General features: G+C 49.2%; 1 protein-coding gene and 1 long non-coding RNA gene across 11 annotated transcripts, besides 1 other annotated feature; one reads left to right on the top strand and one right to left on the bottom strand.

The window, feature by feature from the left end:
• Nucleotides 9049-11866: an enhancer, noted in NCBI's record as "VISTA enhancer mm1485". NCBI's record gives its function as "enhancer in: limb[4/4]" and the evidence as "EXISTENCE:transgenic organism evidence [ECO:0001131][PMID:17130149]".
• Nucleotides 27638-139605, top strand: Dlg5 (discs large MAGUK scaffold protein 5). Of its 10 annotated transcripts, none has more exons than NM_001163513.1 (32): nucleotides 27638-28411; nucleotides 71192-71260; nucleotides 80604-80766; nucleotides 82267-82410; nucleotides 83057-83240; nucleotides 95571-95830; nucleotides 96850-97162; nucleotides 101354-101538; nucleotides 103003-103128; nucleotides 107265-107397; nucleotides 108186-108313; nucleotides 108985-109160; nucleotides 109424-109527; nucleotides 113221-113313; nucleotides 114804-115823; nucleotides 116489-116612; nucleotides 116942-117086; nucleotides 118305-118417; nucleotides 118869-118958; nucleotides 119177-119327; nucleotides 122884-123046; nucleotides 123286-123419; nucleotides 124046-124195; nucleotides 125167-125350; nucleotides 126337-126485; nucleotides 127236-127406; nucleotides 129063-129256; nucleotides 134807-134950; nucleotides 135194-135321; nucleotides 136319-136428; nucleotides 136880-136989; nucleotides 137885-139605. In NM_001163513.1, the coding sequence occupies exons 1-32, from the start codon at nucleotides 28108-28110 to the stop codon at nucleotides 137986-137988; spliced, it is 5766 nt and encodes a 1921-aa protein (NP_001156985.1). In that variant the 5' UTR covers nucleotides 27638-28107; the 3' UTR covers nucleotides 137989-139605. The 10 variants fall into 10 exon arrangements, with proteins under 10 accessions (NP_001156985.1, NP_082002.1, XP_006519623.1 ...); XM_006519560.3 differs by having other exon boundaries at nucleotides 27870-28411; nucleotides 108985-109175; XM_017316199.2 differs by having other exon boundaries at nucleotides 27870-28411; nucleotides 107250-107397.
• Nucleotides 57748-61833, bottom strand: Gm52143. The gene is made up of 2 exons (XR_003951213.1): nucleotides 61492-61833; nucleotides 57748-59248 (listed from the first exon to the last, which is right to left on the bottom strand). It is a non-coding gene; the product is annotated as a predicted gene, 52143 (long non-coding RNA).
• Nucleotides 139606-141839: the final 2234 nt, after the last annotated feature.

Here is a 141839-nt window from a genome sequence, read left to right as displayed (position 1 = left end):
GCAGGGCTCTGGTGTCCTCTCTGCTCTCCAGGTCTTAGGATCATACCCCAGCAGTACTTAATGTCAGGGTTGGAGAAGATCTGTCACCTCTCATCTAGGATGGCAATGTAGATTAGGCACATCTGGTAAATTACAGAATTGAGATTATCCTCCTGGAGGCTGAAGTAGGATAATGAATCCTTGAAAACAAAAGTTTCTTGGGACTGGCAAGATGGCTTAGTGGGTACGAGTACTGACTACTCTTCTGAAGGTCCTGAGTTTAAATCCCAGCAACCACATGGTGGCTCACAACCACCAGTAATGAGATCTGATGCCCTCTTCTGGTGCATCTGAAGTCAGCTACAGTGTACTTATGTATAATAATAAATAAATCTTTGGGCCAGAGCAAGCAGGGACTGAGCAAGCGGGGCCAACTAGGAGCAAGCGGGGATGACTGGAGCGAGCAGGGTTGACCAGAGGAAGCAAAGGTCCTAAAAATTCAATTCCCAACAACCACATGAAGGCTCACAACCATCTTCTGTACAGCTACAGTGAAGTCACATATAAAAATAAATAAATAAATAAGAAGAAGAAGAAAGAAAAGTTTCTTAATCTCAGCAGCGCTGGGGGGAAGCTGCAGGGCAGCCACAGTGCAAGGAGCTACAGCACAGGCCACATGTCTCTGGTGGAGAGCATGCCTGTGCAAGCCTGGGACATGAGAGGGACAGTTGAAGTTACCCTTTTATCCTGGCAGATCTCAGAGGATATTAAGGAAGTGTTTCTTCCAGGTGATCGTTTATGGTTTGTGGAATTGTATGACTTTCTGAGACTAGAGGTGAGCCAGAGAGTAAATGTGTGGAGGAGGCAATCCTGTGGGTTTCCAGACGGTTGCTGACAAACCAGGGCTTTTAAAAGCTCAACATCCAGAGAAGCAGAGCAGAGGCTTTGATTACTCTGCCATAGGACAGTTTCAGGGCTGCAGAGATGGCTCAGCAGTTAATAGCACTGACTGCTCTTCCAGAGGTCCTGAGTTCAATTCCCAGCAACCACATGATGGTTCACAAATATCTGTAATAAGATCAAATGCCCTCTTCTGTTGTGTCTGAAGACAGCTACACTGTACTCGTGTGTGTGTGTGTGTGTGTGTGTGTGTGTGTGTAGGACACGTTCTTCCTCTGAGCTGACCCTGACCTAGAAAGGGCCATCTGTAGACACTAGAAAATTAGGTGAGTCTTTAGGACATACTACAAAGATACTACTATACTGAGTTGGGTGTCCTTGTTCATCTTAGTACCTGGAAGGAGCTTGAGCCTGGCTATACCTTCCTCATCCACAGGTCCTCGGCATGGTGTATGGCTGGTTTGGTAAATGCACCCAGATGGGAAGAATAGCCTGACTCACACTTGGGCAGGTAGATAATAGTTTCAGGGCTGGAGAGATGGCTCAGCAGTTAAGAGCACTGACTGCTCTTCCAGAAGTCCTGAGTTCAATTCCCAGCAGCCACATGGTGGTTCACAGCCATCTGTAATAGGGTTCAATGCCCTCTTCTTGTATGTCTGAACACTGTACTCGTGTGTGTGTGTGTGTGTGTGTGTGTGTGTGTGTGTGTGTGTGTGTATAAAATAAATCTTTTAAACAATAGTTTCATACCAGCCTTTCCCAGGCTAAACTGTCCTTAGTGCACGATGTGAACTGAGCCCCCTCCTTATCTCTCCAAGATGGCTAACCATCCCCAGTCTTGAAAGTATTCTGTCAGCCAGTCTCAAGGACCATTCTTGGGGTGGTCAAATCGCCAGCTGAGTCTCTTCACCTAATCTGCCCTGTAATTGTTGTAGAGGATGAATGGAGTTCCCAACCTGGGATGTAGCTCAGTGGTAGAGCAGTTGCCTAGCACTCACAGTGCCCTAGGTTCAATCCTAGCCCTAGGAGCCACAGAGGAAGAAAATGCAAGAACCTAGTTACGTCCAGAGGTGTAGAGTGCAGCAAAGGGGAGTCTCTATAGGTGCTTTTAAGTCCTCCACCTCCAGCCTCGACACGCATCACCCATGGACAGCATTTATGAAACTTGTATTTTCACTATAGCAAGCATTTGTTCTTGGCGTGGAAAGAATATACACAACATGGATAAAGCACGGATAACCGGATGTCTTCCTTGAGAACTTTATGGTATCAAGAACTAACACAAATGTCCTCTGGTCTTCCTGTGTGCTTGGGCAGGTGTATCCATAAACCTCCATAATTATTAAAATGTGACTCAGAAGACCATCTGTGAAGGACAACTTCTATTACTAATGTCTCAGGGAACCTTGCTGTAAAACCAAAATGGCAGTCTACTTCAACTACACCCTGAAGCCTGGCAATGTGGCTGTTCTCAGCGAGGCTGTGGTGTGCATCACCACCATGGAGAACAGCAAGAGCTCCGGGCTCTGCATGCTGCCCTCCCCAAGGGGAGGCAAAGCCTCATCTCAGAGAGAGGCAGCCAGAAGAAGGACCTGGGTTAGGGATCATTACTGAGAGCAAGGACCATTCCCTTCCTGACTTTATCTCTAAATGAATGGCCCCCTCTCATAGCCCAACTCAGTCCATTGGGTTTCTTCCTGTTCCCTCACTGACTTGATTGTGAATGGCTGCAGTTCCCTGAGCTGCCTTTGTCCATGACCCAGACAGCACACAAGCACTGCTAGGTTAAGTGCACTCCTAATGGTCACTGCTGGACATAGATCAAGGCCATTGTGTCCCTAGGTCTTACAGACATCAACACCCACCCAAGGGCCTCTGTGGCCTACTTCTTGCCACAGAGTTCAGTGTACCATTCCTGGCCTTGGCTCCTTGCCCTGTCTGCAGCTCAATAAAAGCATTTGATGCCCCTAACAGAAGTCTGGTTAGCATCACCTGTGCCCAAAGCACAGCTCCTCAGATGGGAAGCAGCACCTGGCTGCTGCACAAGCCTGTGTCACACTGTGGGGACCTTGAGGAGTGCTTGTCATCTCACCTGTCTATGCAGAGCCAGCCACATGTTCTTGCTTTGTCTGTGTGTCAGCTGCCAAGGCATGTCCATACCTCCCTACCTGACAATCTCATGTAAATCAGGCTTTTGTTCCATTTGAGGGATTTGGGACCTTTGTTATTTTACTTTTGCTTCCCAGCAACTATAGAAACCAAGAAAGTCGGGCTCAAACTGTCACCTGAAAAACGGGTTAAGTTAATGTGGTTCTCAGGAATTTGCAACAGGGCTGAGACCTTTGTGAGCCCAAACTCTTCTATAGCTGCCTTCTTAACTGTTTTTATTGTCTGCTTCTATGTGTCCCCAAGAGGCGGTTTCCTGTGACCAAAGTCAAGCCAGTCCTTATGACCTGTAGAATTCTCACTGAATCTTAGAATCTACTTTAGGTATCCTGGATGATGCCCAACTGCTCCAAGTAAACTGCACTGCTGTATGCTGTCACCCACACACCTCTAATATGTGATCAGTCTATCCCAACACCCAGAGCCAAAGAATGCAGAGCGCTAGCCCTCCTAGGTTCAGGCAGAAAACAGTTGCACAGTAGAAGGGACCTGAACATGTCAGCGTTTACCCAGGCTGGCAGCGGTAGGCTTTTGGAGGAGTAAAGTGGACTGTGAAGGGGCAGGTAGAGGACTTGGACAAATTCTTCTATCGCTTCTTAGGCTACTAACAATTATTTCCCTCTCCTGGGAGCTCTTGGGGTCTGTGGGACCATGCAGCACAGAAGAGCAATGAAAGCCACTGTCCTGGAGGCCTTGCTCCTGAGACAATGTGCCCTTTGTGATGGATGTGTTCAGTGGGGTTGGCCCAGGGCCAGGAAGAAATACTCATGGCCACAGCTCCCTCCCTCTGGAGCATCTTTGGGTGTGTTCTCCTTCTGTCTCCTGACCACATGGATTATTATTGTTGTCTTTCCTCCCTGAACAGTGATGTAAAAAGCAGGGAACTGGTCCCTCTTTCCTTTCTGTGTCCCCCAGGATCACTTCTGTAATGGCCCAGGTGGTCTAATTCTCTCCATCCTGCAAGAAACAACAGTCTGTCCTGGTGTGGTGGCACATGCCTTTCACAATGGAAGGAAGAGGTAGGCAGATTTCTATGAGTTTGAGGCCAGCCAGGTTCACATAGTGTTCCAGGATTGCTTCATACATGGGTTAAATGATTATAGAGACAGTTGTGGGAAAAGAAAACAAAACCAAAATATCACAAAACTGAAGCAATATTTTCTAGAATACATACACTATTCAGAGTTCCCCTCTTTGATTTCCAAAGCTCTGAGTTCAAGTGGCTAAGGCTCTCAGAGTGGCCATGGGTGTTTGGAGCAGCCATGGAATAGCTTTTTCTTTTGTGATGGCATAGAGTTTTTCTCTAGCCCAGGCTGGCTCTTCTCTTCAAGATACTTCTGTTTCAGCCTTCCCACTACTGAGATTACAGGCTTGTACTAACCACACTTAACTGCAAATCAGCAATTCCTGGCCTCATGCTCTTTTCCCTCAAGGCAAAGTTTTCAAATTTAACTTAACAGGCTATGAGTGGAGGCACACACTTGTAATTCTATTCCTCTGTTCATGGAGGAGGAGGATGACCTAAGATGGAGGCAAAGTTATCGCACAGAGGAAGGCCCTATCATAAACTGAAATTTGTAATTAAGTACTGTGTTCTCTCTGCATCCACCAGGCTGAACTTTCAGAGCATCTGTGATGTGAAAAATGTCTTTTTCTTCATTTTCCCTTACTACATGAGCTAGCCCGAGTCATAACAACGGATCTAAGCCATTAACTAAGGTTGGCTCAGGCTTTCCATTATCACTGACATATCACTCCCCCATGAAGTCCAGGAGACCCACAAGGTTACACATGTGTACGTATACACAACTTCTTCCATGCATGATTGTCTTGTAAGAAGACATAGGCCTGGTCAGACCAAGGAGCACAAATACATACTATAGCAAAGAGCTATATAATAAATACTATATATATAATAAATACTATAGCAAAGAGCAGTGGAAAGGAGCAGGGGCAAACCCAGGCCATTTTGCTTGTGACCCCCTTGAAATGAGAGGTATGTCCTGTCAGGTGCTTGTCAAGTGGACACTTGGTTGGATGGATGCCCAGGTGTGTTCCTGTGAGCTTTGTGTACAGGTCCATGTGTGGCATTCTGGGAATTAGTTTGCAGGGGCCAGTGTGATGGCTGAAAGGAGCATGTCACAGAGTATGACATCACCCCTAAGATCCTTCCTGGTATCAGCAGTCCTGCTGCCACCTCCCACTGCCAGCCACACCTCTCCCCATCAAACATGGTGCTCTGATATAGATGCCATGTGCCATTCATTCTCCCTCCTGTGGTTTCAGATCACGATGGTGCATTCAGGACCCTTCTCTTGTAGACAGGCTCTGCACAGCAGCAGGCTCCATCAAGCTGAAGACAGAGGTCCTTCTGACACTGGTGGGTGGTGTTCTGACTTCCAAGCTGTCCCTTTAGGGTCTTCTCCTCTTAGGCACAGACTCCTGAGGATGTACCCTGAGCAGAGGACCCAGGCTAGCCATCCGAGCAAAGCATATGACTGCTGTCCTACTTGGTAATCTCTGAGCAAGGCCTGTCAGGAGAGTCCAACCCTGAATGGAAGCTGCCAACTGGTTGGTTGGAGACCTTTGCAGCCTTGGCTTCCACAATCATTGTGAGGCCTCAGATCCCAGCTGCTGCTTTCTCGGTGAGAGAGGAGAGCCAAGCTTCTTCCCTTACCTGCCTCATGAATGGCGATGTGATTCCATTTTGGAACCACGGTACTCATTTTGAACAGTGGACTCCAGATGAACTAAATAAGAGTTTTTCTTTTTAATAGAGACACGGACCATGGCATCATTAACAAATTTATTACATAACACAGGAATTCTGCTCAGAGTAAGCCCCAAGAGGAATTTACTGGAAAGTTCCCTAGTGGCCAACCTTGGTCTATGAGGTATTGAGTCCTGAATTTTCACTGGATTTCTGAAACCAGGACAAATAATATAAAATGTCTCATTTATGAGTTTTTATGCTGACTGCTGGAGAAATGACATTTTGACATGTTGTGTTAAATTAAGATTAATTTTCCTAGTTCTCTCTTTACTGTACTTATTAAAATAATAATAAATAATGATAAATATAATATGATTATACTTATATACTATATATACTATAATAATATATGTCATATTATAATTACTAGATTCTATTATATAATTATATTAGATATATTATAATTATAATAATATTTTTTATCATTATTATTTTTTTTTCTTCAAGACAGGGTTACTCTGTGTAGCCTGGCTGTCCTGGAACTTTTTAGAACAGTCTGGACTTGAATTCAGAGATCTTCTCATCTTGGCCCCCTAAGGCTGGAACTAAAGTCATGTACCAGTACACGCCCATGATTGTCCTACAAGGACTAGATTAACTCCACGAGGGAAGGGGCCCTGATATGCATTGTTCCATACCCAGCTGGTACTTGTGTGAGAACATAGTGGGTTGAAAATGGTGTTAGCTGGTGACTCAACACTTCTTGACAGTCATCAGCCCAGGAGTGTTTTGGATGGTGTCTTAGATTGTATTTCGTTGCTGTGAGGAAACATCATGACCATAGTAACTTTTATAACATTGAATTGAGACTGACTTACAATACCAAAAGTTTAGTTCATTTATCACCATGGTGGACACAATCACATCGTGGATTCTGATGTAGGAGCCGAGAGTTCTATATCTTGATCTTCAGACAGCAGAATGGGACTGTGTATTCCACTGGGCATATCTGAGCATATATAGTCCTGTCTCCACAGTGTCATACTTCCTCCAGCAAGGCCACACCTCATAATAGTGCCATTCCCTACGGCCAACCATTCAAATATATGAGTCTATGGTGGCTATACCTGTTTAAACAACCACAAATGGCTTGCTATTGCTAAGAGAATGTGGTCTGATTTAAATGTCACCTATACACAGGCCTAACATTTGTAAGAAAGCAAAAGGCCTTGGAGATGAAGCATTTGAAGTCTACCTTGCCTTTTTTTTCTGGAGTGGTCCTTGGTCTCAATGTACCCCAGCAGCGTTGTATGTGTAGGGGCATAACCTGCCCTTGGTCAAACCCAGAATGTGAAAGACTTTCAGACACTAGGGGCTAAGATATGCCTTTTTCCCACCTTCTGTCCTGTTGTCTCTCTGCTAACCACACTGTTGATAGCCAGGCACAGGGCCACCCATCGGTGAAACATTCTCCAGCCTCCTCCTACCAGGCCTGGCTACCTAAGGACTGGCTGAGGGATGTAAACACAAGTGTCAAGTGACTCTGGGGACTCTCCTTAAAGGACAAGGCCTCCTCTCTGTTTCTCTGGCTGCGAGACTTGGCACTCAAGTGGCTCCTTAGGCCCCAGTGAATTGAGGAGGCCCCTACCTCATGAGTGGTGGACAGTGCTGGTCAGCCATGGTATGAGCCCCTAAATGGCCACTGGAGGGTTTGTTTTAGTTTTGGTTTTTGTGCTGGAAATAGAGCCCAAAGCTTTGTGCATGCTTCTCATGTGCTCTACTACTGAGCCTCTGACCCCTGACCCTGTATGGGTCTTTAATCAGAAAAGAACGTCTTATGTACTGTGTCAAGTAGAAGTTTGGTTATCTTCTTACCTGAGATCTAGTGCCTACCTGTGTCCCTAGAAGAGACAGCTCCACTATTTTCTGGGCAGAATAGTCAAGTGCTTTCTAATTTATTTTACATGTATTATTTCTATATTGGTTTATGCTTGTCTCTGTGTGCCCATGCTCACATATGTAAGAACACACATGCCCAGTCTCCAGTGGAAAGGTAGAGGACAACTTGTAGCTGTTGGTTCTCTCCTTTCTCTCAGGTCATCAGGCGTGGTAACACACACTTTTACAGGCTGCACCATCTCACCAGCCCCATTTAGTACATTCTAGAAGGTCAGCTCCACGATGACTTGACCTCTTTACCATCTGATATTGACTTAGAATACAATTGGCAAGACCTTTGAAGCACCATTATCAATTTATCAAATATTAATAATTTTTCTTATTAATCTGAGTGGTGATGGCACACACCTTTATCCCAATACTCAGGAGGCAGAGGCAGGCAGATTTCTGTGAATTCTAGGCCAGCCTGGTCTACAGAGTGATTTTTCAGGGCATGCAGGGCTACAAACAGAAACCCTGTCTCAAAAAACAAACAAACAAATAAACAAACAAAAACAAAGGAGAGGAAAATAAGAAGCTAGGCTGGGAAAATGGCTTACTGGGTAAAGTGCTTTCACCACAAGCTTAAAACCTACATTTGAATCCCCAGAGTCCATCTGTGTAAAGCCTTGTGCCCTGTGTGTGTCTGGAATCCTAGTGCTCCTCTGCTGAGCTGGGACACAGAGGCAAGACAATCAATAGAAATGCCAGGACCACTTATCCAGGCATACCCAGGGATGAAAACATCACAGAGGATGCACGTCAATGGCTCAGTTGATGGAAGGACTGCACGTGAAGCCTGATGACCTAAGGATGTGCTTGGGAACGCATGCAAGGGTAGAAGGACAGAAATGACCCCACACAGGTTTCCTCTGACCTCCACATGCAAGCAGAGGCATGCACACACCTGTCCCTGTACACAATAAAGCTAAATCCAAAGAGACGCTAGCTCAAGGTAGAAAGTAAGGACCAACAGATGACATCATCCTCTGCCCACAACACCCATGCTCACACTCACACAAACATGTTTGGACATATATCAGACACATGCAACACACACACACACACACACACACACACAAACACACACACTTTAAACAACAATGACATTCTCTAGCTAGCCTGCAATGAACAAATGTATCAGCGACTCATTCAGCCATCTGTGAAATACTACCTGGCAGATATGAATTTGTCACTTTGACAATAAACCCACTGGTCCAGCAGAAATGGACCTAGACCAGAATGTCAAGTCTCAAGTTCTAGTGACTACTCTGCAGGCCCCAGGAGTCTCTCAGAGGCAGAAGTCTCTGTGTGTGCGTCAGCAAACACATGCTGGTCATTACTGCTCAGCATCGAGTCTTGGCCAATTCCTACCTCCCCTCCTCCCTCTCTGGAATGTTCTTGAGCCCATTACCATGACTGTGACCATGACTGTGACACAGGCCTCCCAGCACTGGTGTCATTGCAGACTATAGCTGATCTAGCCATCTTTAGCCCTCTAGCCATGACAATGGAGTTTCATTTGCTAGCTGTCTGTCTCCCCAGGGAGACATAAGCAATGTGAGGTTTGATGTGTTGCATAGAGTTCATTTTCAATACTAGCCCGAAGCAGAGTGAACCATAAACACTTAAAAAGTGCAAGACCAAGCCAGGCTTGATGGTAAAAGTCTTTCATTCAAGCACTCAAAAAACAGAGGCAGGCAAATCTCTGTGAATTTGAGGCTACCCTGGTCTACAGAGCAAGTTCCAGAACAGCCAGATAATACACTTAAGACACTGTGTTGAAAAAGAAACAAAGCCAAGAAGGGGGCTTGAGAACTGACTCAGTAGTTAAGAGCACTCGCTGTTCTTGTAGAGAACCAGTATTCAATTCCAGGCAATCATATGGAGGCTCGCCGCTGTCTAAAACTCCACTCTCAGGGTATCCAACACCTTCTTCCAGCCTTTCCAGGCACATATGTGGTGTACAAACATACCTGCTGGCAAAGCACCCATATGCATAAAATAATAAATATTTAAAAAGGAAAAAAGGATAAAAGAATACAAGCCACGGGCTTATGAAATGGCTCAGTGGGTAAAGGCTTGCTGCACAAACCTGAACCCCTAAGTTCAAGCCACAGAATTTACATAAACATGCAGGGAAAACAATTGACCCCACAAAATTGTCTTTTGACCTCCACTTGTGCACATACAGAGAATAATAATTTGTAAAAATAAACCAAAATTACTCATAAAAAATCAGTTAGGCTGGAGTCATGCCTCTGTTATAGAACACATCTAAGGGTTACATCCTTAGCACCAAAATTAAAAACACACAAAATATACAGAAGAAAGTGAATTCAAGACCCAACTCCCTCTGACTTAAGCATCAAAGAGTAAAGGTCTGGAGCCCAGACCTTCCTCTCTCGTAATTTGAGGTTCCTATGACAGTGCCTGTCATCCTGATCAGACTCAGGTGCCCACTTTGCCGCAGAATCGTCCTATTCACGGTCTACACAAACCAGAGACCTCTTGTCCTTGAACTATCTCACAAAAGACCCCATTACAATTGTGCCAGAGAGAGTGCTTCATAGCGCTAGATTCAGGAAAACAGGCTGTGACCCCTCCTCCCTCCAGTTTCTGCCTGCAAGCCTGGGCCCCAATCCTGGCCCCCAACACAAGAACCAGAGCCAAATGCTTCTAGCATATACCACTATGGGTGATTTATTTAAGGGTCTCCAAATAATCACTTAAGCGTCACCATGGCAACCTGAAGAGTTGCCATGGAGATTGGAGCAGGAAATGTCCCCATGGAGACACCTGGGAGACTCCATAGGAAATCATTACCAGGTGGAGGGGCTTGGTAAGGGGGGTGCTGAACACATAAGGGAGCCCTGTGATCTGCACTCTGACAGGAGGAGGGAGGCATGGGGGCCAAGGGAAAGAAAGCAGCTTAGAGAGGCAGGAGAGTTCCTGATTTCCACAAGCACCATTCCACTTGATGCAGAACTGCTAGAACAAGCACAGCAGAGCTCAGGGAGGAAGGACAAGCATGGGTGGCAGAGGTGGCCCCCAGGGGAAGGGGAGGGTTTACTCTAAGTGCTTTGTCTTGCATTTGGATTTATTTCACCACGGTGTGCAATATTAACTGTTCTTACAAATGTGGCTGGTGATCATTTATCATGTTGACTATGTTGTCTCCTCAAACCAATCTCACATGGCAGAAGTGAGCTCAATTTCAGGAGTGTGGAAACACTGTCCACAGCGAGCCACGGTCATCTCACAGATGACTCTAGCTTCTCAGACTCTCTTAGTAAGTCAGCATTTGGGGGCAACTATATTCCCACCATAGCACTGTCACACAGGACGTGACTTCAGACTTGGCCTTCTGGGGTCAGTTCTTTTGTTTCAGGGATCGAAGAGGGGGCGCTTCCTGCACCAAGGTGAGTCTGCAGCTCCTGGAACCCAAAGTCACCATGGGCTCTGTCCACTTCATCTCTACCTGAGACTCCACCCTGCATTGCACCTGCTCCACAGCCCCCACCCACTCTTGCTTCAAAGCCCTGAGCTGGATTCGCATTCACAGAGAGCCAGCCTGCCGAGGGTGTTAGGAGGCAAGCTTCAGGGGCAGCAGAACAAACCTGTCTCTCCTTTGGCCTCTGCATCCAGCCCTGTGTGTGAGAGCTGGGCAGACAGCTCAGCTGACCCACCCGTGCTTCCACAGACAGTCCACACCCAAACGGTGCCAAGTAAAGCTGGAGAGAAAGGAAAGGTATCAGAAGAGAATTAAGGTGAGGAGGTGACTCAGCCTAGCGGTAGCCTGCAGCCATCCAGGAGGAACTCTTCAGACCAGGGCTCTGCTAGGCTCAGCTTGCAATCTGGCCTGCAAGTATTGCTCCATGGGTGAGCACAAGGCAGGGAAGGGAAGAGCTGACTAAGCTGCTGCCTTGAACCTGGCCCCCCAGAGTAACTGTCAGGCCATTATGAGCTAGATCACTGGCGTTACATGCAAACAGGCTTAGGGTTTGATCACCTGGTGGAGAGTGGAATCAGGCTGGGGAGGTGACTCTAAGCAACAGATAACTTCAACCTTGGGAGGAGCCGCTCACAATGAGGACTGAGCACCCAGTGGGTGGAACTGAACCCCCGGAGCAGCAGAGGAAAACCATCAGGAGTAGCAGCTTGGCAATCCAACAGTTCAAGTTCTTGACTCAGGACAAGATGCGAACCTCTCAGAGATTTCCTTAACTGAATAAACCCTGGGAAGCAAAGCCGATCCAACTATTGATTCCTTCACTATTGATTACATTCACACCATAAATTCTCTGGCACACCGGGAACTAGGCTCAGTTTAGGATGAATTTTAAGGAGTGCACCTCCTCACTTCCATTAAGATGGCAACTATGGTTTGGAGGGGGGGGGGGGTCTGCAATCTCTGCACTTGGGAGGTTAAGACAAGAGGATCTCAAATTGAAAATTAGAACCTGTCTCAAAAACACATAGGGAGAGTACAAAAGATAATTCCTCTTGGAAGAAAAGGGAGAAAGTGGCTTCTGCTTTCTTGGGAGGAAGATAACCAAACCCAGCTATATCCCCAGTCCCTAATCCTTTAACAACAGAAGCCATATCTCCTTCCCTCATCTTACCCACATTATCCTGGGCAGAGAGGAAGGGCAGGCCATGACATATCTGGACATCATGGGTCACCAATGACAATCTGTGGAAAGCTTGGTATAAAGTGCTGTAAATAGGGACAGAGATAGTCAGGAGCAGAAAGAAACAGGCAGAAGTGTGGGTCATGGGAGAAATGGAGTGGAGCTGTGGAAAAATGAGCAGACCTGGCCAGACCAGAGATTTCTGCTTCTCATACTTAGCAGCTTTCTGGTGCTGGGGAAGACATCTTTGACCTCTATGGGCCTCAATTTCTACAGCTGTAAAGGATAATAGAAATGCCAGAGTCATGAGAGTGCAGAGAAGAATAAATGACAGAGAAGTGAATACAAGAAAAGGCTCAAAATAGACATCATATGTCTGGTAAAATTTTCCTATTATTAAAATGATTTTGTCCTTGTTATATATCTTGGTTCTTTTTGGACAGTGGTTGCAGGTGAAGCTTAGGCAGGTTTGGTTTGATGACAAAGTATCTTACACGGGCAAGCTGAGCTCAGTCGTGGTTCAGTAGCTGGGAGCCTTGGATGGTCTTTGTGGCAAGGACTTCAGATTTCTTTCAGTAACGTGTGAATGTGTACCTGGCCTAGATGTGTGGCTACCCTGCCTAGGTCTCTGAAGTGGTGCTTATGTGTCAAAGAGGTGGTAGGCGGGGTTCTTAGGAAAGGCCAGAGAGAAAAGGCCAGACCTAGAAAGCCAAACAAAGACTGGAAAAGGAGGTTGGCAAGAGTGGAGCTGAAATCCAGGCTCTAAAAGTAGCCCTGGCCTGATCTTGTGCAGTCCTACAATCAAATTTACTTAGGATGAAGGGGAGAGGGAGGGAGGGAGGGAGGGAGGGAGGGAGAGAGAGAGAGAGAGAGAGAGAGAGAGAGAGAGAGAGAGAGAGAGGGAGGGGAGAGGGGAGGGGAGAGGGAGAGGAGGGGAGGGGAGGGGAGGGAGAGGAGGGAGAAAGGGAGAGGGAGAGGAGGGGAGAGGAGGGGAGGGGAGGGGAGGGGAGGGGAGGGGAGAAGAGGGGAGAAGAGAAGAGAAGAGAAGAGAAGAGAAGAGAAGAGAAGAGAAGAGAAGAGAAGAGAAGAGAAGAGAAGAGAATTAGAGCAAGCTCACAGCCTGAGCAACAGTGAGATCCTGTGTCACATTTTACAAAAAGCTGTCCAGATGTGGCTGCTTGCCTGTAACCCAGCACTCAAGAGGTGGAAACTGGAAGATCAGGAGTATGCAGCTTCATACTCAAGCTCAAGTATGAAGTGTCAGCTTCATAAGTCCCTGTTTCAAGCAGGGCGGTCTTGGCGCACACCTTTAATCCCAGCACTTAGGAGGCAGAGGCAGGAGGATGTCTGAGTTCGAGGCCAGCCTGGTCTACAGTGTGAGTTCCAGGACAGCCAGGGCTACACAGAGAAACCCTGTCTCAAAAAAAAAAAAAAAACAAAAAACAAAAAACAAAAAAAAACCCAAAAAAAAAAAAAAAACAAAAAGAAAAAAGAAAAGAAAAAGAAAAGCCACAGAAAGGAAAAAAGGGAGGAGGGGGAGGGAAGTAGAAAGATTTTAAAAATTATAAAATGTTTGCCTAGCACATGTAAGGCCCTAGAGTTAGCCCCCAACATCACCAAAAAGAAAAAATGTTGAAACAGTAAAGGCATAGAAATGTCAAACTCAGGAGCTGGTGAATGCCTCAGTGAGTGAAGGCACTGACTGCCAGGCTTGCCAGCCTGAGTGTGATCCCTGGGATGGCCATGGTGGGAGGAGAGAACCAACTCCTGCAAGTTGTCCCCTGTACCACACACATGCTATGGCACAAGCATGCCCACCCACATATACATATACACAAATAAGTAAGTGTACTAAATATTTTGGAGACAGATTTCAAAACTACACAATTCTAAACACTGTACTGTCTAGTGACATAGACACTCATGACCAAATGATGGAGAAAAGATCAGGTTCCCCTCAGACTCAGGGCAGAGGTTGGATGGGGGAAGGAGAGGCTGCCAGATGCTGCTAAAGAGGGGACCAGAAAGGGCCCTGGAGGTTCTGGAAGGTTTACTACGCACAGTGAGAAGAGGGAGACAGGGACCTATGTGTGACGACATACACACCACCTATGTATGGCAGTCTACACACCACCTATGTATGACAGAATACACACCATCTCTGATGCCTTCTGAGTGGACAGAGACTTGAAGGGAGGCAGCATCGACACCACCGTGACAGTAGCAGGGACATGATGTCTGTCTCCTTCCGTCCCTGCTGGCGGTGGCACATTTAGAACTCATGCCCTTCTGGGTGCATTACTGTTAGCTGTTAGCAAGTCTGTCTTCTCTGCCATTAATTTGTTGATTCAGATGGCAATTAAGGAATGTCCCTAACGTGTCAGCAAGCGTGAGGGGATGTCACTGAACATCCAATAATGAGAAGCCACCAGGCATGGCGTTGTGGTGACATGTGCCTAAACCCTAGCACGGAGAAAATAGTGGCAGAAGGGTCAGGACTCCAAGGCTAGCCTGGGCTACATGAGACCTTGTCTAAAACAATAATAAAAACAAAAATAAAGAAAACCCTGGCCTCACAGGGGTAGGAAGGTTAAGAGAACAATCCATGGGAATATGTGTGTTCTTAGGTCCTGGCTTCTGCTGAAAGCTTGTTCTGTCTGAAAATCTAGCCTGAGTTTCCCAGAGCATACTTCTCCCCCCATGCTCAGCATAGCCAAGACCATGGAGACAATTGTTTGGGCCTGGGGATATGAAGGCCTTAGGTATAAGTCAGGGCAGACTCACCTTGCTTAAAGGCAAGCACAGTCACAAACCGATTTGACTCTTCCTGGAGGGGACTTTTGGGATCCTGGCTCACTGGAGTCTTAGAGTGAAAAGATTCCCCACAGTGCACATGTAGGCTTATGGCCCCAGAGGGCCAGGCCAGAGGGTCTGGGCCAAAGCCTAGAAATCTGGATGTCAACAGGCCCCTCTCCTGTCACATGCCGGGATATATCTGCTCTGTGCTGAAGAAAGGACCACTGAAGGCCAAATGTACCTGTGTACACACATGAGCACTGGAGAAGCTGGGGAAGGTTAAGCAGGAAGCCTTAACCCTTCAAAGAAACGAGATGTTGTCTAGTGTTCCTCCAGGAATGCTGGGAAGGGGTGTGGCTTACAATCTGTCTGGTGAACCTCCGAATCGGTAAAGGTGGGCTTTCCCCATATCACCCAGGAATTATGTCTCAGACCCTTTCTTCCTAGACCCCAAGCATTGCTTCTACGTTTAATACATCCAACCTTATGAGCGGTGTTACTTGCAGTTTACAGCACCCTAAGTGACTTCATGTTATCCTAGGCCAGGCCTATCTTGACTCCCACAGACACTGTGTTTACAACAGTCACTCTCTCTAGACCTTAAATCTTGAGCACTGTTTCTGAGGCAACAGTGCCCGTCTGTACGGGAGAAGAAATGTGTAGTTTGTAAAGAGTTTCAGTGCAAGCCTGCCCCCCCCCCACCTTGTCTTAAGCCTTGTTGTACACACAGCCAGAGTTCACTGACATCGGAAAACTTTTTCCAAAATTGGGTTGTGTTTCTCTTCTTTTTTTAAAAAATATTTATTTATTTATTATTTTATGTATATGAGTACACTGTAGCTGTACAGATGGTTGTGAGCCTTCATGTGGTTGTTGGGAATTAAATTTAGGACTTCTGCTTGCTCCAATCAGCCTCGCTTGCTCAAGCCCAAAGATTTAGTTATAATTATAAATAAGTACACTGTAGCTGTCTTCAGACACACCAGAAGAGGGCGTCTCATCTCATTATAGATGGTTGTGAGCCACCATATGGTTGCTGGGATTTGAACTCAGGACCTTCGGAAGAGTAGTCAATGCTCTTACCCACTGAGCCATCTTGCCAGCCCCGTGTTGTGTTTCAATGTGACTAAAATAAACAATCTGGTGTCAGACTCTAGAAAGTTATTGTTTTTGTTTTCAAAACCGGGTTTCTCTGTGTAGCCCTGGCTGGCCTGGAACTCACTCTGTAGACCAGGCTGGCCTCAAATTCAGAAATCCACCTGCCTCTGCCTCCCAAGTGCTGGGATTAAAGGCGAGCGCCACCACCACCCAGCTCAACTCTAGAAGTTTTGAACTAACGTTGGACAACTAAGTTGAGTTAAAATGAGTTTTATTTTCTCTTCCTGAATCATTTTGCTTCTGGCCATAAAGCCTTCAGGGATCCCACGTATATCTCATAGTCTGAGAATCCCAAGTGTCTGTGAGACCAAAATGGACAAAGAATAGATGAGCAAGAACCCTCCTTCCTCTGAAAAGCAAATGAATCTTTCAACTCTGGAGCATCCCAAAGAGTCAAAGAGTCAATATGCATATTCCTTTGGAAACAGTCCTGGAAGATAAAGTGAAGACAGAAAGAGCTGGACTTGGGTTTGGAAATTTTATGGCTTCAACGGGTGGAGGGGTGTGTGTGTGTGTGTGTGTGTGTGTGTGTTTCAGTTTGGTTTGATTTTTTTTCTTTTCTTTTTTTTTTTTTTTTTTTTTTTTTCAATGCTGAATGCTGAGCCCAAGGCATTGAGTATGTTAGGCAAGCACTCTACCATGAGCCCAAATTTTAATCCCTCTTCTCCTGTGCCGCATTATTGAGCCCCTCCATGACACAGTTTCCCCATTTGCTCAGTAGGCAGGTTAATAATGTCAGAGGGTGGCTCTGAGGATTGAGACTCAGTGATGGAAAGCTGGTGGGACTGGGTTCACACTGGGCTACACACTGAGATTTCAGGTCCCTTTGTTCTTACCTGATGGTGAAGAGGAGGGCAGGGTTGGGTAGAAATTATTCCAGGGAGGGAGAAGCTGTCTTTTTTAATAAAGGAGGCTCAGAGAGGTAGGGTACAGCTCCCAGACCCTGAGACCAGAGGATTGGATGACATGGGAGAACAAAGCCCAGAGACCAAGCCAAGGTGGGCCTTTTCTGGTTGGGAAGTTTCCATAGTCCCTGATGTCTGTGTTACTGCTCCAAGATCTCTGGCTTCCCATCACAGGGTTAACCTGAAACTTGCAGAGTTTCCCAAAAGGCTCATGAACTTGTTCTTCTGGCCAATCAGCAGAAAGGAAAGCCAGCAGTAAATCTGGTTACTTAGAGATGAGGCTCCTCGAGTAATAGGAAGAGAAGGAACTAAATCCTGGGTGCGCTCAGAGGAAGAGGAAAGGGGCCCAGGGAGTGGGGAAGTATCAGGTGGCTCCCCAGAAATCCAAGGTATCTTCCTCCAAGGAGATATATGCTTGGAATTCTGGTTGTGGTTCACAGATAAGACAACTGAGCCGACCAATAGGAGGTATGAGAATGAATTTGAATTGTCTAACTCAGGTGAGCTGAACACAACTATTTGTTCCCAGCTTGCTCCAGCAGAGGGGATGACTCCCTATCCCTGGCCTTGGGTAAAGTTTTAAGGACTGGCAAGCTAGTGGTAAAGGTAAGAGCGACTCAGGTGTACCCTGTTCCTGATCAAGGGAAAGATGGGGTGAGGCTAACTAGACACAGAGTATCCTATGTGCCTGCATAGAGTAACAGATTGGGCCTTTTCCATGTATCCTTCCTGGGGCCCTGGCTCACTGGAGTCTTACTGATATGATTCTCCATGATGTACATTTAGGCTGATTATTCCAGAGGACTTGACCTGAGGGTGTGAGCAAAAATCTGGAAAGTCAGTGGTGGTAAAATCTGGTACATGTTGGTTAAATCTTGGCCATTTTAGGAGCAGTTTTTATAGAGGTGTGTTTTGGCATCCTGGCCTGACTGTGTAGAAAGTGGCTGCTGAGTTTAGCTGGACGTGGTGGCTCACGCCTTTAATTTCAGTACTGAGGGAGGCAGACACAGGTAGATCTCTGAGTTTGAGTCCAGCCTGGTCTACAAAGCAAGTGCCAGGACAGCCAGGGCTACACAGAGAATCTACAGTGGCAGGCAACACCCTGTCTCAAAAAAACTGAGAGAGAGACAGAAAGAGGGAGAGAGAAACACACACACACACACACACACACACACAGAGAGAGAGAGAGAGAGAGAGAGAGAGAGAGAGAGAGAGAGACTGCTGGCTCATTTCCTTAAAAATATTTCAAAGAGTTTGGGGGCTGGGCAATCATGGTGGCACAGACTTTTAATCCCAGAAAGAACTTGGAAAGCAGAGGCAGATAGATGAACGTCTATGAGCTCACAGCCAACCTGGTCTAGTAAATTTCAGGCCAGACAGAGCTACAGAGTGAGTGGGAGTCTGTTGGTTTTTTTTTTTTTTTAAAGATGTATTTATTTTTATTCATGTGTGTGTGTTTGTGCCTTCAGTAGTTTATGTGCACCACATATTTGTCTGGAGGCCAGGAGGCATCAGATCTCCTGGAACAAGAGTTATAGGCAACTGCAATCTGCCTGATGTGGGCCGGGAACTGAACCCAGAGTCAGGTTGCAAAGAAACCTGGGACAAAAGTCTAACTGTGGTGTAGATTAACATGGCAAAGCACACTCTGGAAGCCAGGCTCACTCAGTACCTGTGGCTCCCCTCACTCCCCACTCCCCTAAATCCACCCGGGGTGGGGGGTGTGGGTGGGGGTGGGGGTGGAGGGGTGCTGCTTCCCTTCCTCAGTCCTTCCCCCTTCTCCTTCCCCATATAACGCAGCTCTCCCGTTTGGCTGTGTGCGGTCTTGGTTCCTATAGCTCTCTTGGTTCTTTGGTCTGCTCTTGGCCTCCTCTTGCCTCTCTTCTCTTCCTCTCTCACTCCCTCACATCCTGTCCTCTCAGGGCTTGGTGCAGTCTGTTGGCCATGTTGAGGGTACTATTTTCTCTCCCTCCTCTGACCTGCAGATGCCTCTGGCTGTACTCTCCCTCATATCTACAATAAAATCCTTCTCCTCAGCCACATTCTGGATGCAGAATGCCTTCATTTCACTCACCCCAGTCCTCTTGAAAAGCACTGAGTGCTCTTAATCACTGAGCCATGATTCCAGCCCTTGGGTCATTTCTTTTACCCGTATACCCTGGCCATTACTCTGACTCTGTGGTCTCTCAGAAGACTTAACAGCTCCGCACATGGGAGCACAGAAGCAACCCCTACTGCAGAGCTCCGCACCTAGTGTGTCTGGGAAACACCCCATCGGAACCGCCCTGCAATTGGCAGCTGCTTTCCAGCTGTTGCTTCTATACAAAGGAAGCTTGGTTAGAGGGGTGACCTTGACAGCTTCCTGGGGAGAGTCAGCCTATCACTTTCCCACTTCTCCCTCCTGGTCCAGCTGACTGGCTTCCCGGAGCCTCAATGGGGCACAAGGACAATTGCTACTGTCACGTGGTGGATGGAACCACATATAAAGAGGTTGGAAAGAAAGAGTCTGGGCAACATAGTTTCCATAGTTTCCGCTTAACTCCAGCCAGAGTTTCTAAGTTGCAGCAAGCAATTCTTTTAGCAAGCTGCTTCTGTCTGGCTCTGCAGCCCTTCATCACCTCTGAGAGCCTGACTGGAATCACATGACTATTTGCATCTGGTTTGCATATGTCTACACCCACAGGACAGGCCAGCTCCTGAGTTTTAGCCTGTTCCTCCGGAGTTGGGCTTCATTCTTTTGAAAGCAGGGGCTGTTCTTGTATTACAGAGTTCTTGTAGACTTCTCAGCCATTCTCTGCAGGAGAAAATGCTGTTCCTGTAGGATAGGAGGCACACACTGCCAAAAGGGTGGGAAGGGGGCAGAATGCTAAACCTCAGATCACTCTCCAGGTTATTCTGTCTGTGCTGTCCCTTGGGCGGAGGCATTGCTGGCTGTAGAGAAAGGATCAAAATAGGGTCTGCTATGATCTCTGTGATCAGGGAATGGGCATTGTTCTGACTTGCTCATGCCAGAGCTATGTTTATTCTCGGGGTCACTGGGTTTCAGAGCTGGGTCCTTGGTTGTGATGGTTGTATATGCTTGGCCTAGGAAGTGAACTATTAAGAGGTATAGCCTTGTTGCAATAGGGGTGTCCCTGTGGACATGGGCTTTAATACCCTCATCCTAGCTGCCGGGAATCGAGTCTTCTCCTAGCGGCCTTCAGAGGAAGATGTAGAACTCTCAGCTCCTCCCACACCATGCCTGCCTGGACACTCCCGTGCTCCTGCCTTGATGATAATGGACTGAACCTCTGAACTTGTAAGCCAGCCCCAATTAAATGTTGTTTTTATAAGAGTTGCCTTGGTCATGGTGTCTGTTCACAGCAGTAAAACCCTAACTAAGACACTGGTCTACATTAGAGAAATGAGGGTGACCTCATTGGAATTCTTGTCTGTATATCTGAGCAATTAACATGGGTCCTCTATCCTTCCCTTGTTCACCCTTCCAGCAAAAAGCCCAGAGCCCTGCTACACATGAGGCCAGGGTTGGGGACAAAGGCCAACACATCAGTGTTTAAAAAGATGAGAAAGTAATAGTCAGTTCAAAAGGGAAGCTGACACAGTTTCCTCCATTGAAGTTTATAACAATGAGAACCTCAAAAGGAAGTGCTGGCTTTAATCCCAGCCTTCTGGATGCTGAGGCAGGCTGATCTCTATGAATTTAAGACTGTGCTGGTTACAGGACAGAAGGGCTGTTACACAGAGAAACCCTGTCTCAAAAAAGAAAACCACAACCACAGCAAAAGGAGCGAAAACAAACATCTTCAAAGATAGTAGGAAGGGTTTTTTGGACCTAAGAATGACAGGAGTTTTCTCAGGAAACAAAGAAGCAGGCGACACAGCAGAAGTCACATTATTTTGTCCTTAAGATGTATTCATTCTATTTACTGTATGTGAGTGTTTTGCCTACATGTATTTATGGGCGCCATGTGTGTATGATGCTCAAGAAGGCCAGAAGATGGAACTAGAGTTTCATCAGATCCCCTGGAACTAGAGTTATAGATGGTTGTAAGCTGTCATGTAGGTGCTTGGAACCAAACCCAGGTCCTCTGGAAGAATGGCAAATACTCTTAACCACAGAACAGCTTTTCCAGCCCCCAGAAGGCACACTATACTGGTGTAGGGTAGTATAAGCCAGTTGTTGGAGCACGGAAGCAGTAACAGGGGAAAGCCTTTGCTTTGTCTTGATGAGAGTTGGGAGCTAGTGAAGCTATTGTTCTGGTCTCTCTAGACGTCTTTACAGAGAAGACTGGTAAGACCTCTCTTAGTTCAGCTCACTATTAAACCACCAGTCCTTTTGGGAGAAGTACCTAGGAAGACTACAAAGAACTCCCCCTCCAGAGTGTGACTTCAAATGGGAGTCTGTAGAACGCACTCCTACTGAGTGCTTAGCCAAGAAGAGAGATAACTAAGGGTGGGGAGCTGAGATGGATTGTTGGCTGTGGTTTGTGTGAGTGTGGGGAGCGGGGTGGTGGTAAAACCTGACTGAGACTCCAGAGGAAAGAACTGGGAGTTGAGCGAGGAATAATAATTGGCTTGGGATTAGCAAGCTGCTTCTTCACTCCACCTTTGCAAAGTGCAGTGGGTAGCCTCAGGGCTAAGCCTAGTACCTGGCACAAGCAGGCACTCAATCAATAATTATTTATGGAGTCATTAACCATTGGATAATCCTTCCTCTGGTTTAATCCAAGGTTGTCAAAGACTTCCAGTCTCTGATCCCAGGATTCTGCCTTGTCTTGTGTCCTCTGGGCAGGATTCTTTACTGGAAATGGCCATGCCCTAGATTTTTAACCAAGAGCACTTGGCTTCGGGCCATTCTCAAACTAGGAACAAAGCAAGAGGCCAGGAAATGTCTCCAAGGTTCACAAAGTTACAGAGAGTCAAAGTAATTTTTCCCCAAGCAGGCCACCATCATTTCAGATATAACATTCATGTTCTGGGAAACATGGCACTTTCTTTCTTTCAATCTCTCTCTCTTTCTTTTTTTTTTTAAGATTTATTTATTTATATGAGTACACTGTAGCTGCCTTCAGACACATCAGAAGAAGGCATTGGATCCCATTACAGATGGTTGTGAGCCACTATGTGGTTGCTGGGAATTGAACTCAGGACCTTTAGAAAAGCAGTCAGTGCTCTTAACCACTGAGCCATCTCTCCAGCCCAACATGGCAGTTTCTTACAGAGAATTCCATTCCCAGAGCCCTGGATGGTGTGTGTGTGTGTGTGTGTGTGTGTGTGTGTGTGTGTGTGTGTGCACGCAAGCGCACGCTTGCGCATGCACGGGAGGGAAACAGAGGGGGCTGGGGAGAGGACTCATTCCTTTAAGGAGCACTCTTAGATGTAACTGCATTTCCCAGGTTGGGTGGATACTAGCTGACAAATGTTAATAAAAGAGGGGACTAAAAGGTTAAAATGAGAGTAACTAAGAATCCAAAGTCTTTGCAAACAGGCTGGTAATGGCCCCCTCGGGCAGAGTACCATTTAAGCTAAAACACACATAAGGACTCTGAATCAAAGGGTTAACACTCCCAGGCAGGTCTGGGCCTGCAGAGAACCTAAAGAGACTCCCCAAAGCTCCACTTGCCTGCTGCTTAGATCAGATCTGCATTCCTGAACAGGGGCACCTATAGTAGAATCCCCTAGCCCATCTGTCTAGGCAGGGAAGAAGAGTGCTACTGATAGCTCTGTGCTGGCTGATGTGACCCTGCCATCACTTTAGGGGACATCAGAGAGAGTTTATAAACCTCCTCTGCTGTTGCTTCTGGTGCTTCCTTCTGTGGTGGTTTCCTTCCCTGAATTCCTTGGGGCATTTTTAATTATTAAGCAATTATCTTTATTGTCCTTGTTTCTTTACAGTACTAGGGATCAAACTAGACCCTCTTTTTTTTTTATGTTGGTGGTGAAGGGAAGGGCAGAGAGATGATGTGAGGAAGACCAGAGGTTCTGGAGGAGGTAGGAAGGACGTCAGATTCTTAGGAGAAGGTAGGTGGAGTTGTTTGTTTTGAGTGCAGGTGCCTGTGGCTGCACAGGTCAGAAGAGGGTGTCAATCCCCTGGAGCTGGAGTTAACAGGCAGCTGCGAGCTTTGTGATGTGGGTGCTAGGAACCAAAGGCAGGTCTTCTGCAAGAGCAGTGAACACTCTTTACACCTGAGTCATCCTGCCAGCCCAGAGAATCATTTTCTGTGGGAACTGTAGTCAGAAGACAGATTGCAATGTGCCAGGCATGGAGCACTGTCGCACAGGATGAGGTCATTCCTTCCTGAGGAAAAAAGAAAAGAGGAAAAAAAACAAGACAGGACAAAGAAGGGCCTCTGAGAATATGGAGCCCCAATCCTGTGCAGGCAAGAGGAGGAGGCCTGACAGAGCACAAGGAGAGAGAAGGTGTGTGGTCCTGTGTGGAAGGTGCAGGACATGAAGGGGTTTCTCTCATGGAGAGACTCCCCTACACTTTTTTAAGAATTGAAGGTGGGGGTTGGAGAGATGGCTCAGTCATTAAGAGCACTGACTGTTCTTCTAGAGGTCCTGAGTTCAATTCCCAGCAACCACATGGTGGCTCACAACCATCTGTAATGGGATCTGATGCCTTCTTCTGGTTTGTTTGTACTCATATACAATAAATACATAATTTTTAAAAAAGAAGAGGAATCAAAGGGAAGAAAGGCAGATAAATCCAAAAAAGAGAGAGAAAGAAATATTTAGGCCGTTGAAGAGTGAGATGATAGGGGTGGTTTTGAACATAGAGACACCGTCTTTTCCTTCATACTTCTCATTGTGATATATAGGTTTCCTAGAGCTTCCATAAAAACTGGACACAAACTAGGGTCTAAAACAATGGCTTACTGGTTCACAGTTCTTAAGGGGGAAAGTTCAAAACCAAGGGCTTGCCAAGTTGGTTCCTCTGAAGGCCACTAGGGAGAATGTGGCCCAGGCCTTGCTCCTGCCTCTGGTACTTCCCATGGCTTCTCCTCTGGCTGGTCCACCTATCACTCCAGTCTCTGCTCCCCACTCATGTGCTATCTGCCCCCATGGGTGTCTGAGTTCACATTTCCCTTTTTTTTTTGTTTGTTTGTTTGTTTTGTTTTTTTGAGGGTTTCTCTGTGCAGTCCTGGCTGTCTTGGAACTCTCTCTGTAGACCAGGCTGGCCTCAAACTTAGAAATCCGCCTGCCTCTGCCTCCTAAGTGATGGGATTAAAGGCGTGCGCCACTGCCTGCCACATTTCCCTTGTTTTCTTTTTTTTAATTGTTTTTGCTGGAGGTGGTGCCACACACCTTTACTCCCAGCACTCAGATCTCTGAATTCAAGACGAACCTGATCTACAGTGCGAGTTCCAGGACACGCAGAGCTATACAGAGAAACAAACCCTGTCTTAAAAACCAAAACCAACCAACAAATCAAATCAATAACAATTAATGAATAAACAAACACACAAGCAAACAAACACATGAATAAAAAATAAGTTTTGGCCCAGCAGTAATGGCACACGCCTTTAATCCCAGCACTCGGGAGGTAGAGGCAGGCAGATTTCTGAGTTCAAGTCCAGACAGGTCTACAGAGTGAGTTCCAGGACAGCCAGGGCTGAACAGAGAAACCCTGTCTCAAAACCAAAAAAAGAAAAAAAGTTATGTGTTTGTATTCACATGTGAGGGCATAGGTGTGTCATGGAGTATGTGTAAATGGTAGTCTGAGGAAAACCTCTATCTTGTACCTCCTTGAGGCAGGACCTCTCATATTGTTTGTTGCTATACTGTGCACCCCAGGTTAGCTCAATTGCCCTTGACCTCTGGCAATTCTCTCATTTTACCTCTTGTCTGAAATTATAGCCATGTGCTATTGGGTCTGTCATTACTAATCTGATCTCAAGTTGTCAAGACTTGTGCAGTAAGTACCTTCTCCCAGCACAAAACTTCCTTCCTGTACAAAATATGCATTTGTATGTGTGTGGGCGGGGGCGGGGTTCTGTGTGCGTGTGGCACACATTTATGTGGAGGTTAGGGAATAGCTTATGAGAGATGGTTCTCTCCTTCTACCATGCAGTTTCTGGGAATCCATCTCCGGTCATCCAGCAACTGCCTTTGCCCCCTGAGCCAGCCCAGCAGTCTCCCTCTTCTCATAAGCACACCAGCCTCCTCCAATGACCTCATTTAATTTCACTATGCCTATCCAGACACGGTTTCTAGGGAGGGGAAAGCTACAGAAAGGAGTTTATGCCAAGGTTATTGGTTAAAACAACTCTAAACCATTATGTCCACAGACTCTCTCATCTAGAATTTATGTTTCACATAGGCCTCAAGAGAATCTTATAAGGGATTCAACAAAAGCAGTGTGTACCACTGCCCAGCCCCTAGAAGTAAGTGCTCTTTTCAAATGCTTCCTCACTGATTCTTAGAAAGGCTTCCTGGAACAAACTCCAAATCCCTTCACTGTCCTTCGAGAGTTACTGGGAGACGATGGCTCTTCTGTCTTTGGTCATGGAGCTGCCAGTTTGTTCTCTAATCATAAAAAGATTGGTGTCCAATTTTCATTCCTCCCCCCACTTCCCTTCTTCACCCAGATGTCTGCTAATCCAAACAAGAACTGAGATGGGCCCTCAGGGATGAGTTAGGATCTGTGGCTGCTCTCAGATGAAATAATGGCCAGCCAGAGAGAAGGTGTCTTAGGGGCAGGGGATCGAGGAAGGGTCCAGGGACTCTGCAAAACTATGGCACCATGATAACAGCCAGCCTCCATTCCCCTAAATCCTTGTGTTCTAGAAAGAATTAGCTGTCGACCTGACACAGCCTGAATCATCTGAAAAAAAAAAAAAGGATTCAGGGGAGTCATTGTCTTTTTATAACATTGCTCTATGGACAGATCTGTGATATGAGCATGTCTTCAGAGAGAACTGGGCAGGACAGCTCAGCCTACTGCGGGTAGTACCATTCCCTGGGCAAGTGGTCATGGGCTATATTAGGAAGCTAGCTGGTGCATGAGCCTGGCAAGGGTGTCAGCATGCCCCATCCTCAGTGGATCCTGCTATATACTCCCTTGGCTCTAAGTGAGAATTCCTATCTTGACTTCTCTCAGCAATGGGACAGTGACCTGGAAGTGTTAAGTTAAAATACATACTTTCTTTCCCAAATTGCTTTTGGTCATGGTATTTGCCAGAGCAACAGAATATAATTAGGTCATCTTCTTGGTCACAGAAGCCCAGGCTATCTGATCAGAGAGGGATCTTCAAATGGTTTTGCTCCAGCATATTGGAATCCATGTTGGGTTATAGAAGCCTTAAAAAATGATAAAGCTATCAAACCCAGCCCAGAAAACACACGTTCACAATAGTGTTGAGATTGTTTCAGCGCCACACAGACCCTGCTGAACTTGCTCATGAAGCTACAGCTGAGAACCCCTGGTTTGATGCTCTTCTCATCCCCCTTCTCCTGAAAAATACTAGGTGAGGGAATGTAATTGGTTCTCTTCCACCATCATTCTGACATCGTCCACCATCATTCTGAGGGTCTTCTTGGTCTAATCACTATTCAGAGTTTGTTTCTATAAACAAACATGGCTTCTGGCTTCTGTCAAAGAAGGACATTTGAGATGTCTTTGCTTTGGTAACGGTGCCATCGAAAGAGTTCTTGGCCGGCCTTAGAAAGTAAGCCAGCCGTTGGAACGCAGAACTTTGCAGTCTTCTTCCCTGGGATGCAGATTCCGTTCCAGGTATGCAATTGTAGAGAGAGAGAAAGAGAGAGAGAGAGAGAGAGAGAGAGAGAGAGAGAGAGAGAGAGAGAGAGGAAGAAGGAGGAGGAGGAGGAGGAGGAGGAGGAGGAGGAGGAAGAAGAAGAAGAAGAAGAAGAAGAAGAAGAAGAAGAAGAAGAAGAAGAAGAAGAAGAAGAAGAAGAAGAGAACTGTCGGAGAAGGTAGACGGTCTTGAGCTGAAGTCATTATGGGAAGCAAGGTAACTCTGTGATTTGCTATGATCTTGGGGCGACACCAAGGAGCACTTTTCTTGACAGAAATCTCCAAGAGCCCACAGCAAACACTCCTTATGCACACCCAGGTCCTGCAAACATCCACTGCCTTTGACTCTGGAGCTCTGATACAGGTGTGCAGGATGCTATTAACTGTGAGGCAGGTTAGGGGGTTTTATTGGGAGATTTTCTAAGAAAATCTTGGAATGGGGACAAGTTCTGGAGAGGTCTTTAAATTGGAAATGACCAAGTGGGGGAGGGTTTTGCATTGTGTCCTTGGTTTGTTTTAGAATTCTTAGAAGACTCTGGACTAGGGGCAGTATGTGAACAGGGTAGGAGCAGTTTCTCTCAGTACCTTGTGGACTAAGGGCCGGTGGGGTCCGGACCCTTCCCCTTCGCCCAGTGTTTCAGTTGCCTGCTACCTCCTCCAGGCCGAAGGCGGGCCGGGGAGGAGAGAGGCCAGAGGGGCGGACCGCGGCTGTGCAGGCGGCGGTGTGGGAGCTCGGGGGAGCCGGGCCGGAGCCGTCGGGCGCCCGGCGACAATTCCCCCCGCGGCGATCGCAGTGTGCGGCGGGGCGGTGGGCGCGGAGGCGGAGCTGGAGGGGGCATGCCTGGCTGCTGCGAGGCCTCGGGGCGCGCCCCGGCCGCCGTCCCCACCTCCGCCTCCTCCTTCTCCTCCTCCGTCTCCTCCTCCTCTTCCAGTCCCGCCGCCGCCGTAGCCAACATGGCTGCGCCCCGGAGCCCGGGAGGCGGCCGTTGAGAGCTGCCCGATCGTCCCGGCCCCGAGGCTCGCAGGCCCCGGCCCATGGGCCCCGCCGCCTCGCGACTCCCGGCGCGCTAGGCTGCCGCCCAGTTCGGCGTGCAGCCCGCCGGCCTCGGGAAGCCCCGGCGCCGTCCGGCGGGGCGGGGCGGGGCGGCGCGGGCCGCCACCATGGAGCCGCAGCGCCGGGAGCTGCTCGCCCAGTGTCAGCAGAGCCTGGCCCAGGCCATGACCGAGGTGGAGGCCGTGCTTGGGCTGCTGGAGGCAGCAGGAGCGCTGAGCCCCGGCGAGCGGCGGCAGCTGGACGAGGAGGCGGGAGGCGCCAAGGCGGAGCTGCTGCTCCAGCTCCTCCTGGCCAAGGAGCAGGACCACTTCCAGGACCTGCGCGCCGCCCTGGAGAAGACTCAGCCTCACCTGCTGCCTATTCTCTACCTGAACGGCGTCGTCGGGCCGCCGCAGTCTACAGAGGGCGCGGGTGAGTGGCAGTCCCGCGCGGCCCCTCCTGCCCTCCGGCCACCCCTTCTCTCTGCAGCTCACCAAGGGGGTTGGGGGGGCCGAGGCTCAGGTCGCAGCCACCGCTCTACCTGTATGGCGCGGGTGACACCTTCTCTCTTATCCTACCCGGGGAGGGACGGATGCCTGGAACCTCATTCACACCTCCTGCCTCTGTTCTGCGGTTTTCTGGGAACAATAACCCCCTCACCGAAAGCCTTGTCTTTCCTCTCCTTGTTGCTACTGCTGCAGAGTCCTCCGGAAGCCACCAGGTCTGGTGGCGGGGCGGAGGTCGGAAGACACCTCGGAAGGATGTCGGTCAGCCCCCTTTCTAAGCTTCTCACGGTCGGCTAGCCCTTCGGGAGCCCTGGGTTGCAATCCGCAGGAAGGGAATATAGGCCAGGGGAAGATCCCCTAAGTTCTGATCCCTGCAACCCTCTTTAGGTCACTCGTGTCTTTTCACTTTGTGTCCGTGCCCGTTTCCTTCTCGTCCCCTGGACCTCAGTCTCCTAACTCGCCCAGATTTGCTGTGAATTATGCACACCGCCTTCCCCGGTTTCTTTGGAAATTGTGGGCCCGGAAAAGTTGAGGAAGTTGCATTGCACCATGGGAAAATCTTAGTAGTGGTTGCTGTGGCTCGGTTCCCTCCCGGAGAGTTCTGAGTTCCCGGTGGAGGAGAGCTGAGCACCTCTGAGTGGTGCCCTTTGGAACCCCTGTGTTCTTGCTCTTGGAAGTGACTGAGTTGTAAGTGTGTGTAGGGGGAGGGGTGCTGCTGGAGTTTGCGACTAGTGGTAGGCTTGTCCTGACTGGGCTGTGGAGAGAGAAGCCAGCCTCCTCGACAAGGAAGAAGGCATAGTACAGAGAAAGGATGAGGGCTGGCATGTATGGTGTCTGTTGTGGCAGGAACTCTACCTTATCACATTTAATCGCTGTTAACAGCATGTGAACTATCCAGTATTCCTGCTTTGCCAGAGAGAAAACTGGCCTGCAGAGGTTAAAATGTTTAACGGATTGAATGCTAAGAGTTTTGAATTATTGTCTATTGCTTAAAAAAAAAACATATTCAGAGCCTGGAGACAGCAAGTGTGTCTTGCCCTTGTTTTAAGTTGAATCAATATACATAATAAAATCAATCAAGACACATGTAAAAGACCAGTGAATGAAGCGAGCTGGAAAAATAAAACTGCCCTTAGCAACGTGCGGGCCAGAGGTTGAGGAGACCCGTTTATGGGACTGTTAAAAGCTATCCTTATAAAGGGAGTGGTTTTATTAGGTGTCTCTGGTAGCAGTCCTCATCTCCATGAGTCCTTTCAACCCTGTTTTCTCTAGCTGAAGGGAACTGATATACAGAGAGGCTAAACTGCTGCCCCACAACAGAGCACTTCATGGATGCCCTTCTGTCTTCCCTTGGACTTTCGTATTCTGTCTCCCAGACCTTCATGCTGTCCCTACAAGTATGGTTTAATGGAGTTCCTGGGCAAAGCCAGTAGTCTCTTTTGAATGACTCGAAGTTGCTTAGAAGAGGCTCTCGAATGCAGCTGAGAGAATAAAGGACCTCGTCAGATACCTTTTTCATTCTAACTACTTCTATATATCTTTGAAGAAAGAAGTTTGTCAAAGATTTGCTTCTAGAAGTCCGTCTGAGGAAGCACAGAAGTTAGAGGGCAGCCAAGAAGTCCTCACGGGGATGTGCTAGTATCAGCCCTAGGATTAATATCTAGACTACCACAAACTAGAGGACAGATGGCCATGTGTTAAGTACATCCCTCATGCCCTGTAGAGAAGGTGGGACCTCTGGTCTGATCTTTAAGGTTCGTCTCTTGCCCTCTAAGGAATGGGATACCATAAGGCTGAGATTTATCCCTAGGGCTGTGATTTTTAAAATCCATTTCCCCACACTTCAGAATTTTATTGCTTCAAAGAGGCTCATGAAATCCTTAGAAAAATACTTGTCAAGGAGGTTAAGTTTGTTTTATTTAATAGGTTAGAAGAAATTGGGGTAGCACTTGATACGGCAAGACAACATCCGGAGGCTTTGGTGACTAGTGTGACGTGTGATGTGAGTCAGTGGGTGACCATGTGTCTTGGTAATACTGTGACTGGAGGAACATGGGGTTGAGTTAGGGGGGAGCAGGGGCTCCTCTCCTGGGCCTGACATGCTGTTGTTGAGCATATTGTAACTTATCTTCACCACCTGTGGCCACCCCAGTGTCACAGAGGAGTGTCTTAACATCTTCATTACATTGAGTTCCCAGGGCCAGTGTCAGGCACTAGGAAGATCAGAGGACAGGAAGGTGACAGACACCAGGAGCCTCTCTCTTATTTCTTGTCTTGGGCAGTTCCTCCTGTAAGCTGACCAGGCCTTCTCACTGCCATTTCAAGAGATTATTGGTGTTAAAGAACTCTGCTATCTTGCTCACACATGGATTTGTAGGGAAGGGAGTGAATTTCTTTGCCCCAGCTGGTGACAGAGAGGTAGAAACTGCCCTTGACTGGATGATGGGGTCTCTTGTGTCTTTAACTGTGTCAGAGTTGAATTTGGTTATTGCTTCAGTGTTTTTCTTATGCTTTAATTGCATTTTCTGATTTCTCTCACAGAGATCCTTGGATTCTCCTTCTGCGTAGGGCCTCAGGGTCTACAGTGTGGGGCCCAGGGTACCCTGCCTCCTGCCTTAGTCCTTGGAGTAGGGCGAAATGTCTTCAGGGAGGGATGAGATGTCCAGCTCCAGGGAATGGGCTGGAGTGAGGCAGCCAGGAGGCTGTCCATGTATCTTAAGGCCTTGGATTAGTGGGACACTTGAGGGGAGATGGATCTGTTGAGTGACAGATACAAGAACAGACACAGGCTTTTTGCTTTCTTACAAACTGTGTACTGTATGACTTTCTCCAGCACTTTCGCTTGGACCTAGTGTGGCTCTGACTAATTACCATCTAAATGTCAAGGGCTTCTTAAATGGTTTTGTGCCAGGCTTCTCTTGGAAGACAGAAACTGGCTTCCTGCTGGATCTCACCACCCATGTGCTTAGAATTGTCTTGTCTCTTCCTGTCCCTTTCCTCCTCCTGTGCCTTTTCTTCATTTCCTGCAGAGAGGGAGCGAGATGCTGTCACTAACACAAAGAGACTATCATAGGATCATCTGCTGAAGAAGTGGAGGGAAAATTGGAGGAGAAAGTGGCACTTGAGATGGAGCTGAAAGGGTACCCGCCATCCATCCATCCACCCACCCATTCATCCATCCATCCACCCACCCACCCATCCACCCATCCACCCATTCATCCGTCCATCCATCCATCCATCCATCCACCCATTCATCCATCTATAGGGCTTCTCTGTATAACAGCCCTGGCTGTCCTAGAACTAACTCTGTAGATCAGGCTGACCTTGAACACATAGAGATCTGCCTGCCTCTGCCTTCCAAGTGTGGAGATCAAAGGTGTGTGCCATCACACCTGATTTTTTTTTTAAAGATGTATTTTATGTGCATACGTGTTTTGCCTGCATGCGGAGGTCAAGCGAAGGCATCAGATTCCCTGGAATTTGAGTTACAGATGGTTGTGAGCTGTAAGGGAATTGAACCTGGGTTCTCTGCAAGATCAACAGGTGCTCTTAACCACTGAGCCATCTCTCCAGCCCCCTGGGAGCAGGGCTTGGAATGCAGAGAGGGTTGGAGGGAGGACAGCAAACACTGAAGGGACTGTAGAGGATACAGGCTGCTGGAACAGAGGGGATTGCCATTGAATGTGAGGCAAGACTGCCTCGGGGATCCAGTGAGAGATTTGCACGTTCCTTGATATATAGGCGTTGTAGAAGGTGAGGCTGGAAGCGTTTTTTTCATTTTTTTTGAAACGGGGTATCCCTTTGTAGTCCAAGCTGGTTTCAAACTTGTGGAAGTCCTCTTTCCTTAGCCGTTTGAATGCTGTGATTACAGGCGTGAGCCCCCATGGCCACCTAGACCCCCTGTCTTTCTCTCTTTTCATTTAAAAGGGAACAACCCTGCCAGGCTCTTCTAGTGCGGGTGGCCCTGTGCTGCCAGGTGTTGGGTATTTATTATTCCCTGGTGACTGCCAGGGTCTTTTGTTTCCTCTGCTGCCTTTGGGCACCAGCTATTTTTGCTTGGTGTACTCTGCCCTGGGGATCAGTAGGTTAAGAGACATAAGTACAGCTCAAGCCAACATTTGTCTCTCAGAGTTAGGCTGTTTGCTGCAGAGGAACCTGAAGACCGTGGTTGCAGAGAGGTTTCTAACGGGGGAGGGGGGGGCAGGTCGTAATTCTCTCTGTTCAGGACACCATGACAACCTAGCTCAAACCATCTTAGGCAAAAAGGACAACTTATTGATATATAATACAGGTCACTTGTCTGACAGTGGTCCCATAAGATTATAGTAACCCAGTGACGTTTCCGTAAGTAAACTCCATGATGGTAATGCCCAGTCACCTAAACATGCCTGTTTAAGCTCTATGTTAAATGACATAGAGCTACATTCTAAAACCTTAGCATGATGACCCTTGCCTCCTGAATCGTGTGAGCTTTTCCGTAGCCTCGGGTCTCTGTGGGCTTGAAGTTAACTGGCCCTGGGCAGGGAAGGAAGGCAGCTCTAGCCAGTCAGACCCGGCAGAAAAATCTTCTGGAAGGATTCTGATTGTCTTGATGGGCTGTGCACCCATTTGAGGCAGAGTGGCTGTAGCTGAGGTTAGAAGGCTAAGGTTGGTTTGGCTTTGTCCCCATTATTAGTGACCTGTTCCAGTACAAGGCAGGGTTCCCCCCCCCCCCCCCCCGAGACAGGGTTTCTCTGTGTAGTCCTGGTTGTCCTTGAACTCACTCTGTAGAACAGGCTGGCCTCGAACTCAGAAATCCGCCTGCCTCTGCCTCCCAAGTGCTGGGATTAAAGGCGTGCACCACCACTGCCCGGCTCCAAGGCAGGTTTTAAAGAAGCATTTTCTCCTAGGTAAGATGAGCAGGAGGGATAGTGTAAAGAGAAAGACGGTATGCCTGGCACTGTCCTTGATCAAATGAGTAGCTCAGCTCATCACTGGAGTGGGCTGATGGTGGTCAGGCCCTGAGCAGGACAGTTAGCTTCTCTACACGTTTCTTGCTGTGTTATTTTAGACGATTACTGGTGGTGGAAATGCTGGTGGTCATCTGAACTTGTAGAATCCTAAATACAGGTACCTAATGTCAGGCGGCCTGGAGTCTGTGGACTCGTCCATCCGCGCCGCTGTCCAGCACCGACATGCTGCTTCCCCTAGGGGGCGTTGTACTCCGGCCATAGCCTGGGTCTCTAGGAGGTTAATGCTTAGGTTAGCTCTCCCTCATCCCCACCACCTCGCCCTGCTTCCTGCACCTCCCTGAATCCCCTGGCTCCTGGCCCAGGAATGATGATGGCCAAGAAGATGCAGGAGAACAGGAAGAAACCTCAAAGAAAGTCACAGGAACACACCAGCCTGGCAAATGTCCTTCCTCTTTCTCCTCATCCCTCTTTCCATCAGTGACTGTCATCCAACAGGGCCTGGACTGCCCCCTTGAGACCTCCCAGGTCTGCCCTTCTGTCAGTGTCATTCTGGGGAAACTGAGCCCTGTCGTTGCCACAGGTAGTCTTCTCTATTTGGAAGTCTCTTAATAGCTGAATGCTTAGCAGGGGAACTGGGTGTTTAGAACTGGGGAGACTTCTGAGCTCAATGTTGAAGATAACTTTAAGATTCATAAAATGGGATTTTTTTTTAAAGCTTCCTTTTATAATACATGTAGTTGGGAGTTTTTTCTGGAAATTTTACAACAAAGCAAAGCCTATTCCTTTTTTGTAATAATGGCACACTCGGACAATTTTAGCAGTTCACGAATTTCCCAGCAGGCCTGTTATCAACCACACTATCAGCAAGCCTGCTGGGAAGTCCAGTCTAATGGGTGAGTGAGCCTTGTCTGTCATCTTGGAAACTCTTCTCTCCCAGGTCTCACTATGCTATCTCAGGTGCTATTCTCCTTCACCCAGAGCTTGGCCCTAATACAACCTTTATAAAATACTCACTGCTTCAGAGTGCTGTGTGACAGTCAGTGGTGAGCACAAGGGAAGGGCCGTGGGTTAGTGTGGTGACCCATGTCACATAATAGTGACAGTAGGGACCGGGGATGGACAGATTGCTGAAGGTCTAGTTGCAGCTCCTTGTGAGCACTCTGGCTCTGTGGCTATGAATCTCTCCCACACAGTGTAATGCCCCAGAGGTGAGTCTCCTTTGCCATGTGCTCCGTGCCTCTTTGAGCAGCTCTCAGATGCGTCTCACTATGTCTGTGATGGAAGCTGGTGGCATGACATTGGCGTCTCAAGTCTTCAAGGTCACCCACCAGGTACCAGCTGTGGAGGGCTGGCTGCTCTAGTCCTGCGAGACAACGTTTCCTTTTCAGATTCTAATACCAGCCAACTGTCCTTGAAGGAGCCTCCATGTGGGATCTGTTTCTAAGTGTGGGTCTGACCCTGGCTGAGCCTCTTAGCTTTCTGGCCCTTGTTCAACAGCAAACAGAATTAGGGAGGCACTGAATGGGGAGTTTCTCAGTCCGGTGGGGTTCTGAGCACTCCCCAGATGGCTTTTAGTCCCAGGGGTGTGTGGCAGTCGTGTTGGAGTGGATTTCTGGGGGTGGTTCCAGCTCTGCACTGTGGTTATCCTACTCTGCTTTAATGCTAGTGTGAGGTGGTTTCGATTCTCTACCTCCACTTCCTGAAAAAGGGAGTAGAGTAGAAGTATTTTGTCTCAGTTTGTGTGTGTGTGTGTCTGTGTGTGTGTTTGTGGTTTTTTACCCCTACCTCATATGAAGCACCTGTACCTTCTGCAGCCCAGTGGGAGGGGAGCTCTGCGGTGATTTCCTGGGAAGATGTGGGCTGGAGGGACAGCAATCGGGCCCAGAGCAGCAGCGCTGAGTTGCCATTGCTGGCTGGAGCTGGGGCTGCCTGGTGTGTTTAGCAGGGCATTTTAAATGGGATAGAACCAGAAATAACCGGGAATTTTTTTTCCTTCCCCATTTTCCTAGAACGAGTTGTAAATCTTTACGCTGTGTTGTTATTTTTGAGGTGGAGTTCCACAAAAGGACGGCAGAAACATTTTTGCCTGAACAAGTATTTGGAGTATCCCATGTAGACTATCCAACCTTTATCCTGGGAAGGATGCTGACTGACGTTCACTTCGGCCTAGGGGGCGGAACTCGTCTGCTCTGAGCTGTTATATTTTTAGTAGTAAGACTTACACACCGTAAGATGTACCTGAGTCACTCTGCTTTCAGTCCACCGAGGTAGAAGGCGTGAAATAGCGTCTGCGTGGCATTTAGTATCTCTAGACTGTTGGATAGCTCACATCATCATCTGTTTCCAGAACTTTGCCATCTCGTAGAAGAGAGTCCATTAATTAAACAATGGTCTGTTGCTCCCTCCCCTCAGCCCCTGGTGACCACTGTTCTCCTTTCTGTTCGCATAAACGTAACTAGTTTATATATCTGTTATAAAGGTGAACTCAGTGTCTCTGTCTTCCTCAGAGATAGATAGGTAGAGAGAGAGAGAGACAGAGAGAGAGAGAGAGAGAGAGAGAGAGAGAGAGAGAGTGTGTGTGTGTGTGTGGCTTATGTATATTCAAACATGTGAAGAGGCCAGAGGAGACTACGGAGTCTCTTCACCTGTCATTCTCGCTCTGCTCTCTTCTTTGGACCATGTAGCAGTCGAGATACAAGCTTTTAAAGAACTGTCATATTCTTTGCTTTCTGTCCTTAACACCTTAGTTTGGGGTGGGGTGGAGGCCTATTTCTAACATTTTTCTTTTGTCTAAAATGTTAGTGCAATACACGTTCACACATGCACGTGCATGCACACACCTCCAAATACATGTTGCTAAGATTCAGGGCAGCTCTTTTGGATTGCAAAGGAGTTAATTTCAGAACTTGTCTGTGACTGCCTCCTTTGAGGCAGACCTTAACCATCCCATCACAGCAGAATTCAGACCAGGCAGTCTTTTCCACTCCTTTGCAGTGCTAACAGCTTCACCCCAAAGGCCTTGAAGTATGCTCGGCATTTCTGCTTCACAGACCACTCAGGCTTGGTTCGCTTTCTCATTTCGCATCCAGGGTACCAGCTCTATCAAGATGTCCTTTCAAAAGGCCTGGGTCAGCATTTCCCCCAGGAAACATGTTCTGAGCACTGGCCTGATGGGATGCACATGGATGCTGTTTTTGCCTTGGCCCAGCTCTGTGGTCCAGTGCATGCAGGTAGTGCTGCTTTGAGCAGGCCTAACTTCTTATCATTAGGCTCTTGAGAACAATTGTGGGCCAGTGCGCTTTGGGGCTTTGCTAGAATGGCTTCAGAGACTGATTTGACCACAAAGTCCTTTTCTTTGGGACATCTTAAAGCATCCATGTTCACGTGGTCCTGGGACACAGCACGTATCACTTATTTCATGTCCCCTAGTCCTCTCATTTGGAGCGCCCAAGCCATAAACATTTCTCTTACTTCTGATGCCAGTCGAACTAGACATGCGGTTCTGGGGCCAGTAGCTGTCAGATTTTAGGTTTGTGTTCTCGCTGGGCCTATGGAGCTTAACTGGAGTTCATGGACATTTGAGGTGCTTTTCTTGAGGATTAAAGCAGCAGGATTGGGTCTTGGGCCTTAGAAGTCAGGGGTTCTAAGGGTGCTCGGGAGGATGGAGGGGACTGCTCTGGTGGCTTGACTGCTGCAGAAGATGGTTTCTGTTCTGAGAATGTCATGGAGGATGAATGAATGGATGGATGGATGGATGGATGGTCCAGGTGTCTTGGATATTGTAGGTGAGATTGGTGCTGGGGAGCAAGGCTCTAGGATTAGAGGCAGTTGAGTGCCATGAGCATACACTTGAAGGCCTAGCAATTTAGGTTTACATCTTAAGTGTTTCCATCCTGAATTCTGTGTCTCTAGCAGAGCCTAACCTTCATGACTTCCTCTTCCTCATTTGACAGGGATTAGTAGTGCTCTCTGTGGCTTTGGTGAGACCTGCTGCCTCTGTGCTCGCTGAGAGTGGCTTATCCTTAAGAGGAACAGTAGCCTCAGACTGTATGTGGACTCAAAGCATCACAGGACACAGGCCATGAATGGGGTTGGTATGACAGAAGCTGAGAGGCGAATCTGCGGTGTCTACCAATGAGGAGAGAACCTGGGGTGTCTGCCAGTGAGGAGGCTGTGCCACTTTGGTGGATTCGTTTCCCGAGGCCTTGGTCTTAAGGAGGCATCACCTGCCCTTTGTAGTCACCTGTCCTCAGGTGGACACCGTGGAGATAGTGAGGCCAGTGCTCTTTGGCTAAGAGAGATGAACGCAGGGAGGCCAGGGGAGACACTGGGAGGCAAGAGGGAACTCAGGTTAACTGACGCCTTTTCTTCCTTCTATCCTGCCTTTTAAATGGTTTGTCTTTTCAAGCATGTAGAAATGGTGTGGATGATAAAAAAAAAAAAAGCAACCCTGGACCTCTGCTGACCTCTTCCAACAACCTTAGAATCCTCTAGTAGTTTAAAACAAATCATAGCTAGCATATCACTTCACTCATAAATACCTCAGGGCTGTCTTGAGAAAGCTGACTGGAGCTGATCCCAATATTGCCTGTTTGTGTGAGGTCCCATGGCCTTTGGGCCTTTGGGCCTTTGGTTAGGGGGTAATCTGTACAGATCCATTCACAGCTTCATCTGTCTGTTGTGTCCGTCCCTTCCATCACTTGTCAGAGTGTGCTTAGTCCCTGCTTCTACTGTCTTGGCTCTGCTAAGTGCTGGGCCCACAAAGGTCACCCCAACACCAGCCAGCATTAGCCGTGCAGGGGCTCTGAGCCCACTCTGAGCACACTGCTCTGGATGTGGTAAAGCAGCTTATGCCAAGCTGGTGTTCAGTTGTCCTTGCTTCACCACGTAATTTGTTTAAATACGGATTTTAACAAGACGTAGCTGTTACATTTAGTTGCTGTCATCATCAGATGCTAGGGAGCAGGGTCTCATCATGTAGGCCAGTTCTGGAACTCATGGCATGGGGCATGCTTAGCTTGGGTCCCCTTCCCCAGCCCCATGCCTGGAGAGGAAGAGCTGCCCCCAAGCTTTACCGGGCTTTCCTGGAGGGTGGGGGTGGGGGGAATGTCCTGGCTGGTCCCAGAGGCTGCTGTATAGGAGCTTTGCTTGTGCCTGCTTCTTCTGTGTACTTTTGTAAGTTTCCTTTTGAGGTGAAACATTTTAAAAATGACCCAATGTGCCTAATGAGAAACCAGTCCCTGCTCCCCGGGATAGCGATGTATGGAGAGTGAACTGAAGCCCTGCTGGACATCTGGTCTGTCAATGTCATTGTCGTTGTGAGGACCAACAACCCATTTATTTATTTATTTCTGGGAAAAAAAGTCCTCTTGAGCTTAAAACAAAACAAAACAAAACAAAACAAAAAGCTGCCACTGGCCAGCCCAACCCTACATTGCATAAGAGAACCATTATCCGGTTGACACATTAACCAGCCCTAGAGAACTGCCTTGTAGGAGGCAGCCCCACTGGGGACAATTGCCTGTGAATGGGTCTGACTTTGGCAGGAGGAACCTCTATGTGGCTTTCTGTGGCAAAGCAACCCCTCCCCCCAGCTGCTGCCCTGCTTGTCACTAAACAAAGCTGTGTTGTGGCTGTTTTTATTTTTTTAAGATTTATTTATTTTATGAGTATTAATATTTTTGCCTGTGTGTGTGTGTGTGTGTGTGTGTGTGTGTGTGTGTGTGTGTGTGTATGTTAACTACAAGTGTTCCTGTTTCCCATAGAGGTCAGAAAAAGGTGTCACATCCCTTGGAACTGGAGTTATAGAAGATTGTATGCTGCTATGTGGGTGCTGGGAACTGAACCTGGTCCACTATAAGAACTGGTTAAGTGTGCTTATCCAGTGACCTGTCTCTCTAGCCCATGCCTGGGTTTCTGTAGCTGTAGTGTTCTCTCTCAGTTTACATGTCTGCATGGCACATGTCTGACTCTTTAAGATGCCCCTAGACCTGCAAACAAATCTGTTTTCTTTTGACAAATGCTTTTCACACATGCTGAAAATCTCTCTCGCCATTTTAAAAAATGACCGCATAGCAGAGAGCTGGGAAGCAGCACAGTTTGGTTTGTATTTCTGTATGTGGGGCCAGGGTGGGGTTGTTTATGTCAGAGGACAACCGGCAGGGGTCAGAGTCCAACCGGCAGGGGTCCCTTCTCCCCCACCCGTGTGGATTCGAGGAATAAAACGTGGGTTGGCAGACCTGGAGGCAAGCACCCTACCTGCTGAGTCGTCTTGCCAGCACCCTTTATATATGATGTAATTTGTTAAAATTTCATAATATTCTGAAAGCAGCATGCTGTCAGGAGTAGCAGTCATCTCTATTCTTTCCAAGTCACCTTCATTTTTTCTTTCCTGGCCAGACTTGTTTTCATGGTTTAATTTTCATTTTAAGTATTTATTGTTTATTTCCTTCCTTACTTAATGTGTTTGGGCTTTTTGTCTGCATCTCTATGTACCACATACGTGGTTGGTGCCATCAAAGACCCAGGATCCCCTGGGACTAGAGTGACAGAGGGTTGTGATCTGCCATGTGGATGCTGGGAATTGAACCTGGGTCTACGGGGGGGGGGGGGGGGGGGGGGGGGGCAGTCGGTGCTCTTATCTGCTGAGCCAGCTCTCTAGCCTTCAACGCTTTATCTTAAGCGGGCCTCAGCTGTTGAAGACACGGTTGGAAAGGATCTCAGAGACTAGTCCAAGCTCCCATTCTACACAGGAAAACTAGCAGTCTAAGGACACAAAGAGGCAGATCTGGAGCTAGGATCCCCTTTCAGACTTGGAGTAGCTTGGCTGGGGTGTCTTGGTGTCTGAAAGTCTGGGCTGCGTTTTCCTCATGTAGGCCTGGCGTAGCCGTAAGCATGGGCAAGTAACAGGATACCCCAGTGTGCTAAGCTGCACTCCAGCTTTAGTCCCAGGCATTGAACCCAATCCTTTACCAGCCCATGTGGTTGATATTTGTGTTCTACAGTTGGGTAAAGTAGGCCAGTATTGAGTGTTTCACTGCTCTCTCAGGCCACCAGCTGCTCTGAGGCTGGCAAGCGCTGGAGTCCTTGTCCCTTCCTTCATAAAGGCTGTGTTTGTTCTCTCCCGCAGGCCTTCCTGTGAAAGTCCCCATTGAGATTTCTGGGTCCTGAGCCTGGGGTACCCCTCCCCTTTGCATCCCATCACTGATGCCTTTAGCATTTGGGTTCTGAGCACCTGTTGCCAGATGGGGCTTTTGGATAGTCCTAGAACATGAAGTCTAAATTTGGTGCTGAGTCAGAGAATGGGCCTGACTTTGGCAGGAGCCTCTGTGTGGCTTTCTTCCTGTGACACAGCAAAACCCCGTTACTGATGCTCCTGACTCCTTGGTGCTTAGTCACAGGTCAAAGTTCAAGCAGGAATGCTTTCCTGAGTCTCTGTCTCAGAGGAAAAACTTTTCCCAAAAATAACATGTTAGAGGCCCACAGAGCCTGAGTCAGAGTCCACCCGGGTGGCTAGCTTTAGGGGGACTGGATCCAGAAGAAAGGGAGAAATTATATAGAACCCTAACTTGGGGTTCTGTACCCCCTCCCCTGAAAACAATGTTAGATCTGGGGGAACCCAATTTTCAGGGGCTTTGTGTGAATGCTCCCAAGTCTATGTTCCCCTCATTGCTGATAGAAAATGGTAGGTGACCTGTATACATCTTGTCATTGGCCTGCTCTGTTCTACGGACTCAGGGAGGGGGAACAGAGTAGTATCAGCCACCCTGATTCTGTGGGAAGTGGTCAAGTCTCGTATAACTAACTCTCCTGCCTCCAGCTTCCCACATACAGAAAAGCTTCTCATGAGACTAAGTCGAACTGCTCTCCTGTGTTGGCCTCTTGCACTGGATCCCACGCTTTAGAGTAAAGCCTACCCATATCAGATTTTATCTGTCTGTCTATCCATGCCTCCCTCCATCTGTCAGCCTGCTTCTCACCACTACTTGGTAGTAGACACCTCGGCGTGCTGAGGCTGTGAGCATAAGAAAGTTTCCAGCACCACCCATGACCCATACTAAGTGCGGGTCTGTTCTCATAGGCGTATAAGTTCTGTTTCGCAAAGGGTTCTCTTGTTCAGGCTCTCTGCTTGTAGAAGCATCTGGAAGCTCCAGCCTTGCTTATTGTCTTCTTGCTTCTCACCTGTTTTGTAGTTTTTAGGCTATGGGAAGTGCTTTTGTGTGTAAAAGAAGGCTCTTGACCTCCCTCCCCTGTGGAGTTTATCATCTCATTGGATAGCCCCAAGTGAATGAGTTGTGTCTAGCAATACTGATGAGCACCTTGGACTCCTGGCCAGGTACTTAAGCAAGGGAGCATGTGCACTAAGCTGAACTAGATGCAGGGCCTGAAGGCTGCAGGGTGCTGGAGAGGAGGAAGGAAGGAGGCAGGTGTGGTAAGGTTGGCGCTCAAGGCAAAGGCTGGGTGTTTTTGGAGACGCGACAGAGAGCTTTCTTTCTGTGACTAGAAGTCTGTATGGGAATCCTGGGCTTCTGAACAGGGCATTTACTGGCAGACTTGGGGATAATGAGGCCAGGCTCACCAGCCTCTGGCTGTAGCTGGTGGGAGATGCAGGCAGGTCCGGTCACCATGTCTAGCCATTCTCAGGGGCTGGATGGGGAAGGATTGCAGTTGACAGTGGTCTGTGTTATGGGAAAGGAACACCAACCGGTTTCCCAGTCTTCCGAGGGGTCTTACTGGCCATCTGTGAGTTGGGAGTGGATTGAAACAGCAGCTTTTCCGAAACTTCAAGCCTGAGAATGCTGGTTGCAGTGTTGGGATGTGAGTATCTATGAATCCTCTGTGGGGACTGGTCCCACGTGAAGATCTTCTCTCTGGGCCAAAGGGAAGTGAGTGACCAGCTCTCTAGACTTATCCCCATGATCACTACCTCTACTCTTTCTAGGTCTTGGTGTGCTGATGCTGGAAATGGAATCTAGCCTACCTTCAGCTAGGAAAGGTAGAAGGGTTCCTCATAGGAAGTGACCCCATGCCTCTCGGTGGCTGGGTGCTGAGCAGGTATGCATTAGTGCTTCATGGGGAGGCGGGGTGCCTGCTCAGTTACTTTTGCATTCCTTTTTCCTCCTTCAGACCCTCCAGCAACCCAGCAGGATTCTTTACCCAGACTTAGAAGTGGAGTCACAGATGAGGGATGCCCGGGGTGCTCTGGAGGCAGTTTGATGGATTTGAGCTGAGGGTCTGGTACAAGTGTAAACTGTTTTCTCTCTCTGTTTCTGTATTGGCGAAGTGGAAAGAGTTATGGAATTTGATATTGTGAGAATTGGGAGAGTTCCTGTCTATGAGGTTTTGCAAGCGGTGCCTGGCAAACGTAAATAGTAGGGAAGTCCAGCTTTTATCTTTGTTATTGCCACAAGCTTGTGGCTCAGTGCCACCCTGGGGACACATGTGTCTATAATGTCACATTTAAAGCAAATTGTTCACCCAGATAATGGTTAGAATACTTGTGTTCCCCTCAGACCCCATACATTCACATTGCAGAAGTTCTGATCTGTCAGAAGTAAGCACAGAGATTATGTGTATTTTGTGATCTTTAGCAGGATCTGACCTTGTGGGGACGCATTGAACAGGTGTACACCACTTTAGGTGTTGGCAGGTCATGTGGTGAGTGGCACGTGATAGGAGTTTCACGTCATAGGCATTGGTAGTAGGACAAGATGATTGTAAATAAGAGTTGAGCCATTGCTCATGGGATCAGCAGTTGGCCTCCTCGGGAGGGGCCTGGTCTCTCGGAGCAGATGGGATCAGAGGCTGCTTGTGGGTCAGTCAGTATGTGATGTTGTTGTGATGTTGTACTCCAGCTGCCTGCGGCAACTCAAGGCACAAAACAAGTCTCGTAGTGGAGACTTCCTCTTTAGATTGATTTTTATTTTATGTGATGAGTGTTTTGCCTGCATGTATGTATACCACATGCAGTGCCCGTGGAGGCTACAAGAATGTCAAATTTCCTTGAGCTGTAGTTACATGTGGTTGTGAGCCAGAGTGTAGTGCTAAGAACAGAATCTGAGCCCTCTGTAAGAACAGCAAGTGCTTTATCCATTGAGCCATCTTTCCAGCCTGTTGTGGTTTGAATTGCTTGGTCCAGGGAATGCCACTATTAGGAGGTGTGGCCTTGTTGAAATAGGCAAAGCCTTGTTGGATGTGGGCGATGAGACTTTCCTCCTAACCACATGGGAGCCAGTCTGCTCTTAGCAGCCTTCAGGTGAAGATGTAGAACTCTCAGCTCCTGCACCATGCCTGCCTGGACACTGCCATGTTCCCACCTTGATGATAATGGACTGAACCTATGAACCTGTAAGCCATCCCCAATTAAATGTTGTCCTTTGTAAAAGATGTCTTGGTCATGGTACCAGCAATAAACCCTATCTAAGACACAGGCCCAACAATGGAGGCTTCTGTGGCTTCCGCTCTGTGCTGCCCGAGCTTCTCCATGACAGATGCCTCTCTTGCTGTCCTCTGGTCGGTGTGGTGAGGAGCAACACTGAACTTAAGCCTTGAGCTCTGGCCCTTTCCTGTCACTGAAACTGGCAGGGAATGGATGGAAATTGTCGGTGACCGTGGCAATAGGGCTATAGAAATTCCTGCCTCAGCTACTGGGGCAGCCCCAGAATTACTTCAGAATTACTGCCTCAGAATGCCTTCACCAAAGCTTTGCCCAAAGGTTTCTGTCCTGAAATTCAGTGCCCCCACCGGGCTCTCCTGCAGTCTGGAGGGGAAGATACGGGGTACATTGCCATGTGCTGTGTTGGAGAGGAGGCAGGGTGGGTGGGTGTCCATCCCTCCAGAGTGGAATATGCAGATGGATGAGTTTGAGCTTCTGGTCACCAAGGTGGTAGCACCATGGGACAGGTGAGATGCATACATGATAGGCGACAGTGTCCCTTAAAATTAATGCTTGCCACTTGTGGTAGTGCACACATTTAATCCCAGTACTTAGGAGGCAGAGACAGGCAGATCCCTGAGTTTGATTCCAGCTTAGTGTATGCAGTTCAGGCAAGCTGAGGCTATACAGTAAGCCCTGTCTTAAAACAGCAATAGCAACAAACAAACGTTTTTTTACTTGGCAGGAGTGTGAGCAACCCAGGAGATGGGTGATGCAGTAAGCAATCGGGTGAGATGTCTGATAACAAACACCGCCTACCTTGCAAGGACACAAGCCTTGCATCTGTGCTGTAGGCAGGGAACTGGGCAGAAGAGGAAATAAAAAGCAAGGGGAAAGAAACACATTGCTTTCAGTTGCTGTCTTCCAGAGAGGGCCTCAGCTTTGCCCTGTTACTAGCCTCTGACCCCGTGGCGTCTGTGGGGCTGGGCTGGGCTGGCAACCTCAGGCAGATTGCTCATACCAAAGGGGCCTCACTAGTGCTGGCCATGCTGATTAAGCCTCCCAGAAGATGGGTGGAGTGGCTGTGGTTTGCCGGACATTAGATGCAATGGCAACAAAAGCGTTTAGATAATCATCCAGGTGACTATAGATCTAGCGAGAAGTGAACCAGTGTCACTTTAAACCTGGCACTGTGAACATGCGTCACCTGGTCTTACAAAACCCGAGTTCTCATGGAGGCCATAATGGAATGTGGTGCTCACCCTTTCCATTGGAAAAACAACTGCTCACTGTCACAGGCGGGTCAAGGTGAATAACAAACACCTTGGGAAGTTTTAGCTTCGGGACAATGAAAATCCTCATCAGGACCAGGCACAGCCTTTTCTGTCTCCAGAGCCTGGTGCCTAGTGCTTCTGGGGAGGGAGGGAGGGAGGGTGGAGGCTTCTGTGCTGGGCATGCTCAAACAGAACCCCAGACAGGGCCCGGAGGGTGCCCTACCATGTTCTTGAGTAAAGTAGATACCATTTGTGATGCTTCAAGATCCCCTCTCACCAACTGAACTAGGTTTCCGGTTTTACATCATCTGATGCTAGTAATTAAAATGAAACGATTTCTTGTTTAAAAAAAATAATCACAGGCTAGATAACCTTGGACTGAAATGTCTGGGACCAGGAGTGTTTCAGATTGTAGAGTTTTCTTGATTTAGGTATATTTATGTAGGCCTTACTGGTTGAAAATTCCAAATTTTTAATAAAAGATACTTCAGTATCTAAAATTTTGGAGTCAGGGTGCTCAAATAAACAATGGTTTTCTAGAGAATTTGGAAGACAGGAGGGGCCAAAGAAGAAATTAGGCAGATAGTCTTATCTTCCCCTCCCTCCCTCCCAAAGAAAAAATACTTTTTCTTTTTCTTCTTCTTCCTTTTTTTTTTTTTTTTTTTCCAAATGAAACAGGGTGAAGTGGGCTGGACCATACCTATAGCCTCAGCACTTGGAAGTTAACAGCTCAATAGTTCGAAGGCAGCTTTGGCTATATAGTGGGTTAGAGGGTAACTTGGGCTATGTATCACATACATATGTATCAACCTGTCTCATCAAAACAAAACAAAAAGCCAAAACAAACTAAATAATTCTTAAAAGAAGAAGAAAACCAAACCAAACCAAACCAAAAAACCCAAAAGGACTGCTGGAGAGATGGCTCTGCAGTTTAGAGTACTGACTGCTTTTCTAGAGGCTCTGAGTTCAATTCCCAGCAACCACATGGTGGCTGACAACCATCTGCAATGAGATCCAATGCCCTTTCTTGGTGTGTCTGAGGACAGTGGTGGTGTTCTCACATACATAAAGTAAATAAAATCTTTAAAACAAACAAACAAGCAAACAAACAAACACCCCTCCCCGCAAAGAAGGAAAAACCAGGACATGTCTTTGACTAGAAGTTCCTTGTTCTCTGAGGAAGTGAGAGCTCAGCTCCACACGTGGGCCCTTACCCACATCTTTCCTCCTGATAAGCCCTGGAAGCAGTGCTGTGAGGTCAGTTTGTGTGCGTGTTGTCAAGGCTGTAGGGATAGATTGCTGCGCCGGGGGCTCATTGTCTCTGCAGCCTCTCCAGGCTCACTCAGTCTTTGGACTGACTCCTCCGGAATCACTTGGGAACTTCTGAACGTCATCCTGTCCAGCTTTCTCGAATCAGAACCCAGGAGTAGGTTGGCCCTCAGGAAGCCATTTTGCCTATTTGATTATTTATTTGCGGTGATGTTGGGGGACAGAACCTAGGTCTTGGGTGTGCTAGACAAGTGCTCTACTACTGAGCACCCCCCCCCCCCCCAATCTCTAGCCCTGGTTGGGATTTGAAGATGTGCCGCATCTGCTCAGCGCCTGCACCCATCTAAGAAGGGATGTAGAAGTTACATGTGTTCTCTCATGCTCATGAGAGCCTTGGTTTGAGTGCCAGTCCCAGGCTGAGTGGATGAGGCCTGCCCAGTTTGGGGACACAGCTCTCCCATCTGGGAACTGGAAGTTTTAGAGTGGCTTTGGTCAGTCTGAGTGCTCTAAGGTAAACATGAGTTTCTTTCATTGACACAGGATGTCACAGTTGCTTTGGGGCTGTGCTGCCAGCTCTGGGAATTGAGCTCAGAGAGAAGTGGGTCAGGACAGAGGGCTCCTCTTTCTTCCTCTTTCCCCAAAGGGATCTCTGGCTTATACACCACTGGAGCCAGGCACCGTGCCCTAGGACTGCCCACCCTGGCCTCTGTCCCTCCAGCGTCAGAGTGGCTGCCTCTACACCTTGTCATATTCTGTCTTAGGAGTGAGGATGGCAGGGCACCAGAGTAGGAGGGTGCAGAGGAAGCTCTGCACCCTTTCAGGCACAGCTCCCACAGTTCACTGGGACCACTTTTCTCCTGGTGTGTAGGGGTTTCCTTGGTGGCTACAGCTTCATCACATGGACCCTGCTGTTGCTATCCAATGGTTTAGCCTGCCAGTGCTGAACTCTGCCAGGGTAACTTCTGGAAGACCAGTCACTCTGTTTAATGTTGTCCCAGTGAATGTCAGGTCTGCTGTGCCTGCCCTGTGTGCTGGGGTTTGTACGTCTAGATGGGGGCATATGTTTATTTACTTATTCACTACAACAGAGTGCATGGCGGTGGTGGTGTAGAAAAGTTTAATCCCAGTCTAGGGTTTCTACTCCACCTTTGACCATTTAGTTCTCGGATAAAAAACACACACAACTATTATTAGTTACAATAAGCCTTCATTAGCACTAGATATCTGGGCAGATATCTACCCTCTATGATGTCAAATCTATTTCCTATTGATAACCCCGAGTTACTACTTGCTGTGTTTCATCTGAGTTTCTCTTGACTCCAATTGGCCACCCTCATGCGGCCATGTTTCCTTGACCCTTAGCCCATGGTGACTTTCTCTTCCATTCTTCTTCTCTCTCTCATGGGTCTCTTCCAACGCCTCAGACCCAGCTGGCATCTTTATTCAGCAATCAGAAATAACTTGGGGGCAAGGTCACACATAGTGTCACTTGGGTCTTATGTGCAGACGCTCTCGTCTCTGGGGCAATCATGTCTTGAACTAGTATTAGCATTAGAATACAAGCAGCATCAGGTCAACCAGGTGGTGTCCAGAAGGTCTACCCAAAGCCGGAAGCTGAAGACAACCAGGCAACTGAGGACTGAACTGTGCTCTCTTGAGGGTAGAAACAAGACACCTGTGAAGAAGAGGGTTGTGTTGTGTTGTGTTGTGTTTGTTTTATTTTAAGACACAGTTGGAGTGAAGCTCAATCTCTTGAAGGAGGTAACTTGAGAGCTGGTCTTTGAGGATTGAGTTGAAGGTTATCACGACGACAGGTAGGTGCATCCAGGCAGAGAGGAAACTTCTGAGTGTACAGTGGGTAATGCGGGCACAGAGGTGACAGCACATTGACCTGATTAGGGAGGCCTTGGATCTGGCCTGCTGTTTCTGCATGGCTTAGGCACATTGCTCTCACCTGTAGGATGCAGGTGATAAGACAGACTATAGAGGGCATTTAAAAGACTTTAGCAGGTAATACTACACAGTAGGCAGTCAGATGCTCATCAGGTGCCTTTGCCTGCAAATGCTTGGTGAGACTTGTTAACTTTATCCTACTTAGTATTCCAGAGGGAGCTATGGCAGGCTGTGGAAGAGGAGTTTGATAGTTTGCCATCTCTTTCGTATTGTGCCATCTCTTTTCGGTGTGTGTGTGTGTGTGTGTGTGTGTGTGTGTGTGTGTTAAAACAACCATGTGATCTGTGGGAAGAAGCTTTGGGGCATAGGGTCTTGGGGCTTGTGCTGGTTAGTTTTATGCCAACTTGACACAAGCTAAAGTCATCTGAGAGGAAGGAACTTCAATTAAGAAAATGTCTCCATAAGATCTGACTGTATGTAGGTAGGCCTGTAGAGCATTTTCTTAATTAGTGATTGATGGAGAAGGGCCCAGCCCATGGTGGGTAGTGCCATCTCTGGGCTGGTGGTCCTGGCAGAGGAAGCTGTGAGAAGCAGCACCCCTCCATGGTCTCTGCATCAGCTCCTGCCTCCAGGTTCCTGCCTTGCTTGAGTTCCTGTCCTGATTTCCTTTGATGATGAACTGTGATGTGGAAGTGTGAGCAGGACAAACCCTTTCCTCTCCAAGCTGCTTTGGTCATGCTGTTTTATCATAGCAATAGCAACCTTTTTTTTTTTTTTTTTTTTTTTTTGAGACAGGGTTTCTCTGTATAGCCCTGGCTGTCCTGGAGCTCACTTTGTAGACCAGGCTGGCCTCGAACTCAGAAATCCGCCTGCCTCTGTCTCCTGAGTGCTGGGATTAAAGGCGTGCGCCACCACGCCCCTAAGAAGATCGGGCTGAAGACCAACATCAGGTTGGTCTCATTATCCCACCCTTGACTCTGCTGGCTGCTGGGGAGTGCTAGAGCCCTGACAGAGGCTTTGGTGAGACAGCCTGGGTTAGATATGTATCCCTGGTAAGCCAGTTCCTCTTGAAGTAGCCCACAGAGCTGGATACTTGCTGAGTGGGAATCCAGCGATGACAAAGAAAGGCGAATGTCATCAGTGGGTAGAAAGCTGGGCCAGAACCTGTGCACCTAGGGCATGCTGGTATGGTTGGATCATGGCAACACTCACTGTGCTGCCAGGGAACTCATGTGGACCCGATATTAAATCCCCTAGCGTTGCTAGAGAGATATCTGTACTGTTCCAGCTTTACAGCTGGGGACTGAGGTCCAGGCTCCAAGGCATTTGCTCACCCCGTGCTGGTGGAGTCATGCTTTGTTTTCTGGCTCCTGGGTTCAAGAGCACCCCATTGAGCTGGGGTGGGAATTGAACTACTTGGGGGTAGTGTGAAGTTTGGAGTTGATTTTTTTCCCCTTCTGTCTTCTTTTGTTGGAGACAGTGCCTCACTTTGTAGCTTTGGCGGGTCTGGAACTAGCTTTGTAGCTTATCTCAGGTTGACCACAACCTCTTACCTGTTGTCCTGTGTCACCCCCCCCCCCCCAGTGTTGGAATGATAAGAGTGAGCCACATGCCCAGCCGGGTTTTTGGGGTTTTAGCCACCAGTTTCTTCTGGCAGATTTCTGTGACCTGCAAAGCAGCGACACATGATGGAGCTAGCTGGTCATTGGTGGGACTGCTACCTCTGGAAGTTTCAAGCTCCTCGGCTGGAAAGGCCTGGGTGGCTTTCTGTCCTGTCCTAGCTATTAGAGAGGGGAGCCAGCAGCTGTGTTGCTAAGGTGATGGGTTACATCTGACTGCATCCTTGTTAATCTCAAGACTTCCCCAGTTTTTCATATGTGTTCATGTGTGTGTGCACACCCTCTGTCAAAGTCCCTGGCACCGTGTAGTAGCCCACTGATGTGAACAGGGGTATCTCAGTGAGCCAAAGAGATGGTTGCTGTTGTGTCCTGGATAATTGCAGGGACTTCAGTGGGACAGTGGCCACCCATACTGCTTCCCTCTCTCTAGTCAGTCAGGGTTCTCCATCCTGCCAAGCTTGTCTGCCTGTAAAATCCAAGCAGCCAGTGGACCTCCAAGAGGACAATCTTAGGACGGCTACTCAGACCCTTCCTGGGTTTCCATCTTCAGGTCTTGGTGTTTAGCCTCCAGTGATCCTGCTCCAGTGACTCCAGGAGCCAGTCCTTAGAGGGCCAGGGACCACATCCTCAGGTACATACAGCAAGGTCCCCAGCCCCGAGGAACAGACCTGGAGTCCAGCCTGGTGACTCATGTGCCCTGGGGAGTTGCTTCTGCACTGATGCCAGCTGGTGTCTTCCGGGGTTGGATTAAAAGATAACTGCAGGAGGGCTGAAACAAGCTTTAGTAAGCAAGCCCTGGGCAGCTCTCTAGAGTTCAGCCCTGTTCTGCTCCCCCTCCCTCTGGCTCCTTCCTTGCCCTCCACCCCCCACCCCCCATGCTCCACCTAGAAGCCAGTAAGCCAGCCCGTCTCCAGATGCTGATACAACCTGCCTCCCTTGTTGTTGTTGTTGTTGTTTTTATCAGCCTCTTTGCAGAGGAGTTCTTTAATCCTAGGGAGCACTTCCAACAGGACTGGCATTCTTTCCCGCTTCATTCCAGGTAAAGCAAAGGCCACAGGGAGCTAACTACCTTCCAAGTGTGATGATGGAGAATGGCAGTGTGGGCTGCAGGGAAGTCCTGGGCCACCTCCACTAGGCCAGGCCAGGTCTGATGGTCACACGCTGCAGACAGTGTCCTCCCTGGTGGAGGAGGCTCTCCTGTCAGGGAGGGAAGGTGCTTGTTTCAGCAGCAGCTGTGCAGCTGCTTGGAGTTGTGCGTGGGTGGCTCCTAGACCTTCAGTGGGCAGTCAGGACTGGAGGGCAGTGGAGCTGTGGTTCAGCCATTATCAGGTACCCAGAAGCAAGGGGACAGAGGATTCTGGAAACCATGCCTTTTTGGGTATATTTCCTTTGTTGTGATTGAGACATAGCACTAGAAGTTTTTCTTTATGCAATAGTTTTCCATTTGGGTACACAAAACACAGTGGCCCACATGCAGTGTTGCTGGCCTGGCTTTAACCCACAGTAAAATGGCCTGACTGGGCTGTGGAGTGTTTGCTTCCGGGTTCTCCTCTCCACTTCCCTCCCATCTCCTTTTCTTTCTTGCTTTGTCTTGTTAAAGTTTCCCTTGGACCTTGCCATGTTCATGCCATAACTACATGTAACTGGGACTTGTTGTTGTTGTTGTTGTTATTGAGGCATGTAACCTGCTATGCAGACTAGGCTGTCCTTGAACTCACAGTGATTCACCTGCTGGTGCTCTCAGAGTGCTGGGATTAAAGGCATATACCACCATGACTTAAACATTTAAAATTTTTCCTTTTTTACATTTTTTTGAGATTATTATATCATTTCTTCTTCCCTTTCCTCCTTCGAAACTCTCCCATATACTGCTTCTTGCTCTCTTTCAAACTCATGGCTTCTTTATTTCATTGATTGTTGTATCTGCTTATAGGTATATGTATACACATACATATATTTCTAAATATAACCTAGTAAGCCTGTATAATGTTATTTGTATGTGTGTTTTCAGGGCTGACATTTTTTTTTTTTCGAGACAGGGTTTCTCTGTGTAGCCTTGGCTGTCCTGGAACTCACTCTGTAGACCAGGCTGACCTTGAACTCAGAAATCCACCTGCCTCTGCCTCCCGAGTGCTGGGATTAAAGGTGTGTGCCACCATGCCTGGCTCATGCCTGGGCTGACATTCTTTTAATGGCACTGTTCCCTCTCGAATAGTCTCAGTCTCTCTCTCTCTCTCTATCTCTCCCTCTCTCCCTCTCCCCTCCCCATCTCCCCTTCCTCCTCTCCCGCTCCCCCCACCCTCTTTCTCTCTTCCTCTCCTTCCTCCCTCCCTTACCCCTCTTAAGTTAGGGTATTGCAGAATAGGCTGGCCTTAAACACATGATCCTCCTGCCTCAGTTACTCCCAAACACTGAGATTGCAAATGGCATTTTGTTTTGAAAATTTGCAGACCCCCAGAAAGGTCAGAAGGATCTAGAAAAAGGACTTGTGTAGGCCACATGGAGTTCACCAAGGCTAACACCTGCTTGGGTCCTTCCATGCTTTCTCTTTTCTTTCTGCCTATGTGCATCCACCTCCCGCCCACCCCTTAATTAAATCAGACTTGTAGCCCTCAAGACATTTAACCCTAAATCCTGAAAAAATGTGTCACAAGGAGGCATGCTTGAAAGAGGATACTGTCCCTGTTTGAGTGACACATCTTTGTAGTCGAGTCCGAGAAATTCAGCCCAGATGCAGCCGTATCCTCTAGGCTGTTCCCCTTTGCTTTGTAGTGCTCTGTGCTTCTCTTCTGAGCTACACACCTAGCCTTACTTGGTTTTCACCTCTTGTCCCCGATTTTCTATATTGTCCACCTTTTATAGTTTTTTTTTTCTTTTAAATTGAGCATCTAATACACATACTGCATTTGGTTGCTGTGCTAGTATTACATTTGAAAAAAAAAAAAAAGTCGACCGGGTGTGGTGGTGCACTTTTAATCCCAGCACTGGGGAGGTAGAGACTGGTTGACCTCTGAGTTCAAGGCCAGCCTGGTCTACAGAGCAAGTTCCAGGACAGCCAGGTCTATACAGAGAAATCCTGTCTCCAAAAGCTAGCAAGCAAACAAACAAACAAAAAATTCCAAACCAAAACAATGAAAACAACAAAACCAAAACAAACACAAAACCCACCCCAAACCACCCCAGAGTTGACCCCAGTGATTGCCATGTCTGTGTTAGAACACATTGTTATGACAGTGACTTTTATACATGATTGATATCCCCTCCAGGCAGTCTTATAATCCTCAAAACTTGCAAGGTCCCCTGAGATCAGCTCTCCTCTCTTCTAGAGAGTTTATTGTCAGACTCTGGAGACTTCTAATATGCCTGCATGAGGCTGGTTTCTGTGTTCTGAATCTCTTCCATTTACAAAGTGTGTGCCTGCACAGTTTAAACTATCACATTGAATTTTCAAGTACCCAGGGCTGAAATGCACCCTTGCTTTGAAGATTAAAGGTCATGTGACTTAGGACAGAAAAGCCAGAAGCATCTTTCAGGAGCTTTCTTCTGCCTTTGGGGTTGGGGTAGCTGGTCTTAGTCTCTGGTTATCTTGCTTGGTCCTTGATGGAGCCTTTGCAAAGCAGCACACACAGCCTGAGGTGGAGGAAGGACTGGAAGAGAGAGAGAGAGAGAGAGAGAGAGAGAGAGAGAGAGAGAGAGACACAGAGAGACACAGAGAGACACAGAGAGAGACACACAGAGAGAGACAGAGAGAGAGACAGAGAGAAAGAGAGACAGAGAGAGACAGAGAGAGACAGAGAGAGAGAGAGGATGGGACGAGGCAGGGAAGGGAGGACGGGAGGACATAAGACTTGGCCTGCTACATTGAATCTGGTCTGTTGATCAGAGCCTGCCCTGTGTCATGTGGAGACTCCACGTGGAGTGAGCCATCACAGGACTGGGTTATTCTGGGTGTTGTCTCAGTTTCCCTTCCCTTCCCTGAATCCAGGATCACTTCTCTGAGAGGCTACCTTGAGGAGAACCCACGAAGAGAAGTGGAGCCTGGGTGGGAAAGAGCAGAGAGAAGGGGGCATGACCTGGGGGGGGGGAGGCACATACAGGAGGAACGGGGGCAAGTTGAAATTGTGTTCACCAAGAGAAAGAGAGGTGCCAGGCTAGCCAGGAGAGGTCCTTGAAGAGGGGATCCTGGAGTCTCTGTGGGTGGGCGTCATGGGGGTTAGAGAAGGCCTCACTGAGTGAGGGAGCAGTGAGCCAGGCTTGCCTCTGCCTGTAGAGCTTAAAGCCTAACGGGGCGTTCCAAGGGGAATGAGCACTGAGTGACAGGGCTGCGTATTTGGAAGAAAAAGCTTGTTTGGGATTCTGACTTTTCCTTCTCAACAATAGCAACCAGAAAGCATTCCTGTAGGACAATGACACCCCAACCCTCCCTCCCCCCCAAAGTACAGGAAACCCCAGAGGGAGCTGTTTGCATAGTGCCTGGAGAGGATGGCACTTCGTCACATGTCAGGCACCATGCTATTGTTGCCTTGGTTTCCCAGCGGTCCCGGGCTGTGGCTACGGAAGCATCCCTGTGTTATAGGTGACGAGACTAAAGCACAGGCTGGTTAAAGAATGAGCCTGAGCTGGTTGGCGCACGAACTGGGATTCCCGACTAGGTAGTTGGGCTCCAGAGCTCACACCAGTAGCAGCCCCAAGATCCTGGCTATCTTGCATCCTTGTTGTATGTCTACACGTCCTGGTTCCAAGTAGGTGGTGGAGCCCGTGGACCACTAGGCACTAGACATGGGCCTGCTGGGTCTACACTGTCTCATGCTTCCGGTAAAGGCCTGGAGCTAGTGACTTGGTGCTTAGGAAGGGTGTTTCAACCACTTTAGTTCCCAAGGGACAGAAAGGTGACCCCCATGTGTGAGAAGGCCCTGAGGTGGCTGCTGTTAGGGAGGGGTGGTGGGACAGGTAGACTCAGCTCAGGAGAGCGGCTTTCCCCTCACTGCAGTCTCAGTTACTCATATCCCTCCAGAGAGAAGTAGGGAGCAGGGTGAGCCCCAGCCCATGGGGAGTGGTTATGGGTGCTCCTTTGCACTGAGTTCCTGGTCCTTTTGTCTCTAAGCAGGGAACAATCTATGGTTGTGCTTGTCTGTTACATCCAAGAAACTGGCTGTGGGCATCACTGTCCAGCCAGACGTGGCTGTGGCCACTACGGGTTGCATACAGGGCCTGCCGGAGCACCTCCTAAGACCCAGGTTTTGGGTAAGAGTTAGTGTGTGGGCGGGGGACACTATAGCTGTACCTCTGAAGCCTATTGGAGTCTGTTTTCCCATCCTCAGTGAAGTGGGGCTGATGGTGTCTGGTGTATGTCTGTCCATTCTTACTGCTCAGCAAGATCAGAGAGGAAGACATGGTTGCATTATAGGAGCTCTGAGAAGGAACGAAGCAGAGGTGTGTGTGTGTGTGTGTGTGTGTGTGTGTTCTGTGTGTATATATGTTCCTCACTGAACATTTGTGTTTCCTTCTTTCTCCTTTCTGGCCCTGATCCTTGAGGGCAAGAAGGGGCACATGTATCTTTTGATGAAGAATACAAGACACTGAGGTTGATCCCAGGTGGCTATATGGTCAGCATCTTAGTGTCAGAGGCAGGATGGGAGCCAGGGTTGGTCCCTGAGCCACACAACCATTCTCAAGGTCTTTTCTTTACCCACTTGTTCAGTACCCACTGTGCTTAGACTGAGGAGGAGAAAGCCATGGCTCCAGACCAAGCTTGGGGTCCCCGTGTCACTGGCCAGCTGTCTGGATCACCCATTCACATAGCACTCTACTTGAATTTATATTTGTGGTGCTAGGGAGAGAGCCCAGAATCTTACTCTTGCTAAGTACGCGTTGTACTGTAGAGCTATACTCCCAGCCCTTACCTTTTTCAGTAATTTGTAAGACACTGGCAGATAAGAAATCATGTATAGAATTGTACACAACATGTTAGTTTTTGAACCGCAGCAACCTTGTATTGGGTATCTGCAGACTCGGGGCCCCGCAAGGGATGCTGGAGCTGTAACGCTAAATAGGGAACTGCCCTGATGTTTAGGAACTCATTGGCGTGACAGTGCCTGGTTAAGCAGTCAGAGGCAATACGGGGCACAGGTGTAGCAATTCAAAAGGACGCCAGAAGCAGGCAGCATCCGGCCCTGCTGGGATCTCTATTCTTATCTGTCAGATACATACACTGCATTGTTTGGTCTTTGGAGACCTTCTCTTCTGTCTTAACATTCTGAGACTCTCTGGTGACAGTGTTCTCTTGGAGGTTAGATAAAGTTTTCTGTTGAAGGTACTTCCCATTCAGGAGAAGGAAGAGCCGGGAGTGCTCTAAACATTGACCTGCCCTAAGCAGGCTCCTGTGCTCTGGTGGGTCCGCTACATTGCTTGCTTTGCTTGTCTAGGTTGTGTCTTTGCTCCGTGCACCTCGACTTCTGCCTGGGCCCCATGCCAGCTTGTTACTTGTACTTGTAAGCCAAGCAGGAGTACATATTGTTTTATTAGCTGGAGCACCCCTGCAGCTGCTGCCGTGCCTGCCCCTGAGAGCTGGCCTATGAATGCATGTGTGTAGGACCTGGGGCACCACAAAGAAAGACAGGGAGGGCAGGGCGAGCTGGACACTTTTGGGTCCGTAATGGGGGGCTAACCTGAAGGGAGATAGAGGGGTGCAGAGGGTTCTGTTTCTCAGGATCTACTTCCTGGCTGTGCTGGGAGACTTGGTCCTCATCATATTGTCAGCAGTTGGTAGAGCTGTCGTGTTCCTAGGCCCTGTGCCTGTGCACTAGTGCTGTGTGGGGTGAACTGTCTGTATACCTGCTCCCCCATCTGCTGCAGCCCTGTCGGAGAACTCTTGCAATGTTTCAGATGGAGTGCTGGGCTGCTGAGTCTCTCACTCTCCTCCACGTTCCTCCCTTCTCTTCTCTGTCTCTTACGGTCTAAGTATCAGTCTGAGTCCCTCCCCTCCCCTCCTCTCCCCTCCCCTCCCCTCCCCTCCCCTTCTCCTCCCCTTCTCCTCCCCTCTCCTCACTTCTCCTCTCTCCTCCTTTCCAGTGTTCTTCCCCCGCCCCCCCATCCCCTTCCCTCCTCTTCTCTTCTCCCTGAACTCAGGGTTTTATGTGTATTAGACAAGCACTTAACCAACCGAACTACATCTCCAGCCATGACCACAGTTTCTTCTCCTGTGTTCTAGTGTCTCAAGGCACCATGTGTAGTGTATGGAAGCAGAGGTGTGATAGCTTGTAATTAACCCCACCTGACCCCTTCTGGTATCTGGAAGCAGAATACTGCCTATCCTCCTGCCTGGCAGGTGAATTGCTAGACTGTGTAACTTAATGCTACTTTGCTAATTATCTGGTGTGGTCACAGTGTGCCCTTGTTACCACCCATCCACCAGGGTCACAGTTCCTGACTGGGCCAACTGGTTCCACTAATGCTCTAGGCGCTCATGAGAAACAAATGGCCTTTGTGGTAGGCGGAGGGTGTTCCAGCTTGACCATGTGTCTGCACTTAGGGCAACCGGCTGGGAACAGGTACCCAGAACAGACTGTTTTTCTCCGTGATGCAGTGTAGTGTTTCAGAGATTGTCAGTCCTTTCTGTTGCCACTGAAGACTGTTTTCTGTTTCTGTCTGGAGACCTCACTGGTTTCCATACTTGCCCTTGCCTGGGGGGCACCTGGGGTTGTAAACCTTCCTGGTCAGGTGCTTACTCTGTCCCCTTAGATAAAGGAGCTGAGACTTTTGGAAACTTGCTGTGCCAATTTTGGCAACACTTCCTCTTTTCTTGCAAGGGTCTCTTCACCATCCCCCGAAGCAGTACTATTACCCACTAAGAAAGCACACACACTGAGGATGGACTTCAGTTAGGATAAAACATGAAACTTGAGGAAGGTGTCTTTATTAACAAGTCAGGCTGAATCTCAGAGATGTCCTCACTGTAGAAACTGTTTTCTCCAAGTGTAGTGCTGGCATGGAAGTAGATTTCTGATCATTTGAATTCCCAATGAGAATCCAAGACGTTACAGTTGCCACATATCCCTTATTTTAGCTCTTTCTAATGTGCTCTTTGAGACAGTTTTATGAGGAGCCAGGAAAGGGTCTTAGGAGAAAAGGGGTCTTAGGAGAAAAGGGAGTTGGCTCTTTAAAATGGTTTCAGAAAAACTGGTGTCATTGACAAACCTTGTCTATAAGCACTAGAGAAGATTTAATCATTCGTTCCCCCCACCCCCCCACCCCCCGCGGTCTGTCTGTCTACCTCTATCTCTGTGTCTCTGTGTCTGTCTCTGTTCATGTAAAGGCCAGAGATCAATTGCTCTCTACATTACCTTTTGATTTGACTAGATGGGGGTCATGAACAAACCCCGGGGGGCCTCCTGTCTCCACCCCTCCAATCACTGGGTTTACAGAGCCCGGTCCTACTAACTTTGTATGTGGGTGCTGAGGATCCAGTGAGGGTTCTTATCGCATGCTCATGCAGAAAGCACTTTACTGACTGCGCTCTCTCTGGCCCAATTGGTAACTAACACTCCTTATTCAAGACGTTTGATTTTTCACATTCTTTTGTTCCAGCTCCTCCTGTAAGACCTTGCTGCAGGTCGTCAGCAGGGAGGATATGGTGTTACAGGGGTGGTGGGGAGGCTGTGGGAGGAAGAGAAGAGCATGGGGGTGGCCCCTATATTTGTGCCCCCTACCCCCAGCCCAGGCAATGTATTCGGCTCCTCCTGTATGCACTCCTTGTCTGCTCTGTGCTGGCATCCCGGAAGTCCTTCCTACTGTCTGTCTCATCTTTGATGCAACCACCATATATGAAAATCTGTCAGAAAATGAAAAAGCAAGTTGTATTTTCAGAGTGTTTGCCCCCAAGGAAACTGCGTGTTTGTACAAAATCCTATCTGACAGTTTCCATTTAAGCCAAGAATCCCGGAGCCCCACAGGCCTTAGGAAATATGAAAATTGGCACTTTGTGGGGCCGCTGCCGATGGTGATTCGCTGTTGGAGTCTCGTCTGCCATGAGAGATCTGAATTTGTCAGATGAAGATCACTGGCTGGCTCTGGGTGGCTGCCTTTGCCGCAAGCACACCCGCTGCTTGTCACTGTAGGACCTGTTTGTCTTCCCCTCAAGGTCTCCTCTTTGTTTTTCTGAAATGTGTTGAAATGGAACGTGCTTTTAAAAACAGACTATTTCTGGTGATGGCCTAGGCTGGCTTCCTGGCCTCAGCCACCATACCTCTGCTTCCTTTATCTCATTTCGGCTGATGTGATATTGGCAGTGACGACTTGGATTTTTTTTCTCTCTTCTTCCTAGTAGTCTTTCCAGATGCATCCCTTTTAATCACCCACTGTCTCTGCACAGGCACTGAATATCTAAAAGCATATTTTAATTATGTTGGTTTACATTTCCTACTGACTTTTCCCCCTTTCTATTACCAAAGCAATATATATTGTTAATTAAAAGAAGGAAAAAAGACAGAGTATATAACTGTTCACAGGAAAGAGCTTTCTATATGTGTGTGCTTGGGGCTACACTCAGGGAGAGGTGGAGTGGATGGCTTCAGTCTGTGCACACTGCATCCCTCAGGAACAGCCTGCCAGCCTAATGGGTGAGGAACAGGCAAGGCTAGTGTGGGGCTTGCAAAATAGAGGCGGCTCGGTGGTTCTTCTAGACTTAGGGCTAGGAGGATGGTGCATCTGGTGGCTCTTGGCTTTTAGAATCCTGGGTTATTTTGTTAACCTTTGAGAACCTCAGGGTTCTTACTATAGAATGGACCTGGGGCAAGACCTCTCTCTCCAGCATGCTTCAAGCTTAAGGGCAATGCTTCTGCTTGCCTTCTGGTTTATGATGGGCGTTTATACTAGGGTGGGCTACACGTGGCCTGGCATGCCTAATCGCTGAATGAGCATGCCTCTAGACCCTGTGAGGAGAGAAAGAGGCCAGGGCCTGTCCTCAGAGGGCCAATAAGCTCAAGCCATAGGATTGCTTTGAGTCTCTGGGGACTGGCATACTGTGGTTTCATTTGCTGCCCTTTGTGGTTGCAGATGTGGGTTTTTGGTTTTGATTTTTTCTTTCTACACAAAATACGGAAATATTTTCACTTATTGCACAAGATCAACCCTCCCTCCCTAGGGCCCCATGTAAAAAAGATAACCCACATCCTCTTGCGCATTTGAAATACTTCTGCTCCCCTTCCCCATTTCCTGTGGTTCTGTCTGGGCAATCTGAAGACTGGTGGGGCCAGATTTTTGCCTGAGATGGGCAGAGGCACTCTGTTTTCTGTACTCCTTCCCAGGAGTGGCTGGCCCTGTCAGCTGGTCCCTGGAGGATGAGATTGGCCATGTCCTTGGATCACAGTGAGCACTTGGGCCACTGAGATAGATCATTAGGTGAAATTGGAACTTGATAGAAGCTTTGCTCGGGGCTTTAGGGAGGTGGTTGTTCACGGTGTATCACCCTGCTTTGGTGGGGCTGGACGGTGACCTGTATAGCCTTAGCCCCTGCCTGAGTGTGTGGGTGTGGCAGCCCCTTGCTCAGTGCTCACCCGGAAACTCCTGCTGCTGTGAGAGAAAACCTGGGAGAGCTAAGTGGATTTGTGCAGGGCTCTACGAGTCATTGTGTCCTGCAGTTTTGGGAATGGCTGCTGTTCTCTGGAGGCTACTGTTTGAGAATTCATGCCAGGCGCTAGATAATTGGGAGTGGCCAGAGTTAGGCTCTGAGCACACACTCTGGTGGTTCACAACCAGAGTGAGGCTCCAGTTTTACAGAGTTCCAGTGGCATCTTCTGTCCCCTGTGGGCACTTGTACAAATGTGTGCATACACTCTCACAGACCCAGAAATGTACATTCCTGTAAATAAGATAGAACTTAAAAAGAAAGATTTGGAGAACAGATTGGATTTTGGAGTTTAATTCCAATTAGCAATTAATTATAGTGAGCCTACTGAGCACTATATACTTTAAAATAGCTTCTGGAGGCGGGGCCAGCCCATAGAAACCCAGGAGTGACACTCAGTTCTCCATCTTGCCCACGATAGAGATCACTAATAGCACCGGGCTCCCTTTCAGATGTGTGCTCAGTCGTTTTGAGCATAGCGCTTCAGACAGGGGCATAGCGGTTCTTTCTAGATGCCCCCTTTTGGTTTCTAGTTTTTAATATAAACTCTTTCTGTCCCTGGTGGGAAAATGAAAGCCAATTAATCATCTACTTAACTGCGTCTTTGGGAGAGCATCTCTGACTTTCGGGTCTAACTCAAGCATCTTTTGCACATGTGTGTGGGCGTGGAGGCCCGAGGACAAGCTCCTGTGAGAGAGGGTCTCTCAGTGGCCTGGAGTTGGCTTGAGTAGGGTGGACTGGCTGGCCAGTGAGTCCCAGGCATCCATCCACCTGTCTCTGCTTCTCTAGCACTGGGATGATCAGCCCTCTCAAGCTCTCTCTGGTGCCTTCTAGAACATTTCGCTCTCCTTCTTTCTATGCCTCTTCCAGAAAGTCGTCTTTCTCCTGCCTTCATAGGCGTATTTCCTGGAAGTCTGTCCCCTGGCCTGCGCCAGTGTCACTGCCCATCAGTGTTTAGGAAGTCCTACATCTGGCCTCTCCCACCTCTGCTTGTACTTACCAAAGGGCATCACATCAGCAGCTCGAGGTCCTGGACTTGTGTTGCACAGCCTCCTCAGTAGGTCTCACTAGCTCTGGACTTGAGTGACTGTCAGCAGGCTGTCTTCCTGGGGTCTCTGCTATGAGTTGTTTGTAGTGCTGAGCTGTGGAAAGCAGGGCCTCACAGCATGGGAGGCAAGCGCTTCAGCCCTGAACCATGGAGACTTTTTCTTTAGTGTATCCAGACTGGTGCATTTTGGTGATTTTATCATTGGGCGGATTCAGCCTCTTCAGTTCTCTGCCCCTGCTAACAGTGTATCCTTCTTGGACACCAAACCCCTCAGCCTGATGCCCATAGCTCTCCCTCTCCCTCTCCCTCTCCCTCTCCCTCTCCCTCTCCCTCTCCCTCTCCCTCTCCCTCTCCCTCTCCCTCTCCCTCTCCCTCTCCCTCTCCCTCTCCCTCTCCCTCTCCCTCTCCCTCTCCCTCCCCCTCCCCCTCCCGCTCCCCCTCCCCCTCTCCCTCCCCCTCCCACTCCCCCTCCCCCTCCCGCTCCCCCTCCCCCTCCCCCCTCCCCCTCTCCCTCTCTCCTTTGGCTTTTGGACCACCCTCCCTGTACTAGCAGTTTAGGGGAACATCCTGAGAGGTCTTCTTACGCCCAGGCTTTTGTCTTCCTCTTTCCTGTTCACTTCAAAGCCTAGCCCGTGTCAATACTGTCACCTCTTGCCTTCACTGCTCATGTGCTGGCACTGTCCGAGTGCACTGTCTGGCTCAGCTCCAGCTTCTGGTGCAGTTCCTCTTCCTCCTCCTCCTCCTCTTTCTCCATCATCATCGTCGTCTCATGTAGCTCAGGCTGGCTTCAAACCTTGAATCCCCTGAGTACTAGGTTATAGACCCAGGCCACTCTCTGATATATTGCTGCTGGGGATTGGACCCAGAGTCTTGTGTATGCCAGACAAGCACTGGTCTAGTTCAGTTACACCCTTGTCTGTTTGTAATTTTCCTTCTGTGCACATGTATGGGAGGAGGGGTTTTGTTTCGTGTTTTGAATAAGTATAGAAAATAGAAGGGGTTACTAGAAGAGGGAGAGAAAAAAAGAAAAAAATACAGAAATACATACACACTTTCCAGAGCTTTCTTGATTTACTCGGAGGAGAGCTTTATATCCCCTGTGGCCTATAAGGTCACCCGAACCTGCACTGTGACCTGCAGCTTACTCCATCCAGATTGTATAGGTCATCTAACAAGCTGGCCCCAGGGCCTTTGCACTCTGCCCCTGCTTGGAACAGTCCTCTTCCAGCTGTCCTGCACTTCCCTTGGGGCTTTGCTCGGGTATGAGGTCTTTAGAGAGCCCTTCAGTATTCCTTTATTACATTCCCTCACTGTTCATCTGCCTCGTTGTCTGTTGTATCCCCATGAACCTCGGGTATATGCATGCTAGTGTGTGAGTGTGTGTGCGACGTGCGTGCACACCAGCTGGAACACAGGTGTGGAGGTCAGAGGGCAACTTGAGGGAGTTGGTTCTCTCCAGCACGTGAGTCAGGCTTGATGGCAGATGCCTCTCTTTACCCTCCGAGCCATCTTGATGACCTTCTCTGGGCATTAGAGTGGGGACCATCTCCCAGTTTAGACATGGCCACCGTGGATAGTGCACCACTCCTTCTCTTCTGCTTTGATTGGCCGATGTCCACAGATAGGTGACAAAGAGGGCTGAAGTAGAAGGTAGGTTTGTTCCGCATGCAGCAGAGCAAAGGGAAGACAGAGCTGGCCTGGAGCTGGCCAGGTGGGCAGAGTGGTGGACAGGCAGAGAAGCTTTTGTCTTCTTTTACCTTAGTTACTCTTGCTGTTGCTGTGACAAAATATCCCGGCCACAGTGACATAAGGGAGGATGGGTTTGTTTCGGTTCATAGTCTGAGGTTATAGTCCATAAGGGTGGGGAAGTCACAGCAGCGAGAGTCTGGAATGGCTGGTCATCTTACCTCCAGAGTAACCACTGCCTGTGCTCAGCCCAGTGCCCTCCTTTTCTCCCTCCACCTCGTCGTCTTATTGCTAAATACCTTATCCCAATCTTCTCCTTTCTTTACAGTTGAGGATCCAGCATAGGGAATGGCACTACCCATAGTGGGTAGATGGTCTCACCTCAATTAATGCCATCCAGATAATCTCCCACAGCCGTGTCCAGAGTGATAATTGAGAGTAACCATCATGTCTTCCTAGCCTGCAAGAATAGGCTTTTATTTAGACAAGGAGAGAAAGTTGTAATAGGTGGCACATGGGTCCTTCATAAAGGGCTTCCTACTAGTGACCCTTCCAGGTCAAAGAAAAAACAAAATAAAACGAAAGAACAAAGGCTGGACACACTGCCTGAGCCAGTTCACAGGCCCTGACGTCTGTTTGTTGCCCCCTTGCAGGTATTACCTAGGAAGCCGCTGAGATAGGTTCTGGAGAGCTTAATGAGTGCCCAGCTGTTCAAAGGCTGCTGCCATTCTGAACTCTTACTCATTGACTCCTCTTATCACGCAATATTCTTTAGGCAGGGAAGAATATGAGAGCAGCTGACTTTGGGCTACACAATGGAACACACAGTGGGCAGATCCTCAGCCACTTGACATCGTGTGATGAAGGAAGGCAGTGGAGTCTGTGGGACAGGCAGGCCAGAGACCCAGGGAGGTGTCCTCTTCTCTTGGTGGGCATGGGAGCTGAGACTAGTCTGGGTGCGGAGCTGGCCAAGGATCATCATCCTTTCTGTGAGGCTCCTGGAGCTCTAAGATAGTTTATTTCAAGACATTGATCATTATTAAACATTAATAATATGGACTGGAGCCTGGGGTGACTAGGCTGTCACTCCCCACCTGACGCAGGACACAGCAGTGGTGCTGTGGTTAGTCTCCTCCAGTTGCAGGCCCTGGTCAGATGCGGCTGTAGTCATCACTAATGAATTCTTGACTTTTTACACCTGACCCATGACCTACTTCCCACACCCTGTGTGCCCCCATGCTCCCCCATGCCCAACTGGGGCATAATGGTGGTCTACCCTCTTCTGGCCAAGTCTCAAGACCCTGCCTTGAACCTCTAGTACCTTTTGGGTGCAAATATGCCACTTATCCCAATCAAGAATGACGGCAGGAAACCAGGCTAGTGTTCACAGTGGAAGGCAGTATTACAGGTTGTCCTTACCTGGTGTTGATTGACAGCTTTACACCTTTCTCTTCACCTCCCACATAGAGCTCAGCCTCTCTGAAAGGAGTTAGTGTTCCCAGGCACTTGCCTGTGGTGTCTGTCCTCAGCCTTCTGTTGGTGGGGGACCTTTCATCCAGATAAAAACAAACACCAAACATCCCATCTCTACCAGGCTAACTAGGAGCAAGCAGACGGTTGTGTGTCTCCATTAATTCTGACTTTGCTTGCTTGCTTTTCTCCACTGTTTCATGTCATGGGTTCTACATTGGAGAGGACTTAGAGAGGCAAGCCTGGCCTCTGAGTTTTCTGGAGTCCTGTCTTCCAGATTCAACAGTACAGTACACAGCTTCAGGCACACTGTGTTCTTATTCCACCCCCCCTCCCCCCATGCCACTGCCCACCACACAGGGGCATGCTCCCATGGCCTGGGCAGTGGACAAGCTACCTACCACCTTTGCAAGTTAGATTTGTTGTCCTTTTGATGACCCCAAAAGGGGAGAGATAAGCACTGTTGCTTTGCTTATCCAAGTTGAAGGTACCTGTCCTCAGACTTTGCAAAGAACACTATAGTGTCACCTCTGAGGGTGGAGAACCTGCATCAAATCCTCATGTGCTAGCCTCATGTGTTGTTTTGGGTGAGTTGTGCACATAGAGGACAAATCAAGTGTGGTCTGAATCACCAGCTGCTGTGCACAGAGGTGGTCAGCATCTTTGCACCCTCAGAGGAACCCCTAAGCTGTGTGGGGCAGGTAGGGCTCCCTTGACTGACTGACATGCCTTAGTCTGTGTGTACTGCATCCTGTGGCCACCTCTCTTGTTTGCTGAAATGCCTGAGCTTTGTCCGCCTACAGTGTTGGGTCTCAGTATGTACAACTTGGAACAGGGGCTGCCCTCAGTACAGTGCTTTAGGCGACTTCCCTAGTCTAACACCACAGGAGGTGAGCAGCAAACAGAGACTCTCACCACCCTCACCGTCCTTATCTCCACAGTCAGGGAGGGAGAGAGGCTCACCAGTGAGGACTGCTCCATGTTCTTTATTCTTCTCTAAGACGTTCTGCCTCCTCAGAGCCCCAAGAGCCCAGACTCACAGGGTAGCATGTGTAGAATATGTCCTCTTTACCTTAAACAAGTCAAATAACTGAGAGCTTCTGTTTCTTCCCCTGTAAAATGAACCTAATGAGAACTACAGGGTCACTGTGGATGTTAACTGAAGCCATGTCTACAGTGTGACCCAAAGCATGCGCAGTCCTAGCACTTAGCAGGCGGAAGACCCATTAACTGCTATCATCAACCATTAGAGAGTGCCGCGCAGTCTGCAGTCTCTTTATGGACTGTGACTTCATCACTGTCGCAGCCTTCCCTTTAGGTATTGCCGGCGTGGAGAAGGGCGGGGTAGGAAGGGCCTGCTGCAGGCTGGCTCACCAGAATCTAGGTTCGGCAGCTCGTGCTTGGGGCTGGCTCTGTTAGGTGTTTTAGACAATCTCTGTGGAGCAATTCAGTTGATCCTCGCAGGACTTTCTCGAGGAAAGCATCCCCACGATACAGTAAACATATAGACACACAGAGAGCCTGAGGGTATGGGCGAGGTACGGGTGGATTTGGGGAGATAAGCCCCAGGGAGCTCCAGTCACTCCATCCCCTTTGGCCTAGAGGCTCAGATGGGAAGGACTCTCTTAAGCCTCCGAGCAGGTGTGCAGCCTCTGGAGCGTCCCAGCCTGGTTCCTCTCACCTGACCCAGTGCCCTGAAGAGACACGTGTGAGTCTGGGAGTCATCAGACGTGTGGGTTGTAGTTCCTCAGGTGTGAGTGGGAGGAGGAGAGCAGGGTGGGGCAGGCATCTGCTGCTGATACCTGCTGTCTTGGGCCTTGGAGCCCACTTGCCGGTGGTTGAGTGGTAGGGGCTAGCCTGTCTGCGGCCGTGCTGTCTCAGGATGCCTGGTGACCACGGACCTCGGCATGCTAGTTCAGCTGTTTTGAGTTTCCATGGTGCAAGCGTGAGTCACCCAGCCCTTTACAATTCCAGGTGACTGGAGGGGTGGGTGATGAGACACTCCCTGGCCTTGCAGGCTGCTGAAAGGGGCCTGGGAGTCTGGGTTGTTCCCTTATCACCAGAGTTCTGGAACTTCTTTTGAAGTCTTGGTGACCCAGGAGGACTGAGTCACACAGTAAACAGAATTAGCAGGCCTGAGCTCTTCTAAAGGATGTAGATTATGCTTGGGGGCAGCGGCGGGGGGGGGGGGTCGGGGGGGGGATCGGGGGGGGGTCGGGGGGGGGTCAGTTACCTCGTGTCTCTAGGTCAGCTGTCTCTCAGAGGTACCTACTCCCCCAGGGCTTCTGTGGAAACTTCCATCCACAGCCCCACTCTGGCTCGTCTCCCTGCTAGCCGTGCTTCCTGTCCTTGGTGCCTGCACTACTAGTCTGTGTCCACAAGTCCCTGGGCCTTCTTAGGAATGTGGTGACAGGTCCTCTCTTGATTTACCATTTAACCAGGTCCTCAAGCAATTCCTCAGAGGGCAGACAACCCACATAGGTGACAGTCAAGCCATCTGAAGCTGACCACAAGCTTGTCTCCTGTGGGAATGTCCGGTCTGCTTAGGATCTCACAGGCTGTGAGGGAAACTGGCTGTTCTTCTGTGTCTGGTGGTCTGGGCTTCTGAACAAAGCATGGTCCATCATCACAGAAGCTTTCTAGGGTACCTTAGGCTTCAGTTACCTGCAGTAGTCCCTTCTGGGGATTTGAGAAATTGTCACATTCTTATGGCCATTGTAGACAGACAGGCTAGACAGGACATCTGAGTATACTGGGCTGAGGTGGGACTCTTGTAAAACCCCAGAGGGAGAAGACACCAGACAATTGCCCCTCAGGAAGCTATCAGCTTTGAAAAGATACGGTATAATTTGTATGTGTGTGTGTGTGGGAGGGGGAGGGGGCTACCTCTTCAGCCTTCTGCTAACAGTCCTGAGCACACAGGGCCTTAAAGACAATAGTTACAAAGACAAAACACTGCTCAGACAGTGTCTTCTTTGGGTCCTTTCCCCCTAATGACGTCCAGGGCTCTAAGAACATCGTTAAAATCGGGCCTTGTTCAGTCTTAATCAATTCACAGGCCAGGAACCCTGCCAGCTGCCTGTGCTGAGGGGCCAGGATGATGCCCAGAGATTCAAATAAAGATGTCACTCTGCCCCCGGGAAGGCCTCATACCCCAGTCAGGACTTTGGGGACAGGAAAGAGGAACAGAATGTATTGGTTGCAGAAATGTGAAATGTACTCCCCCAGCTAGGGAGGACACTAGGCAGGGAGGAGAAAGTGCATCTGCCAAGCTTAATTAACAGTGGAAATTCGCCATGGGGAGGAGGAGGTAGCGATGTGTGTGTGTGTGTGTGTGTGTGTGTGTGTGTGTGTGTGTGGTGGGGGTGGTGATGGGGTGGGGGTGGGGGCAGGCTGCTTTACTGGAAGATGGGACAGTGCTGATGCCAGTAAGAGAAAGAAGTGAGCCTTCCATTCTGGCAGTGGCATTTCCAGAGCACAGGCAGAAGTGCCAGGCTGGGTTGAGTTGAGCACAGATTTGTGGGGGTGTGACTGGGAGCATATATTTGTGCCTGCTTTCCCAGGTAGGTGTCTTTTCCAAAACAATCCACCATATAGCAGCTGGCCAGCCTTCCTGATCCCATAGAGAAAAGGAACTACAGCCGTCTGCGATGTGGCTGTGCTTGACTTCAAGGGTGCCAACCATAGAAGAGAGGACTTAAAATTTGCATATAAGTAATGTTGTACAGATCGATTAGCTTGTGTTTATGCACGATGTGCATACACACCACCACCACCACCACCACCACCACCAATTAAAGAAAAAGAGAGCCAGGTATGGGAAGGAGAGTCATGGGGGAGAGGGTTGAAGGAGGAAATGGAAGGGTAATGATGTAATTCCATTATAATCTCAAAATAGAAAAAATTACTGAAAAAAGATGAGAATTGTAAGAAAGGATGGACATCACCTGCAGATGATGCTGATTAACTTGTAGCTTTGTGTGTGTGTGTGTGTGTGTGCATTGAAGCTTCACATTGTACACTATACACATGTCTAATTAATATTCTAACTAAAAACCTTTGCAGTGTTCTCTTTCTGGTGCAAAAGTGCACAGATGTGAAATGCATAGCAAGACCCTGTTGTGAGGCTGGAAGTCCAGCTCAGTCGTCTGGCACGCACAGAGCTCTGCGTTCAGTCCCCAGCACTGCGTAAACAGGGTGTGACAGTGTACTTGGGAGACGGAGGCAGGAGGATCAGGAGTTCAAGGTCAGCTTCAGTCATGAACTTTTAAGCCAGTGGATACTAGGGTACGGAGGACTTGAGATTCAGGGGCATGAACATGGCTGCTGCCGCCACCTCCTCCCCCTCCCCTCCCCCCTTCTCTTCCCTTCCCCTCCCCCTCCCCCTCCTCCTTTTCTTCTTCTTCATCATCATGGAATTTCACAGATGGATGGAATATTTTTAGTTCTAGTGCCCTGCAAATGATGTACAAATGGCCCTGTGACAGCCATTCCAGGGGAGCACTAGATCCCCCTGCTGCCTTCCCTCTGTGTATGGCATCATCATCACCTGCTGTGGAGATGCTAGAGGACACATTTCAGCCTAGGACTGTCCTGTTGGAACACTAGTTATCTACCCTGTTACTTCCAGACTCCTCAGCGGCCGGGAAACTTCAGTGTTGAGGCCACTGGCCCCTGTTGCTCACTGGCCTGTTCTTGCTCCTTGCTCCTGTTCCCAGCCCCCAACCCCCACCCCCAGTGTATTTTGTCCAGTTTTTTTCTCCCTCTTCATCTTGTCAGATAGGGAGGCCTGCCAAGTCCCTGGCAGGCCTTTGTATTGGAGCCCCCTGATCTTCCTTGGGGAATCTTGTCCTTACTCAGTCTCCTCTGTCTGGGGGTTGGGGTGTCCTTTGCCCCCATGGAGGTTTCCTCACTATGACGCTACGCCTCCCCAAGTCTCCTTCCTCATTTCCCTTCCTTGTTCATACCTACCCCCACCACATTTCTCTCTCTGTACACTTTTTTCCTTCTGAGAGTGTGTAGGTCTTGGGGAAGCAGGGAAGAGTTGAGGTGGAAGAGAATCTTTCACATCTGGCCCCTTCTGCCTCTGGGTAATTCTCCACAGCATTCTAATGTCAGAGCCCCAAGGCTTGTTCAGGGGCCCTACAGCAAAACCTTAGCTGTGCTCAGCCACCTGGTTCTAGGAACAAGACATTCCCCTTGGTGCTGTGTTGGGTAACCTGCCACCCCTGCCTGGCATGCTTTTCTGCAGCCCACCGTGCCGTCTCCCAGTGGCTGGCATTGCTTTGACTTCTTCTTTAACTTTGCATCAGCTATGGCCTCAGAGAGCAATATGCACACTTGGTTTTCACATCAGTGTGACATGTCACTGATGCAAGGGGGCAGGAGCTTTCGTGAGGCCCAGCCTCCTCCTCACACAGGGTGGACCCAGGGTCCAGGAGGCCAGGTGCTTTGCTTAGTATGCCGAGTGCTGCTGACCCAGCATCTCAACACATAGCTTATTTATTCCTGAAGCTGGCAGGCTGCACCTAGTATTGAAAGATAGTTGAGACTAAACCCTGATGGCGGTATGCACACAGTAGCTGAACGACGTTGGGGGCCTGCGCACCCCCTGCTCCTACCCTCCCCCAGGTGGGAATCACATCAAACAAAATGTCTACTCTCAGTTTGGGCAGCGTTGTGATTGCTCTTCAGTTTTTAGGTAACTTCACTTTTTTATTATTAAAATTATTATTACATTTGTTCAGTGTGTGGGGAGGCCTTACAAGTGTAATAGCATGTGGCTGGAGGTCAGAGGACAACTTGCAGAAGACAGTATTTTTTCCTTTTCACTTGTCGGACCTGGGAATTGAACTCAGGTCATCAAGTTTGGTGGCCAGCACTCTTTCCTTTTGAGCCATGTTTTTGACTATGCTTTTACTCTTTTTATTTATTTATTTATTGCTTGTTTGTTTGTTTATTTATTTGTTTGAGCCAGCGTTTCTCTGTGTAGCCCAAGCTATTCTGGATCTTGCTCTGTAGACCAGGCTAGCCGCAAACTCAGAGATCCACCTGCCTCTGCCTCCTGAGAGCTGGGATAAAAGGTGTGTGCCTCCACTGCCTGGCTTACTAATTTATCTTTATTATTATTATTATTATTGTGTGTGTGTTTGGGTGTGCATGGGCATGTGAGTGCATGAGTGCATGTGTGTGTGTGTGTGTAGGTCACAGGATAACTTTGTGGAGTCAATTCTCTCCTCTCTGGGGTTGAAACTCAGATAGTCATGTGGGACAGAAGGCAGCTGGCAGCCTGGACTTCCCTCTACCAACTGCTCAGAGCAGCAGGGTGTGAGTGTGAAGAAAAAAGGTGGGCACAAGGTGCCAAGTCTGCCCACCACATCTCCCTCTTGACCTGGCTACAGGTTCCCAGGCCTGGTGTAGCGGGCTGACATAGCAGAGTGGGCTGTGGCAGAGTGGCCTGTCTGGTTAGTGACATTGGTTCCCTTTCTGTCCCCAGGGTCCACCTACAGCGTCCTGTCCATCATGCCCTCAGACTCGGAGAGCAGCAGCTCCCTCAGCAGTGTGGGTGAGTGCTTCCTTCCTGGGGACAAGGCTGTGGCTTGGATCTTGAGCAGGGATGGCCTGGGAGGAGGTCCCTGGCACGGGTCAGCAGTCCTCTATCTGATTATGTGTGAAGTCCTCCTCTGATGGTACAGTTCTCGTTTTCTTTTGTCAACAACAGTCAGGGTTTGGTATTAGAGAGGTGGGTGTGGGAGACACGTCTGCCTTCCTTATCACTTCTTTAGGGTGTGAGCAGTGAGTCTGTCCAGCCCCCCAAAAGCTGCTTGTTAAGCTTGACCCCTCCTGCTTGTCCTCTGCAGTAGGAGTCATGTGCTGTCCTAGGAAAGAGGCTAGTCCATGCTGAAATGGATGTTTCCTGAGCCTTGGAGAGTGAGACCAGGCCTGACTCAGGTCTGTGTGCTGGCAAGAGGCCATATGCTCTTCCTGAGCTTCTCATGTGACCTTTGCCCTGAGTTGCACCCCTCTATTGGAAGCCCCGATGTTTTATATAATTGTGATGTATGGACTCCTTTAGTGTGGCCATGGAGTTTATGAACTTGAAGGAGCACAGGAGATCTAGGTCTAGTCACTGCGCTTCCCTGCTACAGAGAGATGGGAAAGGTGACATCCACAGAGGGAAGTACCATGACGTAGTTTCCTGAACCAGTTGAGCTGACATCCCTCTGTCAGTTCACGTTCTGTAGTGACAATTTTGGAATTTTGGTTTCTTTAAAAAACACAGAAATGTTATAAGAATGCGTTTTTTTGTCTGAATCCCAGGTATGGGGATACGGGGCTGCTTCGGACTGTCCACAGCAGCTGACTGTGATTTGCCTCATGCTCTAGCAGAGGCATGGTGCTGCCAACTGGAGATAGTTTCTTCAATTGTGTGAAATTTGGAATTCTGGGACCTTTTTGAGGGTACATAAATGCTAGGGCCCCATAAGTGGGGTTGGTTGGTCATTCAGAGGGATTGGTTGCAGTTTGTTAGTAGCTGTGCTCAAAATAGAAATAAAATAAGAGAAAAATTTCTCTTCCTCTTCTATCCTTTTTTCTCTCCTTTCAAGTGTGTGTGTGTGTGTGTGTAAATGGCAGGAAAAAGAAGAACCCATAAAGTAGCAAAGACCAGCTACAACTTTCTGAACTCTTTATACCAGGTACTGTGTAGGGCATGGGGTGAGCCTTTGCCTGCTGGATCTCAGGATAGAAACTACAATAATCTCTTAGAGCATGGGAGGGCAGTATGATCAGAGGCAAGCAGGAGCCAGGAATGGCCTCTGAGTGTATCTTCCTGGGTTGCCTTAGTGTAGTCTCACAGACTGGGATTTCAGCCATGGACATGTGTCTCACAGATCTCAGGGGTCAGAGTCCAAGATCAGAGACTTGGCAAGGTCTTGTGCTCTCAAGGGTTTGGGACAGAGTTTGTGGGCAATTCTCATGGTTTCTTCATGAATTGCCCTGTCACCCTCCACTTCTCTTCTCCCTGTCTCTCTTTGTCTCTTTTTCCATGTACATGTGTGTGTGTGTTTGTGCGCATGCGTGTGCATGGGCTATGGACACTCTAATCACACCAGGTTCAAGACCTGTCTTGTCCACTGTGGCCTCAAGTTGCTCATCTGTAAAACAGTTTCTAAATTTCACATTCTCTTTTTCCTGGATCAGGACTTCCACATCGGAAAAGAGCACTGCCACCTCATAGCTGTCATGGTGTCCAGAATTCAGGAAGGAGGTTCCAGAGTCTCGCATTACAGTTGGCCTATGGGTCTGGCTCTTCAGGACCAGGGCTGTCAGGATAAACAGGAGGATGTTTGTTTCCGCTGTCTTGCTGCTCTGATCTCCAGTAACTCCTGTAGACACATTCACATTGTCGTTCTGAGCTGGCAGTGACAGCTTTCCAAGGAACATGTGTGATCTCGCAGGGGCTCCAGAGACAGGCTCTGCTCCTGCATGCATTTACTGCTCATGGCAGCAGTTTGAGAATGAGCAGGAGGTGAATTTCTATTTTCCTGTGAGGGTCTCTATGTAGCACAGGCTGACTACAAACTCTTGGTTGGTCTTCCTGCTACTGCTTCCTGAGTAGAAGGAGTCCAGGCATGAACCACCATGCCTAGCTCAGTGGGCTGAACTTGAAGGCAAGTTAGCCTTGTGCTGGGGTCAGCATTGTCCCCAGATACTTCTTGAGAGTCATGAACAGGCTGAGAGCAAACCTTTGATGTTTGTCCTATCATGAGCTCAGCCTGCACTGGCTGTGCCCAGTTCTTTCACGCAAGAGCTGGTCGTATTCCTGTGGTCAATCCTCTCAAGCTCCCAGGAACCAAGATTTGCTTTTCTTTCTCTTCTGTTCACAGCTGAACACCCACGCCCACTCCCTTAACCAGTAAGGAAATGTGTGACCTCATATAGTAGGCATGATCAGGCTGGGTACTTGAGGATGGGGCTTTGTGACCTCGAGCCTATGGCGAGCTGCCTACAACAGCAATTTAGCTGTCACAGCCAGACCTGACAGCACCCAGAGCTGTGAGGTCCAATATGGAGCTACTGCCAAGTGGCTCTTTACGTATAAATGCCTTTAAATGTAGTGACATTTCTAGTTTCTCGTTTACCCGAGTCACATGGAATTGATTCTGTAGCCACCTATGGCCAGGGGTTTCCATCTTGGATGTCACAGGTGACAATCCAGATGAACAAGACAACTAGTTCCTGTAATGGTTCCATATGATCAGAGATACCTTCCCCAGGAGCCCTGGGGAGGATCTTTTCTCATTGAGGGCAACAGTGTCACTGATGTGGCCCTATGCCTGTGGCACAAGCCCAACCCTGTGCCACCTGCCTGGGTACTCACCAGGTGTCCAGGTTCCTGACCATCTAATGATCTGAAACTCTGCGGTAGGGCTGACCATCTGCAGTTAGTCCACCATACTTGGGTGAGAGGCGAAATGTCTGTGATGGGCTACATTTAGTCCATTGAGGAGACCAGGCTAATTCTCCTCATGGCTAGACAGTTCTTGCTGGGCCAGTGCCTTCCAGTGAGAAGCAGAGCTTGCCATTGGCACAGTGGGGTGGTGGTGCCCATAAGGCCAGATGGATACCCACTTTTAGTTGGTCTTTCTATGTGTGCCTTAGGAAAGGTAAGAAAAGGTCCTTAGAATAGAGAGGTCACCTCCACTTTCCTGCTTCATCTCCAGATGAAACAGCGGTGAAGGGCAAGCTGTATTCACCGAGGAGGCCTTGGTACGTTAAGACTGGAGGTAGAGCGCTTTCAGTCTTGTTCTGAAGCAGTGTCGTTGCACTGTGATGAACACTCTGACCAAAAGCAGTTTGGGGAGGAAGGGTTTATTTGGCTTACACTTCCGGGTAACTGAAAGTTCACCACAGAGGGACTCAGGAACTGAAGCAGGAGGAGAGGCAGGAATTTCAGAGGAAGGCTGCTTCGTGGTTCCTTCCCTTCTGCACCCGGCTAGCTTTCTCATACAGTCCAGGACTGCCTGCCCAAGGAATAGTGCTGCCCACAGTAGGGTGGGCCCTCCGATGTCAATCAGTAACGGAGACAGTTCCCCCACAGACATGGCAGAGTCTGAGCAAGACAGTTCTTCAATTGAGAGTCTCTCTCCCAGGTGACTCTAGTCTAAGTGTCAAGTTAAATGAAAACTAACAAGTCTAAGTGTCTCATGTGTCCCAGGCTGGGTGTGAACTCGCTGTGTAGACAAAAACAATCTGGAATTTCTTACCCTCTTGTCACTACTTGATTCGTGCTGGGGCTTACATGTGTACCACACACATCTAGTGTATGCTAGCGGTGGGGCCAAATGCAGGGCTCCATACATGCTGGCCAGTGCTCTCCCGACTAGGCCAAACCCCCCCAGAATCACACAATGTAATCCAGGCTGGCAGTTATCTTGCCTCAACTTCCTAACTCCAGGATTGGGGTACCACACTCTGCCTGGGAGGTTTTGTTTTTTTTTTTCTAGGTGCTTGAGAGTTTACTTCAGGTATCTTTGTCAGCATCACGGTAGCCACGGTGTCCTTCTGCTGGAGGCCTCTTGGGGGATAGCTTTCATCAGCTTGTCACATGGCTTCTCTGAGGACCCCCATCCTATTGTCAGCTGTGCGGAAGAGCTCTCCTAGTGCACTCTTAGGCTTCTGACCCAATTCTGCAGAAGTCTCTTGTTTCTCATCTTGAGAGAGTCGGGAGGAGACACTCCTAGTCACTGTTTTGGAAGCCTTCAGCTCCCTGCAGATGGAAGTAGTGGGAGGCTGCTCATGTACCAGAGAGATGGAGCCTTGGCTCGTGGGAAGGACTGGTGCGGTGGGATTTCCTTGTGTTCCAGGGAAGGTTCCTGGAAAGGGTAATGTGGCTTCCGTTGGGGGAGGAGCCAAGTCAGCAGGGAGGCAGGGAATAGTCCCTGTGACCTCAGTAGTTTCTTCCCCAACAGCCTTTAATCTATCTATCTCTTTAATCTATCTATCTATCTATCTATCTATCTATCTATCTATCTATCTATCTATCTATCTATCCATCCATCCATCCACTATCTTTTGAGACAGGGCCTTATATAGCTTAAGCTGGCCTTGAACTCATTATAGGATGACTTACAGTTGTGATCCTTCTGACTTGTCCACTTTAGTGCTAGAATCATACGTATGCTCTATGACACTGGTTTCTACAGTGATAGGACTGAACCCAGGGCCTTATGTGTCCTATGTGAGTTCACTACTAGTCGGCTATGTCCCCAGCCCCTGTACACACACACACACACACACACACACACACACACACACACACGCATGCACACACACGCATGCACACACTGCTATAAAGCTCCATGACAGTCTATTGTATCCCAAGGAAGCCCTTGACATTCTTGCATTTTTGATGTTCTCTAGTCTTGTGGGAGCACCTTCTTGTCTTGCAGGAAGTGCTGTGCCTATAAAGATCACTTGAGCATGTTCACAAGGCTACACATGAGAGAGGAGTGACAGAGTCGAACACAGAGAGACCTGAGAGAGGCAGAAGGAAGCTGGTCTTCAGTCCCTGTGGAATAAGCAAGAAAGGCATGGTTCTGGGGAAGGCACAGTGTGTCTTGAAAAACAGACCCCACTGGAGGATTCCAGAGCATTAGTGTGTCTGGCCAGAGAGCCAGCAAGTGGCAAGGCTCCAGCTGCTGGGCTGGGAGCTCTCTGCTTTCACTTACTTCAGGAAAGAGGCCAGCAGGAGGCACCTGCACGTCACCCTGAGGGGATTCCCTTAGGGATATAGTAAGTGTCTGATGCCAAAACATTATAGTACAACCACTAGGAGGTAGGTGTGTGTGTGTGTGTGTGTGTGTGTGTATATATATGTGTGTGTGTGTGTGTGTGTGTGCGCGTGTGCGCGTGCGCGTGTCTGTGGGAGTCTGAGTGTGTGTGAGTGTGTTTGTGTTTGCTAGTTGTGTTCCCTTAGGCTTCTGAGTTGGCAGCTGTATGTGGCATGCACTCTCTAGTACAGCTCAGGTGCTACAAGAAGCAGTTGCCCAGGAGAGGCAGAGGACCAGGTCCTTCCTACCAGCTCTGGGTGGTCCTGAGATGTCTGTAAGTCTGGTTTGGTGAGTCTAGTGCCCATGTTCTATCCCTGCTTGGTATCACCTTCAGCAGCCAGGACCTAGAGCTGCCCCCCTCTCACCCCCCCCAGCTGACTACTTTTGGCTAGTGCTAGTTTTCTACTTGGCTTCTGACACTACAGGCTCAATGAATCCGAAATCAAGCCTGCAAACCTGCAGTGAATAAACCTGAGGAAGCCTCAGGGTCACCTGGAGCATGGACTGAGGGATGAGGGAGACAGAAGCAAAGAGCCTACAGCCAGTTGTCTACCCCACTGCCTAGCTGCACACTGATTCTCAGCAGTGTGTGGTGGCAGAGGAACTGGGGATTTGCAGGGCAGAGGAGAATAGGATCTGTTTTATCCCTTGCTCGCTCACTCCCGTGCAGTGCTCACTCCCGTGCAGGGCTCACTCCTGTGCAGGGCTCACTCCCACTGCCACTCAAGGCAGGGCTCACTCCCATGCAGTGCTCACTCCTGTGCAGTGCTCACTTCTGTGCAGTGCTCACTCCTGTGCAGTGCTTACTCCTGTGCAGTGCTCACTCCTGTGCAGTGCTCACTCCTGTGCAGTGCTCACTCCTGTGCAGTGCTCACTCCTGTGCAGTGCTCACTCCTGTGCAGTGCTTACTCCTGTGCAGTGCTCACTCCTGTGCAGTGCTCACTCCCGTGCAGGGCTCACTCCCGTGAAGTGCTCACTCTGTGCAGTGCTCACTCCCACTGCCACTCAAGGCAGCAGTGGCTGCATTTCCCATCACTCACGCTCACAGCATGTGGCTATTGTATCCATAGTCCTGGGCCTGGTCTGATGCTCCTCTTGCTATTGAGGCTTGTGTATTCTTGTTGGAGAATGATCAGCCATGTAGGTTTGGGAGACTTGGGGTGACTATTGTGTGGTAGGGCTACATCACCCTTAGCTCATGCTTTCCAACTCTGGAAAGCATGGGAAAATTTTTATAAAAAAATCAAAATGAATACCTTTCTGTATGAATACACATGCATAGGTATAGGTGTGTGTGTAGAAGCCAGAGGATAACCTTTGGTATGATTCCTTCTACCTCCTTTGAGGCAACGCCTCACTGGCCTGGAGCTTGCTTGTTAGTCTAGACCATCTGGCCAGCCAGCCCTAAGGATCGTCTGTCTCTGCCTCTCCAGCACTGATATTATCTGTAGATGCCTGGCAGCTCTGCATGGCTTGTACAGACTCAAACTCAGGTCTTCATGCTTGTTAAGAAAGTTGTGTCCTAGCCGGGCAGTGGTGGCACACACCTTTAATCCCAGTACTTAGGAGGCAGGGACAGGAGGATTTCTGAGTTGGAGGCCAGCCTGGTCTACAGACTGAGTTCCAGGACAGTCAGAGCTACACAGAGAATCCCTGTCTCGAAAACAAAACAAAACAGAACAAAACAAAAAAAGAAAGTTGTGTCCTGACTGATCTATCTTCCCAGGCCCGAGACTATTTCACTTAAATGGTGCCAGAGAGGATTTTCATACCACTTGGTTTACTTTAGAATTTCCTGGCTGAGCACATCGTGGACTTCATCTTGAGGTCTCTGCTAGGAATTGCTGTAGTCATCAGAGCTAACTCAGAAAGGTTGCTTCTTGCTGGGGTCTCAGACCTGACCGACCTCACCTAGTTATGTTCCCCCTGTGCTTCTGTATTTGGTATAGGTAATGGGGGAGACAGTGGGGTTGAAAGTGGAGTGTAGAGTCCCAAGGAGTCTAGTCTCATTGGGAAGCAATGTAGCTTAAGACCTAGGTCTGAGCTGAGTCTGGGGCTAGGGGTAAGGACCCATGTGTTACTGTCTGTTTTGTGGGTGTCAGGTGCTCATGGATAATGCTAAGATAACCCTGGTGGGCAGTTGGGGGACTAATGAGATGAGGATGGGGTGCAGTACAGACCCGAACACCTTGGCTGCATTCCCTAGACGTCAGTACCCACTTTGTGTCGGGTAGCCAGCTGGCTCAGGTCCTCCCAACTAGTCCCTGAGACCAGATGCTCTGGTCACAAAGATGGATGCCTTAGTAGCCCTGGATTGGCGCTGAAGGTCTGGGGGATTCCTAGACAGCCACCAGCCTTTAGTCCATGTTGGAAAACCAAAGAAGCTGGGATCTGATGTCAGCTAAGAACGGTTCTACCAGCAGGAAGCAAAGGCAGGCAGAAGGCAGCAACTTTGTACCACCACAGCCCCCTCCCCTACCTCTTTATATCAGAACTACAGTCCACAGTGGTGGGACAGGTCTTCCCTATTCAGCTGATCCTTCCTAGCAATGCTGTTTCTAGGAAAGGCGTGTCTCTTAGTTTATTCCAGATTCAGTCACGTTCATAGTCAATTAGAATGAATATATTTTAGGAGTATTGGATTCAGGCGATTGGGGAATCTCCAGCTGGGATGCTAACATATCCTGGGATAAGAGCTTGAGGCTTCCACCTCATAACCATGACAAATTCAGTCACCTCTGACCACATGGGACTCCCTGTCCTCCCTGGGGCCCCTGGAAGAGACAAGGCTCACTTTTTATTTAATTGACATTTGGTTTGTATGAGCCATCAGATAACAAGGATCAGAGGGGTTTGGTCAGGGCCTTACAGATAAATGGTGAATGTCATACTCTTTGAATGTCTGGTTCCACTGGGGAGACAAGTGCCACACCTCAGGGGTGAGTCACCCCCCCCCCCATGACGTTCACAAAATGAGACCGGTGCTCTGAGCTCCTCTGAACCGACTGCAGATCTCCAAGACTTAGGTGAGGTGTTAGGTGGACATGCTGATGGGGCTAACCGTAAAAGGGCCATGATCTAATTCTTATGGATGAAGTATTTTTTTGTCTTTGGGTTCTTACAGATCTGTTTAGATCTGGTTAGAGACAGCAGTGACTGTTGTCCTTTGTAAAAAAGTAAGACATTTATATGCTTCCGGTCTTGGGCATAGGTGATGAGGGTGTGGTGTGAGTTAACCACAGATACCTAAGGATTTACCTGCATCACATAAGCTGTGAACTGTCAGCATTCTCCAAGCCAACATGCCTAGGCTGGGTTGGGCAGGTCCAGAGGCAGTGGATCTGCAATAAGGACTAAGTTGCATGTCTAGCCATGGTGAGAGAGGATGGGGATATGGCTTGTGGGTCCCAGACAGCTTAGGGCAGTTGTCGGGCTCCTTGGAGTAGTCACTTTGCTCCAACATGCCATCTTCTTCGGGCCTCTGCTTGGGGCTTGGGGGCAGTCTCTCCTGACTCCTTTGTCATATGGATAATAAGAGCATGTCCAGATGTTCAGGGCAGGTAAGGATTAGTGCCATAAGTGACTCCATCCTAGAGATGTGAAATCCAGGCTGGGGAGAGAGTGGCTATGCTCAGGGTCCTTGGCCAGGACCAGATAGACTAGACCAGCTGCTCTCAACCGGTGGATCACAGCCATCAAAAAACACATATTCCTGATGTTCTTAGGAACTGAGATACTGCTGATTAGCAAAATTACAGTTGTGAAGTAAAAATCAATTTATGGTTGGGGGTTCCTAAGACCATCAGAAGTATATGATTTTTTCCCCGATAGTCTAGACCCTGGTGTCAGCTTCATCTGTGAAGAGAGCTTGAGGTGAGACCTGCTTTTGCAGGAGTGGGTATCCCTGCAGCAGCTGACAGGGCCTGTTCTCACTTGGTACCTTGCAGTACGCAGTGGGAAGGCCTAGGGCTCACTACTGTTCATGAGTAGCTGGGCAAGCCATGATGTCAGAACAGTGCTGGCACCTTGGGAGTGTGCCCGAGTGCATGTCACCTTGTGCTTACCTACTCACAGGGACTACTGGGAAGGCACCGTCCCCACCACCCCTCCTCACCGAGCAGCAGGCCAATGACACGGTGGAGAACCTCTCCATTCAACTAAGGCTGATGACCCGTGAGAGGAATGAGCTACGCAAGCGCCTGGCCTTCGCCACCCATGGAGCCACCTTTGACAAAAGGTAGGCATTGTCCCAACTCCCCAAAGACCATTCAGACACCACTGTGATACCTCAAGCTCCTCCCCTTAGCTTCTTGGGTTTCTGGAGGTTTCAGATCCAGGGTTGTGTGGGAATACTACCCATGTGCAGAACCTTAAACCTGGGTGGGGGAGCTCTCTCTCTCTCTCTCTCTCTCTCTCTCTCTCTCTCTCTCTCTCTCTCTCTCTTTCTCTCTCTCTGTGTGTGTGTGTGTGCCTTCTCCAAGTGAAAATAAGAGCCTATGACGTAATCACACAAATTAGGGATTAAGGTGGGTTATATGTGTGTTTCGATCATACATTTGAGGTAACCCAGATAAGCAGTAGCTTCTGTGATCGCCCAGCTCAGGGAGTTTGTGATAGCTCAGAGGAGCTAGGTTAGCCTTCCTGCCGTTGGTACTTGCCTCACACGTGATTGTGTGGTAGGTGCTCTCTGGCCCTGTAAGGCCTTCCGTGGGGAAGCAGGAGGCAGGAGGCAGGAGGCAGGAGGCAGGAGGCAGGAGGCAGGAGGCAGGAGGCAGGAGGCAGGAGGCAGGAAGCCTTACTCTGTATGCCTTACTCTGAATCTTACTTCTGCTGCGTTCCACTGTTTGCCTGTGCATTTGAGTGTATGTGTGCTCCTGCACAGACACATGAAGGCCCCATGATGCTTAATTCCCTGAAGACCACAGCCTGTGGCATTGCAGGCTAGAGCTTTCTGTGGTTTGAAAACCCCTATGTCGTTCTTGACATGTAGGTGTCTTGTAAAGGTACATTTTACCTGGTATCCTTTTGTTTTTGGAGAAAATATCCTTGGAAGTCTTAGTATCTGTTCTCTTTGCAAAAGTGTTTGCTCAGCCGGACGTAGGGAGCCATGCAGCAGCGTTCCCCAGAGAGCCCATTGAAGGGCCGGATGCAGGGTTCCCATCACTCCCTCCAGCTCCTGGGAGTCAGGTTTCCCTGGCAGGGCCTGAGGATTTGCCTGTCTCTCAGTTTTTCTGTGTTGCTGAGGCTTGGGGCTTCACTTGCAGCAACATGGCTCTTCGCCTCTGTGCTCACCTTGGCGCGACATTGGAATCCCCTGGGGAGCTGATAAAGCCATCCTGATGCTAAGGCTCCTCCCTGGAAATACTGGTTATGTGTTCCCAGCACCCATGTCGGAATAAGCACAGAGGGTGGACAGTCCCTGTTCTGAAGACAGGCGAAGCAGCATCGCAGTTTCTGATGAGCCCAGACCTGTGGCATAGACTCCTGGGAACAGAGAGAGATAGTTAGTCTGCCCCTCCAGGCATACTGAGGGAACTCAAGGAAGCCATGGCTCCCTCCATTTGCACCCCTGCCTCTGCTGCCTGCAGCCAGGATAACAAGTTTCATAAGCACCAGGAGGTCACAGTACATAGGAGCCAGGATGCGCCATCCCCTGGGCTGGGTAGTCCAGTACACAGCCTGAGTTCCGGTGATCCCCGAGGCCTGTGTTCATGGGGTTCTTTGCTCCTGGGGCCAGGCCCTACCACAGGCTGAATCCTGATTATGAGAGGCTAAAGATCCAGTGTGTGCGGGCCATGTCGGACCTGCAGAGCTTACAGAACCAGCACACCAACGCCTTGAAGAGGTGCGAGGAGGTGGCCAAGGAGACAGACTTCTATCAGTGAGTGTCATGCTGGGAGAGGCCCCAGCACTTGTGAAGTAGCCACTTTCTGCCCTTCTCTGTTTGTGGACAGGAGAGTCCAGGGCTCTGGCTCTCTTACTTAGCAAGTGGCCCTCCTTCTGCAAGAGGACTTGTGCCTCTTGGACTCAGTTTTACTAAGCATGAAAGAGATGGTTAGCCCCTCCCAACATTGTCTTATCAGTCTTAGAAGCTGGCAGATTACGAAAAGAGAGAGAGATTTAAAAACATGAGGCAGGGGTCAGCCTGCCCAAGACCTCTGGATCTCTGGCTTGGGGCTTTACTACAGCTTACTCATGGGCCAGGCAGCCTGGGGTGTTCTTTCCTCACCTCCCCGAGAGGGTGTTTGCCCTTTACCTGCCCTGTTGTACTAGGCCCCAGGGCATATAGGCTGAGGTTGGGACGATCTCCTTCCCTTGGGAGTATTTGTATTCCTTTTGGTGTTGGGGTTTTCTGAATTGGGGTTGAGTCTTTTTGGAGTTTGCTTGTTCTCTGGGTTTGGCCTCCTGCTGAACACTGTGGGCCTGGCTCCTACGGCCACTGTCTTGATCTCTTTGGGGACCTAGGGTACCTGGGGATGGAGTGTGGGGAGAAATTGGTCAGGGCTAAGTGTCTCCGTGGGGTTTAGCACCCTCCACAGCCGGCTCCTGAGTGACCAGACGCAGCTGAAGGACGATGTGGACATGCTGAGACGGGAGAACGGGAAGCTGCGGAGGGAGCGCAATCTGCTGCAGCAGTCCTGGGAGGACATGAAGCGGCTCCGGGAAGAGGACCAGAAGGAGATAGGTGACCTCCGGGCCCAGCAGCAGCAGGTAGGACTCCGCAGCTGGGGGCAGGCCAAAGTCGGCCACCTCCCTGCCCATCATCCATCTGCCCTTCCATCCATTCCCTCATTCAACCACCTGTTCTGTCACCCAAAATAGTTGGCACCCAATTGCTTATTTGTGTGAGCATTTACAAGCATTTCTGGGAAGTCTGTTTCCTTTGGGGAACCTGAGTATCGCCAAACAAACTGTCCTGCTCTGCTAGAAGCTGCGGTCCTATGAGGAAGACAGACTACTCACATAATCACAGGTGCCTGTTGTGAGTGTTTCAGGGGCATTGCAGGCCCTGTGGTCTGTTTGGTTTGTAGGGGTCATGTGACATCCCAAGTGGGAAGCAGGTTGTAAGGAAGAGAGCTCGTGCAGACCCCAGACGAGTGGTGTCATTGTCATCATGTTGGGTGGCATGTGGCCTTTCTTCCTCCTGTTCTCTGCATCCCAAGGTGGACTCTTCACCTTGTCCAACTCTCGGTTCCCCCTGGCAGAAGACTGAGTGGCAGTTTGCCAGGCCTGCTCTCTGTGTGTTCTGTTGGCAAGTTCTCCCGTCCTGGAGCTTACAGGCTGAAGCTGACAAGTTGACCAGCGGTGTGGGAAAGAAGGGCTCAGGACAGACTGCGGGTGGGGGTGGGAGACTGAATCCTTCAAGGGAAAAGTTTCTCCCTGTAGCAGTTTTAGTCCTTAAGGGATAGAGAGCAGAGTGGCGGGGGGCTCTCTCAGAAGAGCTGGTGTGCTGAGTTTCAACCTGAGTTTTACCTGGTAAAATGTCCTTATTGCTTTCTGCTGGCCTATGATTTTTAAATCTTAGGAAACTACTTCTGAAACTTATGAACTTACTATAGATTTGTAGGATGCTTACAAGCATGCTAGAGTAAGCCCCATGCCCCACACCCAAGGCAGCATTTACCAGTGTGGCTGATACCTCATCACCCAAACACAAACAAGGATCTTTTACTGTGTCAGAAATGCAAATGCCAGCATCACCTGGTCACCACCATCTGAGCGTCAGACCCGTCCAGCTGTGCCAGCCGCAAGAGTCCTTTTAAAGTGCATATTAATTGTAAGGCACATTGATTTTTCTCTTGACATCTTTGTGCAAATAACACACTGACTTATCTCCTCCACCCCTGGCTTCTTTCTCATCTCCATTCCTCTTGCCTCATCTCCCTGGTCCTCTTCAGAGTGTGTTTTTCAGTAAGGGGTTGAGCTCAGAGCGGAGTGCTACGCTGTATCCTTCTTTGTCTGCTCTCCCTAGGTTCTTAAGGCTTCCCTGACTTTCATGGCCTTGATACTGTTGAAGGTTGCTGTCCAGCTGTCTTATAGGACACCCTTGTTTTGAGTCTGTCTGATCTTAAGGTTGGTCAGTCTGTCCGTCTCTGATGACTAGGGCAGCCTTGCTGTCTCCTTGAGTCCCGTCGGTTGAGTGGTTTTAGCTGGGTTTTGGCCTCTCCGTGTGGTTCTGTTCTCCTTGGTCCCTCAAAAGCCGTTTCTAGGCTTCCCCTCTGTAACTGGCTTCCCTTAACCCTTTCTTCTCCCCTCCCCTCCCCTTTCTTCTACTCTGTGTTGTAGCCATATTCTGGCCAGTGCTGGCCCCTCAGGCTTATTTCTCCTTCCTTTTGATAAGTCTCCTGTATGTTTTTGTCTCCTTGGCATCTGGCTTACCAGCCATTCCAGGCTTATTTTGTAGTTTTTTGCTAGCCTCTAGTACCAGCCATTTATCCTTCCAAGAATCCTTCATTCCTTTCAATGGGAGGGGGGGGTGGTAGTTGAAAGTATTACGAGGATACATCTGCCATGTGCAGTGGCTCATCTCTCTAGGTCCTGCTGAGGTAGGAGGTTATCTGGGATTGCATGACAGTGAGGTCCAGGTTCTCCTGTGATGTCGTTAGTCAGAAACACAAACCAACCCCGCACATCCCAAACAAAGCAAGATTTGAGTGCTTGGTGTGTGTGTAGGTATTGGGATGTCAGTCTTCCCAGAGTGTTGCAGTAGAAAAGATGTCAGCAATAACTGAGTACAGACATATACCCTGAGCGATGGAAGCCTGTGCATTCAAGCACACACACACCCACACCCACACCCACACCCACACCCACACACACACACACACACACACACACACACACACACACTTCCACTTAGCCTAAAATCTTTCCCCTTCCATTCTTTTCACTTTTGTAACTCCCCTTTAAAACAGCAGCGAGAGTTACTCGACTATAGCCCAGTTCTAGCTAAGTTGCTTTGCTTGTTTGCAATGTGGCCCAGGCTGCCTGAGAGCCTGCCTTTCTCTTACTTTAACCTCCTGGGCGCTGGGACTATAGGCTCAAGCCCCCATGTGCTGCACCTCCTGGTCATTATTCTGCAGGTCCCCTGTGTGTCCCACCCATCCCTCTGTAGCCACCTCCCCTTGCCCTATTTGTTCTTTCTGAGTCCTATGCTCCCACCCCACGGTTCTCCACCCCAGCAGGTTTCATTTGTCCATGTCCCCAGGCGCAGTCTCCTGTCCCGTTCTGTCTGCATCATTGAATGGCTGCAAGATTCAGTTGTTCAAAACATGAGAGGGACATATAACTTTGTTTGTATAATTTTAAAATTTTTTTGTGAAATTAATGTGTTTGTGAGAAATAGCAGAAGAGCGACTCTATGGGCCTTCTATAAATGAAAGGAAAGCTTGCTTCTTTCTACTGCATAGAGGTGACCACAGAGGTGACCCAGGATCACCCGGGATGCTTCAGGTGTGTCACTGCCTAGAGAGCTCTTCACATGTGATTCATCTCACAACACAAAAGCATGCCCAATAGGTCATGTGCATTATTCTCTCTTAGGACAAATTCCCTTTCAAGGGCAATGTTGAGTTCTAAGAAAGTGTTGCAGTTGATTTAGCTGGCCTCCTAGTGATGCATCCTGAGGCCGTTTTCGGAATTTCTCCCTATTTACTACAGTACTGTGCTGAAAATGTGCTTCTATGGATTATTTTCTATCCACTTTGTCTGTGGAGAACCCAGGGTAGGCTCAGTGCAGGGAGCTAGGAGGGAGCTAGGATGTGCATCGAAGTTGTCAGGAGGCCTTGCTTGGAGCCGGCCTCCTTAGGGTCTTGTGTGATACAGTTTAGCTGTGCAGAGGTTGTAACTTCCTGTAGCATCAGTGAGCCTCCTGACGAAATGGTTTCCTGAAAGGGGAAATAAAAGCCTTGTAGACAGCAGGGAGGACCCACCACCTCCCCCTGATGTAGAGAAGGGGCTGTAGCAAACCAGGCTTTTCCTTGGCCCTTCTGGGTTCAGGAGGTATATGTGTGTGTGTGTGTGTGTGTGTGTGTGTGTGTGTGTGTGTGTGTGGTGTGTTTGTGTGTGATATTTGTGTTTGTGGATAAGCACTCTGCCGACTGAGCAACACCCCTAGCCATTCTTTGAGAAATTTTGAACGCAGTTGTGTTTGTGGCTGCCTGCATCTCTGTCTAGCGACTGGGACTGTCTCGGGGCAGCCCACTGGGTCTCAGGATTGTGCTGGAATGGTGTGATCCCAGGTCGAAAGCGCTCACCCTGCGCTGTGTGTGTGGTACCCAGTAACTGCTTTTATTCCAAATGTGTTCATGCTGAGTTAAAAGTGACATCTTACAGGGTGGGCAGAAATGGGGATCTTCAGACATTACTAGTGGCATTAAATAGGGTAACCCTGTGAGAAACCATTCTTCAGAACTTTGAACTGCAATGACCAGTTGACCCAGCCATTGCAGAACTAGACATAGGTGTTCATACAAAGCTAGGGGACATAAGCATTGGAGTGACAATGTTTGGAGTAGCCCTGCAGTAGAAATAACCCAGATGTCCATAGTGAATGAATGAAAAAGTACAATATGGTCCGCCCTTCACTGGGGTATTATTCCACATGAAAAGAATACATTTGGCAAATTTTATTTAAAAAAAAAATCTTTACTGGGCATGGTGGCCCATGACTATAAGCTCAGCACTTGGGAGGTTGAGGCAAAAGCACTGTGAGCTAGGCTAGGCTGAGCAATGTAGTGATACCCTGTATCAAAGTATATCACGGTGGGGGTGGTGGTGGTGATGATGATGATGAAGACGATGACGACACACATTCAGACACGTCTTCACCTGTTCTCTCTCCTCCCTTCCCTGCTCACCCCACATGTGTCATGGGAAGGCCTTTCTTCTTCCTCCACTCCTGTGGCATTATTTACTTCCTTTTATTTTGGGATAGCTGTGACCTTTGGTGGCCAGGCTTGTGTGTGTTGTACTTGGTCCTGGTCATGGATACTCCCAGGTCGGGTTGATTAGACTGTGTTTTCAGCAAGTACCAGCCTGGGACCCCAACAAAAGAGAAGGTTAGGCTGCCAGAAGGAGAGGTGGTGGAGGCTATGAGCTGCTGGGCTCCTTGTTCTCACCTTCAGACACTAACCAGGAAGTGGGGAGGCTCCTCCAGAGAGAGCAGGTGATGTGGGATGGCCACAGGCTTGCTCCCCACTGACCTAAAGGTGAGGGTCAGGCTCCCTGGACAAGGCGAGCTTTGTTGCCAGGTTCCTCCCACGCCGTGTAAACCTGAAGAGGAGGCCCTTGCAGGGTAAATGGGGCTGTTTGACTTGCATGTTTGCAGGAGGGATTTGTGGGGCCTTCCCGTCCTGTGTATGACTTATCTCAGAGGAAATGAGGCCACCCCCAGTGAGAAGGGTGGGCCTGGGCCTGGGCCCCTGTCCCCTGAGAGCTGCAGACAGGTGCTTTGTCCTGTGTGTGTGAACTGTGGGGGAGGGGCTGAGGCTGGCCCTTGTTTCATTTCCTTGGTGGGAAATGGGTCATCTTAGACTCTTCTGGGGGTGTAGCAGGCATGCTGAGGAGCTCCTAGGTTTGAAAAGCAAACTCCAGGGGTTTTTGTACCATTCTTCCTTTACTGAAACAGCACACAGTCCTTGGTTAAAAGAAGAACATTCCAAAAGCCAGCGATGAAGTCGCCCCAGACTGGTTTGGTCTTATTTTGCAGAAATGACCAACTTCTACCATGTGCACATGTTCTTGTAACATTTTCCCCTATTTCATGTGTAACACACACATGAAGCCTTCTTTTCTCTCTCAAATTTGCCTTTGGTTCTTTTACTCTGCAGTGAATGTATCATGGGCCACCTTGCACTGTCTGTTGTTTTGAACATCCGGACATCTGCTCTATTTTACTGTTAATTGTATCTGACCTCCATTCTATGCGCTGACTATTTAATTTGTCAGAACTTTTGCCTTACTAAGTCAGTTGACACAGATGCATCGCTCATAGGTCACAGGGCATGTGTGAGAGTCAGAGGACAGCTTTTTTTTTTTTTTAAAGATTTATGTATTTTATGTGAGCACAATGTCACTATCTTCAGACACACCAGAAGAGGGCATCAGATCCCATTACAGATGGTTGTGAGCCACCATGTGGTTGCTGGGAATTGAACTCAGGACCTCTGGAAGAGCAGCCAGTGCTCTTAACCGCTGAGCCATCTCTCCAGCCCCAGAGGGCAGCTTTTGGGAGTTGATTCTCTCCTTCCACTGTGTGGGTTTCTGGGATTGAACTCAAATCAGGCCGTTAGGCTTCACAGCAAACATGTGCCTTTACACACTGAGCCATTTGCTGCCCCTGTATGTATGGTAAACTTTTGATTGTTATAAAATATCCGAGTCCAGTCAACATGTTTTTAAAATCAATTCTACCAGATCATTTGAGTTTCTGTTCTTTCCTCTGTGTCTAGTTTAAAAATGTTCCTTTTTGATCCATGAAAGTTGACTTTTCCCCAAGGTATCCAAGATGTTTTCCTCTTTCACTAATCTAGCTGGGAAGCTGAATATGTGTGGTATGGTATGTATACATACCTCTGTGTATATGTGTGGTATGTATGTGCATTTGTGTGTATACCTGTGTGTGTGTGTCTGTGTGCATGTGTGTATCTGTGTGCATGTGTATGTGTTGTATATGGTGTGGTATGTATCTGTATCTGTGTGTATGTGTGTGTGATGTGGGAGTGTGTGTGATGTGGTATGTATGTGTATTTGTGTGTGCCTGTTTGTGTGTCTTTGTGTGTATGTGTTTATGTATGCATGTGTGTGTGTCTCTGTATATGTGTGTGTGCATATGTATATGTATAGGTATAGGTATATGTGAGTGGGTGAATGTGAGTGTATATCTGTGTGTGTATGTATGTTAGTGTGTGTGGTGTGTGTGTGGTATGTGTGTATCTGTGTGTGTGTTGCTTGGTTTTAATTGTCAACTTGACATAACGTAGAATCATCTGGGAAGGGAGTTTGTTGAGGGATTCTCTGGAATAGCTGGCCTGTGGGTATGTCTGTAGAGGATTGTCTTGATAGTCAGTGTTCTGATGCTGTGAAGAGACATGGTGACCAAGAGAACTATTATAAAGAATAACATTTTTCAGTTATTCTTTTTTTTTTCTTTCCATTTTTTATTAGGTATTTAGCTCATTTACATTTCCAATGCTATACCAAAAGTCCCCCATACCCACCCACCCCCACTCCCCTACCCGCCCACTCCCCCTTTTTGGCCCTGGCGTTCCCCTGTTCTGGGGCATATAAAGTTTGTGTGTCCAATGGGTCTCTCTTTCCAGTGATGGCCGACTAGGCCATCTTTTGATACATATGCAGCTAGAGTCAAGAGCTCCGGGGTACTGGTTAGTTCATAATGTTGATCCACCTATAGGGTTGCAGATCCCTTTAGCTCCTTGGGTACTTTCTCTAGCTCCTCCATTGGGAGCCCTGTGATCCATCCATTAGCTGACTGTGGGCATCCACTTCTGTGTTTGCTAGGCCCCGGCTTTTCAGTTATTCTTAACTGAAACTGAAATAACTGCTTCCAGTTTTAGATGTTTAGTTCATTGTTCTCATGGCAGGCGACATGGCAACATACAGGTAGAAGTGGTGCTATAAAAGATGAGAGTTCTACATCTGGATCCAGATCCACAGACAGCAGGAGGACAATGTGACACTGGGCTTAGCTTGAGCATTTAAAACCTTAAAGCCTTCCCCCAGTGACACACTTCCTCCTATAAGGCCCCACACCTACTCCAACAGGGCCATACCCCCTAATTTCTCTCAAGTAGTGCCACTCCCTAATGACCAAGCATTCAAATATGTTAGCCTGTGGGAGCCATTCCTATTCAAGCATCCACACCTAGCCTGCTCTGGGGTGCGCCAGTCTATGCTGGGTCCTGAACTGAGACTGAAGCAAGATAGCTGAGAACAAGCAACCACAGCCCACGTGTTCTCTGGCCCTCTGCTCTTGGCTATGGATGTGGTCTTTCGTGTTTCTGCATTGACTTCCACTCTATAGTGGGCTGCAGCCTGGGATTGTGAGCCAAATAAACCCATTTCTTTCCTAAATTGCTTTTGGCCAGGGTGGGTTTTTCTTTTTTCTTTATCACAGCAACAGAAAAGTAAGTGTGTGTCTGTGTGCACTTGTGCCCTTCCACTAAGAATATAATCTTCTACTGATGAACAGAAAATGCTCTGGCCTGGCAGATAGCATCTTTTCCAGGTCTCGGGGAGTCACACGACTGCAGCTTTCCCTGGTTTCTATGAGGCTGTTGATGATAAAGTGCAGGCTTGAGTCTGAGCCCGTGTATGAGAACTTGAGAAATGCTCGGAGTCTGGGGGCCTCTTTAAGGTCTGGATGCTGTCCTGTGGGAGCCGATGCCTCCCCAAGGCTGTAGCAAGGCAGAGGCTAGGAGGTACAGGGAGGTGGAGCTGGGATTACCTCTTCACTTGGGGTTTTACACCCAGGGAACCCCACTGTGCCCTGGAGGCAACCATGGTGGAAACAGGGCAGATCTGCCCTCTCTCACCAATCTCTTGGGACCCTACCAACTCACCGCATTGTCCGAGCTGTGCTGAGCAGCATAAAGGACACTTGGGTTGGCATCAGCATTTGCCTAGGCCTGACCTGCCTTACCAGGAATGGAAGCATATCCAGACAGCCTGGGTCGTTCAGCACACTTGGCGCTAAGCTCCTCCGAGTTAGGGTGTTTGGGAAACTGGTTCTCAGTAAAAGGACGAGCTGTAGTGGCACAGAATCCAGAGTTGTCTTGTGGACTGGTGAAGATGGTGCTGCCGCCAAGCTGGCTGCCTTGAGAATGAGGGTTTCTTAATGAAAGCTGGAGAGCCTGTGTTCGTACTGCTGCCCTCTTGTGGGCAACTCGGAGTATGGCAGCTCTGCCTTTGTTTTGAGTTTTACCACCTGAGACAGAGGAGTATTGGAAAGTGAGACTTGCAAAGTTAGTCTCTTGTTGTTGTTGTTGTTGTTGTTGTTGTTGTTTGTTTTGCTTTTTCTAGACATACTTTCTCTGTGTAGCAGCCCTGGCCATAATTCACTTTGCACTACCATACCCAACTATGAAGTCAGTCTTAAATGGAGTATCTGAGGTATTTGTCCAACACAGCAAACCATTGCAGAAGCCAGACCCTCTCTAGACACAGGAACCTGGAGACTTCTGTCGGGGGTGGGGGTGGGAGTGAGGCGGCGGCAGTGTTGGCCTTCTTAGCCATGGCGCTGTCTGAGAATGTCCACATCGTCTGCTCCTGAGTATTTCAGGTGTCCTCAGTCTCCACTAGTCAGTGCTTTGTGGGAGAGGAAGAGGATATGATTCTCTGTCCATCTCAAGTTATGAATAGAAATATATATATTTAAAGGAGTTCAAGGGTTTCAGTGGGGAAAATAAAAAATGCTTTTTTTAAGTCCCAACAAGAGGATATTGTTATGATCTCAAGGTAAGAAGGAGAGGCCTTCTTAGCACAACTTCAGTACACACTGCAAAGGGCATCCTTTTGGGGTTTGCAGAGAGTGAGACACACGCCACATAGGCAGAGGATATGTGATAAACACACCCAGGAAACTAGCTCCTGGAGGGCTGCGCAGCCTGGGTGGACAGTTCTAACCCAGCATAGAATGGAGGAGAAACCAATCCAAACCTAGAAGACAAAGATAGATAATTCATAAACACAGAAAAGATGCCCAGGTTTGCTTGAAGTCAGGAATGGAAACTGAAGGACCAGGGCTGAAGAGATGGCTTAGCCGTTAAGAGCCCTGGCTCAGAGACCAGGGTTCCATTCCCAGGACCCATGTGGTGTTTCCAAGCATCTGTAATTCCAATTCTGGGGGATCCGGCCCCCTCTTCAGGTTTCCACATGTAATCTACGCATGTAGTACATTTAACATATAAGCGAGCAGAATATTCATACATATAAAATAAAAATACATCGTAAAATATTTAAATGAAGAACTACTTATTAGCTAGTGGAACTGATAATACCTTAAAAATATGAGTATTGTACAATAGCTCAGAGGTGAATGGAAACTTCGGTGTCTCATATGACACAGGCTGACTTCTAACTTGCCATGTAGCTGTGGATGACCGTGAACGCCTGACGGTCCTGCTTCTATTTCTCAAGGGCTGGGATTGCAGGCTTTGTGCTGCCAGGATAGGGGCTGCTGCTTTTCTCTCTGCCAGGCTGCTGTTCCTCTCCCCTCCCCCTCCCCCTCCCCCTTTCCCTCCCCCTCCTTCTCTCCCCTCTCCTTCCCCTCCCCCTCCCCCTCTCCCCTGTCCTCCCCTCCTTGCCCGTCCTTCCTCCTCCTAAGGACAATTTTCCTGTCAGAATGGCTCCTAGGTTTTGTGTGTGTGTCAGTGTTTGTCTGAGAGTAAAGTGTTTCCTTAACTCTCACAGTTGAGAGTTTGCTTACCTTCTACTTTGTAAATAAGTTTTGTATTTCACTGTACTAAGATTTCTTTTTGAAAGGAGTAGTTTCTGAAAAGAACAGGAAACAAAGTTAGGGGACATAGCACATGCTGTAATCCAAGAATTCAGTAAGTTGAAACAGGGAGACTGGAATATGTTTAACACCTAGGCTCTAAACAGTATAACAAATAGAGGAAAAATGAAAGACGCAGAGAGGTGGGTGGAGCTGGCTTCTGGCAGCCTTGCAGCCTTGGCTTCTGAAGGGGGTGGGGGTAGGGGACGAGGACACAGAGACAGAGATCAGTGGTCTCTGATTATATTTTCTAAAAAATGTTAAGTTCTTGTTTCTGTGGATATGTGCGTGTGGATGTGTCTGTGGGTGTCCACAGAGGCCAGAGGAGGTGCTGGATCCCCTGTAGCTGGATTTACAGACATCTGTGGTGCTGGGAACTAAACCCAGATCTTCTACAAGAGCCTCGAATGTTCTTAACCTTAGAGCCATCTCTCCAGCCCCCTGATTTTTTTTCAAAGATTTATTTATTTTTATTTTATGTGTATAAGTGTTGTGCCTACAGGGTGTCTGCCTCCCATATGTGGGTAGTGCTTGTGGAGGTGAGAAAAGGGTGTTGGGACTGGAGCTACGGACAGTTATGAATTAGCATGTGCGTGCTGGGAACTGAACCTGGTCCTCTGCCAGAGCAGCAAGTGCTCTTAGTCACAGAGCCATTTCTCCCTCTTAATTCTGACTTTTGAATCACTCCTTCCTTCTGTGTCCTGTCTGTCTCTGGAGGAAATGTCCCACTGTTCAAGGTTGTGACTGTCTGGGCTGCAAAGATGGTGTTGATAACTCAGGGCCCACACGGTGAGCAAGGTTGTTCCTGGGCTGTAGGAGCTGCAGGGGCTAAGCCAGCCTTTCCGGTTTTGTCCTGTTATTTGAGAAATAAGGAAGCAAACCCACAGAGGTGGTGAGTTACCAAGATCTTTGAGTGGTGCTCAACAGGCAACCCCTGAAAAACCCTGTCTTCTCAGGTTTGCTAGTGTTTTGTCTTGTTTTGTTTTTCCCTTCGTAAACAGCACCCCCGGGGAAGCTGAGCTCCTGTAATTCACAGTAGAATGGATTCTTGTGCTCATATTCTCTCTGTTTTTCTGGTTGGGGTTGTTTGGTTGGTTTGGTGTTTTGGTTTTTTTTTTTTTTTTTTTTTTGGTTATTGTTTTTGAGACAGAGTTTGGCTACACAGCCATGGCTGGCATATTTGTAATGTGTGTAGCTCAGTCAGCCTCAAACCTAGATCCTGCTGTAGCCTCAGCCTGCCTGAGTCCTGGGCTGACAAGCATGCTCCGCTATGCTGCTCTCCAGATGCCTGCAGTCTGCCGTACTGTTGTAATTCCGCCTTCCCTCTGAGCCTGGGACTTGGGCATGCTTCTGTAAGCCTCTATGTATACTGGGTTTTACCTAGTCTGCATCCTCTTCTCGCTGTTACTTGTACAACATTGTGTGTCTGCCCTGTAGCCTTTGCACTTGTGCCCCAGCCTTTGGCTATATCTGTGCTTTTTGGCCAATTTCTTTTCTTCGTTAGCTTCACTTTGAAATCATTTTCTTAGAAAGTCATCCCCAGGTGGTAGCCTCCCTCACAGCCTTCCTCTTCGGCTCTGTGATGCTTAGAAGCGTCCCCTGTACATGGTACTCTCCCGTTTCCATTTTCTTGAGGTCGATGTTAATATAGGAGGATATTGTTCTTGTTCCATAGGTGGGTCCATTTCCCCCAGTGCTGGCACTGAGATTAACAGACCTTAAGGCACAATCGCTTCCTCTCCTGCTCCTTACTGACAATGCCTAGAACAATACTGGACATTTTATGCCCTCATTTTAGAAAGTCCCTAATGCCATCTCTGAGGTTCTGTGACTTGTTAGGACTCAAAAGCAAGACTCAATATATAATCGTTTCCACTGGCTAAAATTGTAGCTGTAGGGACACAAGGTGAAATCAACACAGGGAAGAAAAAAGGACAAGGGGTGAGTCCAGGGGAAATCAGGTCCAGGTCCCATGGAGTTTGCAAGGAGAGTCACATCAGATACATTTGATCTTCAGTGTGGAGCTGTGACAGCTCATACGGCACCCCCACTTCTTGGGAAGCACAGTGGACAGACAGTGTGTAGCTTTTCCTGGGTGCTGGTCGCAGTCCATTTCTGCTTAGTAGAGACCAAAGCTGCAGACTTCATATGGGCTGGTCCCACCTTGACGACAGCTCCCCATCACCATCAGGTTCCTGGATGCCAGTTAGTCAGGAGGCAGCTGTGAACATAGACCTTTTCAAACTCAAGTCTCAGGCTGGCCATTATAGTCTTCCTGCACATAGAATAGTTTGCTTCGTAGTACTCAGGACTTCTCTGTAACACAAATATTTGAGAAGGAATGGATTAACCCCTGTGAGTACAGCACTGGACACACACACACACACACACACACACACACACACACACACACACACAGCACTACCCTTTGAGGGCCGAGATGAACTCTTGCTTTCATAGAAAAAGGGAGATACCTGTTCTGCCCATCTTGCCCTTTGGTAAACGTGGGTCCTTGGGGTCCCCAGGTGCTGAAGCACAATGGCTCATCAGAGATCCTCAACAAGCTGTACGACACGGCCATGGACAAGCTGGAGGTAGTCAAGAAGGACTACGATGCCCTGCGGAAGAGATACAGCGAGAAGGTTGCCATGCACAACTCGGACCTGAGCCGCCTGGAGCAGCTGGGGGAGGAGAACCAGCGTCTGCAGAAGCAGACGGAGATGCTGACCCAGCAGAGGGACACGGCCATCCAGTTACAGCACCAGTGCGCACTCTCCCTGAGGAGGTAGGAGCCCAGGCTGGCCACGGGGCAGTGTGTGTCAGGGGTGGTAAACGGGATTCTCTTTGTCTGAGGCTCCTGTCCTTTGTGGGCTTCTTAGAAACACCTCAGAGCACTGGGCTCCAGTCACTGAGAGTATTGTGTTTGATAGGCACTAGCCTTCATTGTTTCCTTTCCTTCCATGTAAGCATCCTGCTGTGTCCTGAGTATCCTGCCTCTTGGATTTCCCTCTAAACCTCTTTCTCCGTAGTGGCTATGCACCTTGCAAATGGGAAAGGCAGTATGTTCCTTGAAATTTCATTTTTTATTAAGAACCATTGGTTTTAGCTATGTGATTCCCACCCTGGACAGTAGTGCAAGCAGCACATTCCTGCCACGTGTGGGCTTTCGATGATATAAACAGGTGTACAGTCACCAGAGTGAACCCAGACTGGTGTCTCTGCTGCAGGAGCCAGGGGATGTGGCTATTGTTGTTTGGTGCTGGAGCTCCTGAAGGACAGCTGCTCTCAGGCACACAGCTCAGGAAATGCTGCTCTAGTGTGGCAGGCATATTGTCTGGGTGCAAGGTGCCTTCCAGGTACGAGGACTGAGTTTGTCTCGTGACCTTGTTCAGGTGCCCATATTGCACGGCTGTATTAAGTCTTATCTATAAAATGAAGTGATTGTTATAAGCCATCATGAGACCACGTTTGTCTTTCCCTATGCTGTGATTCTGTTGTTATATGTGTGTGTGTTTTCCCCAAAGTAATGTAGCCTCATTATAGGAGAAATGTGCTGTTCTTTCTAGTAGAGTAGAGAGCACGCAGTCCTCAGCTCAACTTCTGGCATTTGTTAAAGGCTGAGAAACATTCCAGGCCCAGGGCACTAGTACTCCGTGACCATTCTCTCTGGGGGTGAGAATGACCTCAGTCAAAGTGTCACGCTTGACTGTCTCGCACAGCGGGGCTGAGGCTGGGGGGTAGCAGCCTCACAGCTGACAAGGCAGGTCCCTGCCCCTCCCACCTCACGTTTTCCTTGCTCGCCAGGTTTGAGACGATCCACCATGAGCTGAGCAAGGCCACAGCCCAGAACAAGGACCTGCAGTGGGAGATGGAGCTGCTGCAATCCGAGCTCACGGAGCTGAGGAGCAAGCAGGTGAAAACCGCCAAGGAGTCAGAGAAATACAAGGAGGAGCGCGATGCTGTGTACAGCGAGTACAAGCTCATCATGAGCGAACGCGACCAGGTCATCTCCGAGCTGGACAAGCTACAGACAGAGGTAGAGCTGGCCGAGTCCAAGCTCAAAAGCAGCACATCCGAGAAGAAGGCAGCCAGCGAGGAGATGGAGGCCCTGCGGCAGGTAGGCGGTGGTCCAGCGGGGAAGGTGGCCACAGAGTTCTTGAGGGCAGGACGAGAAGGTCTGAGCGCCAGGGCCTTCCCTTCACAGGCTGGGCTGGGAGATAGCATGTGGGTCTCTGCGGAGCTTAGGTTTGGTATTTGACATTAGTCTGGGGTCCAGAATGTCTGGCCATTGTCCTGTATATAGGAGGACATGCACATGGGTACAAGGTGCCTCTTGGGTAAGAGGACTGAGCTGGTCTCATGACCTTGTGCAGGTGCCCAGGTTGCAAGGCTATATTTTGTCTGTGTGTAAAATGAGACAAATAGTCATTACAAGGCCATGTTTGTCTCACCTATGCTGTGACAGTAACATTGGTTTGTTTGTTTGTTTGTTTGTTTGTTTGTTTGTTTGTTTCAAAACAGTATAGCTTGATTATAGGAGGCATGTGCTGTTCTTTCTGGTCAAGTGGAGAGCTACTGGCTCTCTGTGAACCAGGTCTGAGACCTTCTAGAGTTCTTAGCCTCATAGAACTGATAGCCTCATGGGTTCAGAGGAGCACCCTCAGGGGCCTTTGTCCACCAGCCATTTGTGTACTCAGAGGAGCTCCAAGTTCCTGTGTGCACAGCTTTCTGCTGTCTTGAGCCTTAGGCCTTGTTCTAAAGCCTTGCCCTCTGGGATAGTCCCTCCAGGGCTGGAGACTGAGGTATTCGGTAGCGGCAGGACTGAGCCTTTTAGATGAACTCCTGTGTGCTTTCCTGCCTGGCCAGCTGTACCTCACCACTGACGAATGTTCCTTCTGGTCCAGGTGTGCCCTGCTGGTCACGCTGTGGCTTTGACAAGAGTCTTTAGACTTGGGAATACTAGAGTACCCCTCTACTCCCATCAAAGCTGTTCTCGATTCCTGCTTCTACGCTTCTCGTTTTCTGTGCAGGTCTGTTAGGATGCGGGTGAGCAAAGCGGTGTGTGAGAAGTGGAAGAAAGGTCAGGAAGACTGGCATGGGTGCTCTACAGAGATCACTGTGTACCAGGGATGAGGCAGGGTGGGTGGTGTGGGGGTGTGGACAACCAGTCTACCAGTCTCGTTTTCTTTCTGTTACTGTGATAAACGCCATGACCCCCAAACAACTTGTTGAAGAAAGGGTTGGTTGCACCTTACTGATGTTAGTCATCATTGTGGGAAGCTAGAGCAGGGTCTCCAGCAGGACGGGAGCTTGAAGTGGAAACCACCAAGAAATGCTATTTGCTGGCTTGTTTCCAGCTCACATCTAGTTCAGGACCACCTGCCTTGGATGGTCAAGAAAATGACCCAAATTAGCGCACTGGCTGCTCTTCCAGAGCATCCAGCACACATATGGCAGCTCACAACCATCTGTAACTCCAATTGTAAGGGATCTAGTGGGCACAAGGCACACATGCAGGGCACGGTCATATATGCAACGAAAATACTTATACACACACACACACAAAGTAAATCCAAAAAACAATTTAAAAAAGAAAGAAAATGTCCTATAGACATGCCCACAGGCCAATATGATGGAGGCAAGTCTTCAATTGCATTTTCCTCTCTCTCTGTGTGTCAAGTTGACAACCAAGATCAGTTACCCGACTGGTGATCTTTCTACCTGCAATGACTCCTTCTGTACCCAGGTAGAGGTCGGGGACTGGAGAATGAGAGGGTCTGAGGCCCTGAACTAGAGTCTGAGCCCCCTCAGTCATATGACCTCTCATCTCTCTTTCCTGCCTCTCTGCCCAAGTCTGCAGACGGGATGTATATGATAGTCACATTTGTCCTCGAGGGATGGTTTTGAAGTGACACAAACAGTAAACAAAGTTAGCAATTATGTCTTCATAGAGTTGGGATGACAGGAATGAGCACACACCCATGTAACTGTTTGTATAGGTGAAATGGATTAATAATGACAGTCCATATAGAGGGCTTGATGTTCCCTAAACCATTGAGGTGAAGGTCACTGCCAAGAGGAGCATGTAGTGAGTGTGTGTGTGTGTGTGTGTGTGTGTGTGTGTGTGTGTGTGTTGGGGACAGGGCCTTGCTTGCAACATCACCTACTTTACCTGGCTCACTCAACTTTGATGAAATTGTAGAAAAGAGAATTATTATATAAAGAACCTCCCTCCCTCCCTCCCTCCCTCCCTTCTTCCCTCCCTTCTTCCCTCCCTTCTTCCCTCCCTTCTTCCCTCCCTTCTTCCCTCCCTCCCTCCCTCCCTCCCTCCCTTCTCTTTCCTTCCTTCCTTCCTTCCTTCCTTCCTTCCTTCCTTCCTTCCTTAGTCTCATTTTGTAGTGCTGGCTAGCCTGGAACCTGGAACTCTGTATAGACCAGGCTACCCTTGCACTCACAGAGCTCTGCCTGCCTCTGCTTCCTGAGTGCAAGTGCCGGGACCGTAGGCATCCACTACCATGCCAATCCACAAAGGAACTTTCACTAAGTCAATTTAGTGTACTAGAGTTTGGTGACTATCCAGGCAGCCCAACCTGTCCCTTTCTGTGTCCTAGTATCTTCGTATGTTCTTCCTGCAAAGGGCGGATGTAAATATCAAGTCAGAAAACCACACTTAGGAGAATGACCAAATTGGTCACCAGACTAAAAAGCTCATGGAATGTTGAATATCAATTAGGTGAGCTTGTGATAAGACAGCAAGCCTGCTCCATGGGGCTTCCAAATTCCTGAAGTTATCAGTGTAGGTTGTGGTCATGTACACAGAGAAGTAAGTATGAAGAACACCCAGGACCCCCCTCCTCCCCCGGCCACGTGCTGGCCTCCAGCAGTGAGCACCATTAATGTGGAGGCTTGACGTCTGAGCCTCAGCTCTCAGCCCTTGGTACTCAGCACTCAGGCAGTCAGGCATGCCCTTTAGTGTGGAGTCAGTCCTCTGAGGCTATGCAGGGGGTGCTGGCTGAGTGACAGGTGGCTTGTCAGCTGAGGCAGGAATCTTTTCCAGGCATTGTTCTGAATCAGCAGGCAGCAGGGGAGAGCCTGTGGCTCCACTCCTGCCTGCTGTCACCAGAGCTGACAACCCCGCTGCACGATGTTCTGGGTTCATACCCGGACCTGATGCTAGCCAAGAGGAAGCTAGACCTGTGCTTCTTAGGTGGAATGTGGCTCTAGGGGATGATTACCACAATGTTTGGTCACCTGTCCAGGGTCAGCTGGGTAGGCCTCTGCTTCACCTGGTTCCCTGACCATGGAGTGTCTTCCTGGAGACGCTCTGTGACGTTCTCCCAGGTCTTGCTTGCTCTCCTGTGGAGCACTGTGTCAGAGAAGGACTATCTGAGGTACCATGGCTGGCAGTGCCTTCCCGCTGCCCCTGGCTGCAGTTGTGTCCGCATGAGGAGCCCAGCTCGGCTGGGTAGTGCAGCCAATGGTGCTTAAGAGGAAAGGTGTCCAAAAAGAAACAACACTGTCGTACCTGGGAGCCATAGTCTCTGCCACACACCTCTAATACCATTCTCTTTCCTGGAACCCTGGGATGGGCAGGACACCTGCTGGGGAGTGGGATGCAGCCCCTTGGTCCTCTTGGTGACCCCCCTTTCAGGGAAGGAGCTTCCGAAACGGCCCATATTGTCCTAAGCACAGCCTTCAGCCGCACCTGGGGCCTCAGGACCACTGAGGATGGCCACGTGAGCCCGGGCTGAGTTCCTGGAGCTGGGAACTGGTGTAGAGGCCAGCAGAGAGGGAGACAGGTGAAAAGGGTCTCTCAGCAAGGGTAGGACTGTGGGCATGTCACTGCTGTGTGTCAAAAACACAGTGGAGGGCTTCAGCAGAGGTCAGTCCGTTGGCCTGTCTTGGCTCCCTAGTTTCAGTTACTTTTAATCTCCCTACCTGTATCTCACTAAAGTGTCTGAGGAGCAGTGTTTTTAGGGTAATTTGTTTCAGTGGATAGGAATTTTGAGGAGCCCAGTAGGAATCAAAGAGAGGCAGACGTGGATGGGAGCTACCTCATTCTCCAGCATAGTTCGCTGTGCCTGTGCCCTCCAGTGCTCAGTGAGGCCAGCATCCTTACTAGAGGAGAGAGCCCTACAGGGAGACAGATGCTGGTGTGTTTCAGATGTAAGTGCCTGGGCTTCGTGTTTCCCTTGAGCCTCCAGCCCCACCGCTGAGCTGGTAAGCTTTGCAGCTTGGAAATGTGGGTAACCCCTTTCACTTAACTCGGAAGCATTGGGTAACCCCTTTTACCGACCTCTTCCCTTAGATCAAAGACACAGTGACCATGGATGCTGGGAGAGCCAACAAAGAGGTGGAAATCCTCCGAAAACAGTGTAAGGCCTTGTGCCAGGAGCTGAAGGAAGCCCTCCAGGAAGCAGACGTGGCCAAGTGCCGGCGGGACTGGGCCTTTCAGGAGCGGGACAAGATTGTGGCAGAGCGTGACAGCATCAGGTAAGGACTGGGCAGGCATGGTCCTGTGTTTCTCGTGTGCACTGCAGTCTGTTGGTAGGGTCACACTCATTGGCTGTGTGTGCAGAGAAGGAGACAGGGACTGTAGTACCTCCCTTCTCTCCCTCAGCCGTTTCTCACCTCACCTCTTGGCTTTAGAGATTTCTGTTATATTTCCTTCCTGATTCACTTCTAGACATCTTGAGTGTGAACTGTGTTCAGGATCAAAGCCAATTTTTTTTTTAGAAGCCACTTTTGTGAAATGTGTTTTGTTTTTTCTGTCTGTGCTGCTAGACATCTGCTGTGCCAGCATCTTAGGTTCCCGAGCAATAAGAGCTTAGAGGAGGCTTCCGTGTGTCTATACCTGGGGTGTGGCCTAGGAGGGGCTGTAAGGTCAGAGGGCAGGACAGCACATGAAGGTGACATCCAGGTCCTCAGGCTGTCATGGGACATGCAGGCCACTCAGGGTGGAAGGAAGTCTCCCAGGTCCCTTTGAGGCAGAACTGAAGCCCGAGTACGGTTTCGTCAGCAGGGGAGGGAGGATGAGCGCTGTGGGTAGAGGGGCAGCACCTGCAGTTTCTGAGGAGGAATTTGGGTGTGGCCAGGTCCTGGTTTAGAGAATCACTAGGAATAGGGTGACAATGCCCTTGAGTTTCAATTCTGAGGGTCTTGAATAGAAGCAAAGGAGTGTGGGTAAGATCCTGTGCCAGGGCAGAGCCAGGGATGGTGGGAAAGGCACAGTGAGTTGGCCATTGAGGGAATCTGGAACACCCCTGAGACTATAAAAGGGCCAGGCCTGTGCCCTGGCAGGGAGGCTCGGGAGGTGAAGATAGATGTTAAAAGTATTTGACATGTGGTATGGGAGGAGCATTAAGGTCTTCTGGGTGCTTCCTGCTTGCTATGGCTCTGGGTTTACTCTTCGTGTTCCTCCTGAGCTGAACTGTGATCAGGGCAGTAAAGGTTTTAGGCTGTAGAGGCAGGAGAACCAGCTGTAGGGCACATTATTTTAGAGATGGCCATGCACAGGCCCTCCTGGTGTAGGCTTGTGTTTCCTGCCTAGGTAGATGAAATGGCTTGAGTACCCCCTTCCCGCACTCCTTCCCCCTGGTACCCCATCAGGTTCACCGTTGCACTGGAACAGAGCCAGAGAGACAGCGAGCTGAGTCCTGGCTAAGTGTTCCTCAGCCTCGTCGTGGCATAGGTAGAAGGCCCTGTGTATGGTCAGCTAAGGAACTATGGCTGTGGCGCACTGAAGCTCACCAAGTGGGCTGGGGTCTCACTGAGGCCTGACTGCTGTCTCTGGTTACATAGTGGGCTGGTCTGGATGGGGCCATGCACTCCTTTTGTGCTTGTTTGCTTTAGACTGAAACTTGGAGGTAGGGGCTGACAGGTGATACGGTACAGACCTCAGGCCCTTCCTCCTTGCTTACCATTCACAGTGACCTTGACCTCTGCTTTCTCTCCCAGGACCCTGTGTGACAACCTGAGGCGGGAGCGAGATCGAGCTGTGAGTGAGCTGGCTGAAGCCCTTCGCAGCCTGGATGACACTCGGAAGCAGAAGAATGACGTCAGCCGGGAGCTCAAGGAGCTCAAGTAGGCTTGGGTGGTACCCGCCTGGGCTGGGCATTACCTGCCTGGGCAGGGCTTCTGTCTAGACTGTCCTTCTCCCTTTCGGGTGGGACGCCCTTGAGTGCACTGAATAGGGATTTGTCATTGTGTCCCTTCATTTTGCTTCACTATGAGAGGCTACCGAGTGGGTTTGAATATTGGCAGTCTATAGAAGATGGCACCAGCCTGTTGATAAGCTCATGGAGATGGGACAAGCACCTAATGCCAAGGCACGTGGGAAGGCAGGGAAGCAAGCAGCAGAAACCAAGCACACTGTACTGCTGTAGACATGGTGCTCAGAGTGCATGGGAAGAGAAAGAGAGAGACATACACTTAATGATGAAGTTAACAGACGGTTTTCCAGGGAGTTGTCACCGTGGCTTGGTAGCCTGTTCTACTCATGCTCTGTAGATGCCCATTTGTAAGGCTGTTTGGATTACGGGTCACCTTCCTTTCAATCATAGCACCCTCCAATGGGGCCATTTAGACACTTGGTGACCCTTAGCTATGGATAGAAAATATAAAGTTTAGAGTTTATAGTTGAAATTGGCAGTGCCAAATGACTCTACTTATTGTCTAGACTCAGACTCTACCTGGGAGGCGGCAGCTCTGCCCATCGTGTGGCTTCTCTAGAGCTGATATAAGATACTGGGGCATTCACACATGCAAGCTTAGAAGACATCGAAACCTCACAGAAACCTCACCCTTTCAGAAGGGGGTGGCAGCTTCCCTTCCTTCCAATCGTCAATATCTACCAAGATCAATAGCTTCATTTACTGAATAACCTACACCAGAGGGAGCTGGATATTCTAGGGCTTTAGAGGCAACGTGGCAGGCCCTTGCCCAGGAACAAGGGATGGAGTCGGGTATGGAATCCTATCAGGCAGGAATATAGTTTATTGGTAGAGCATGGCACATGCAAGTCTCTCACTTCATCAAGAACTGAGATGGAAAAGAAAGAAACACCCATTTTAGGGGAAACTCTGGAAGCTCTGGAATGTGGTTTAAAAGGAGGGTCTCCATTTTGCTAGAGGCAGAGCGTAGAAAAAGCACTGGCTTCCGTCTCTGCATTCATTTTGCTTGCGTTTGCAGCTCCTCTCTGCTAAGTTCTCTCACTGGTGACCTGCTGCTAAGGATGTCCCTACCTTCAGTCTGGAGAAGCATAGGTAGCCCCTGTGGTGACAGGCAGAATGTCCTGAGCATCAGTGTGGAGCATCCGGTGGAACCTCACTGTCCTGGTGGGGATGGGCGGGGGGCCCAGAAGGAGGGATAGGAGACTAAGTGAGCAGCCCATAGCCCGAGAACAGCCAGGGCAAAGGTACAGCCTTGCAGCCTATTCTTAGGGAGACAAGGAGGTCCCTTATATGTCAGCCGGCAGTGTGGACAGACTTAAGGCAGCCTGGGCCCAGATATTAGAAAGTCGGCTATCATGTGTCAGTCACCGCTCTGTGATAAGTGGTCTTGGTTTTCTTTCCATCTTCTTTACTGAATGTCTCCCATAGTTAAAGTTTTTAATTTTGATGAAGTCCAAGTTGTTAATTTAAAGAGTCTGTTATGTATGGTATCTAAAAAGCGTCCCCTGTAACTGTTAGCATCAAGGCTGTTTGTTTCCCTAGACCTGGGATTCGAACCAGAGCCTTAAGATGCTAGGCAAGCATTTTACCACCAAGTGACACCCTTAGCTCTTGTTTTTGTTTTGTTTTTTTTTGAGGGGGGGCGGTCAGGGTCTTACCATGTAGCCAGGCTGGCCTTTAACTCACCACTCTCCTGCCTCAGCCTCAGTGTTGGGGTTACTGGAGTGTGCCATCATACATACACAGCTTCTTTCAAACTGTTTCCTGGTTTTCTGTTTTACATTTGAATATATGATATATTTTGAGTTAATTAAAAGGGTATGGTGTTTAGTTGAGAGGAGTTTTTAAAGATTTGTTTGTTTGTTTGTTTGTTTGTTTGTTTATGCATGTATCTGTATGAATGCAAGTGCCAGTAGAGGCCAGGCAAGGGCAACCAATTCCCAGGATCTGGAGTTATAGATGGTCGTGAGCCACCACGTGGATGCTGGGAATTGAACTTGGAACCTCTGAAAGAATAGCCAGTGTTCTTAACCACTGAGCCATCTCTCCAGCCCACCTACTCCCTTGGTAAACTGTGGATGTTGACCCACTCAAATTGTAGCCAGAGAACTGTCCTTTCAAATTACTTTTGTATCTTTGCATCATTTGGTGGTATTTCCAGGGCCCTTATTCCATAGCTTCGATCTATGTGTCCTCACATAAACCCCACTGCAGCTGCTTCAGAAGGGGGGAGTCTTCAACTGAGTGACTCCTCTCCTGGAAAGCTCTTTAAAGCTTTATTTATTCATGTGTGTGTGAGAGAGAGGGGGGGGGGGCGGGGGAGGGCTCATGTGTGTCAGAGAACGTTTGAGTGATTTTCCTGCCTGGCCCTCCCATCTTGCTGAAGAAGTCCCTGGATTTCAGATGCATGCTGCCATATCCAGCTATGTCATGAGGGTTCCAGGGATGGGACCCTGGCCATCAGGCTTGCACAGCATGCTCGTCTGTCCACGTGGCTGTGTCACCTTCCCTTACTTTGCAGCCACTCCAAGATGACATTAGCTAGCCTAAATCTCTTCCTCCTGAATTTTAGGAAAAGGCCCTTGAATTGGTTCCTTTCTTGTGTCTGTAATATAGTACCTGCCACAATCAACCCAACAGAGAAGGAGTTGTTTTTGGCTCATGGTTTTGTTGATCTTAGCTCATGGTTGCCTGACCCTAAGTCTTCTGGGCAGAACACAATGGTGTTAGGAGGGCGTGTGGTAGAGGACACTTAATGGGGTCTAGAAAACCTCTAGGCAGAGGCAGGAGGATCTCTGAGTTCAAGGCCAGTGCGGTCTACAGAACAAGTTCCTAAATTGCTTTAACCCTCTAGATAAATTTGGGGAGAATTTCTGTTTAAAAAACACCACTATGAGAGGAAAGGGACTTCAAGAAGGCGCTGGGGCATGGCATGGTTTGACCCCAAAGACATGATCCAAGTGACCCAGTCCCTCTAGAGTCCCCACTTTCTACTTCCCACCACCTCCCAATAATAATGCTGTGATAATAGGAATCAAAGAAAGGGTTGACCTGTAGATTGTTAGGTCCTTATTATCTCGTTGTCTCTAGAGACACCCTCATAGACATGCCCACAGTTGATTAGTCAACTTGAATCAAGTTGGCAATCAACTAACGCCATGGCTGGAGAAATGGCTCAGCCGTTAAGAGAAAGCATTGCTCTTGTGGAGTACTCTCGTCGGGCATCATCATCCCATGTAACTCCAATTCCACGAGGACCTAATGCTTGGGTCCTTGCAAGGACCCAAGGCTGCCTTGCAAGGCAAGACAATGCAAGGGAATGCAAGGACCGTGGCTGCCTTGAGTACCTGCGCATGTCTTCCTACCCATAATTTATTTTTTAAGAAAGACTAATTAGCCAGGTGTGTGTGGTGGTATATGTCCCAGGATTTGGGAGGCATAGACAGGAGGATGTCAGAGTTCAAGGCCAGTGTGGTCTATCTTCCTGGATAGCAGGGCTACACAGTGAGACCCTGTCTCTAAAACAAAACAAAACAAAAAACTCTAACCATCACATTTCTACCTCTGAGCCTTGTAGATGCTAGATAAGCATTCCACCACTGAGCTACATTTCTAGGCCCCTTGCTGGCCTTTGACCTAAATTGCTTTAAGCCTCGGGATAAATTTGGGAAGTGTTTCTGTGTTTAAAAAACACTACTATGGAAACCCACTGATAATTTACAAAAGCTTATCAGGAAGCTTGACTACCAGGGGGCAGAGCCTTCAGGAGTGGCTGCCTTAGTTTTGAGCCATGATTCAGTGAGATGTTCTCCTTCAAAAGGGCCACTTCTGGGGCTGGAGATTTGGCTCAGCAGTTAAGAGCACTGACTCCTCTTCCAAAGGTCCTGAGTTCAATTCCCAGCAACCACATGGTGGCTCATCTGTAATGAGATCTGATGTCCTCTTCTGGTGTATCTAAAGGCAGCTACAGTGTACTTATGCATAATAATAAATCAATCTTTTTTTTTTAAAGGGGGGGGTTCACTTCCACAGCTCTTGTGTTCACAGGGAGCAGATGGAATGTCAGCTGGAGAAGGAGGCCCGATTCCGGCAGCTGATGGCCCACAGTTCGCACGACTCAGCCATCGACACGGATTCCATGGAGTGGGAGACAGAAGTTGTGGAATTTGAGAGAGAGACGGTGAGCTGCCCTGGGTGGCCGTGCTTGTCCTCTCTCTTGGGTGTGAGGACTTTGGGGCAGTAGAGGATGTCCTGTTCATTCTTGTTTCATGGCTACCTCCCCCAGGTAGAAAGCAAGCATCTTTTCCTTATAGTTACCCATCCCAGTTGGGATTGCCATTGTTGAGATGAGTCACCATGGCCAAAGCAACATGGGGAAGAAAGGATTTATTTGGCTTCTGCTTCCATATCTTTGTTCATCATCAAAGGAAGTCAGAATAGGAACCCAAACAGGGCAGGAACCTGGAGATAGGAGCTGATGCCGAGGCCATGGAGGGGTGCTACTTATTGGCTTACTATCCATAGCTCTCTCAGCCTGCCTTCTTATAGAACCTAGGACTACTGCCCAGGCATGACCACACCCAAAATGGGCTGGACCCTCCCTCATCAATCACTAATTAAGAAAATGCCCCATAGGCTTCCCTGTGGTCTGACCTTATGGAAGCATTTTCTCAAGTGAGGTGTCCATCTCCCAAATGACTCTGTCCTATGTCGAATTGACGTAAGACTAGCCAGCATACTATCCAAGCTGGGCTACCGCTGTATCTTATGGTGGTGTTGACAAATCCCATGGAAGGCAGAGTCCCCAGTGAAAGACCAGGGGCGACACTCACAGGGATATCTGCAGTGGCTGGAACGGGCAGGTACAGCTGTTCGTTCAAGTCCACCTCAAGGTTTGAATGCCTCGCTTGCGGTTTAGGGTCTTTCTTCTCTTTGTTTGGTAAAGATCTGCTGGTGCTGTTTTGACAGGAGGATATTGACTTGAAAGCACTTGGGTTTGACATGGCAGAAGGCGTGAATGAGCCTTGTTTCCCAGGGGATTGCGGCATATTTGTTACTAAAGTGGATAAAGGAAGCATTGCTGATGGTCGCTTAAGGTAAGAGCTGAGCAGATCCAGCCCTTGGAGGGCTGGGGTGGGGTGGGGGGTGCTGCTACCCAATGTAGAGCACTCCGAGGAGGACAGCTGGCAGCAAAGTGACCATGTCCTAGTATCAGAGGACCCACAGAGCTGTCTGAAGAGCCAAGCTCAGCTGGATGGTCTTAAAGGAGACTACCTGCCAGGTGCCCCCTGAATCTGGCTCTTCTCCAGGTAGCAGGAGCTGTGTTTTTGCTTCTGTGTGAGATCAGGGCTCAGGGTATGTGCTGAGAGCAGGGAGTGGCACTGCCTGAAGAGGATAGAGTGATAGCTGTCCTAACTACTGCCGAGTCCTGGTGTGCACACTGCACCTTTTAATCATTAATCTTTATAATTAGAGGCAAGTGCAAATATTGCCCCACCTTACAGATGAGGACACAAAAACACCAGGTTCCACAGCTAGTAAGTGGCAGAGTCAGGATTTGAAGCCAAGGTTGTCTAACGTCAGCATCTGTCTAACGCCAGCATCCGTGAGTTTTATAACCATGCACTCTGGAGGCTGCAACCCTCTTGAGTTTGGATGCAGGGAACCTGCTTGTTGACACATGAGCCTGGAAGTAGGCATGGTAGTGAGAGGCAGCTACTGGTCCCAGGGTCTGAGTGGGTACCTGCCTGACCTTGTCCCCCCTCAGGGTCAACGACTGGCTGCTGAGAATCAACGATGTAGACCTCATCAACAAGGACAAGAAACAGGCCATCAAGGCACTCCTCAACGGAGAGGGAGCCATCAACATGGTTGTGAGGCGGAGGAAGTCCCTGGGTGGGAAGGTCGTCACACCTCTGCACATCAACCTCAGTGGACAGAAAGGTAGTAGGCCTCAAGGTGAGGCAGATATCCCCTCTGCTAGAGGGGACAGTTTGTGGGATCACCTTGTTCCCAGGGGTGCATGTTGATGGTGCTGTCCTGCTGGGAGGTCGCCTGAGTCTCCAGTGCCTGACTCACCAGAGAGGGGTGTGATGCTCCCTGTGGGATGGCATAGAATGGAATTCAGTCCCTTTGATAAATGTAGTCAGCAGAATCGGGTTGGGGCAACCAGGCCAGGTCATCCAGTGCCCTCCTGTGACTTGTAGACAGTGGCATCAGTTTGGAGAATGGAGTGTATGCTGCCGCAGTGGTGCCTGGAAGCCCGGCTGCCAAAGAGGGGTCCCTCGCCGTGGGAGACAGGATTGTTGCGGTAAGTCTCCAGAACAGAGCAAGTCGTCTGCTGCATAGGCCGGGAGCCTTGAGTAAGAGGTCATGGGTAGTGCGCTGTATGAACATTAAAAATAAGCCCTTTCCCTAAGGAAGTGCTGAGTCACTGTGGCAGTGACTGTTGGAGAACATTAGGAAGAACAGAGCAGTCTAGGAAGAAGAGAAGCATTTCTTTTGCTGCTGCATCCTGAAGGCAGTCATGCCTTTCTTAAGCATTCCTTAGTGTGTGGATGCCGATAACGGACACTTTCCCAACAGAGAACATCTGGGATTTGTTTTTCAGTCGTATGTATGTATGTATGTATGTATGTATGATGTATGTATGTATGTTTGTTTGTTTGTTTTGAGAGGAGATAAGGCAATCCAATAATCCTCCTGCCTCAGAGTGATTGTGTCTGGTTTACATATATTTTTTTACTGAACAGTATGCCTACTCTATTAGCTTTTTTTTTTTTTTAATTACCAACATAAAATCTCTTTGCTATAAAATAGTCACATGGTTAAAAAAAAAACCACATAGAGCAAAAAGTAGTGTTTCCCCTTCTGTTTTGAATTCACTCCTAGAGATTTGTCCCCACATGGAAGGTGTTCCAGCCCAGACCTCGAGTGCTCAAGTAAGACTAGAAGACGTCTAGGGCTCTAGCTCTGTGTTTAAACACAACAGTGGGATCTGCAGTTTGCATTCTGTGTCACAGTGCTTTCTCAGTCTGTCCTTACTAATGGTACCTACCTCACCTCACGAGGCTGGGCTGCTTGGTTATGCATACGTAAAACTGCCTCCTTGCATGACATAGCCGTCATCACCATCTGCTGTGGTCCCAGGTCCCGCCGTGAGCCTTCCCTGTAGTACAGCCACTCCTGGATGCCCCAATCTCATCACGAGATGAGAATCTCGAGCATCTGCTAAGCACCAGAGCTTGCGCATGTCAGTCTTCACACCAACCTGCTGATGTGGGAAGCGCAGTGTGCCTTTTGGTGGCACTGTAAAATTCCAGTTCTGTACAAGATTGTAGTGACAGCATGTCCTCTGGTTCTGGAGCCACCTGTGGATTCCTGTGGCTGACAGTTCACTGTGTTAACTTCCAGCACTGCTTCACGCACACCCATCTCCTGTGTTACTGTATTTTATAGCTCATGTGGAACGGTGACATCCTCCTTGGTTCACCTTGCATTTTCTTTTTGACCTTATGACCTAGAGAGATTAGTGTCCTCAGAGCCTCCTGTGGGACTTTTTTTTTGTTTTGTTTTTTGTTTTGTTTTTCGAGACAGGAATTTTCTGTGTAGCTCTGGCTGTCCTGAAACTTGAAACTCACTCTGTAGACCAGGCTGGCCTCAAACTCAGAAATCTGCCTGCCTCTGCCTCCCAAGTGCTGGGATTAAAGGCATGTACCACCACTGTCTGGCCTGTGGTACCTTCTAAATTGATATAATTGATCAGTGTTGGGGATGGAACTGAGGGTGTAGACTGTCGTGTGTGCTAGGTAAGCTTCCACATGGAGCGCCTCCTCAGTCCCCACGTGGGGCCTCAGGGATGTCAGCTTATGTTACTGGCCAGTCAGTCCAGTGTGGGCATCTTTGCCTCCATAAGCAGTACTCAATGGCTACCAGTAACTCCTGCTGTCAGCCTCACCAGAACCTAATGGAGAGAACTCATTACTGTACATCCTTGCCAGGGTTCCTCAGATTTGAGGAGAGCCAGTGCTTAAAACCAGCATGGTCATATGGAAAGGTCTTGAAACTGGAGACAGGGTACCAGAAAATGCACATTAATTGCCCTTCCCAACATAATCACATTCTGTAGATATTTTCTTTTTATATCTTATGTGTGGAGGTGGCAGTGTGTGTATGGATACTTGTATGTGCAGATGTGTGTATGTATGTGTTCCAGAACCCGTGGAGACCAGAGAACACCCTTGAGAGTTACTCCTCAAGAGTCTTCTATCTTTTCTTGCTTTTGAATTGCCTTTGAAATGATATCATATGCAGCAGTATAAGGGCACAATGAAACTCTGTGATGTTATAGTGGAGCATTGTGATGTCATACAAACGTGACATGTCTTGGCCCAATTGAGCATTGTGATCTGATGACCCATGATGATAGCACAGCTGAGCAGTGTTGTACGACACTGTGCTAGCATACTGGGAAAGCACAGTAGAGCATTCTGATATCATGGCAGAGTTGTAATGTCATATGCAGTGTTGTGACAGCGTCACGGACCATCGTGATGCCACTTTGAAGCAATGTGATGTTCCAGTGGAGCAGTGCCAACACTATGAACCACTAGAAACACAGTAGAAAGTAAAATTATTTAAAAACAGTGATGTGAAGGGTACCATTTAGTATTTTATTGGCACATTGGAGCATTGTGATGTCACACACTAGAGCTATGATGCCATAACATGATGTCTTGGCACAGTTGAGCATTTTGACATGGTTTTGTATTCTGTGAGACTTTTAAAAATATCTTTTACTTATTCACTGACAGTTTGACACGTGTATACGATCTATCTTGATCCCCTCCTGCTTCCTCTGACAGCTCCCTCCCAGAACTACCGTGCCATGCTCAGATGACAGGACTTCACAGCACTGCTCCCCAGCCTCCACTTTTAAATTCTCTCTGTCTCCTCCTTTCTGTGTTCTCTGAGACTTGGGTAGTTGATATAGGTGATCAATTTAGGGCTGATCACTCAGCAGCTGTTCATTCTCTCCACTTTGGTCAGCTATGAGTCAATACATTAACCAGTGTCCACTGCAGAGAGAGGCTTCATCAGCTAAGTTTGAAAGTAGCATAAAACCACAGATGTAAACATAAGTAGTTAGAAGGTAGTTGGACAATGTGACCATTTAGCAAAACAACAGACTCCAAAGCCATGCGCTTTAGGCTTGAATTCCCTTCTCTGGAGCTGACCTCAGATTCAATCAGAAAGCCCTTAGTAACCCTTCAGACACATAGAACTATTTCTTTATCATACAGGTTCCCCTTCTGTCCCCTCTTTATCGTTCCCCTCCTGTACACACAGTCTGTCACCCTATGAATGACACCATACAGTGTGTGACTCCATCAAGGCTGTATTCACTTGACACCACCCTGTGACAGCCTCCAAGTGTTGTGTGTCCCAACAGTCAGTCTTTCCATCTCTAGGTGTCTCTGGGGCTTAGGTACACCAGGGCATGCACCAAAGCACGTGCTTTTTTTTTTTTTTTTTTTTTTTAAGAGAAAGTTTGACCATGTCTGTGAGAGATGAGGGCAGATTCCAGGAGAGGGTGTTGATTCTCTTTGATAATGGCAGAGCTTCATTTTATGTGGTACTTTCTGTGTCACAAAGGCCTCTCCTTTCCATTCTCCACCCAACTCTGGGATGTAGATGTATATCTTGGCCACTCACGCATGAAAGAATGGACTGGTAGCACACAGTAGGATGTCTCCCTGGGGTCCCCTGTGCTCTGATCCCATCCAGTGTGATGTTAGGATTGTGTTCCGCTTGCTTCAGAAGATACTTACCTAGGTCCAGGTGCTGCTGGGGAGGGTCTTGCTTTCCCTCACTAATCCCTGAGTTTTGCTCCTTACATAAAGAGTCCTAGGATTGGCAGGTGGGCCTAGCCTCTGGCCTTGCAGTCTGGGATCACTGAGGCCGCCCCATCAGTTGTCCTGACCAGTTCTCTCTTTGGCCCTAGATCAACGGTATTGCACTGGACAATAAGTCTCTAAATGAATGTGAATCTCTGCTGCGCAGCTGTCAAGACTCCTTGACCCTCTCCCTCCTGAAGGTGGGCACTGGGCACTTCTGCCACGGTTGGGAGGGTGAGAAGAAGCCTCAGCTTCATGCTCCTGAGCTGTTTCTAAAGGGTACCAGGAACCTGGGGTGGGGGGAGGGGGATTCATTGATTTCCAAATGCATGGTGTAGGAAAACTGACTGGATATAGGTTAAAAAACAATACCATTAAGAACAGCTGGGCACATTTCAATCGGGACTGGACAGTCTGTTGGTCCTAGAGATAATTAGGTTCCTTAGGCCTGGCAATGAGTGACCTTGGAATTTAGTGGAGAATGGCCATCTGTGATGGTTCACTCAGAAGTTTTCAGCTGAGGAAATGCTAGGATATATGTCCCTTTCCAGTGTTCTTTATGCCAGCATCGATGAAGATGATAAAGGCTATCTGGTAAAATTGTTGAGTCTGGTGGGTGGGTGTATAGGCACTCATATTTCTATATCAGCTTTCCTACACAGTTGAAAAGGTTAACAATAGAAATGTAGAAACATGAGTCTGTCCATTTCACTGTGAGATGTTTTCTAAGTTCCTCTTTTAAACTAATAGATGTTTGGGGACTGTTGTAGGTCTACAGAACATCTGGGCTGGTAGACTGTTCTTGTATGTTGCTTCATGTAGGCCTTCCAGCCTAGGTTTCCCTGGTATTGTCACCTTGAATTTGCGTGGTACGTTTGGTACGGGTGATGTGCCCTCACTGCTGCCTAGCTTAGTGGGGGTTCACTCTTGATGTTGTATATTCTGTGGGTTTGCACCAGTGGGTCTCAACATTCCCTATGCTGCAACCCTTTACTACAGCCCTCATGTTGTGGTGAAGAAATTATTTTTCTTGCTACTTTATATCTTCATTACTGTAGTTTTGCTACTGTTACAGATTGTAAGGTAAATCCCACAGGCTGAGAGCCACTGGTTTGGACATATGTATACTAACACGTGTTATCATTAAAGTACTCCATAGGTAGTTTCACTGTCCTGAAAGTCTCCTGTGTCCTGCTAGGCCATTTCCACTTCTCCTCTGGCTCCCAAGAACCACCAATCCTTTTACTGTCTTCAGACCTCTGCCATTCCTAGAAAACCACATAGCTGGGCCCCTTTTCATATAGGCTTGCTCATTTACAAATGGTTGTTTCTGCATCTTTTTGTAATGTGAGAGCTCTCCTCTTAGCCCTGGTTAGTTTTCTGTTGCCTGGGTTACCATGAATAATTTACCTTTATGCTTAATGATTCTTACACAGTGTGCACGTTGGCTGCAGATAAGTGTTTAAAGCCAATAGGATTTTATTGCTCTTATGAGTTTTGAATGCCAGGCTCATTAGAAAACTTCACTGTTAGACACTAGTATGTACATCCATCTGTGTGTGCCTGTTGTGTGTCTGTCTGTCTGTCTCTGCTGAGGAGCTGTGACTGTTCTTTTCCATTGCTTCATTCTGGGGATGGTTTCCGATCGCAGTTGCAAAGCAGTCGCATCTCACCTCCTCTCGCTCTTCAGGTGTTTCCCCAGAGCTCCTCATGGAGTGGCCAGAACATCTTTGAAAATATCAAGGACTCAGATAGGATGCTGAGTTGCCGAGCCCACGGCCCAGAGGTCCAGGCGCATAACAAACGGAACTTGTTACAGCACAATAATTCCACGCAGACAGACATTTTCTACACGGATCGGCTGGAGGACAGGAAGGAGCTGGGACATTCTGGAGGCAGCAGTTCTTTTCTCCACAAGCCCTTCTCTGGATCCTCGTCTCCAGTCTCCCCTCAGGCCTGTCCTAGCACCTCTGAGCGTAGTCTGAACTCATTCCGCTCTGATACCTCTGCAGAACGTGGCTATGGGCTGGTGGATATGCGGAGCCAGCGGCCACTGCTGTCTTTTGAGACTGAGGTGGGCCCCTGTGGGGCAGTAGAGGTTCCCCTGGACAAGATAGATCCAGAGGGCTCCAATAGTGGTGGGACCTGGCCCAAGGCTGTGCTTGGCTCCACATCAGGGCCTGAGAAACTCTCTGTGTATAAGAAACCCAAACAAAGGAAGTCCATCTTTGACCCAAATACTTTCAAGCGCCCACAGACACCCCCCAAAATAGACTACCTGCTTCCAGGCCCTGGGCTTACTCATTCCCCCCAGCCCTCCAAGAGGGTAGGATCTCTGACACCCCCAAAGCCCCCCAGGAGAAGTGACTCTATCAAGTTCCAACACAGGCTGGAGACCAGTTCTGAGTCAGAAGCCACTTTGGTGGGCAGCTCACCTTCCACCAGCCCTCCCAGTGCCCCACCCCCCAGCATGGATCCCAGTGAGCCCACGCATGCTTCACCTCCTCGGAAGGCCAGGGTCCGCATTGCCTCCAGCTACCACTCTGAAGGGGACGGAGACACCTCCTACCTGCCCGCCAAGAAGCCTTGTGATGAAGACCTCACCTCCCAGAAAGTCGATGAGCTGGGGCAGAAACGGCGCCGGCCAAAGTCTGCCCCAAGTTTTCGGCCCAAGATCTCTCCAGTGGTGATCCCTGCTCAGTGCCTGGAGGTAGAGGTTGGGCTGGGGCTGGAGCGGCTGGGATGGGGGCCTGCAAAGTGGCCTCCACAGCTTCACGGGCTTGTGCAGAGCTGGCGAGCGCCTTTGTTGTTGGCATGTGCCTTCGTGGATGCCAGTGAGCAAGTCCCCTCTAGGAGATGGGGAAGGTCATGGGACATGTGTGGGAAATGGCACTAAGAGAACACTTGCCTGAACATAATGTTTGGTTTGCTTTCTAAAGAAGTTTTTCAGCTTTAAGTGACAGATCTGCCCCCAGAACATGTGTGGAGATGAGTGATCCATCCATGAGAAGCTGGTAGCTGGGCAGAGGAGCTGTGTGTGCTCACTTCCAGAAGGGGAAACCGCTTTGAGCTGGAACTCCTAGGGCATGGTGCCACAGTGCACGCTGCTCACTGCACTTACAGGCTCTGACACGCCTTCCCACCCGCCATCCCTCAATCTCTTTATTTGAAAGACATATTCTTTCCCTACGTTTGTCTTCTGACGGGGTCTGGAGGGGAAACCCTTTGTCTGCACGGGTGTCAGGCAGTGTGAATGGACAGTGTCTCCTCCCTCTGGTCACTCCTTAGCCTGAGTGGGAAGAACTGGTGCATGGGCAGAAGTCAGCTTCCAAACGTGCCAGGTACCAGCAGACACTCTTGCCTTTGACTCTGCAGGAACAGGAGTGTGTTCCAGCCATCGGAGAGCTCTCCCCAGAGGGTCAGGAATGGTCCCCGTACTCACCAGGGCATGCTAGCCGGCATGGCAACCCCCTACTCTACCCCAACCGGCCATCTGTGGGTAAGCTTCTGGGACAGGGACTGGGAGCAGGGTTGTTCTGGGCTCACAGGGAAGACCAGCCTTTCTGAAGAGGGGATATTGTCACATATGTTCAGCCCATAATCGTGGTTGTTGGTCCCGGCTCTGTTAGATATATTCTTGGCTCATTGTGAGGGTCAGTCTTCTCTTATGGTTGGGGAAAGGCCAGTGGTCAAAGTCATGTGGCAAATTCGGTGGCTAAAAGTCTCTACCTAGAGTCCTTTTTCTTAAAGACTGCGGCTGTTTGGTGTTTGTGGGAGGGTGCTGTCAGGGTTTTCTGGAGCCACTGTTCTGACCCAGCTCATTTCTAGGCACCGTTCCCCGGAGTATGACCCCCGGCACCACTGTGGGCTCCATTCTGAGGAACCCCATTTATACTGTGCGCAGCCACAGGGTGCTTCCCTGCGGCTCACCACCCGTGCCCCGTGATGCTGGCTCCCAGAGCTTGTCTCCCAGGTATGTCAAGGCACCCATCCGATCCCGAGTGCCAGCTGTCCAGTCTCCTGGTCGGAGAACTATTCACACAGAGGCTTGTGGACAGAAAAGCCTCTTGGCTAGCTAGGGAAGGGCTGAGGAGGTGAGGAGGCAGAGCTGGGCTTGGAGGATGCCATATAAGCTCACACTGGTAGTAATGAAACCTGAAATTAAGAAAAATTCGGGAAGGGACTCAGGATCAAGCTATTCATTTGTTTGGCTTTTTTTTTTTTTTTTTTTTTTTTTTTTTTTTTTTTTTTTTTTTTTAATGAGCACCTACTCTGCTCCAATGGTCGTTCTGGTTTCAAGATCAGATAGTGGTAAAAGCCAGACAGCTTTCCACTCATATGGAAGGCAGACAGGTGAGAATATGCACAGGGTGTGGTGGTAAATGGCCCTGAGACAGTGAAACAGGGTGACAGCTGGGCTGTGACAGGAAAGAAGGTGTCTAGGACAGAGGTTGCAGAGGGTACTCTGGCATATGAGCAGCTGTCGTTACTAGAAGAACAGTGACGGCAGCCATAAGAGCTGGGATGTAGGTCAGTGGCAGAGCACGTGCCTGCATGCACAGGGCCCTGGCTTTAATGCCTCCATGTGAGAAAAATAAAACAACAGTGCCCATGTGAGAAGAGCTGCAGGACTGAGGGTGGAGGGCTGGGTGCCTGCCAGTCAGGAGGAGACCCAGGCTAAGGCAGGAACTCTGAAAGACCTATGGGGAGATCATGGCGGGGGCTGGGGGTCAGTTTTAAGTGAGGGAAGAGATGTCATCACTGCGCAGCCTAAACCACTTTGTTGGGACTGGCTCCAGGCCAGCCAGTGTAGACAGCCCCTGGCCAATCTCTACTAGCCCCAGCCTCCTGGGCATGCTGTCCTGAGTGAGTTACAGCGCTGCTCTATTCAGGACCCTCAAGTGCACATCCAGCCTCCCCCGGACCATGGCCACTCAAGGCAAAGTCTTGTTCTCCCTGTCCATCCAACCCCCGTACTGCCCCTTGTGTGGTCCCTCTGCCGCTGATGGGTCCTGAATAGATGCTGTCTGTGAGAAGCAACTGGTGTCAGTCTGCTATCCTAGGCAAACAGCAAGGACACTTTACTCTTTTGCCTTAGGGAGGTTCAGGCTGTTTACTGGGTTTCTCCTTGGTGGTCATGTCTGGTCTTAGCCCTTCTACAGGGCCCCTCATCTTTCTGATTCACTCACAGTGTCCAGCATCAGGGACGCCTCAGCCTGGACCTGAGCCACAGGGCCTGCAGTGACTACTCTGAGATGAGAGCCTCCCAGGGTTCCAACTCTCTGCCCTCCAGTGCCCGCCTTGGTAACTACCACTGGTGCTCGGGTTTTAGTACCCAGGGCTCTGGGTGGGCTGCCCACGTGACTCCTTTCCCTCAGCTCCCTCCTCTGGACGGCTGATATCCTGTGAGCTGTCCATCGTATCAATGTTTTCTGAGCTGGGGGAAATGTAACCCAGAGGGGGTGGGGTGGGGTTCTGTTGCCTGGTAGAGACCCTGGGAGAGGTCTTTAGGGATTCAGAGAGAAGATGGAACATCTGCTGCAGCAGCTAGGCGACTGTTGCATTTTGGGGCATGTGCTCCTGTTCTGGAACATTCCGGATCTGCTTCTCTGTAGTCCTCCATTGATTATTTCCCTCAGGGATATTCAACAGCCCCTGTGTGTCACTCATTGTGCCTACTGCTGAGTGGAGGTGAGGATCTAGGGCTGTGGTTTAGTCCCGAGGCTTGACACCGTGTCTCCTCCTGGAACAACAGGCTCTTCCAGTAACCTGCAGTTCAAGGCTGAGCGGATTAAGATCCCGCTAACACCAAGATATCCCCGGTCTGTCATGGGCTCTGACAGAGGTAAGAACTGGGCGTTCCCTCCTGTGCCTGCTGCCCCTGGGTCCCCTTCTAGTCATCTCTGTGGGCTGCTGAAAGATGACTGAGCCTAGCCCTCACCTGTTGCTGTGGGGACAGTAGGCAATGTGGAGACCTTCATCAGGGCCCCGGTCATAGGATGAAACCCACACAGCTTGTGTCTAGATGGCAGTCAGTCACGTGCACCCCTTCTCTCTTGGCAGGCTCACTGTCACATTCTGAATGTAGCACTCCTCCCCGGTCCCCGCTGAATATCGACACCCTGTCCTCCTGTAGCCAGCCTCAGACCACAGCCTCCACTTTACCCAGGATTGCGGTCAACCCCTCTTCCCATGGGGAGCGGAGGAAGGACAGGTGAGTGTAATGGACATCTGTGTCTGGGGTATCCCCGGGCACTCCATTTCTGCTCTGGTGATGGGGTAGTCCAGAGTGTCTGAGGCCTACTGTAGAAACAGTGGGTGCTGGAGACACAGCAGGTCCGATGTAGATGGCAGGAACAGAGCAAGGTGGGCTCTTCCCCCAAAGCAGTGACTAAGCAAGATGCTGGAGATGGTCTGGTGGTGACAGCAATGTGGAAGGGCTTGCTGCTTAGCTGCTTGCCAGGCCCGTTTACAACGCCACTCTAAGAGTCTCAGTTGCATGAGTGGTCCTACAATTAAGTCTGTTTCACAGCAGTGGGCTGGATGCAGACCACCTGCAGGAGCTGTGTGGATGCAAACTGACTGCACTGAACGGGGCTCATTCTTATCTCTTGGTCTTTGGCCCCCACGTATAGTTTGCTGTATCTTTGGTTCTTTTGCCCTGCCCCAAAGTTTATTTTATTTTACTTTTTTTTTTGGAGAAATGAAATGCGCACAGGGAAGTTGATCTCCGTGAGTTCCAAGATAGCCAAGTAAAAGCCTGTCTTACTACATAGTAAGACCCTGTCGCAAAAAAACAAACAAACAAACAAAAAACAAGAAAAAAATTACATAAATAAATAAAGCAGGTCATATTTAATTTGAAAATCTCAACTTGTGAGAAAAGTATTACCCCAAGAGCCCAGGGGAACAGGTGTATCGAACCCCTGGGGCCCTGTCCCAAGGCCTCAGGACCTAGGGCAGTCAGTGTTCAGGGTCCTTTGTGACAGGCACACATGAGAATGTAGAGGGATTTGCTTAGCTCGAGCTCTGGCTTCTCCAAATGATGTGTGTCTTCAGAAGTAGTAAGGGCCTTGTCACGTGTGTGACGCACCCATCATCAGCACCCTGGTTTGGGAGAGAGCCAGGTAGGTGTGAATGATTCCTACCCTGCCAGGGCTCCCAGAAAAGTCAGAGATGAGTGATGGGAAGATGGAAGAAGTAGACAGCTGCTACTCTCCCTTCAGATGCCGTTGCTCACAGTCTTTGTGAGGCCTTTGTCAAAATCTGCCCATGCATAGATAAGACAGCTTAGTTAGGGTTTCATTCTTGTGATGAGACACCATGACCAAGACAACTCTCATAAATATAAAAGCAAGCATTTAATTGGGGCTGGCTTACAGTTTCAGAGGTTTAGACATCATCATCATGGTGGGGTGCTGGAGGAACTGAGAGTTCTATACCTTGATCCAAAGGCAGCCAGGAGGAGACTCTGTTCCACAGTTGGGCAGAACTTGAGCACTAGGAATCCTCAAAGCCGGCCTGCACAGTGACATACACTTATACCAACAAGCCACACCTCCTATTAGTGCTATTTCCCATGGGCCAAACAATATATTTAAACCACCACACTGACATACTTGAATAAAAACAAACCCACTGACATAAACATGCATAATAGGTCACTAGGAGTTTCTCCTACCCAGTTTCTCTGTCTTTTCGTGTCAGGAAACCCTGATTCATAGGGTCATTTGGAAGTTTCTTGGGTGTGTGTGTGTCTGTCTGTCTGTCTGTGTCTGGCTATGTGTGTTTAAGTATCCATGTGTGTGTCTGTCTGTCTGTGTCAGTCTGTCTATATCTGGCTATGTGTGTATGTATCCATGTGTGTGTCTGTGAGTTTGTCTATGTATATGTCTGTGTGTCTGTGTCTATGTCTGTGTGTGTGTTGAGGTATGTGTACATGAGTGCAGGTGTGCCCTTGGAGGTCAGAAGAGGGTATCAGATCCTGTGACATTGGAGTTACAGGTGGTTGTGAGTGGTCCAACATGACTGCTGACCACTGAATCAGGTCCTGAAAGAGCAATACACATTATTAAGAGTGAAGGTAATCTCTCCAGCCCCAGCATCTTAGCTTTATTGTGACATTATTAGATTTGGTCACCCACGGTTTTTGTTTTTGTTTTTGTTTTTGTTTTTTTAAAGACAGGGTTTTTCTATGTAGCCCTGGCTGTCCTGGAACTCACTCTGTACACCAGTCTGTCCTCAGTCTCAGAGATCTGCCTGCCTTTGTCTCCCAAGTGCTGGGACTAAAGACATGCAGCACCACACCTTTACAAGCTAAGCACACTATGCTAATGTGGGCAGAGGCGGCTGTAGTCGTTGGATGAGGATGAACTTTTCATGGAGACTAGCCCTGCTCCCTTCTTGGTGTGAGTCTACTGCTCCATCTTTTTAGGCTGGGCTATGAGGATGGTCTTTAGATGGTTGTCTGTTTCGGGTCCTTGTAACTACCTGGCACCCTAATACATGAGCAATGGCAGAACTGACTGCAGAGCCAGAAGGTCGAGGAAAGACCAGTGGAGGGCGGGTTTGGGAAGGAAAACTACCTGGCAGGGTGTCAGTATAATGTAAGAAGAATTTCATGGGAGCATGGGACAGTGAGATGGCTCAGCAGATAAAGGCATTTGTTGCCAGGCCTGGCGACTTGAGTTTGATCCTCTGAACCTACCTGGTAGAAGGAGAGAACTGTCCAATTCCCCCACCACAAAATTGTCCTCTTATCCCTGTATATGCACATGGCATGCACATGTGTGCATGTACACACCTACACACAAATAAATATAAAGAGAAAATATGTTGTTTTTTTTTTAACTTAGGGGAGAAAAGTATTTTACTCTCTGCTATTCCGCGACACAGTTGTGGGCACCCAGACTGAGGCTTCTGAACTTGTGCGTGTTCTGTTTGGCTCACAGTAGTGACAGGCCTGTTTCAACCTGGAACTTTCCATGGGCTGTAGAGGGTAATCCCCCTTCCTCAGCCTTTGATGGAGCTGCAGCGAGGGGAGAGCTTGGCAGAATCCTGGGTCTTCTGTCTGTTCAAGTGTGTGGTCCCGCCCAGAGCACCCCTTCTGTCCTAACCTTTACCAATCAGTGTGTCTCTTCCACCACAGAATCCTTCTGAGGCTGCCCGTGGCCATTAGACCCAGGTCCTCCTCGCTGAGGAGTCTGAGGTTGGCCTGACATGAGGTTCTCACACCCCTTCATGCCCTTGGATATGGGAGGTGGCTCCCCGGCTAGTAAATGCATGGACGCATCCTTGCTCCAGTGTCCCTTAGCCCTCTTCTCATGGCTTAAAGTGGCTTCATTTTCATCCTAGGGACCCATAAATATAAGAGCTGACTCTTCCTATCATTTTGGGGGGAGAGATTGTAACTGCAGAGCCATCATGTTTCCCCAGTGGGTGTCTTCAGAACCTCCTCCATGGGATATGCACAGTGTATATCCTGACCGGATCTTTTCATCAACTAAAAATGTGTGTGTATCTGTGTGTGTGTGTGTGTGTGTGTGTGGTTTATAGTTCACATGAACCATTCTCTGTCTTTTCTGTTTGTTTTGATGTGCTGTGTTTGTATTGCATGCAGTTTCAGGAAAGCTGCTTTGCCATTTTCTATCATTATCAGAACACCTGAGCTCCAAGCCATCCTTCACACTGCGGACTGCATGCTGCATCTCGGCCTCCCCGCTCTACTGCGTTAGCTCTGAGTCACTGAAGCCTTTGGTTCTTTTTGCCAGGCCTTTTGTGGAAGAGCCACGCCACGTGAAGGTGCAGAAGGGTTCAGAGCCTCTGGGTATCTCCATCGTGAGTGGAGAAAAGGGTGGTGTCTATGTCTCCAAGGTGACCCTGGGGAGCATCGCTCATCAAGCTGGACTTGAGTATGGGGACCAGTTACTTGAGGTAAGAGGGTGTGCCCCTTCCTTCCTTCCTTCCTTCCTTCCTTCCTTCCTTCCTTCCTTCCTTCCTTCCTTCCTTCCTTCCCTTCTTTCCTTCCTTTCTCCCTCCCTCCCTCCCTCCCTCCCTCCCTCCCTCCCTCCCTCCCTCCCTCCCTCTCTCCCTCTCTTTCTCCCTACAAAGCAATGTTCCCACATCCATGTTTACTGCCTCAGTCATTGATTCTACCCTGGGCATCATCCTAGTTCAATGGCATAAACCTGAGAAGTGCCACCGAGCAGCAGGCCCGGCTCATCATCGGACAGCAGTGTGACACCATCACCATCCTGGCCCAGTACAACCCACACATCCACCAGCTCAACAGCCACTCCCGCTCCAGGTCAGCTTCCCAGGGGGCTGTGGTCCAGGCTGGGGGTGGAGAGATGGGTACAATGGGTGAGTACTTACCTGATGCCAGTTCCAAGTTTTTGAGATTCTTCTAGTAAGGGAAGATGATTCACCTTGAATTTGGATCAGGAGGTATCTAGAGACAGGGTCCTGAAACATTAGAGTATCAACAGCTGAGGTCTGGGGGGAGGGGTAGCTGTGGTAACCAAAAGCTGAACTCCTGGTTCAGCATCCATACTCAGTGGTTGACTCTATGTGTGAAGAAACACTGGACACCTGCCTGTACCTGCCCCTAAACTGTGGGTCCCAGGGTAGGTGACAGGAGGGGCGGCATGTCCTAATGCAGAGCCACCATGCATGGATTGGCAGAGAATAAAAGCAGACAAGAAGGGAAAGTGGCTTTGCGTGTCCTCCAGACTGGATCCCTTTGGAGAGGGTCCCTCATTGGAGTCAGGCAGAGCCTGTGGGGCCCGGTGGTAAAATTCAGACTCTGTGTCTGTCTTTCCAGGACTCAGTGCGTGAAGCCGGATTCCCTAGTCACAGTCTAGGCCTGTTGCTAGTGCAGGAAGGGTGGCTCTGGCTGCGTGTGTATAGCACATTCCTGTTTTTCACCCCCAGCTCTCATCTGGACCCAGCTGCTACCCCTCACTCTACTCTCCAGGGCAGCAGTGCTGGGACCCCAGAACATCCCTCTGTCATCGACCCACTGATGGAACAGGATGAAGGTCCTGGCACCCCCCCAGCCAAGCAAAGCGCCTCCAGCACCAGGTCAGCATAGGCACGCTGAGTGTCCGTTTGGCCTCCAGCTCCAGTAAGACAGAGCCACACCAGGCCTGTCCTTTCCCCTCCTCCCTTCCTCCTTCCCCTTCTCTCCCGCTTCGGTCTGTCTTTCCTTCTTCCATTCTGTTTCCAGACATCCCACCTTTATCATTCAGGAATGCCCTAGGGCTCTGGCCAGCAGGGGCACTGTTGATGTAGGGCCAGGCCCTGGTGAGGGTGGTGAGCTGTGAGATGCATGAGTTCTGTGGCTGCCAGAGTTGTCAGCTGGGTGTGGACATTTCCTGTGAGCAGCTGGGTCTCTTGGATAAGCAAGGGAACAGAATGGTAGCTGGAGGAGAAGAATTTTTATGGGAGCCTTGTGTTAACCCAGTGTCATGCAGATTGAGGCAGCTCTGCCTGGGGACACTCCTACTGGAACTTCATTGTAGGCAGATTGTCACCAGGGCTGGGTTCTACTTTTATATCCTATTCAGGGTGTCCATGTTCAGGGTGTCCATGGGTGTCTGGCTTCCTCACTGTGTTCCCAGACTCACCTGTGGCTCTTCAGTTCTTGAGGGTGAGACCCCTGCTTGAGTTGTCGTAGAAACTGCTCAGGTGTGTCACCGAGTGAGCTGTCTGTAAACAGGGAGGCCAAGGCAGGCAAGCTCAGTCCAGGAAGGCATGTCTCCTAAGGCACTGAGGGACAGCTGGGCCAGAAGCATGGTGCCCTGTCCCCGACTGGCTTTCTCGTCTTCTCTCTGAATGGTTTGTTGCCCTCTTTCTTCTGTCTCTCACATTGCTACCCTCAGCCTCCGATCCTGTAGTGACTCAACAGAAGAGAGCCTGTGACCAACTCACCCTTTGGCTCTCAGGAAGCCCAGACCTGTGAAGCAAGCAGGCAGGGCATTGGCCATGACTTTCTTCCCTCAGTCTGCCCCTCTCCTTGTATGCATTAAGGACTTCGTTTTCCTTCCCAAAAGGAGTGTGGGAGATACCACCAAGAAGACCCCTGATCCCCGCATTGTTTTCATCAAGAAATCCCAGCTGGATCTGGGGGTGCACTTGTGTGGTGGGAACCTGCACGGAGTGTTTGTGGCCGAAGTGGAAGATGACAGTCCTGCCAAGGGTCCTGATGGCCTCGTCCCAGGAGACCTCATCCTTGAGGTGAGTTCTTCCATTGTGTATGCCAGGCCATGCTCATGTGTTGTCAGCTTGTGTCCTTTCACATGACACAGGATATGGAATATGGAAGTCCCCCTTTCCCAGCAACTTGTCAAGGGAGGTTATTCGTGTTCTAAACGATGGGTGCTATCAAGCCCTCCCTGGGCAGTGAGGTGAGCCACCAAGGCATCTCAAGGGCTCAGCCTTGGCTCTGATGGGGGACATCCATAGGAAGTGCCAGTCTCATGAGCCATATGTCTCTGAGGTGACTGGTTTGGCTCTTTCTCACTCTCTAGGTCTCCCATCCCCTGGGGGAGATGGCATATAGGTGGCTGTCTTAGTTAGAGTTACTATATATATATATTGTGATGAAACACCGTGGCCAACGCAACGTTGGAAGGAAAGGATTTACTTCAGCTTCCCCTTCCAGGTCACAGTCCATCACTGAGGGGAGTCAGGGCAGAGCTCAAACAGGACAGCAACCTGGAGGTAGGAGCTGAAGCAGAGACTATGGAGAAGTGCTGCCTACTGGCTTGTTCTCTGTGGCCTGCACAGCCTGCTTTCTTATAGACCCCAAGTCCAGCAGCCCAGGGGTGGCCTCACCCACAGTGCACAGTGGGCTGTACCTTTTCACATCAATCACTGAGTAAGAAAATGCTCTATAGGTTTGCCTACATCCCAATCTTATGGAGGTATTTACCCAGTTGGCGCTCCCTCCCTTCAGATGACTCCAGCTTATGTCATCTTTACATAAAAATGTCCAGCACAGTGCCACAGATACAGTTTCTTAAGCAGGAAGTAGAGGTCATCACTGCTAGGTGGTTCCATTGGCTCTAGTAGCCATGAAGTCATATAGGGCAGGGGCACTGGGGAGGCCTGTGGCAGGGAGGCAGGCAGAGTCTCAGACCAGGCACCGTTCTGCAACCTTCTGAGAACCCAAGCGATCCCTGCCACTGTCTGTCTGACCCTGGTACCCTGTCCCTGGTCAGTATGGCAGCCTGGATATGCGCAGCAGGACAGTGGAGGACGTCTATGTGGAGATGCTGAAGCCTAAGGATAGCCTTCGCCTGAAGGTGCAGTACCGCCATGAGGAGTTCACCAGGGTCAAGGGCCTGCCCGGAGACAGCTTCTACATCAGGTGCCAGCATGGGTTAGGGCCAAGGGAGGGGCTCTCTGTGGAAAGTTCATAGGGTGACTGGATGCCCTAGATCACTTGTCCCCAAGGCCCTGGCTCAGGCCATCATTAGCATTGCTTTTACCTATATGAGATGCTTCCTCCTCCTCCTTCTCTTCTTCCTCCTCCTCCTCCTTCTTTTTGGTGGGGAGGGATTAAGAATACAGGAATTTTGAGACCTAAAGCCTCTTACCTTGTGGGTTGTGTTCCTCCTGCACTCTCCCCTGAGTCTCTCAGATCCCTCTGCAGTCATAGATCCCAGGTGCCCATGGTGCCTGTAAGTCATATGGGTGTCATGATGTGGGATGGTATCAGACTCCTGTCATGTCCCCCACAGCCTGAGACCATGGAGTCCATAAAAACTTGCATGAGTGATACTCTTCTCACTCTGCAGGTGGGAAGTGACATGTTTTCCATCCTAGGGAGGTGACAGTTTGCAGGAAGCAGTGGGCTTCAACTTCAGAAACAGGCAGATAGAAAATGTCTGTTTGAAAAGACATCATAGAGGAAGTCTTTCCCCAGTGGGGATGAGCTCTTAGCATCAGGAAAGGAAAGAGGATAATTCTATCCTGCTCTGTAATGTATGTGAGGGGCCCCTTCGGGATGCCCCCAAAGCCTTTCTTCCTGATATCTGGAGACAACACAGACAGCTGCCTCAAAAGGCAAGAGTGTGGTATGGCGTCTTCAACCCGTGTCCTCTGTTCAATGGTCCAGGGCCCTATATGACCGTCTGGCAGAGGTGGAGCCTGAACTGAGTTTTAAGAAAGATGACATCCTGTACGTGGATGATACGTTGCCCCAGGGCGTGTTTGGGTCCTGGATGGCCTGGCAGCTGGATGAGAATGCCCAGAAGATCCAGCGTGGGCAGATTCCCAGCAAATACGTGTAAGTCTTCTCCATCTCTAGGCAGGGACCACAGTGTGGAGTGGGACCTGCCTCACAGGGTGACACTCGCCTGAGCTGCTGGGGAACTGATTCCTTGGGAGCTGCAGCTGCAGCACATGTGGCCCAGAAAGCTGCTCCTCGCAGTAGGCAGTTTACAGAGGCGCCACGGCGAATCGGGATGCATAATCTCTTCTTCCAAACAGCTATGAAGCTATAATTCTTATAGCAGATGAGTCCGTCCAAGTAGCCTGTATGTTCGCAAGATACATGCAATCATCTCCACCATTATTTTATTTACTTATAGGCAGGCAGGCAGGCAGGCAGTCACGCACGCACGCACGCATGCACGCACGCACGCACACAGGCATGTGTTGCGTGCGCACACACACAGAGAATTTGGATAGGGTCTCATGTATCCTCAGGTTGACCTCAGACTTGCTATGTAGACAAGGTGACCTTGAGCTGATTCTCCTGCCTCCATCTTGTGAGTGTTCAAACCATAGGCACGTACCACTACACTCAGTTTATGTGGTACCTTGAACATGCGAGGCAAGCACTAGATCACAATTCCAGTTACTCCAGAGTTAATTTTAAAGCATGTTCATCACCTCTGAAAGAAACCCAATTAACTATTATTCTGTGTTACCCTGTGACTGTTTTTGATTGCTGTAACAAAATATTTGAGGCTGAGAAATTCACAAGAAAAAGAAGTTTGTTTTGGCCTTGGAGGCTGAGAGCATGAAGTCAGGTGGCCTCATCTGCTCAGCAGCTGGTGAAGCCCTTGTTGGCCACGTCACAATATGGTGGGGAGCAGAAGGAAGGAAGAGCTCCTATAGCAAAACAGGAAGTGTCTTAGTGTTCTATTGCTGTGAAGAAACACCATGACCACATCAAGTCTTATAAAAGCAAGCATTGAATTGGGGCTGGCTTACAGTTTGGTAAGACAATGGTGCTGGAGAAGTAGCTGAGAGTTCTATAAAGGAGAGAGAGAGACTCTGAGACTAGCTTTGGCTTTTGAAACCCCAAAGCCACACCTCCTACCACTCCCTGATGACCAAGCATTCAAATCTATGAGTCTCTGGGGTCCAGTCTTATTCAAACCACTACAACAATCACTACTACAAAGCCAGGGTAGCTCTTTCTTTAACACCGTACTATTGGAGGACATAACTGATCCTTTCTGAGGGTAAAAACCTAATCAACCTCCATTACACAGTCTCTTAGAGAAACCTCACGGCTCAGTACTGCTACTCTGGGGATCGAGTCTCCTGCAGCATGTGGACCCAAATCCAAATCACAGCACACTACTGCTTCTGCCCCAGCCCTAAGCCATTCATCTGCACTTAGAATCTGTAGGTTTCCCTTTAGGCACTTCATGCAAATACAGCCACACGCACACAGTCCAACTGTAGTGTCTGTACCTTCCATGGCAGGAAGCACAGCTAGCAGTGTCACTGGCCCCCCCCGCCCCCCTCCCGGCTGCTGCATTGAGCTCTCTGAAGCTGAACCCTGAACTTCTTGTTGCCATGGTGATGCCTGAGAGCCCCGAGGCACGGGAAAGGCCGGTAGTTGGGGAGGGCTGAGAGTGTGGCTGGGGGAACCTAGCTTCCTCCTCCCCATGGTCCTCCCAGCATTGTCATTTCTCTGTGGCTGCAGGATGGACCAAGAGTTCTCCCGGAGGCTCAGCATGTCTGAGGTCAAAGATGACAACACAGCCAAGACGCTGTCAGCAGCTGCGCGCCGTTCCTTCTTCCGAAGGAAACATAAACATAAACGCAGTGGGTCCAAAGACGGCAAGGACCTGCTCGCCCTGGACACCTTTTCCAACGACTCCATTCCTCTCTTTGAAGGCAAGTGCTGGGTTCATTCCAATGGACTCCAGGGGTGCGGGTGGTAGGGTATCAAAGCTTCACCATGAGACTTCACATAGCTTTCATGCCTTTTGGTACTCATTTGTGGGTGCCCGTTGGCTGGTTTGGTGCACAAGGGCAAAGGGAGAGACGCTAAGCTGGGGCTTTGGAAACCCTGTGAGTACATACTGTGAATGAGCACCCTGGGACCAGCTCTCAGGGTGATTCAAGGCTTATAACGTTTTGGGTGACTGAGGGTAGGAACATCCAGGATGGGCAAAGGTCATTTGCTGGAGGCTTCATGTCCCTAACATACCTCATTAGCATGGGGAATCTCAGGTGTTCACCGAACAGGTTTTATCAGGAGAAAGAAAATTGATCCTGTTAGATTATTGGAGGCTACGTGACATTCCTCAGGCAGAGGCATATATGTGTGTGTTGGGGGTGGGGGGCACTTAGAATTTTCCAGACAAGGTCAGTGAAGGAGAAGCCCTGCTAACGAAGGGAGTCTCCCATATTGTGCCAAGCCCAGGGGCTTTCCTGTCATGATGGACCTTAAGTAGCAGTTTTCCCAAACTCATCTGTAGGTGGATATTGCTGCTGGTAGGACAGTCCTGAGAGTCTGCCAGTGCAGCGAGTGGCTTTAATCCTCAAGGTCTCTTCTTGGCCACCATATTTATTTGTACCTCCAGCCCTGTTTCAGGAGGGAGAAAGGCAAGGCAAAAGTGGCAAGGGTTAGGAGACTGGAGAGATGGCTCATTGCGTAAAAGTGCTTGCTGTGCAGGCTTAAGGACCCAGTTCAGATCCACACAATAAAAGCCAGGTGTGGCGTGTCTGTGATCCCAGCACTGGGAACGGAGAAAGACTGAGGGGGCTCATGGCCAACCAGCTAGCTGAAACAGGAAACTCTGAGGTCAGCGTCAGTGGGTGTGGTTTCTGCGCCATGCATGTTTCCTCTGGCTCATGCTGGTCACTGCTCAGCCTTTCTTGCTTCATTCACGTATCCATCAGTGATTTTGACTAGATCCTTCCCAGGAGGATGCTGAGCTAGGCTAGAGCTGTGTGGACTAGGAATGTTAGAGGCTTTCCTGACTGATGGCCCAAGTAGGAGGAGGCCATTGGTCCTGAGAGGCAAGGGGTAGGTCCCTGTCATCAACACAGCTCCCATGGCTGGGTGTGGTGTGTTCACTATCATGGACAGACAGGGTGTGGGGCCACTGGGCAGTAGACTATGGGAATGGGTTTCTTATTTCCTCCCTCCTTCTTTCCTTCCTTCTCATCTTTCAGATGAAAATCCTGCCAGGCATGGTGGCACATATCTTTAATCTCAGCACTTGGGAGGCAGAGGCAGGTAGACTTCTGAGTTCAAGGATGGCCTGGTCTACATAAAAAATAGCCAGGTCAGCTGGGGCTACATAGTGAGACACTGTCTCAAAAGAAACAAAATAATTAAGCACGGTGACTGTTCCCTGTTATCATCAGGCCAGCTGGATAGACACAGCCCCTGGGGAGTTCTAGTCATCTCTCGATTTCTGTACAACCTATAGCTTTAGTGTGGGATTGTATGCATATAAATGTTATATATATATAATGTTTAAGCATACATAAAAGGTTTCTTTTTTGGTGATATTGTTGGCTCTGCTTTGCCTTTTACCTCTAGAGCCTGAAACATGATCCCTACATGAACAGAGCAAGTTTCCCTTGTGTTACTGTGAGGTTTCTCTTGTGGTTCTTAACCGGGCCCACTTGCCTGCCCTCTTCTTTCTTTTGGGCTATGCTCTTGGGCACCCACTTCTTTATTCTACAGGCACCATCTCACATGTGCTCAGTGAGGGGCTGGTGGGTGTGTCCGTATCAGTTCTATGGAAGTTCTGCACTACTTATTAAAAAAAAAATCTTATATTTATTTTGTATATGTGTGAGTGTTTTACCCGAATGTACATATGTGCATCACGTGTGTGACATTGCCTGCAGAGACCAGAAGTGGGTGTGAGATCTCCCCGGGGGCTGGAGTTATAGATGGTTTTGAGCCACCATGTGGGTGCCAAGAACCTGGAAGGACACCTGTGCTAGTAACCACTGAGCCATCTCTCCAGCCTTGCCACTCATTTTGAAACTGCTTTTAGCACCGGATGCCTTCTGGATTGTTCTGTTTTCCTGCAGTGACCCTTCTGTCACTGAAAAAAACCTCCCTGTCTTATTTCCAGTGGTGTCCCTTTTGGAAAATCTGTAATGTGTGATGTTGTCTTTTCCAATCCCATTTCCTGTTGCTTAGTCTCCACCCACTCTTTTCTGGCCACCAGAGTTCATACTTTGAACTTCTTTGTAGTATTGTTTACTGTTCCTGGGGTAGGGCACAGTGGGGTGGGGGTGGAGCAGGGTGGGGCAGGCTGGGCTGGGGTAGGGTGCTTTGATTTCACTTTCTGTGGCAGGTGGTGTTTTAACACATTGTATCAGAGCATGCCCTGGAAGGACATGAACGTGAGCAAAGCACAAATCTTCCATTACTGTGTAATCAGGACTTGTAAAGCGTCCCTATGGCCTACTCTGTCTTTTCTCTGTGATCGCTTCTTCCCTGTTCCCTTGTCTGTCCTTCCACTCTACTTTGGGAATAATCAAGTATTTCTATTGCCTTGCCAGTTTTCAGTTTGTAGTCTTTTGGGAATTTGAGTGGCCTTCCCCACCTACCTCTGACTGATGGCCCAGGACATCTCGTGGGCTGGTCCTAAGGAGTCTGAAGCTCTAGCCCTCTCAGCTCCACTCACCAGCACCCAGCTTCCATACCATTCCTGTTGTCCCCTCACTTAGTGCATTGGCTGTGTTCGTTCACAGTTCCTCTTCACCTCTCCTGCTGCTATTCACTCCTCCCGCCCACCTGTCTGTCTGTCTGTCTGTCTGTCCGTCTGATTTTTGTCATCTTTCTGCTTCCCTTCAACACTTCTTAGGAATGCTTAGTGTACTCAGGGATGCATTTTCTCCATTTTGCCCAGCAATGCTTTATCACTTTCCCCTTCTATATAGAATCTTAGATTGGTGTTCACAGGCACACCGTGGTATGTCAGGAAGTTGGTACCAAGCCTCCACTAGATGCCCACGTCTATAGGTGTCCTGGGAGCTCATGAGTCACTTGTAGGGGGTTTGCATATGGCCTAAGTTCATCTCTCACATACTTAACTGTCTCTAGGTTACTTAGAACACCTGATTTCAATATTTCTATCTCCAGTTGATTGAATCTGTGACCTCAAAACTATTAATACAAAGGGTGGTCTGCATTTTATTTAAGAACTTTTAATTACCATTCTTAAAGCTAGAAGAGACGGCTCAGTGTGTAAAGGGGCTTGCTGAGCAAGTCTGGAGACTTGAGTTTGATTCTCTGATCACACACACATACACACGTGCATGCGAGCACCACACATGTCCTCTCCCTCACACATGGCATACATTCCCCCACCCCACACACAGTCATTTCATGCACAATTAGAAAAATGCTGTACAGGGAACTGGAGAAATTGTTTCATGAGTAAAGCATACATGGTGTGTGCACATGCGTGTTTTTGGGTGAACATGCACTAAAAAGAGGCCAGAGAAATCTATAATCTTTATTTCTTTTCAACAAGGTCTCTAACGGAAACTGGAGCTAGGCTGGCAGCCGTCTTATCTCTGTCCCCACATGGCTGGGGTTCCAGCCAGGTGGCCATGACTTACGTGGGTGGGGATTTGAGTTCAGGAGCTCGAGTTTGCATAGTCAGCTTCCCAGACTCCAGTTCTCGTCCCTCCCTCCACTGCAGCTCTGGCTCTCTCTTCAGGTTGTGGCTGTTGTGAATGCCCTAAATTCCAGTTTTGTCTCACTTGCTATGGATCTATCCTGCACACTCGCCCGAGCTCCAGTGTCTGACAGCAGCTCTCTGCCCAGCTTTACATTTTACTTGTGCATGGAATAGTGCAGAGTCCTCAAGAGAGGGCCAGGACTCCCTGTGATGCCTTCCAGAAACAGTATGAGGGGGAGATGGAGCTACAAGCCATTCATGGTATCTTGTCATTCTTGTTGGATGTTAGCAACACATAACACACACATACACACACACACACACACACACACACACACACACACACACACACACACACGGGATAGGGAATTTTTTCTCAATCTATAAATACCAGCCTACAGTAATAACTGTCATTTGGAAAGACATACTTCCGATGTAATGGCAGCATCTGAGGAGGCTAGCATGGAGGATTACATCAACAATATTGGTTATATCTGTGTTTCTAATTGTTTAAAAGGAAAGTGCATGGGCGTTCCAAGGTCACGGATGTAGACTACAGACTAATTGGTCCCCAGGTCAGGAAGCACTGTATAGAAACTCATGTAATGCATCCATACAGGCAAGCACATAGATGGGCATTTTCAGGCAAGTCAAGACGGCATTCACTCCCTTTGTTCTGCCCGTGGGGTTAATCTCTGCACATGGGTGTCTGTATTTCCAGGTAGCTGTGTCACTGCCTTCTATCCGTAGCACCCCAACCGAGGTGTGCGGACCCCACAGAGTCCTGGCCTCCCTACATCTACCTGTCAGTCACCTTGGGCCCTCTTTCAGCCTGCTCTTCCTGCCCCCATCTTAAGTCTGGCCTCATCCAGTCTGAGCTACGTCTCCCTAGCACTCCCCTAAGTTTTCACTCTCACACCTGGCATCTTCATACAGCATCTGTCTGGGCATCTGGTGTTGCTGCCTTGGAACCCCAGTTAGCGTGAGCTTCCAAAGGGCAGAGGCCAGACACTTGTATCTTTTTGTGTTTCTGAGAAGCCAGTGTACTGCATCCGGGAGTCTCTAGGAAGGCCGTTGCCTGGCCATCTCTTCCTGTGAGAACTTTGTGCATCTGAGGGTGAGGTTCCCATTGTGTTAACTAGGAAGATTGCCTGATCACTAAAGCTAAACTGAAGCAGCAGCTGAAGCCTCACAGGAGGCTTATCCTTCTGCAGCATACAGGCTGAGCTGGTGGGCACCCAGGGGGAGTGGCCCTGTGGTCAACACCCAGGGCCCTTCTGTCTTCTGTCTGTATGGGCAGAGCTGGCTCAGAGCACCACCTCTTCTGATTCAAGGGCAGGGGCCAACGATGTACCTCATCACCTCTATCCTTCTTGTCCACGTCCTGTGGCTTCCAAACCTTGGAGCTGTGTCTCAAGTGAGCAGAGGAAGACATGAAGTGGTGTAGTGGGCAGGGATAATTGAGGAAGACCTGGAGTAGGTAAGATGATTGGACATCAGTTGTTTCCAGTGTCCTCAGAGGCAGAGAGACTCCTGTAGGCTCTTGACCGACTCCATAGCGGTCATGTTCTGGTGTGTCTGAGATGTAGAACTTGTCCTGATGAAGCCAGACAAGCTGGCCACTATCCCTGGCCTAGTTCTGAGAGATAAAGAAGACAGACATGCCCAGGTAAGTAAGGTCAGGTGGGCCTGATGTAGATGAACAAGGTCAGGGCATGGCTGCCCAGTTCTGCTTTCTTCTGTCCAGGCTGGGCTCGTGACACTGCCCCCCTGTCTCTCTTAGACTCAGTGAGCCTGGCCTATCAGCGGGTCCAGAAAGTGGACTGTACCTCTCTTCGGCCTGTTCTCCTCCTGGGACCTTTACTGGATGTGGTGAAAGAGATGCTGGTGAATGAGGCACCTGGCAAGTTCTGCAGATGCCCACTTGGTAAGGGATGCCCTGTGCCCACTAGGTGTGTCTGTCCGTATTTATCTACCTTTCTGGCCATGCAGAGTAATTGGCATACAGAGTCTAAGGGTTTTCCTGATGCATACAGACCCACCTGTGGCCCTCTGTTCTCTCCAAGAAAGCAGATAGTAGTTCGGGTCTCTATGCTGATGATCAGTTGTGCTGTCTGCATTGGGCCCTTCTGTTTACCCAGCACCTTGACTTCTGCGTCTTCCCATACAGAGGTGATGAAGGCTTCCCAGCAAGCCATTGAGCGGGGTGTCAAAGACTGCCTGTTTGTGGACTACAAGCGGAGGAGTGGCCATTTTGATGTTACTACTGTGGCTTCAATAAAGGAGATCACAGAAAAGGTACCTAGGCCTTTGGCCGAAGGGCTGAGCTCCTCTGGTAGCTGCAACCCTCTGCCCTGGCTCTAAAGCCCTGGCTAGCTCAACTGTCTAGACCTTCTGCTCTTGGTCTCATCCTCCTGAATACTGAGTCTCTGCCTTTATCACTAACACAGCTCCCTGAGAAGGACCTAGGTGACACCAGCACTGTAGGTATATACAGCTCTGCTTTCTGAGGGGTGCTGAGGAGAGCTTTAAACTCTGGGAAGGCCTTCTAAGACCATTCTTAGATGGGTCCCTGAACACACGGATACAGAGAGCCACCCACCCAGTCCCTGACCCCACAAAGGCCAAGAGTGTCTCTTGATGCCTTTGACATCCTGGAGTCCGTATGCCCTAGGGACTGAGTTAGCTGCAAGGTGTGCTAGCAAAGTAGACACTCCTAGCTCCTCCTCAGCCCTCAGGCCTCTTACCTTCCTTCACCAGCTACTTCTCTGGTCTGCAGTTCCCTCTTCCACAGACAGTGTGGGCTGCCCATTAGTTTTCTGATGTGGACAGGCTTCAGTTAGGAACCATGCTCATCAGTGGGGAGAGCTACATGCAGTCTTTCTTAGGCTGCCCCCCTTCCTGGGCTCTGAGGAGCTCCTGGGTATATTTCTGTTGTAGCCCTGCAAAGCTGTGTGTCCCCCTCCTCCACCACAGTTCCCCATTCTTGTTCAGTGGAACAGATTTGTGAGGCCAGGGTAGGGTGGGGCTCCAAGTCCACATTGAGGTGTGACTTGCTGACTAGTTCCTACTTATATCTCAGCAGCCATCAATGGGTGGGGAGAGAGAGAGATTCCCCCAGTGGATTCTCCCTTCCTGGCTTACGTGGTCTTCCAGAAACCTTGTTTATGCTCTCTGGTATTTTTGAGTGTAGAGGAAGGTAGAGATGAGTCCCTCCTGGGGGAGGGGCTGGGGTGGGGTGGAGGATAGTCCTCTTCCCCGCTGTGCGTATTCACTCTCTGCCACTGTCCTTCAGAACCGGCACTGTCTTCTGGACATCGCCCCGCATGCCATCGAGAGGCTGCACCACATGCACATCTACCCCATTGTCATCTTCATCCGCTACAAGAGCGCCAAGCACATCAAGTGGGTGTCTGGGCCCGCAGGCTCCCTGCTGGGGGTGGGCCCAATGCTGGGACGATAGCACTCCCCTCAGACCCAGAACCTGTTAGCCAGGCTGTGCACCTCCTTCCTGTTTGGGCACAACCACACTTCCAGAGCCCCCTTTCTTTCCTCTCAGCATGTGGTGCAGCAGGTTAGAGGAACTGTGTAGCCTGAGCTAAGTCCAGCTCGGCTGCACTCAGTGAGGCCTCTCTCTGCCTGGCATTTCTGTGCTGGTGAGCTCCTGGTGCCAGTCAGTCCACAGTTCCCTATATAGCCTAGAGGCTGTTCATTTAGGGGAAAGCTCCCTAGATCCCCTGCCCTACCTAACCAATGCCGGCCTTCACGGAGGCGCCTGGCACCCTGGACCAAGGAAGGAAGAGGGGACCCAGGGGTAGGTTCAAGACGCATCCTAGTTCCCTGTCTACCCCTGCAGGGAACAGAGAGACCCTGTCTACCTGAGGGACAAGGTGACACAGAGGCATTCCAAAGAGCAATTCGAAACAGCACAGAAGATCGATCAGGAGTACAGCAGGTACTTCACAGGTAAGGGTGTGGGCCCAGCCAGCCAGGAGCTGGGGCTTTCCTCAAGTGACATTCATTCCTAAGAATGACAGCAACGTGGCTTTTGCAGACAGGCTGGGCTAAGCTGCCCCATACCCTTCATTACATAGACATTCGGCCCAAAGGCCCAGGCCAGGGTCAGAGCTATTCTAGGTGGCAGCAGCCTTTGGGCATGGTCTGACCACAACATGCAATAGGAGCCAACTCAGCACAAACACCCCGCAACATAACCACCGTGACCCCAGACAGGCTGGGAACGCAAGAGCCCAGATGGACCAGCAGTGTAGGGGTCAGGTCTAGTTGAATACTTCCAGAGGCCCTCGCTTTGTCTCATTTTCATTTCTAGCTTATCACAGACGAGTAGACCAAATGAAAAAGGGAAATGTTTTAAAAGAAAAAAAACCCAAACTATATATACTGATTTGTTTTTAAATTAGGTTAAAGAAACAAAATGACAAACTGTTACTTTCTGAATGTACCTGGCCCTCTCAGCGGTTGTCCACTGTGCCTTGGAGTAGCACTAGCCTGCCAACTAGGTCCTCCCTCACCTCTAGTCTGTCCCTTGCCACCTGTCCCCTCCCCCTCCTCACATGCCCCCAGGCTGCTTCTTCAGTCCCCAGTACAGGGCATGCCAGCCTCTGCCTCCCCTGCCCAGGCACTGTGGTAGGGAGTTTGTGAGCCGTCAACTGAATCCAGGTGACTGGGGTCTCTCCTTTGCCCGGTTTCCTGCTGAAAGCAGGAGTCATGTCAGGGAAAGTCAAGAGGCCCGCAGACAAGCAAGCAGGAGAGAACAGGCTGTGCCCATTTCCCTTAGTGGTGGGGACCGTCTTACGACGAGCTGACCTAACCTGCTTGTGTTTGCTGGGCTTCTCCGCAGGGGTTGTCCAGGGTGGAGCCCTGTCCAGCATTTGCACTCAGATCCTGGCCATGGTCAGTCAAGAACAAAGTAAAGTCCTGTGGATCCCCGCTTGCCCACCCTAGCAGAAAGCTCTGCCAGAGGCACCTCCATGAGTGGACGGTGCGGACAGCTGGCGGCTCTTTTCCAGTCAGTAGAAGTCTGTCTGTCTGTCTATGGACAAGTTGGGAAGGACCCAGAACCAGGACTCCAGGAACACTTCCTTCGTTGGACGGAGAGCCACAAAGATTTGGGCCCAGCTGGTGGACAGCACTACTCACATGTGCGCTTTAAAACAAAAAAAGCAGAAACACAAAAGACTTGACCATCCCATAGCCAGCCCAGCAGAGGTGCTGCTGTGCCCAGGACCTTCCTGATCACAAGTTTACAAGCCTTTTCTAAGTATCTGGTTGTCTATGTTTACTTGAATGGCTCCACATCGGTGCCCAGCCCCTGACCCCGCCCCGTTCCTCCCTGTTGGTTTGATGTTACTGTCTTGGGCAGGACAATTCTGGAATCTCATGCGGTAGGGGGATGCTTTGCTACAGGAGGTTCCTGTCAGTGGGACCAGAGCTTTGACAGACCTCCTGCTTCTTGGTGGCCCCTCCCCTGGAAGACATAACAACTGCAGGTGCTCAGACCACTGTTGGTACCAGAACCAGTGCCTTGGTGGGGCCATCTTGCCACGGCAGCACTCCCTCCCTGGAAAGGCAGCTTTGGCGTTCTTGCAGATTCACCTCTCGGCCTTTCTCCTGCCTCCTTGGCCTCTTGTTTCTTCCCCAGCTGCAGTTTATATTTAAGCATCACAGTTTAGTCAGTCCTTGACTTCCTCAGCAGGGGGCATGGGTGTGCCATTGCTTCCCCATAGGCTCTGAGATGCTAGGCAGGCAGCCTTTGTCAGTGCAAGGTTGCAAGGTAACCCTTACTCTGGCATTGATGTAGCAGCTCTTTCTGGCATAAAACTATTCATGTCACAGACTTTGAAATGAGAGCTTCTAGTGGGTACAATGGTCAGACTCATAAGAAGAAAACCTGGGAGCTTTTTCATCTTGATTACAACATTCTCAGCTTGATTCCACAAGGATATCCCCATTCTTTGTTAGGTTTTCTGTTTTTGTTTTTCAATCTATTTTTTATCCCCCACCCCCTCCCCTCACCGCACTTCTGATGCCCGACCTATCTGCTAAAGAGCGGATTCAGTCCCTTCTTCAATTGTGTGTCCTGTTAATAGGTACTGTACTGGGTTCCGTGTGTCACTGGGGTGGTACCTATATTTTAATACTGTTCCTAACATTTCATTTTACTAGCAAGAAATCTTTGATTTCATTTTATTCTTTGTAACTCTAGACATTAGATTGTAGTTTGGCTATTATCGACATTTTTTTTAAAAAAGGGATATATTTTCTTGCACAGCTGTTTAAGGGGCGAGAGAGAGACAGTTGCAGCCCTCAAGGCTGTTCTGTGCCTTACAGGCACGAATTTTCTAGCTCAGACAACTGAGGAAAAAAAACCGCAGACCACGCTCAAGGTCTTACTCTGCACAGTTACAGGACAGGGGCTATTTCCCTGGTCATAGGCCCTGTTCGGTGTTCAGCGAGGAGGCAGGTATGGATCTGACAGGTGGGACATGCTGGACTAAAATGTTACTTTGTATCGCAAACAAAACAGACTTCAGTTCAACAAATAAAGGTCAGTTTGTGTAATCCCTGTGTGTAGACCCTGGTGGAGGCAGCTCCTCCTCCTGCTCACCCTGTTTGTAGCGTCTTCTCTCTCCTGGCCTTTATCCCAGAACCAGGCCTCTGCAGCTCTGGGACTAGAAGCCTTGCGGAGCTGCTCTCCACTGGGACCCATGAGTGCCGGAGCCACCGTCCTCGGGCTGATGAACGAGGTTCACTGACAATGCGCAGTCTCTTACCTGATGCTCCCACCCACTTCTGCTGACTCCTCTTGTGCCCTGCCATCTGTCTGCCTAGTGGTGCACTGGGGGACCATTGAAGTGTGACCAGCCCCTCAGGTCCTCATGTTCAAGCCCCCATGTGTCAAGCTGTGCTATGAGAAGCAAGGAGGAAGGAATATTTGGGGGTTGGGGGGGGTGGGGAACTCGGAGTGTCCACATTTGGTGTGCTATATGAAGCTTCAGGTTGGAAATGTCCTACCTGGCTTGGGACCCTGTTGTAAAAAAAAAAAAAAAAAAAAAAAAAAAAAAAAACTCAGAGCATCACCTTGTGACACTCAGAGCCACAGGGCCCCAGAAGCAGCCTGCAGAGGAGGCAGGTCCCAGGTGCTGCATAACTGGGGGAGAGGCATAGCCTGTGGTTACAAGGAGGCAGGGCTCAGGCCTAGCGTACAACCTGCCTCTACTACTCATGTTTGTGTATATCATTCGTATGTGTGTGTATGCGTGCTGCATGTATTCACGAGCATGCTTGCCTGTGGGTGTGGATGTGAGGGTCAGAGGTCAGCATCCAGAGTCTTCTGTTATCATTCTCTCCTTATCTTTTTCCCCTTTGAGATAGAGCCTCTCATTGAACCTGGGGCTTACTGTTATGTCCACCTTTATAGCTCTGGGGTTATAGATTTACATTACCACCTCTGGCTCTTTTTTATTTTAAAGATTTATCTATTATTATATGTAAGTATACTGTTGCTGTCTTTAGACACACCAGAAGAGGGCATCAGATCTCATTATGGATGAGTTGTAAGCCACCATGTGGCTGCTGGGATTTCAACTCAGGACCTTCGGAAGAGCAGTCAGTACTCTTACTCGCTGAGCCCTCTCTCCAGCCCTATTTTTATTTTTTAACATGGATACTGGGATCTGAACTCTGGTTCTTATGCTTGCACAGCAAGCACTTTACCTGCTGAGCCATCTCCCCAGCTCTCCTCTGCCCCTTCTGTTTGTGGAGGCTCAGAGAGAATGTTCTGCTAAAGCCCCATGCCAGTGTGGTGGTCAGACCAATGAGGGCAGTCTTGGTGTGAATGACTCCCACACTCACTCCTGTTCCCACAAGTTCCCCCATGGCCTTATCCACAGCCTGCAGAGCTGTGGCACTTGAAGGATGGGCTAGGCTTGCCCTGTCTTGGCCAGATGCTCACATCCACAAGGGCCTGCTTTTACCTCCTAGGATCCCAGATCTCGCATTTAATTATTATCAATCACAAACTAGCAGTCCCCACTTCTAACACCGTGACATCTACTTCTCTATGCTCTTGTTTGTCCTAGATTTACAGATAGCTCGGGTTACTTTTCCCTTCTACAGCAGAAGGCCATTTGTGTCCTTGAGACCACAGACTGGTTTCTAAAGGCATGGAGGACTAGCAGGGCAGCCCCAGGGTGCTATACTGCAAGCAGCCATGAGAGGGGGCATATGAGCTTTCAAGGTTTGTACCACTGGGTTTGGCCACAGCCACGTGGTTTTGTGCTCACCGTGGCATTGCATGAAGTCCCTCAGATCATCCTGAAAAGGTCAAACTGACATGATGGTATCCCCAGACTTAGTGTTTGTACCCAATGAGATTGAAACATGGATGGCCTCTCTATTGATTACTTTGCTTCTGGTGAACAAATACCTGGCAGAAAGCAGTGTCAAGAGGGTTTATTCTGGCTTACAGTTGGGGATCATTCGGTCATGGTGGGGAAGGTATGGCAGCTGGAGCAGGAGGTTAGCTACTGATATCACCTCTGCATTCGGGAAGGGAAGGGACGAAAAGGGACGGGAAGGGGAGGGAAAAGGAAGAGGAGGGGAGGGAAGAGGAAACGTTTAGGAAGTGGAGCTATGCTATAAAGCTCACTTCCCAGTAAGCTACCTCCCCTGGCAGGGCTCCATCTCTTAAAGGTTCCTAGCAAGGCTGCATCGCTTAAAGGTTCCATCGCCTTCCCAAGCAATGCTACCATCTGGAGACCAAGTGCTAAACGCATGAACTTCTGGGGCAACAT

This window comes from Mus musculus, chromosome 14 (assembly GCF_000001635.26).
Source record: "Mus musculus strain C57BL/6J chromosome 14, GRCm38.p6 C57BL/6J".
Lineage (NCBI taxonomy): Eukaryota > Metazoa > Chordata > Mammalia > Rodentia > Muridae > Mus > Mus musculus.
Note: the sequence above shows the minus strand (reverse complement) of the source record. Positions and strands in the feature narration are given on the sequence as shown.

What these genes read in the sequence shown, in the direction of transcription:
- Dlg5 (XM_017316197.2), top strand. Translation starts at nt 28,108, where the DNA reads ATGGAGCCGCAGCGCCGGGAGCTGCTCGCCCAGTGTCAGCAGAGCCTG. An exon ending in GAAAGGTAGTAGGCCTCAAG is followed by an intron (nt 109,176 to 109,423) that starts GTGAGGCAGATA and finishes TGTGACTTGTAG; the next exon opens with ACAGTGGCATCAGTTTGGAG. An exon ending in TCCCAGAGCTTGTCTCCCAG is followed by an intron (nt 117,087 to 118,304) that starts GTATGTCAAGGC and finishes ATTCACTCACAG; the next exon opens with TGTCCAGCATCAGGGACGCC.